The sequence below is a fragment of the Phocoena sinus genome, chromosome 1, assembly GCF_008692025.1.
Source record: "Phocoena sinus isolate mPhoSin1 chromosome 1, mPhoSin1.pri, whole genome shotgun sequence".
In the NCBI taxonomy this organism is placed as follows: domain Eukaryota; kingdom Metazoa; phylum Chordata; class Mammalia; order Artiodactyla; family Phocoenidae; genus Phocoena; species Phocoena sinus.
Genome location: NC_045763.1, coordinates 19,389,256 through 19,533,434, shown reverse-complemented (window position 1 = coordinate 19,533,434; position 144,179 = coordinate 19,389,256). Strand labels below are relative to the sequence as shown.

Here is a 144,179-nt window from a genome sequence, read left to right as displayed (position 1 = left end):
AAAATGGAGCTGGAGGAATCAGACTCCCTGACTTCAGACTATACTACAAAGCTACAGTAATCAAGACAGTATGGTACTGGCACAAAAACAGAAATATAGATCAATGGAACAGGATAGAAAGCCCAGAGATAAACCCACGCACATATGGTCACCTTATCTTTGGTAAAGGAGGCAGGAATGTACAGTGGAGAAAGGACAGCCTCTTCAATAAGTGGTGCTGGGAAAACTGGACAGGTGCATGTAAAAGTATGAGATTAGATCACTCCCTAACACCATACACAAAAATAAGCTCAAAATGGATTAAAGACCTAAATGTAAGGCCAGAAACTATCAAACTCTTAGAGGAAAACATAGGCAGAACACTCTATGACATAAATCACAGCAAGATCCTTTTTGACCCACCTCCTAGAGAAATGGAAATTAAAACAAAAATAAACAAATGGGACCTAATGAAACTTCAAAGCTTTTGCACAGCAAAGGAAACCATAAACAAAACGAGAAGACAACCCTCAGAATGGGAGAAAATATTTGCAAATGAAGCAACTGACAAAGGATTAATCTCCTAAATTTATAAGCAGCTCATGCAGCTCAATAACAAAACAACAAAAAACCCAATCCAAAAATGGGCAGAAGACCTAAATAGACATTTCTCCAAAGAAGATATACAGACTGCCAACAAACACATGAAAGAATGCTCAACATCACTAATCATTAGAGAAATGGAAATCAAAACTACAATGAGATATCATCTCACACCAGTCAGAATGGCCATCATCAAAAAATCTAGAAACAATAAATGCTGGAGAGGGTGTGGAGAAAGGGAACACTCTTGCACTGCTGGTGGGAATGTGAATTGGTACCGCCACTATGGAGAACAGTATGGAGGCTCCTTAAAAAACTACAAATAGAACTACCATATGACCCAGCAATCCCACTACTGGGCATATACCCTGAGAAAACCATAATTCAAAAAGAGTCATGTACCAAAATGTTCATTGCAGCTCTATTTACAATAGCCCAGAGATGGAAACAACCTAAATGTCCATCATCAGATGAATGGATTAAGAAGATGTGGTACATATATACAATGGAATATTACTCAGCCATAAAAAGAAACGAAATTGAGCTATTTGTAATGAGGTGGATAGACCTAGAGTCTGTCATACAAAGTGAAGTAAGTCAGAAAGAGAAAGACAAATACCATATGCTAACACATATATATGCAATTTAAGGGAAAAAAATGTCATGAAGAACCTAGGGGTGGGACGGGAATAAAGGCACAGACCTACTAGAGAATGGACTTGAGGATATGGGGAGGGGGAAGGGTAAGCTGTGACCAAAGCGAGAGAGAGGCATGGACATATATACACTACCAAACGTAAAACAGATAGCTAGTGGGAAGGAGCCGCATAGCACAGGGAGATCAGCTCGGTGCTTTGCGACCACCTACAGGGGTGGGATAGAAAGGGAGGGAGGGAGGGAAGGAGACGCAAGAGGGAAGAGATATGGGAACATATGTATATGTATAACTGATTCACTTTGTTATAAAGTAGAAACTAACACACCATTGTAAAGCAATTATACTCCAATAAAGATGTAAAAAAAAAACTCATCAGATATACTTCTGATTTGTGCATGTTATTATATGGAAGCTTTAGTGCAGTAAAATCTTTTTAAAAATAGAAAGAGAGAGTGAGGTCTGCGTCACCAGCCCTGGCCGACCCAGAGGACGATGTCGTGTGAAAAAGCACCAGCCTTGGCCACTCTGAGTCAGAGTCAGATTTTGAATGTGAAGAAGTTTATTTTCACATAAATTTAGTTTCATATAAATTTCCTTTTATTATGCACAAGAGTGATATGTATATATATACATATATATGATATGCATCTAAGTCTAAAAGAGCTCTTTTACTAAGTAGGAAACAAAAAAATCCTAAGTGATAACGTATTGTGTCTTGGTTTAACTGACAGCATTTTTATTTCCTGGGGTGTATAAAATACTGGTGTATCTATGTTCAGTGATGTTGTGGATTTACTGAAATATAGTAATGTATTTTTTTCAGTTTTACAGCTGTTCTCAAGAACTGTTTAGAGCACTGGGCCAGGAATCAAGAGATGAGTTCTAAGTCTGGATTTGCTGCTCTGTGACCTTGGGCAAGTCAGTTATCCTCTCCAAGCTTCAGTTTCCATACTTCTAAAATAGGGATGATAATATTGTCTACCTCTTACAGCTGCTGGGAAGATTAAAGGAGATGTTGTGTGCAGCATGGTTGAGCATCATGCTTTTAGTGAGGCATAAAAGAGCTCAATAAAGGGCAGCAGATTGATGTCATTGTCATTTCTTAGCTTCTCTGAGCCTCCATCTATCAAATGAGCCCAAGTCCCAGGTTTGCTGGGAAGATCCACTGAGCTGTTGCATATATAAGTGCTATGCAAACTAGAAAGTGCTCTGCTAATGAGAAAGATTGTTGAGAACAGTCTAAGGAGTGTATGCAATAGACATGAAACACATCAGAGCATCAAGACCACCACTGGAACACATCACCCAAGGAGAGAGTGAAAAGGGAACCGTGAAAACACACGTCAAGGCTCAAACTCACTTCCACATGTGGAAACATCTGTCAATCTGTGGTTAGACCTCCCGTCCCAGCCTGGTCTCTTGGTCATATCAGAATGGAGAAGTGGCCATGGGAACGGCCTCCTCGTCTGTAAGGGACTGACGTAGGGCCTTGGACAGAGGGCGGGGAATGAGGCACCAGAGACGAACTGAAAACGTTCCCAGGGAGGCATCCCATGCATTTCCGCCCCACTGCCCAGCTGTACTGTGCCAAGACCATGTGGGCTGGCCCCAGGCCTTCACAGCCAGGGAAAAGGGTTCAAATCCCTGTGTGCCCCCCAGAGCCGAGTGGACTTGGACCCTCTCCTCTCTGAACCTCAGATTCTCCAGCTGAGACACGGGGATAATAGTGCCTAAGTTCAGGTTATTGGGAGAATTAAACAATGCATGCAAAGCATTTAGTGGGTTAGCACTGGGGAGGCAAAGTCGTGTCCATCAAGCTCTGTGCTCCGCTGAATCAGGTGGACAAACGTGGAGATTCATGTGTGATGTCATGCAGTTAGTGCTACGCAGAGAAGCAGGCACGAGGCGCTTTGAACGGGCACAAGGGTAGCGTCACCCAAGATGGGTGTGCTGGGAGGTTTCCTGGAAGAGCTGAATCTCATCAGGGGGGCGAACGTCAGCTGAGCAGCGGAGGGTGGGAAGGGCATTCCTGGCAGCTACGACAGCATGAGCGACGCCGGGAGGCATGAGGCGACTGTCTTACACAAAAGGCTCCCGCTCCAAAGACAAACCCTCATCTTCAGGGTGGGAGTCGCAAACGTCTTTTCCTTATCCTGAGCCAAGGTTCATACCCAGCAGGCAATGAAATGAGCTGTTGCTGCTCCCTCTAGGATTAGAGAGTGAGCTCCCCAGCACCTGAAGCATTCAAGCACAGATAGTCACAGGCCAGTCCTGGGCTTCCATTCTCAAATACCTCCCTGTCTGTGTTGCATGGGGCTGATGCCTGCGGGCTGCATTGCCCAGGCTCTCCTGCCAGCCGGCTTCCAGTTGGGTGCTGCCCTGTCAAGGCACTGGGGGACCTGGAGGAGGGGGGCGTGAAGAGAGAAGCTGGACTATTCCTCCCCCGTTCAAGTCTGCCCCAGGTGGGGTCACTGGCAGCAGCTGCTTTTCTTCTGTGCTCCACCCAGCAAGGTTCCAGCTGGCACCAGGTAGCCCAGGATCCTGGGTTCTGCCCACCCCACCGCCTCCCCTGGTCCCTCCACCCCTGGGTGGTGGCAGTTTCCCACGGTGGATGATCTCTGGTTTGACTCATCTCCTGTCTGGCCTCTCGGCTCTCCTATACACCTGGGTGGCCAACTCCCTGTTTTAAGTCCCTCTGTCTGAAATACCTAGAGCGTGTCTGTTACTCGATTGGGTCTGAAAGGACACAAGTCCTTCCTGAAGCCACATGAAGAGCCTTGTCCTGACAAGTCATGGATAGAGGCTGATCCGGGAGGTCCTTTGTGAGCCTGCGACTCTCACCCAGGAGTCCACAGCCCCCTGCCCATCCCAGTGCCCACTTCCCTCTGATGGGGCATTGGACAGGCTGGCTCCACCCAGACAGGTCCTAGAGCAGAAACTGAACCACCCCCAAGCCATCAGAAAAGTCCAGTAGCCTTTCATTGTCACCAGAGCAGAGAGAGTCCTTTCGGACAGCAGGGAAGAATTGCAGGGCGCTGGAGAAGAGTCCTTGCCACGTTTTCTGGACTGGCATCCGATGCAAGCCAAGAAAGGCTGCCCGTGCCCTCTGGCCAGCATCCTCTTTTGAGCTAGAGGAAACAGGCTCAGAGAGGGGAAGTGACTCTCTAAGAGGCCAGGCCTCCTGACTCCTGGCCCAGGACTCTTTCCCCTCCTGCGTCATCCTGTTCCCAGCCACCTCCCAGGAATCAGGGTCTCAGGTCTGCTGGCACCCTGATTGTGACCGGGGATGCTGTGGTCCGGCCAGTCCACCCTTGGGAAGGTTTCCTACGCCAGCCTAAGCGTATCAGTGCAGTGGGGTCACTGAAGCCTTGTTTAAAAGTGAAAAGCTGAAGAGAAGCTAAGTGACATCCGCAGGAGATCAGTCACAGAGCATGGCACGCCCACACTTAGCCCCCCGGGGTAGCCGTTAGACCAAACGCAGTATGACCTGCCCTCCCCTGGGTGTTTGGGGGTTCAGAGAACGCATAGCAGGGGTCAGTGTGGGGGTGGGACTGAAGATAACTCGTTTTTCACAGTAAACCTTTTACGCTGTTTACGTGGCTGCCTCAGGCACAGCATTGCTCTAAGAAGAGTTAATAAAGTTGTTTTTCATATTTCGTTTAAAAAATAAAAAAGAATGAGGTTGTGCTCTGTGTGCCGACATGGAAACCTGTCCCTGATCAATGAACGATCACTATGTGTAGTGCTACCTTTGGGAGGAAAAAAGGTTCTCCGTGTGGAAAGAAAAATGCCTTGAAGGAGACTCACCAATCTGTCGACAGAGGTTAAGGTTTGGGGAGAGAGAGAGCAATGAAAAAGGGCTTTGCTTTTTACTCTATACGCTTTGGAATTGCTTCACATTTTTACAGTGAGCTTGTTTCATTTTTGTCATTTAAAGATGAGAGGAAGGACTTCCCTGGTGGCGCAGGGGTTAAGAATCCACCTGCCAATGCAGGGGACACGGGTTCGAGCCCCGGCTGGGAAGATCCCACATGCCACGGAGCAACTAAGCCTGTGCACCACAACCACTAAGCCTGCACTCTAGAGCCCGCGAGCCACAACTACTGAGCCCACGTGCCACAATTACTGAAGCCCGTGCGCCTAGAGCCCGTGGTCCGCAACAAGAGAAGCCACTGCAATGAGAAGCCCGCGCACCACAACGAAGAGTAGCCCCCGCTCGCCGCAACTAGAGAAAGCTCGCGCGCAGAAACGAAGACCCAATGCAGCCAAAAATAAATTAATTAATAAAAAATAAAGATGAGAGGAAGAAAACATGTTTTCAGTTAAAAATGACGGTGGTTTGCCAGGGTCTCCTCTGGTCTCTGGGCACGAGGCTGACTCAGCCTGACCCTCCTCTGGCTAAGACCTCCATGCCTCAGACAGCTGTGCCTGTGCTTTTAGAACATGAGAAAGAAAAGGATGAGAGCAAGAGAGAGCTGGCAAAGGTCATGATGTCAGGTAAGCCCACCCTATATGAGGAGGATGCCGGAGGCCCCTGTATCTTCTCTGCATTCTGCAGCCAGAGTCTTGTGCTCAGCCCTGCATGGAAGAAGGATCTGGACAAATGAGAAGGGTGGGAGGTGGGAGATAAGAAGAGCGGGGGCCTGGAGCATGCTGATGGAGAATGGCTGGGGGGACCAGAGAGCAGACCCAGATAACTGTAACTCGTACGTGGATTAGACGTGCGATGTGCTCCACGTGGTCCCAAGAGAAAGGACTGGACCCCATGGGACGAGACCCCCCAGGATATAGAGCTGGGCTCCACATCAGGAAGAACTTCCAACAGACCTAAGATGGAACACACTGCTTTAAGGGGGGGAGTGAGCACCCTGTCATCAGAGGAGACCAAGCTGAGGCTGGCACTGCCCAGCAGGACACCACAGAAGTGATCAGTTACAGGATGGAGGGGTGGATTCTTCGACCTTCCTTCCACCCTGAGAGTCCGTGATGCTGTGACTGGAGGACCCAGGGCCGGGACAGCCCCCTTTGCTGCTCCCTCACTTTGGCCCATGTGCTGAGCAGCGGGCTGTGCAAACACTAGCGCCTCAAGCCTCACAGCAAAGCTGCGGGTGGCATGCTACTGCTTTCCTGTCTTCCAGACGAGGAAACGACTCAGGGAGCCAGAGAGACAGTCAGACTCCACCCCCGCAGGGCAGTGGACGGCACTAACCACCTTCCTGAGACGTCCCACGGGCACCCCTAACCAAACCAATTGCCCTGGGGAGAAGATGACATTTCTGGAAAGATCCATCTTGCTAAAGATCATGATCAGTGGCTGGGCATTAGACGTCTGGGATTTTTAGAGGATGTGGGACTCCTGTGACCAGTCCAAACCCCTGCCTCTGCCTAGGGCACCTGGAAACCTGCCTTGGAGATGTGTTCCAGAGCCTCTCTGGGCACCTCCCGGACGCCCCTCTGGACAGCCTTGGGCTCCGCTCTCTGGGCTCCCCTCTGGGCATGTGCACGTCTCCCCGCATCTGGGGACATCAGGCTCCTCTTGCACCTCGATCCCCCCTGCTTTGCTCCCAGGCCCCATTTCTGACATTTAAGCCTGCCTGGCCTCTCATCTTCCCACTGGAGCCGCTCCAGGGGACCAGGGGCTCTGGGCAGGGGCCTCCTCCTCCCACCTCCCCAGTGGCCCTGCCCAGGGCTCCTGCTTTCTCCCCTGTCTGAGTGGGAGCCTCTCTCGGCTTCAAGGAAAGGACACATGTCCTCAGACACGTGCCCGCCTCCTGAGACGTGTACACAGATCCCACCCGATGGGCCCCCAGCTGGGCAGCGTGAGAAGTCACGTGCGCAGCCCTGGGAAAGCCACCTACTGTCTTGAGGAGTCCTTCCGACTCCTTCCCTGCTCTCGCCGCCCTGGCCTTCCTCACCCCTCAGCCACGCCAGCTCTTCCCTTCCTTGGGGCTGTCCCTCTGCCCTGGGCACTTCCCCTAAAGAGCGTAACACACGGACCTCCCACGTCTTGGCCGCTGTCAGATGTCAGCTCCCCAGAGAGGCCTCCACCAGCCACCCGCGCAGGGCCCAGCCTCTGAGGCTGCTCCATCCCACCAGCACCAGCCCTCCGCCCCGCTCTGCGTCACCACCCATGAATCCTCTCACTGGTTTCCCTGTTGATTGTATGGTTCCAGCCCTGTAGGCCACCTTGGGGGACCAGGACCTCGTCTGTCATGAGAAGGGCCTGCCTGGCATGAAAGCAGGTGCGTTATAAATGTTCTTTTCGGGAATGAATAAGCAGCACTTTACAGTTTACACGGTGTTGTCATGTCCACAATACGCTCAATCCACAAGAGCCTGGCAGGTAGGTGGTTTCTCATCCCCTTTCGAAGATGAGCAAACTGAGGCCCAAAGAGGTAAAGGGACTTGCCTGATGTCACAAAGCCAGGAAGTGGCAGAGCTTGGACACAAGCATGTCTTTCTGATGCCAAAACCCTTGCTCTTCAACACGATGTCATAAATTCTTTCCCCGGTAGCATGTTCTTTGGGCTGTTTCTCCCCTTGTGTGAGGAGGCCGCTCTGAATCCTGTCCTACCGAGCCAGTTGCCCAGTGGCTGTTGTGATCAATACATACTAAGGGACTAGTAATCTCCCACAGGGGCCAGCTGTGCTTGGGGTTAGAATCGGCCTCAGCCTTTCCTGGCTGTGTGAGCCTGGGCCAGTCACCCACTCCTCTGGGCTTCAGTTTCTTCATCTGTAAAATGGGCATCTTAATGATCCTCACAGCCTGCTACAGAGCCAGAGTTCAATAAATGGAGACTATTATTGTTATTTATTCATATACAAATATATTAAAATATTTTCAATACAAAAGTAGAACCTCAGTACATTTCTGTTACAAAAATATTAAAACATTGCAAATAAAGCTAAAGAGCTCCTAGCAACCGCTGTTCGTTTGGTGAGAAATTTCCAGACACTTTTCTCCTCAACTGGAGAGATGGGACGGGGGTGGGGGGGGTGGGGGGTGTTGGGGGGCGGCAGTTGAAATAATGAACATCACCATCCTGTGTGGCTCAGCCTGAACTTGATTTTCCCATCAGCACTTCGTCTCAGAGATGTCCTCATGCTTCATCTTTCATGGAGTGTTTCCCTCCCGTCTTCTACCTTGAACTTCACAGGCCTGTGATGGGAGCTGGGCAGGCAATATCCCCATTTTGCAGATGAAAAAACTGAAGTTCCAAAAAGTAAATGACAATTGCCCCAGGTCACACAGGAGGAAGGAGTGGGGCCACATCCCAAAGCAGGAAGGCTGAACAGGTGCCTCCTGAGATGAACCACCCAGGCGGGGACAGACTGCTCATCTTCATTCACTCATTCATTCACTCATTCATTCATTCAGCCTTTACCAAGGGCCTGTCACAAGCCAGGCCTCCCGCTGGGGTAGGGATTCCAAAAGGGGCCTCGAGCAATTTCCACTCCAAATGAGGGATGAGAAGTCTGTAGCGGCTCCAGAGACAGTGCAGGCGATTCAGACAAGAAGAGGCGAGGACCTTCATGTCTGTGCCGTTTACAGTCTTAAAGACAAACACACATTTCTTTCGTTACTTAAAAAGAAAAAAAAAAAAAGCAAGCACAAAGAAGAAGTCATGACAGAGGTTCAGCAGGTAAAGCCAGGTGAGAAATGGGTGACTGGAGGACTCCGCGAGGCGCCCCAAAGCTCCGGGCTCCCAGCAAAGCCTTAGGTGCTGAGCAGGTAAAGCCAGGAAGCGTGGAGCTGTCAGCGGGAGCTCAGGCCCCATTAAAAAGGCCCCCAGACCCGAAGGTCATTTCCTCCTGTGCAGTAGATGTATTTCTTTTATGGATCTGGCCAAACGCAGGGGAGAAACCGGGCTGCCGAGCGGAGGGGCTGAGAGAGAGTCAGTGGGGGAAAGAAAACATCACGTTTTACAAGCGGCATTAAATCCCCTCACACGATGAAGCACGCAGCCGCTAAGAAGACGACTCCGGAAAGTCTAGGGGACGGAGTCGGGGGAGATGCAGGGAGTCGGATCACGGTGAATACAAACGCACATGTGCCACACACACACACACACACACGTATCTGCTCCGAGAAAAAAGGGGTTGGGGAGAAAACACACCTGCAAGGTTAGAACTCTGGAACCATCCCAGCAGAGTCCCTTTGTTAGAACCCTCCAGGGTCATGGTCACCTGCGTGGAGCGCCGGTCTCACTTTAACGTCCTCCTGCCCCTCCCATAGGGTGTAGGTGTTGGGCCTGGCTGAAGGCACATCTCTCCTTCACACTCGCACACTCATTTACACACACACACCACTTTCATTTCTTTTCCTCTTGGGGGAAACATCTTGACCAACCATCAAAACCATCAAAAGGTCCTCCATGGGGGTGGGAGTGGGGCAAAATCGCCAGCGCGCCCCTCCCACCCCATCCCCCCTCCCCCATCCCCCCTCCGCCCCTCCCCCCCCACTGCAGGAAGAGACAGTTTTTCCCCACGTGGGGTTGGATGAGGGCCCGATGAGGCTTGGAAGAGCTTAGCACAGGGCTACGTACAGTCTTGGTAAATGGGAGGTATTATTTTTCATGTCATGTTATTATCATTAGCAGGGACCTTGGGAGAGCCTGTGTCGGGGGTCGGGAGTAAGGGGGAGAGAAGCAGAGGACCAAGGAAGCTGGAGCAGGCGTGGTCGGGGAGGGACTGCCGAGCAGTGTCCCACCAGAGAACAGGCCTGTCCCGAGGGCCCGAGCTAGGGTCTGCAGTAGGGTTAGGGAGCTGGTGTGAGGCCAGAGTCACCGAAGGTCACCCAGACTGGCAGTCAGAAAGGAAAACTGGATGTGAATGAGAGCAGGGACAAACCGGGTCCCCCGAGGATGGGGTCTGAGCATCTACCACTGAGTGTGGGGGGAAGGAGGGGGGAATATGGGCTCTGTCACCAGGAGGAGGGACAGGGGGTGGCCTGGAAAGATGCTTTGTGTCCACTCAGTTGTACGTAGAAGCTTTGCCTCAAACTGTGTGACCCTGGGCTCACCCCTGACCATTCCGAGCCTCAGTGTCCTCTCTGGGAATCTCAGGATCCCGCCTCCCCACAGATTTATGGCTCAGTCTGACGCTGCCCACTGGCCCCACCAAGAGTGTTCCCTGCACCCCCCTCCTCGCCCTAAGCCTCCATAGCTCAGGCAGCAGCCAGGAAGTTCTACTAACTTGTCTCTCCCTCCAAAACAAACCGGAAGGAGTCACGATCCAAGCGCACTTTGGGTCTGCTGCTGGTCTTCCTGAAGCCCTGCCTGATTTCCTTGAGGCCCAGTTATACAAAATGCTACTTTATCTGACAATTGAGAAAGAGAACTGGGTTCTGATGTTTGTTCCGGACAGCAGGTAATCTGGCAAGTCGTAGACTGGTGAGTGCAGAATTGAAATTATTCAAGGCCGCACCCCAGCCCTAAGCACATACCCAAACTGTGGAGGGCCCGTAGTGAATTCGTCAAAGTTAACAACGGGTTCTGCCAGGAGGGAGTGCCGGTCAGAACCCGAAACCCCGGGAGCCAGCTTCTGGGCAGGTGGGCGGTAAATTGTCCATTGTCTGAAGGACGGCTTGGGGGTGGCACCAGGGCCGGAGATCTCAGCACCAGCCCCGCCTCCATGCTCTCCTGCTCCTTTAAGAGTTGTGAGCTGGAGGCTTCAGGAAGCCCTCCCATTGGCCCCTACAGCTCCACCAGGGCTCCCCAGACCCCAGCTGTGGTCATGGCCAGGGTTAGGGAAGCCAGCAACATCACCCTGTTTCTGGGGGAGCCCAGGGCCAGTCACGTTCCCCAGTCCATTGTTATCGACCAAGGTTCTTGGCCTCCTTAATCAATAGAAATTGATCAGAAGCCAGACAAGAAATTCCTGCAAGGCTTTACTGGGGCCTCTGCAGCAGCAGCGGGGAGAGAGAACAAACAACAGTTTCCCTTGGTTGCTGGCTCCCCGATGGGGGCGGGGCAAGCTTGTTCCTTATATGGGGTGAGGGTAGGGGTGTGTCCAGGGGTCTGGCCGCAGGGGTGGCTTAGGGGATTTGCCCACCCGTTTAGTGGTGGTGTGTGCAGGGGGAATGAGTAGTGACCCCCTGCTTTTGCTCCAGGCTCTTCAAAAGTTGCAGCTGGGTTTTTTGGTCTCTTTGTATGTTTCGTCCAGAATTTGCCCCAACTGGGCATGCACACAGTTATTTTTAGTCCCACGCAGTTTCTTTGTATTTTGTTGCTGGAGGAGAGGCGCGGTCAGGTGCAAGCACTGAAGCAAAGGGTTCCAGGTTCCAGCTTGTCTCACCATCAGGGGCTGCTCAGCTGGCAGGGTCGCCAGGACAGCTGGGTGCCTTTGTGGGTCACACCCAACCTTGCCCCCTTCCTGCCAATCCTGCCCCATGTCTGATGCCCCAGGGAGGGGGAGTGACAAGACTGGGGCCCTTGGTGGCTGCAGTCACAGAATTCCCAATGCCACCTGATGCTCTTTGCACCTCCAGGTGACGGGACTTCTGCCTTGGGGACCTACAGGTCAGCAAGCAGCCATCAACAGTGGCCAAGAGAGGGCTGGGGCCCTGGATTTCCGGATGCTCTTGCCACCCAGTGGTTACTAACGGGTGTGCGGTGAGTGACACATCAGGAACCAGGATCCCCCAGGGTGGCTGGGGGGACTCATTTGAAATTTGACTGCTCAGACCCCACTGCAGATCTGCTAAACGAAACCCCTGATGCCCTGGCCCTGAATGGGGCTCCTGGGCCCCCTGACAATGCCATGTGGGGCACAGTTCTTAAGGTACAGTCCCAAGAACCAACAGACTCAGGGCAGAGCCCTGATTCAGCCCCTTATGAGCAGTGCAGCCTTGAGCAAATAACTGAACCTCTCTGAGCCTGTGTTCTCATCCCTAAAGTGAGGATGCTACTGGCACCAATCTCACCTGGTCGTGAATAAAACACAAGAGGATTCAAGACAGCACTCAGCGCAGGACTCAGCACGGAGTGATGCTCACTAAACGCCACTGTTGTCATTGCTGTTGCTGGGTGACAGGGAGCCCACTGTGAACCACTACCTTGCTCGCTTTCAGGCTGGAATCTCTCTCTGCCCTGCCTTGCTGACCAAACTGCCCCTCCCAGTCAGGGCTGCCACATGTGGTTGCCTAGTCTGTGCACTGCACAAAGTGCTGTCATTGGCATTGGGGCTGAAATCCAACCTGACTCCACTAAGCCAGGTGCACTGGCATGTGAACTGTGCCCACAAGGGGCACGTTTTCTAATCTGTCCAGAAGTACCACACAGGCAGTGAGGAGTTTTACAGAGCCCTGGCCACTTCCCGTCAACGGACCAGGATCAACGTTTGTCAAGGACTGTCATCCAGCCCCAGCTCACTGGAGCCTGGTTTGTAAAAACTATATATATGGAGGACAACTTGGGAAATTTGAAAATCCATTTATTATCAGATGATATTAGGAAATGTGTGTTAATTTTCTTAGGTGTTGGGCCTAAGAAATTATTGAATTATTTATGAGGGATATGTCATGAAGTTTACAACTTACTTTGAAATGTTCTAGCCAAAACATAGGGCTAGAGATAGAGATAGAGATATCATATAAATGGGTAAAACACATGTGGCCAAGTGTCAACAGCCATTACATCTAATGGTAGGTATATACCTATACGTTGGACTAGTCTTGCATCTTTTCATTGAAATTCTTTATAATAAAAATATTTAATAACAATATTTTTAAAAAGGCAATGGTGTGAAAGGGGCTTCAGGGTCATCTGAGACCCCATTGTCCTGTCTCCAAGGTGCACTGCTATCTTCACCTCCAGGAGGGAACCTGCTGGGCAGACCCCTGCCTCCTTCGGGGCTATCTAGGGGGTCCTCCTAGGGTGACACGGTAGAGCCACTCAGAACCCTCACCATCTCTGACTCGACCCTCCCAGGGTAGCGACAATACTCCTTGTTGTATTTGCATAATCAAAAAAATGGAAATAGCCTAACTGTCCCTCACGGGGAGTTGGAGGTATACATTTAACAGTCATATATCTGCACCTTGTGACATGAAAGTATGTCCATGATATTCTGAGTGAAAAGGCAAGTTGCAGAGCAATATGCGAGGTATCATGCTTTTAAGAGAAAACACTCCCTATATATGCTCATCATGTATTTCTAGAGAAAGATCTGGAAGGTGGCCCACTGAACTATTCTCAGTGGTTACTTCTGGAGTGTGAGAATAGGTGACAGAGGAGAAACTCACTTTTCATGTCAATCACATTTGCATTTTTGGAAACTGCTTACAATTCTACATAGCACACATCTCAGAGCACTTACTACCTTCTGGACAGTGTAATAATACCACTACCCACATAGCACTTACCACGTGCCAAGGACATCATGCAGCTTAACTCAGTTAATCCACATACAATTTAATCCACACATTATCATCTTCATCTTTCCCAGTTTAGAGATGAGTGAGGCACAGAGCTTTAAGGAAGTCGCCCAAGGTCACACAGCCAGTTAGTGGCAGAGCTGGGATTTGAACCCGTGCAGTCCCTTTTCACCGGTGGTGCCGTAACAACTCTATTATATCCGCACAGAGGCCTGTACATGTGTTGTTTCATTTCCTCCTCATGAAGCTCTCAGAGGGGCTCCTTGCCCGACTCGAGACTCCCAAAGAGCATGATCCGAGATGGCCCAGGTACTACCACGATCTGAAGCTGTGGGAGGTTCATCCCCTCCTAAGAAGGAGAAGATGAGGGCACCTGAGAAATAAAGAAGACGTGGGTGTATACAGGCTACACAGACATCTCTGGGGCCACACAGTGTTAATCCTGCAAATCGAAGCCCAGATGCTCATTTGACAGATGAGGAAACTGAGGTCCAGAGACAGGAAGTGCCCAAGCCTGGATGAGTTTGGTCAGGGCCTTGCAAGGGAAAGGGAAGAATGAAGACAGTCCTTCCCGCTGCAGGGTTCCTGGTCTTGCTCTCCATAGTCAGCGAGGACAAGTCTTGAAATTCTATCTGCTTCCCACGTGCAGCAAAAGGTGCGGCCGCCTGGGGACCCCATCACAGCTGGGACCCGATGGCTCCAGCACGCACCCCACCCAAGACATCACTGGGGCCTGGACAGAGGTGTCCACTGGCCTGGAACCACACCTTAGAATTCTGAAAATAAAAAGTGGCCCAGATATAGCCTCATCCACCAGAGGGCAGACAGCAGAAGCAAGAATAACTACAATCCTGCAGTCTGTGGAACAAAAACCACATTCACAGAAAGATAGACAACATGAAAAGGCAGAGTGCTATGTACCAGATGAAGGAACAAGATAAAACCCCAGAAAAACAGCTAAATGAAGTGCAGATAGGCAACCTTCCAGAAAAAGAATTCAGAATAATGATAGTGAAGATGATCCAGGACCTCAGAAAAAGAATGGAGGCAAAGATCAAGAAGATGCAAGAAATGTTTAACAAAGACCTAAAAGAATTAAAGAACAAACAAACAGAGATGAACAATACAATAACTGCAATGAAAAGTACACTAGAAGGAATCAATAGCAGTAGAACAGATAAGTGACCTGGAAGACAGAATGGTGGAATTCACTGCTATGGAACAGAATAAAGAAAACAGAATGAAGACAGCCTAAGAGACCTCTGGGACAACATTAAATGCAACAACATTTGCATTATAGGGGTCCCAGAAGGAGAAGAAAAAGAGAAAGGACCTGAGAAAATGTTTGAAGAGATTATAGTCAAAAACTTCCCTAACATGGGAAAGGAAATAGCCACCCAAGTCCAGGAAGTGCAAGGAGTCCCATACAGGATAAACCCAAGGAGAAACACACAGAGACACATAGTAATCAAGCTGGCAAAAATTAAAGACAAAGAGAAATTATTGAAAGCAGCAATAGAAAAATGACAAGTAACATACAAAGGAACTCCCATAAGGTTAACAGCTGCTTTCTCAGCAGAAACTCTACAAGCCAGAAGGGAGTGACGTGACATATTTAAAGTGATGAAAGGGAAGAACCTACAACTGAGATTACTCTACCTGGCAAGGATCTCATTCAGATTCGATGGAGAAATCAAAAGCTTTACAGACAAGCAAAAGCTAAGAGAATTCAGCACCACCAAACCAGCTCTACAACAAATGCTAAAGGAACTTCTCTAAGTGGGAAACACAAGAGAAAAGAAGATCTACAAAAACAGACCCATAACAATTAAGAAAATGGTAATAGGAGCATACATATCAATAGTTACCTTAAACGTGAATGGATTAAATGCTCCAACCAAAAGACACAGGCTTGCTGAATGGATACAAAAGTAAGACCCATATATATGCTGTCTACCAGAGACCCATTTCAGACCTAGGGACACATACAGACTGAAAGTGAGGGGGTGGAAAAAGATATTCCATGCAAATGGAAATCAAAAAAAAGCTGGAGTAGCAATACTCATATCAGATAAAATAGACTTTAAAATAAAGAATGTTACAAGAGACAAGGAAGGACACTACATAATGATTAAAGGATCAATCCAAGAAGAAGATATAACAATTATAAATATATATGCACCCAACATAGGAGCACCTCAATACATAAAGCAACTGCTAACAGCTATAAAAGAGGAAATTGACAGTAACACAATAATAGTGGGGGACTTTAACACCTCACTTACACCAATGGACAGATCATCCAAACAGAAAATTAATAAGGAAACACAAGCTTTAAATGACACAATAGACTAGATAGATTTAATTGATATTTATAGAACATTCCATCCAAAAACAGCAGATTACAATTTCTTCTCAAGTGCTCATGGAACATTCTCCAGGATAGATCACATCTTGGGTCACAATTCAAGCCTCAGTAAATTTAAGAAAACTGAAATCATATCAAGCACCCTTTCTGACCACAACGGTATGAGATTAGAAATCAATTACAGGGAAAAAACCGTAAAAAACACAAACACATGGAGGATAAACAATACGTTACTAAATAACCAAGAGATCACTGAAGAAATCAAAGAGGAAATCAAAAAATATCTAGAGACAAATGACAGTGAAACCACGACGATCCAAAACCTATGGAATGCAGCAAAAGCAGTTCTAAGAGGGAAGTTTATAGCAATACAATCCTACCTCAAGAAACAAGGAAAATCTCGAATAAACAATCTAACCTTACACCTAAAGGAAGTAGAGAAAGAAGAACAAACAAAACCCAAAGTTAGTAGAAGGAAAGAAATCATAAAGATCAGAGCAGAAATAAATGAAATAGAAACAAAGAAAACAATAGCAAAGATCAATAAAACTAAAAGCTGGTTCTTTGAGAAGATAAACAAAAATGATAAACCATTAGCCAGACTCATCAAGAAAAAGAGGGAGAGGACTCAAATGAATAAAATTAGAAATGAAAAAGGAGAATTTACAACAGACACCGCAGAAATACAAAGCATCCTAAGAGACTACTACAAGCAACTCTACACCAATAAAATGGACAAGCTGGAAAAAATGGACAAATTCTTAGAAAGATATAACCTTCCAAGACTGAACCAGGAAGAAATAGAAAATATGAACAGACCAATCACAAGTAATGATATCGAAACTGTGATTTAAAATCTTCCAACAAACAAAATCCCAGAACAGATGGCTCCACAGGTGAATTCTATCAAACATTTAGAGAAGAGCTAACACCCATCCTTCCCAAACTCTTCAAAAAATTGCAGAGGAAGGAGCACTCCCAAACTCATTCTATGAGGCTACCATCACCCTGATACCAAAACCAGACAAAGATACTACAAAAAAAGAAAATTACAGACCAATATCACTGATGAACATAGGTGCAAAAATCCTCAACAAAATACTAGCAAACAGAATCCAACAACACATTAAAATAATCATACACCATGATCAAGTGAGATTTATCCCAGGGACGCAAGGATTCTTCGTTATACACAAATCAATCAATGTGATACACCATATTAACAAGCTGAAGAATAAAAACCATATGATCATCTCAATAGATGCAGAAAAAGCTTTTGACAAAATTCAACACCCATTTATGATAAAAACTCTCTAGAAAGTGGGCATAGAGGGAACCTAACTCAATATAATAAAGGTCATATATGACCAACCCACAGCAAACATCATTCTCAATGGTGAAAAACTGAAAGCATTTCCTCTAAGATCAGGAACAAGAAAAGGATGTCCACTCTCACCACTATTATTCAACATAGTTTTGGAAGTCCTAGCCACAGCAATCAGAGAAGAAAAAGAAATAAAAGGAATACAAAATTAGAAAAGAAGAAGTAAAAGTGTCACTGTTTGCAGATGACATGATACTATACATAGAGAATCCTAAAGATGCCACCAGAAAACTACTAGAGCTAATCAGTTAATTTGGTAAAGTTGCAGGATGCAAAATTAATGCACAGAAATCTCTGGCATTCCTATACACTAATGATGAAAAATCTGAAAGAAAAGTTAAGGGAACACTCCCATTTACCATTGCAACAAAAAGAATAAAATACCTAGGAATAAATCTACCTAGGGAGACAAAAGACCTTTTTGCAGAAAACTATAAGACACTGATGAAAGAAATTAAAGATGACACAAACAGATGGAGAGATAGACCATGTTCTTGGATTGGAAGAATGAACATTGTGAAAATAACTCTACTACCCAAAGCAATCTACATAGTCAATGCAATCCCTATCAAATTACCAATGGCATTTTTTACAGAACAAGAACAAAAAATCTTAAAATTTGTATGGAGACACAAAAGACCCCGAATAGCCAAAGCAGTCTTGAGGGAAAAAAAACAGAGCTGGAGGAATCAGACTCCCTGACTTCAGACTATAATACAAAACTACAGTAATCAAGACAATATGGTACTGGCACAAAAACAGAAGTATAGATCAGTGGAACAGGATAGAAAGCCCAGAGATAAACCCACGCACCTATGGTCAACTAATCTATGACAAAGGAGGCAAGGATATACAATGGAGAAAAGACAGTCTCTTCAATAAGTGGCGCTGGGACAACTGGACAGCTACATGTAAAAGAATGAAATTAGAACACTCCCTAACACCATACACAAAAATAAACTCAAAATGGATTAGAGACCTAAATGTAAAACTGGACACCATAAAACTCTTAGAGGAAAACATAGGAAGAACACTCCTTGACATAAATCACAGCAAGATCTTTTTTGATCCACCTCCTAGAGTAATGGAAATAAAACCAAAAATAAACAAATGGGACCTAATGAAACTTAAAAGCTTTTGCAAAGCAAAGGAAACTACAAACAAGACGAAAAGACAACCCTCAGAATGGGAGAAAATATTTGCAAACAAATTAACGGACAAAGGATTAATCTCCAAAATATATAAACAGCTCATGCAACTCAATATTAAAGAAACAAGCAACCCAATCAAAAAGTGGGCAGAAGACCTAAAGAGACATTTCTCCAAAGAAGACATACAGATGGCCAAGAAGCACATGAAAACCTGCTAAACATCACTAATTATTAGAGAAATGCAAATCAAAACTACAATGAGGTATCACCTCACACCAGTTAGAATGGGCATTATCAGAAAATCTACAAACAACAAATGCTGGAGACGGTGTGGAGAAAAGGGAACCCTCTTGCACTGTTGGTGGGAATGTAAATTGATACAGCCACTATGGAGAACAGATGGTGGTTCCTTAAAAAACTAAAAATAGGATTACCATATGACCCAGCAATCCCACTACTGGGCATATACCCTGAGAAAACCATAATTCAAAAAGACACATGCACCCCAATGTTCATTGCAGCACTATCTACAATAGCCAGGTCATGGAAGCAACCTAAATGCCCATCAACAGACGAATGGATTCAGAAGATGTGGTACATATATACAGTGTAATATTACTCAGCCATAAAAAGGAACGAAATTGGCTCATTTGTAGAGACGTGGATGAATCTAGAGACTGTCATACAGAGTGAAATAAGTCAGAAAGAGAAAAACAAATATCGTATATTAACACATATATGTGGAACCTATAAAAATGGTACAGATGAACTGGTTTGCAGGGCAGAAATTGAGACACAGATGTAGAGAATGAACTTATGGACACCAAGGGGGGAAAGCGGTGGGGTGGTGGTGGTGGTGGTGTGATGAATTGGGAGATTGGGATTGACATATATACACGAATATGTATAAAATGGACAACTAATAAGAACCTGCTGTATAAAAAAAATAAAATAATTGGCATTGGAAAAAAATGTTGTAATAAAAATGCATAATAAATTAATGTCAAAATTAATTTACTCCACCTGTAATACAGGCTAATTTACTATGTATTTCCATGTTGGCACTTTTATCCTTATATATTAATTTCAAAAAGTGGCTTTATATACTTAAAATAGTCACTTTCTAGTATTATTACTATTATTTAGACAAGAATGAAGATTCTTGCCTTCCTAAAATAAGGCTGGTAGAAAAGATTTTGTGAAAATAAATAAATAAAATTAAATTAAAAAAAAAAAAAGTGGCCCAACACCCCTGAGGACACACCCAGATGTTAGCAGTGGCAGATCTGGGGCGTGAAATTGCAGGTAATTTTTATTTCCTTCTTTGTACTTTCCCACAGTTCCCAAATTTTTATTCGATGAGCACACATCACTGTTATAATTAGAAAAGAATTACCATGTTTCTTTTTTTTCCCCTCCAGGAGAAACCAAGGACATATCACACGAAGTATTTCAGCCAGTGAGGGTGAAACATCCTTGTTAAACCAAGAAGAGGAAATAGGAGCAGGAGAGAGGGGGCGACCAATATCTGTTGGGTGCCTAGCATGTTGCAAGCATGGTGCTAGGAACATCTCCTCCATTATCTCTTCAGTCGTCACACCGACCCTGGGAGTTTGGTGCCATGATCCCCATTTTACAGATGGCGACGCTGAGAGTGAAAGCAGCTGCTCTTTCCACTCACCATGCTGCCTCTCCACGAGGTGGCAGAAAATGCAATTTCAAAACCAGTTTGATTTACAGACATTCAGAGTACCTATTACCTGGGGCTTCTTAGAAAAGAGTCACCAGTTCTTCACGATACAGCTGCCCCTCCAGGTATCACAGTATTGTATCCCAGAACAGTGACTGGTGTCTATTGTTTGCCATTTTCTTGATGACAGAGTGTCTTTTTATGTTCCATGTACAATGTTTTGTCTGGTGGTTAATGCCTAATGTACATAAGCTGCGGTGGACTCCGTCTACCATTTGGTTGCCGGTAGCACTGAAAATCGGAACAATCCTTTTGGAAGCTATTAAGTGACAGTAGAGCAAGAGTCATAAACAGGTTGAGATCTTTTGACTCAGGAACTCCATTCCCAGGGATAAATTTCTAAGAACTACTTCAGCAGAAAAAACAGAAAGCGAGTGACATGCATAAATATGTTCGTGTCGATATTAACTAAACAGCAAATAACTTATAACACGACAATGTGATGGGAGATGCTATAAAAAGTGACCTTTTACAGTGGATAGTTTATCCGTGTGTAGTAGCCAGCTTCCAAGGATCCCTTCATGATCCTCACTTCCTGGTAATCATGCCTTGGTGAAATTTCCCTCTCAATGCTAAACAGAGCTGACTTGGTAACCTGTAGGGTCGGGTGGAAGTGACCATGTATGACTTCCAAGGAGACGTCCTAGAAGATGTTGCAGCTTCTGCCTTGGTCTCTCGATCATTCACTCTGGGGGAAGGCAGCCACCACGTCATAAAGAAGCCCAAGCCCCAGAGAGGCACTGAGGCCTCTGGCTAACAGCCATGCAAGTGCACCATCTTGGGGACGGATGTCCAGCCCTGGTCAAGGGTTCAGGTGACTGCAGCCCTACCCAATGTCTCAAGGGCAACCTCATGACAGATCCTGAGCCTGTACTGCCAGCTAAGCTGCCCCTGATATTCTTAACCCATAGAAACTATGAGAGATAATAAATGTCATTGTTTTAAGTCACTAGGTTTTGGAGTAGTTTGTTCCAAAGCAATAGACAACCAACGCCGCCCACGATGGAATACCATGCAGCAGTGGAAGTGAAAAGTGAATGAACTACTGCTACACACACAGTATGGGTGAATTTCACAAACGTGATGATAAGCAAAAGAAGCCAGATACCACAGAGGATATGCTCTGTGATTTTATTGGCACAGAGATCCAAAACACTCAAGGTTAATCTGTGCTATCAGAATAGAGTTCTCTTTGGGAGGCGGTTGGCGATGGTGACCAGTCAGGAGGGGGCCTCCAGGTGCTGGTAATGTTCTACTTCTCGATCTGGGAGCTGTAGAGTTTAGATCATGGGTGTGTTTTGTTTGCAAAACTTCATCAAGCTGTACATTTATGATTTGTGCTCTAGTCTGTATGCACGCTATATTTCAATACGAAATGTCTTAAATGATCATTTTATGGGCACTCTTTGAAATCTAGACACCTATGATCAGGCTCTGGTCCACAAAAAGGGCAGAACCTCAGGAGAGCCTGTACAATGATTTGCAGCCCTGTAAAATGCACGCACGCGGAAGACAGGATGGAGAAAAACCGAAATGTTTGTGTTGGGAGGCAGGGATTCTGGGTAACTTAAACATCTTCTAAATATTTCCTTTAGGAATGGGTTATACTGTCTTGTTGAAGAGAATGAATAAAAGGCCGAGAGGTATAATACCTTTTCACAGGGTGTCTAACCAGAAACTAAAACGTGGTCTTCTAAGGAGTAAGCTTTTTATTCACCAAAAATTTGGCCACCCAGAATAACTCCTTCCCAGAAATTTTACAAATTGGTCAAGTGCGGTTTCTCTAGCAGAATCGGATTATTGAAACTGCCGTTTTCATTAAGCAGAAGAGTGGAGGCCTGCTCTCAAGGTTCGTGGTCCAGCCGGGCTGGGAGGGAAGCCACGCCAAGCAGAGAGGGCATGTCAGCGACGTGCAAACAGAGCGGTAAGTATTAACTTGCTGGGAAGTAAGGAAATGTGCGGGCCTGGAGGAGCCCTCTCAATGCTGATAGTAACAGTATCAGAGCAGAAACATCACCCTCAAATCCCCAAACAGCTGCAGATTCAGAAGACAGCGGAGAAAATTCTCAAGTTTCACTGAGCTATAAACTTTGGATTTCCCATAACAGCTTTCCAGAATAGGTTCCACATTGTTCTCGGTAGAAATCACACATTCCAATATTCAGGTAGCATCTTGAAGACACACTCTGTTGGCAGACTACTCCCATATGCCATCTCCCAGCTCAAAAACCATCAGTGGATTCCCCACCTGTAACCACAAGCCCCAACCTTAAAAGGTGTCCCTGATCTGGCCTCAAGTGACAAAGACAACCCATGCACCCCAGACTGTGTCACCTCTTGCCACCTGGCCAAGGGCCCACTGTATCCATCACCTGGGAACTCCCTTCACCAACTGATCTTTACATGGGGAAGGGCTTTTCTAAGCTTCAAAGCTGTGGAAGAAACCACAAAGGAAATGCTTGACAGTCCCGCACTACATTAAAACAAAACATTCTGGTGTGATTAAAAATTCAAGCAAAATTAAAAGACAAACAACTGGGGGAAAATGTTTGCAGCAAATACCACAGATAGATGGTTAGAACCCTTACTTTATAAAGAACCAACATAAATCAATATTTAAAAGAAAAGATGCTCACAGATAAAAGGGCAAAGGACGTAATAAAAAGCAAATATAAGTGGCCAATAAACATTTGGGGGGAAAAAAGAACGCTCAATCTCTCTAAAGGTCAAAGAAATGAAAATAGAAATAAGATAGATTAAGTTATCAAATACACTGCTCCCTGCTAGCTGAAGCACAGAGGGATGGCATTCGTGCACAGGTGCTGGCGGCGTGTAAATTCATGAGATATTTCTGGCAAGCCACTTGGTGATTATCAAAAGCCTGGAAAATGTTCCTACTTTTGGTTCACATTTTTTTTTTACCATTTCTTTAGAAACTTCTCAGCAAATAATTTGGTGATATTTATCAATCTTCTTAAGATGTTTGTACTTTTGACTCACATTTCTGATTATTTTCTCCAAAACCTAAAAGTTGAAATTCAGCCGAAGATGTATGTGCGTAAAGAGATGTTTTCTGCAATGCAAACGTGTAATAATGAAAAGCTGGAAAGACCCTAAATGCCCTACAGTCCAGGAGCTGTTGAGTCAATTACTGTGTGTCCATATGACTGAAAGCATTGGGTAAAGAGCCGTGTAATAGTCAAGGGTTCCAGATGACATGGGGAAATGCTTATGATGTAATCGGTTTGCAATGGGAAGCAAGCTCTAAACTTCCTAAAGAAACAAATTTTAGCCAATAGACTGGAAAACACGCCACCTCTGGGTGGTGAATTTGGGGGAAATTTGTGTACGTGCTTCTTTACCCTTTTCTGTACTTTCCAAAATTTCTACAATGTGCAGAATTACTTTGATAATCACTTAAGCAGTTAAAAACCTGTAAAAAAATTATTCTTGATACACTCTCGATTTTCCTAGTGAAAAGCAATTGTTCCCTTTATGAATCGGCATGAGGTAGGCTCAATAAAGTGAATGAATGAATAGTGCTTTGAAGTCTCTTGTGAATTGTTTCTCACCTTCTGCTTTTATTGCCTGGTTATTTGTGTTTATGTCTTTCTCCCTTGTGATCCTGGAAGTTCCCGGAAGGTAGAAATCACGTGTCTCCATTCAGTCACATCCAGCCAGTGCCTTGCATCCAGGAGGAACTCAGTGTTATTTTTTAATGAATGGAGCATCTCATAAGTTAAGTGTGTTTTAACATGAGATAAAGATTCTGGATGCCAAGGACTATGTTAAACCCATGTCTCATGAAGTAAGGGGACTCCCTGAAAGCCATGGACAGGGGGATCAAGAAGGGGGTTCTAGTGGCAACTCTGCCCCTACCTGGTAGCCATCATGTGTTTGCCAAATCTGCTGTCTAGTCCTGAGAGCACTGTCCTAGGAGTCTCCATGCCGCAATTAACTACCTATGGGGTCTTGGGCAAGTCACTCATCCTTAGTTCATTCAGTGATGAACCAAAGGTGCTGGAGTATTTCTAGCACTGCTGTCACTATGATTTCTAAAATGCATCTGATAATGAAAGTTGGTTTGGAATAGCAAGGTGAAAGGTATCTTTAGAACATGGCAGAATTCTTCTTAAAAAGAAAACAATAACCCTCTATTGATAATCAAGTCAATAATGTGCATCCATGAGCTGGGCTCCACTTCATTTACATTTTGTCTTTATCTTCAATTTTTAAAATAATTAAATTAGGCAACCTTAAGGTTCTGGTAAGGTCCATGGGATTCCTGGAGCATCTGTAGAGATGAGGAACAATTCCTCTACAGTAAACGATTTCAGAGAATAAGATCACATCACTGAAGTGCCAGTGAAGGCAGGGAATGGAGAGGGCCCTAGGCTTTTCTTCTCCAGCCCCTTCCTTGGTGGGGAAACCTGTTCATCCACAGCAGGGTGACCTCTGTAAGGGTGACCTTACAGTGACCTCTGCAGACAGCAGGGAGTTGCTGCACATCTGTCTCTGAGCCAAGGAGGTGGAGAGCCCCTTCTGCTCTCCCTGGCTTCCCAGAGTGCCCCTCTCACCAAGCAGGACCCTCCTTATTACACAGAAATGGAGCGCCGGTCCCTGCACTTGGTACGTGGTATTAGAGCCCTTAGCTCTGCTTGCCTCGTCCCAACTTCCCTGTGCGCTTGGGAGGCTGGAGTGGGCATGGTGCAGCCTTCCTACTGGAAAAGTCTGCTTGGGGAGCTCCGGGCTGCTTCCACCGCTGGACCAAGAAACCAGCCTTCCTGAGTCCCCAACTTGAGCCCCTCCCAGCACAGGAGAGGTGACAGCACGGAATCCAGCGCCCTGATGGTTAAGCTCTGGAGCCAGACGGCCTCCATGCATTCCTGGCTGCGTGAGCTTGAGCAAATTACTGAACCTCTGGACGCTTAAAGTTCCTTATTTTTAAATGGGGGTAATAATCATCCCTACCCCAAGATACTATTGACAAGATTAAAAGGCTTGAAACAGTTATATATTTTTTAAACATATTTATACCTATATGTATATAAACTCAGTACGATAACTGGCGCATAGTGTTTAAGGGAAATCATTTATTTTTACTTGATTGAGGAAATCAGAGAACGAGGGGAAAACGGAAGCATATTCATTTCTTATAAGAAATGGGATCAGAAACGAGTCACTGGCTTTCCCTTTTTTGTCCCCCAACGACAGCTCGCCTCCCGTGAGGCCACTCCTCCCGCCAGGGCCGTCTGCAGAAGGGAACCCCCTCCTAGCTGTCACGTTCAGCTCACTGCGCAGGGCCCCTCTCGGGGAGGCGTGCGGGCGGTTCTCTTCCACGCCGGTGGCGGTCAGCTGGGCGCCGCACGGGGCGCCTTCGGGAGCTCGGCCCCGCGGCCCCGCACCTGGCGCGGTGGCTGCACGCGGCCGGCTGTGGCGCGGGCGAGGCGGGGAGGAGACCCGGGACTAACCGCGGCAGCACCCTCTTCCCCCCTGGTGCCAACTGCCACCAGACCTGTTAGTTTTGCTTCGGAGGCGCTTTCTCCAGCCGCCTCGCGGGCCAGCGAGAGCCGAGCGCGTGCACAAGTGCGAAAGGGCTGCGAAAAACGGGCGCGCGCGGCCCTGGCCAGTTGCGGGGGAAGCCGGAGCCCCCGGCGATCTGACCTCAAAGAAGGGTCCCGCCCCCGAAAAAGGTGCGAGGGGGGCCGGCCCGGCCTCCGGCGGGCTGCAGACGCCGGGGTGTAGATTAGCGCCTTCGTGGGGAGCGTCCGTTCGCCACAGGAAGGAGGGAAGAGGCCGGAGGTGCCTTCACAGCGCAGCAGCCCTGACAGATCTGATAAAGAGGAAGGAAGCCCTCGAAGTGGCTGAACCGAGCTGCCGGCTCCCCAAACGGACGAGGTCCTGCAGCTGTCACAGCCCTGCTTGCAGCCGCGGGGCAGAAAGGAGGAGAGCCTGCGCCCCCTGCCGGTCGTTTTAGAACGACCATCTCGGGCAAGGAAAGCCGGCAGGGCTTGGGGACGCGGCGCGGCCACTGCCTCCTGGGCAGGAGGTGGTAACGCCCTTGGGATGGTAAGTCCCCAGGGGAAGGAGGGGCTTGTCTGGGCCTGGATCCTCTACTTCGCAAGAAACCTGCCCCACAGAAGAAACACAAGAATAGGTTTGCTCCAGATGGGCTCCGCTTACCTGGCAACCCAAGTCCACCCTAACGAGAAAAGTATCAATAAAAGCACGTCTCAAGATTGCAGAGCACGATCTGCACAGTGCTACATTTCTTGGCCTCTAATTTTGCTGTCACTCACTAGCTGTGTGACCTTGAGCAAGTTTCTTAACCTCCCTATGCCTCAGTTTCCTCCTTCATAAAGTGGGAATCATAGTCTAGATCTCACAGGATTGTTAGGAAGACTTGAGTTAATATATGTAAAGTGCTTAGAATCGTTCCTGGCTTACCGAACATATGTCTGTTAAATTAAAATGTTTAAATTTCACTGTAGGGTGTAGGCTTGTTGCACATGCTGTAACTGATTCCTTATTCTGGGGATTTTCTTGCTGTCTTTCAATTATACTGATTTCTAGTTCAATTCCACTGCAGTCAGAGAACATACTTTGTATGAAGTCACTCCTTTTGAAATTTGTCAAGGCTTGCTTTATGGGCCAGCGAATGGACTACTTTGCTAAAAGCTCCATGTGCACTTGAAAAGAATGTGCATTCTACAGTTATTGGATGTAGTGTTGCAATGTCAATTAAGTCAAATTACTTAATTGAGTTATTCCTTACTGAGTGTGGGGGTGGGGGGGGTGGGTCTGGTTTATTTCCTGCTCATTCTGTCAGTAAGAGAGCTATGTTAAAAATCTCCAGTTATGGGCTTCTCTGGTGGTGCAGTGGTTGAGAGTCCGCCTGCCGATGCAGGGGACACGGGTTCGTGCCCCAGTCTGGGAGGATTCCACGTGCCGCAGAGCGGCTGGGCCCGTGAGCCATGGCCGCTGAGCCTGCGCCTCCGGAGCCTGTGTTCCGCAACTGGAGAGGCCACAACAGTGAGAGGCCCGCCGTACAGCAGAAAAAGAAAAAGAAAAAAAAAAAACTCCAGTTATGATGGTGTATTTGTCTATTCCTCCTTTCAGCGTCATTAACTTTTGCTGTATGTATCCAAGGCTGTGTTATCAGATGCATATAAATTTAGGACTGCTATATCTTCCTAATGAATAAAACTTTCATCATTATAAAAGTACATTATACATGGCTGTATTATAAAATGCCCTTTGTCTCTAGTAATACTTCTTGCCTCAAAGCCTGCATTTTATGATAAATAGTTACATCTGCTCTCTTGTGTTTGCTGTGTCAATGAATTAAATCCTTTAATTTCAACCTTTCTATGTCCTTATAAAGTTTGTTTCTTGTGAATGTCATATATTAGGCTTTGATTATTTTAAATAGTTTCATACTCCCTTTTAACTGGATTGGTTAGCACACTTATATTGAATATAATTAATGGTGTAGGGTTTATAGCTAAACTTTTGCTGTTTTTCCAAGTTGTCTTGTCCTTTGTTCCTTTAGTCCTTTTGTCCTTTCTTTCGTGTTTTTAAATTTATTTATTTATTTTTGGCTGCATTGGGTCTTCGTTGCTGCGTGTGGGCTTTAGTTGCAGCAAGCGGGGGCTACTCTTCGTTTCTGTGCGCGGGCTTCTCATTGCGGTGGCTTCTCTTGTTGCGGAGCGTGGGTTCTAGGCACGTGGGCTTCAGTAGTTGTGGCTCGCAGGCTCTAGAGCGCAGGCTCAGCAGTTGTGGCGCACGGGCTTAGTTGCTCCACAGCATGTGGGATCTTCCCAGACCAGGGCTCGAAACCATACCCCCTGTACTGGCAGGTGGATTCTTAACCACTGCGCCAGTAGGGAAGTCCCTGTCCTTTCTTCTGGATTCATTGTTGGTTTTGTTTTAATTCCATTTTCCCCTTGAATCTTAGATTTTTAAGTATTCTCATAATTATCTTAATATTACCTGTTTCCCTAGAGATACAGTATTTATCTACAATTTATTCGTTTTCTTGAATTAGTACTTTTACTGCTTGCCAAATAATGAAAGGATCATACAAGTACATAACACTTAACCTTTCTTCCACCCTTCCATGGTGTTATATATGTATAATATATAGCCACAGTTATGTATTCCACATTATATATTTTTAACAGTATATATCTTCAAGACATTACTGCTGCTTAAGTAGTCAATACTCTTTCATATTTGCCATATATTTACCTTTCCATTGCTCTTCATTCTTCCTTCTGGTTCTATACTACCATCTGGGGTCATTTTCCTTTGGCTGAAGTACTTCCTTAAGTATTTTTGTAGCACAGGTCTCTGGGTGCTTAATTCTTTCAGCTTTTGTCCGTCTGAAAATGCCTTTATTTTGCCTTCCCTTTTGAGAATATTTTCACTAAGTTGACAGATCTTTTTCAGTGCTTTAAAGATTCTGGCTTCCAAAGTTTCTGCTGAAAAGTCAGCCATCGCTCCTTCAAAGGTTACATGGTATTTCCCTCTGGCCGTCTTTAGAATTTTCTGTCTTTGGTTTCCAGCCGTTTGACTATGATATTCTTAGGTGTGTTCTGTTTTGTTTTGTTATTCCATAATGAGTTTGCTGAGTTTTATGAATCTGTGGGTTGATGTTTGTCAACGGTTTTGGAAAATTCTCAGCCATTATTTCATCAAATATTGCTTCTGCCCCATTCCCTTTTATGTCTGGGACCTCAATTACATGTTTCTTATGCTCTTTTGTTTGTTTTGTTTGTGCATTCTTTTTACTCTCTGCTTGGATTTTTTCTATTGGCCTATCTTCAAGCACTAATCCTGTCTTCTGCTGTGTGCACTCTGCTGTTAGACCCACATGATGAATTCTTAATTTCAGATTTGAGCTTTTATTTCTTTTTTTTTCCAAAGAGCTTTACTGAGGTATAATTTACAAACTGTAGAATTCACCCATTTTAGATGAACAAAATAAATGATTTTTAGTAAATTTATAAAGTTGAGCAGCCATTAGCACAATTTTTTTTCCTCTTTCCTCTTTAAGAATATATTTTTGGATAACATTTTAAATTGAACTTTAATTCAAATACAAGGAAATCGACATCACTAACTTTGCTAATCAACCTGTGTATACACTGATTATCCAAAAGTTTTAAGCAGGCAGAATTGCCCCCGTTGTAATTTTTTTTTAATTGAGATATAATTTATATATCATAAAGTTTGCCCTTTTAAAGTATACAATTCAGTGGGTTTAGTATATTCACAAAGTTGTGCAATCATCACTATTGGCTAATTCCAGAACATTTTCATCACTCCAAAAAGAAACCTGTACTCACTAGTCACTCCCCATTCTCTCCTCCTCCAGCTCTTGGCAACCACTAATCTACTGTCTGTCGCTATAGATTTGTCTATGCTGGGCATTTCATATAAGTGGAACCATAAAATATGTAGCCTTTTGTGTCTGGCTTCACTAAGCATAACGTTTTCAAGGTTCATGTTGTAGCTTGTATCAGTACTTTTTTAATGGCCATGGTATAGGTATGTTTATCCAGTCACTGGTTGATGGACATCTAGGTTGTTTCCATTTTGGGCTACTATGAAGAATGATGCCATGAACATCTATGTACAATGATGTAGTTTTCAACTCTCCTGGCTATAAACCTAGGAGTGGAATTGCTGGATCATAGGGTAGCTCTATGCTTAACTTTTTGAGGAACTGCCACACTGCTTTCCAAAGTGGCTGCACAATTTTACATTCCCGCTAGCAATGTATGAGAGTTCTAATTTCGCCACATCACTGCACTTAAAATTATCTGTCTTCTTAATTATAGCCATCCTAGAGGGTGTTTTTTGTGGTTTTTGATTTACACTTCCCCAATGACTAATAATGTTAAGCTTCTATGTATTTATTGGTCATCTGTATATCTTATTTGGAGACATGTATATTTAAATCCTTCCTCATTTTTTAATTGGGTTGTCTTTCTATTATTGAGTTGTAAGAATTCTTTATGTGTTCTGGATACTAGACCCTTATCTACAACCATGTTTAAAACAGACTACTCACGTCCATTTGTGGTCAGTTCCCTCTCCCACCCCTAGTGACTGGCAACCACTAAGCTGCAGCTGCTTTCTGTGTGTTTCAGGTAAGCCCTCCCTCTGATGAAATTCTGCCTCCTAAGTATTGTGTCATCGTGGGAGATTTCACTCTGCCTCTTGGAGGCCCTGGGCTTAGCTTCTAGCATGGCATGTAGAGCTCTGGAATTCAGCAAATGTCCTGTGAGAACACCAGTTCACATATTAAGATGTCTCCGGTTTCCAGTATGCCCTATCACCAAGAGCCTTATGATTTTCTTTCACCCAGTAAAGCCCTCTCCATGGGCCAAACCCAATCCTCACTTCCAGGCCCAGAATCAGGAAATGCCCCCAAAGGAAAAATGGCCAGACCATCAGTTCAACCTCAGAAAGGCTTTCTCCTCTGAAATCCAATTCATTTAGTCCTTATTGCTTCCAGTTTTCTGATGTTTTAAGAATAGTATTTTAGTGTTTTAACCCAGTTTTTCTGGTAGTTGCAGCAGGAGTGCTGTGTTTGTGTGACTTACTATATCCTACCCAGCAATTACTATAAGCTTTTAAGACTTTATATCTTGTCAAGCAAGTTTCCTTTCTTTCCCTCCCCCCTCCAGATATATGTTGGCTATTTGGGGGCCACACTTCTTCCATATGAATGTTTTAAATCCATTTATCTGTGTTCCCAAAAAGTCCTCTTGGATTTTGTTGCATTTATAAATTATTTAAGACAGAATGGAAATTCTTATACTTTTACATTCTCCATCCATGAACATGGTACACTTGTCCACTGAGCAGGTTTCTATTAGGTCCTTTGATAATATTTTGTACTTTTCTCCATAAAGGAATTGCACATTCTTTATTAGACTTGATCCTAAATACCTTAGAGATTATCTTTTAAAACACTTCTAATTTTTTAGAATAGGTAATATATTTATGGTACAAATTTCCAAAAGCTCAAAAAAGTATACACTGACAATTTCCCACCCATTTTTCTCAGTCACCCAGTTTTTCTTCCAGAAGAAACGACTAGTTTATTTATTTTTTAAATAAATTTATTTATTTATTGGCTGTGTTTGGTCTTCCTTGCTGCGCGCGGGCTTTCTCTAGTTGCAGCCAGCAGGGGCTACTCTTCATTGTGGTGCGTGGCCTTCTCATTGCGGTGGCTTCTCTTGTTGCAGAGCACGGGGTCTAGCCATGCAGGCTTCAGTAGTTGTGGCTCACGGGCTCCAGAGCACAGGCTCAGTAGCCGTGGCGCACGGGCCCAGTTGCTCCGCACATGTGGGATCTCCCCGGACCAGGGCTTGAACCTGTGTCCCCTGCATTGGCAGGCAGGTTCCTAACTACTGTGCCACAAGGGAAGCCCTAGTTTATTTTTAATGTAGTTAATATTAGTATATAGAAATTACATTGATTTTTGTCCCTAAATCTTTTATCTAGTAAGCATCTGAATTTTATTATTATTATTATTATTTTGGCTGCACTGGGTCTTCGTTGCTGCGTGCGGGCTTTCTCTAGCTGCGGCAAGCAAGGGCTACTCTTCGTTGCGGTGCGCGGGCTTCTCATTGCAGTGGCTTCTCTTGTTGCAGAGCATGGGCTCTAGGCACACGGGCCTCAGCAGTTGCAGCACACAGGCCCTAGAGCGCACGGGCTTCAGTAGTTGTGGCACGCGGGCTCAGTAGTTGTGGCTTGTGGGCTCTAGAGCACAGGCTCAGTAGTCGTGGCGCACGGGCTTAGCTGCTCTGCGGCATGTGGGATCTTCCCGGATCAGGGATCGAACCCATGTCCCCTGCATTGGCAGGTGGATTCTTAACCACTGTGCCACTAGGGAAGCCCCTGAATTTTATTATTTCTAATAGTAGGTTATTTTGAATTTTTTATATATGCATCATCTGCAAAGAAGTCATTTGGTCTATTCTTTTCCATTCCTTATTCTTTTTTACTGATTTTACTGCATTGGTGTAGGATGCCTCTAATAAAGCAGCTATGGAAAATAGCTGAATAATAGCTGTGACAGAAGGCAATCCTGTTTTATTTCTGACTTTAATGAGAGGGCTTCTGTTTCATATTTATGTATGAAATTTGCTGTAGGTTCTTGGCAGATGTCTTTATTGGGTTAAAAAAAGTTAATCTCTGGTCCTATTTCACTAAGAATGGGTAGCATGAAAGTTTTTATAAATTATTTTATGCACCTATTGAGATGAACATATGGTTTTCCTCCTTTAATCTACTAAATGTGCTGAATCGCCACTCATGAAAAAAAGTAGTCTCAAATAAAACACTTTTTACCCCAAATTGTTATTTATTTTCATGAGGGAGTAAAAAAGAACCTTTTATGATAGTGAAAATATACTTTATTTTTTAATACAATAGCTGCCAGCAATATACTGGTTCCAGAGACAGAAAGAAAATACAAGCATTCTATAAGCTTTCATTTTCCTTTTCAACTAATTTAAAGAAAATACTCCAATTCTGTTCAACATTATGATTTGGGGGATTTGAAATTTTTTTCCATGATAAAATATAATTTTGACAGCCCAGCCTTAGTAATTTGTAAAGGATGAATAAAAAAGACCATATATTATAACAATAATGAATGCTTCCCTCTCTTTGAATCAAATACTGATTATAACCAGTGTAAGAAATTGGTTAATCAATAAACTTGATGAAATGTGTATCAAAATGTTCATGAAAAATACATTCTATTTCTTTCATTTTTACCATGTAGATATTTTCTAAATGGATATTTTAAATGCACAGAAACAAAGCTATCTACATGCAACTCTGGAGAGATTCAAACAACAGAAGTAAATATGCCTAAATTCTAAGTCAATCAACTGAGTGTAAGAATAAATGTCAGAAACCTCTTCATTGTATACAGATTGCTCAAGGGTTTAAAGATAGTTGTATTAAAAAATAATAATAATAAAGGTAGTTGTATAAACCAAAGTTACCAAGAAATAAAATCTTACATGAATTTTATCACTAAAGTCAACAATCCTAGTAAAAGAAAATAACAGAACTGTATAGAAAATCTGCATCTACATTTTTAAAAAAGGAAGTTACATCAACTGAAACAGTAGACAGCTTTCCAAATGTTGAACACAAAAATTTCTCAGAATCCCTTGGAAATTAGTAAGATCTTCCATTCAGAGTCTAATCTCCTTGTTTAAATGGAACAAAAGGGGTTTAAATGAAGGGGAAAATGATTCAGTAGTTGTAGAAATAATAACAGATGATTTCTACTGTGTCAACCCATATACTACATGAACTGCCATGAAAACTTTCATGTCCCAAATCTCCCAAGACATGAAGCTACGATCTTTCCACAAATGTAAGATGGGGTAAAAAGCATATTCGAGGATGATCTTTCTTAGTAGCTTTTGTTCATTTGCCAATCTCAACCTCATCTAATTTCCCTGATAAAGTAATAAGATTTGTCTTTCAACAGAAAAATAATTCTGCCTTCATCAAAATTATAACAGATAGACCTTGCCTTCCTTGGACATCCAGAGAGACAGCCAAGTACAATCAGCGGATAAATTTTTTAAAAGGAGAAGAAGAAGAGAATAAATATCCAAAGTGGAAAACACTTCACAACTGAGTTTCAGAATGTGTTTTTTCATCCGTTTTGAGGACTGTAGCTCTATCCTCATTAGCCTTCTACTCTGTATCACTTAATCCACTGTTCACTTGAAATAGACACCCCCACTTCTCTTGAATCTTTTCCATGCTTTAAGCTATGAGGCAAGATTCAATATCACCTGATGCCAAGTTACCACTATCGTAAAAGTAAGTGAAAGTGAAGATGGCTGTCTGTGTATTGGTGCAGAGGTGACATATTCACCCACGGAAGCTACTGCTATAGAATTTCTCAATATATAACCTGATAATGCTTCTTCCTGGAACAAGATAAATCATCATCCAACATTTTATTACAAAAAGGTGGGTACCCAAACTTTTGATCAGCAATAAGGAGTTCTAAGAAAGGTAAAGCAAAGAAATCTCCCTGAGCCAAATGGACACAATATGGAGTTTTTCTTATCTTTCTATACCAAGCTAGTCACTGATAGGTTTAAACAATGCAGAATGCTTATTAAAAAATCAAGCTGCTTCCATAAAGCCAGTGCTTACTAAATGTTAGCACATCACAGGGAAGAAAACACTGCCATTTTAAAGCAATATACTTAAAATTTCCAAAAGCAGCCTATGAGAAATAGCATTTCTTAAACAGGTTAGGTATAAAAATTACCAAAACATTATTATAGTCACAATCACAGTCTTTGGAGTAGTACATAGAAAGTCTTTTTTTTTTTTTAATGAATAAATACATAGCAAACTTTTGTTTTATTTTCACCAAGTTCATCCTCCCTTGTTACAACACAATTCCTGGTTTAGGACTTCAATTTAAGAAACAAACATGAAGACTGCTATTCCTCAATGTGGCTGTAGGAAAATTTAATTGAAGGAAGTGCAATGATCGAGATTAGGCAAAACTGCAGTCAATATGTAGTCACCATCACAACTATAATTTAGTCCAAAAGAAGTGAACCATCCTCTACCCAAAGTCTAACAGTAATGGGGGTGGAGTGGTAATCTATGTGTTTTATCTTGTTTTTAATATAGGATGGATAATGCATTCTTTAGATTATCCACATTAAATGTGCTTTAAAAACAAAATTCTACTTGATATTTTGACAAACCCACACTACATTCCTTAGGTTAGTTTTTACATTACTAACCATTGTACTGCTACAGCTAAATCAACTAAATATCAGTGTACGTAGTGTTGCTCAAACGACCTACAAACAGCAAGGCCGATGCCTACCTAAAAAAAGGAGCATTTTTAAAATAAAGGAAGAAAGTAATAATGTTCCAAATGAATGGCACTGGGCAAAATACATATAACCAGTAACATATTTAGACAGAGAGTATCACGTGCCCATTGGTTTCTCTTATATGCATAAAAGGCTTGAAGAAGATCTTGCAAATATTGTTCCTCCCTCTAGACCTTTAGCCTCTACGTAGTGTCAGATATTATAATTGATATGAAGGATAAATGCGTTTAGGCAAAAGTAAAAATCCACATACAAAGTAACATAGCAATATCTGTAGTGACTTTCTGGAGAAGGCTCTCTTCTCTGGTGGTAACATCCTTTAGTACATAACCAGGATAGACTAAATTGAAACAGAATATTTTGATACAGTAGCAATCCTTTCATATACTCTTACTAAATATTATAAAATTCCAAAAATACATAAATATTCCTTGTACCGTGCATTATGCACCAGTTTGGGCCTGATGAGGTTGTGATTACTATTTTAACAGTTAAACAGTGCACCTCAAAAGTTCTGCCATCTATACACAGTGAATGGAGACAGTGGTGAGGGCTCTAGAGAGATGGCAAACTGCCTTTAAAGTGAAAAGTTTTTATGGAGTGTCTCCAAATTAGGAGGATACGGGGTAGGGGAGGTAGGCAGGGTAAAAGAATTTTAAAATAATACTGCTTAGGAGTATATATTTAAAGATAGCTACTATACCTTGTCTATCCTTCATCCTAATCTGGAATAACTGCATGTTTGTGCAAAATAAAGTTTCTATCTTATAGGAAGAGGAGCAGTCTGTTAGGAAAAGCATGTTCTTAGGGGAAGATGTGAAGACATCTCTCTCGTAAGTGTTATTTTACTTGGTAAGTCTTTTGGCTACATCACTATATGCTATTTCAACCTCCTTATCACTGGGGCAGGTATTGGTGAACTCATCCCTACTATACGCGTTAGTTAAGTATCTCCAGATGCCGGTCATTCCTTTTGGAATATCAAAGTTGCGATATTTTTTGGCCACCACCTGAAATACAAAGAGATCAAAAATTAACATTTATATGCCATGTCTTATAAACCAGACATATATCTGATTTCAGGGCAAATTAATTCTGTGAATCTCTGAAAACTGCTCCTACCTGAAGTCTGTCACCTTCGTTCTAACTAGACTTTTAAATAAGGACTGCACGCTACACCAGAGATTCAGAAGTGTGATGGTCATTGCAAATGCCTACCTTGGCCATCCAGAGAAACAGCCAAGTATAATCACTGGATAAATACTTTAAACACACACACACTAGATCTCTGTTTTTCTTGATCTTGATCTTTACTGCACAACCATCCTATACAGCATAGTGTTTCACACAATAAATGCTCAATAAATATTTTCTGCCTTGAAAAGAAAAAGCCAGGCGATCAGAGAACAAAGTTTGATGCTATAAGTCAGTGTAGCCACCACTTCAAAGTTACCTGTTACATCTTTGAATTTTTATGCAATCACAGAAAAAAAAAATCCTATTTGTCATATGCCTTGATTTTAACACACAATTTTCCACTTAATCAACCCTAGGGTGTTTCAACTATTGCCTGAACAACATTAGGTTACACTATTTGGGGGTGCTAAATAGTGCGTGTCAGAAGATCAGCCAAGTTTTACACAGAGGAAGTGCTGCCTTAGTAAACAGATACTAGGTGTAATAGTGCCCCACATCCTGCAGGCCTACCTTGACAATGTGCAGTTTGGGCAGAAGGTTGCAATCAGCTAGCGTCATTTCATTGCCATCCAGAAATTTACGTGTGGAAAACTTAATGTCCTCCATACTATTCTCATCAATTTCATCGGGGAGGGGAGAATTCAGATATTCATCCAGCTTCTGCAGTGTTTTCAAGAGACCCCTCTCCAATGCTGAAAGAAAAATGGAAATACTCTAAGAAGAAAAACCACCCAAGCCCCAAGTAGAAGCGTTGCTCCTTCAGTCAATAACTATTTGTCAAATGTTTCTCTGACACAGGAGAACAAAACAGACAATCTCATGGAGCTTATTTACTTGGGGGGAGAGAGATAAGACAAACAAATTTATAGATAAAATTATAGATAAATATTTTTAAAAAGCATGATAATTTCAGATAGTGGTATCTATAAAAATTTGTTAATAACTAAATGCCCCATATACAAACACATCATGGCCCAATACAGTTGATATTTAAACTGGGGGAAAAAATGGGTGAGAAAAGGTAAACCTGTTATTTCAAATCTAGTAAAGAAAATCTTGCCAAGACAGATTCTTGCCCTCAATTTTAAGTCCTGCTCCCGTAAAAATATTTGGATTTATATCCATGAACTGTGTTAAGAAACTCCGATCCAAGCACTCTAAGCAGAGAAGCCTGAAGTTTCTGCACTGCCTTAATATTATAAGAAGCCAAAAATAGCACTATCTTAAATAACATGAAAAATAGAGGTCAGATTAGAAAGTTCAATTTACAATCCGAATTGGAGGCCTCACTAGCAAAATAGATCAAGATACTATATGTTATAATTCAGAGAGAAGCAGGATGCAGCCACCCTGTATATCTAGAAAGTCAAGGTTAGTGACCCTTAGCAAAGAGGGGATGGGAACATCATTAGAAAGGAATATGAAACTAACAAAAGACAGATCCTCCCTTATCCCTTTTTGGTCTTTTATCCTCTCAACCCACCTTCACCTCCCACCCCCAGAACAGATGAGTTCACACTGATGAGCACAGTACTTGGCCATAAAAGAAAGTTAAAATCATGAGGTGGCACTCCATATTAGTTATAACTTTGAATAAAGTTGGATCCATCACAGAAAAAGGCAAAGTTTTACATGCTGTATATTAGATATTTCACCAGCAACATAAATGTCCTAACCTTATACCTCTTCTTCCAAACTGCTCCCACTGACTCATCCCTTGATCCCTTCAAAGTAGTCCAGACAACAGATGGTAGTCTTAGCTAGGTAGGGGCTGTAGGCATTACAAGGATTTTATAAGTACTTAGGAGATAAAAACCTACCGAGCTTGGAAACCAAACTGAATATGGAAAAAGGAGGATAGAAGTATTCAACAAAATACAAATGGAGGCCCTACTACATGCCAAGTTTTGTACCAAGCATCGTTAAATTCACTACTGAATAAAACATAAAAGGTTCCTACTCTCAGTTTATATTTTGGGGCTCATCAACAAAAGATTCCCGGGGTGAATGCTGGTACCATTGCTGAGACATGTACCTTCCTAGAGGAGAAGCAGATTCAGGAAATGTGGAGATGAGTTCAGTATATGCTGACTTTGAGATGTCTGTAAGACATCTGAGCAGCGATGTCCACAGACAGTTGAGTTTCTAGTCTGGAACAGACTAGGCTGGGGCAATATATTTGTAAGTCCTGAAAGCACAAATGAACGCTGAAGTCATGGAAATGAAGGAGAAGCAGAGGGCCTAGGACAGAACCCTAAGGAACATCACTGATGGTGTTGTGTGAGGCAGATAATACATTTTTGTCATTATTTGGCATTTCATTATATGATTATAGAATAAATACGTATCCATTCTACTGTTAATGACATTTGTGTTGTTTACAGTTGGGGCTTCTTATGCAAATTTCTTGGTGTGCATCTATTCATATTCCTATCAAAAATGGAATTGTGGATGAGATATCTCATACCTGTTAGAATGGTCATAATCAAAAAGACAAGAAATAACAAGTGTTGGTGAGGATGTGGAGAAAAGGGAACCCTTAGGCACCCTTGATGGGAGTGTAAATTGGTGCAGCCACTGTGGAGAACAGTATGGAGGTTCCTCAAAAAATTAAAAACAGAACTACCATGTAATCCAGCAATATCAATTCTGGATATTTATCCAATATGGAAACAACCTAAGTGCCCACTGACAAATGAATGGATAAAGAAAATGTGGTGTATACACACACACACACACACACACACACACACATCACATGCATATGATGGAATATTATTAAGCTACAAAAAAGAATGAAATCTTACCATTTGCAACAACACAGATGAAACTTGAGGGCATTATGCTAAGTCAGTCAAACAGAGAAAGACAAATACCATATGATCTCACTTATATGTAGACTCGTAAAAGACAGACAAACAAACAAGCTCAAAGATATAGAGAACAGATTTGTGGTTGCCACAGGCAGGGGGTGGGCAAAATGGATGGAGTGACAATGATGTAATGTATAGCATGGCGACTACAGTTGATAATACTGTACTGCATATTTGAAATTTGCTAAGAGTTGTAAATCTTAAAAGTTCTCATCACAAGAAAAAAAATTTCTATCTACATGTGGTGATTGATGTTAACTAGATTTATTGTGGTCATCATTTCACATAGTATACAAATATCAAACCATGTAATACATCTGAAACTAATAAATGTCAATGATACCGCAATAAAATTTTTTTTCAATTTTTTTAAATGGAGATGTAGGTTATAGGGTATGTGTGTGTTCAGGTTTAGTAGAAACTGTGATCAGTTTTCCAAGTTCAGCACAGCAAGCAGCAGTGTATGGATGTTCCAGTTACTTCACATCTTTAACAACATTTGGTATTGTTGGTCTCTTTAATTTTAACCATTCTTGGGTATGACAAATTCGGTTTAACATATTTTCATATTTATTGACTCTTTGGATATCCTCTTTTTGTAAAGTGCTGTTTGCTCATTTTTCCTTTGGACTGTCTGTTGTACTGACTTGCAGTCTTTTTATATATGCAGATGCAAATCCTTTGTGGTTATATGTATTATGCATACCTTCCCCCTTTTCACTTGCTTAATGGTGACTTTTGATGAACGTAAGTTACTAAACCTAATGTAGTCCAATTTATTTTTTTTCTTTTATGATCCGTACTTTGTGTTCAGCTTAAGAAACCTTACCTACTCCCAAATTATGAAGCTATTCTCCATTATCTTCTAGGAGATATATTATTTACCATTCGTATTTATATCTACAATCCACTAAGAACTGATTGTGTATGGTGTGAGATAGGGATATTTTCTTGACTCTATATTCTGTTCCACTGTTCTATTTGCCTACCCTTCTGTTAATACCACACTGTTTTAACTATTGTACCTTTATAACAAGTCTTGATATCAGGTAGTGGAAGTTTTCAAACACATCTTTCTTCGAGATCATCTTGGCTATTCTTGGCTCCTTACATTTCCCTAATAAACTGTACAATTAGCATGTTAATTTACACACACACACGCACATGCTGTTGGACTTTTGAATAATCTATAGATTCAACACAACCCCAACTTGCAAACTGGCATCTTTATAATTTTGAGTCTCCCAATCTATGAATATCATTTATTTCTTTTAAAATTTTCTTTTTATTTTATGAAATTGAAAGAAATTTCAATTTCTTTTGTTTTCTATGTAGAGGCCTTGCCCATTTTTGTTAAATTTATTCCTAAATATTTGACATTTTTTATTGTATATTTTTATCACATTTTCTATTGTTTCTTGCTAACATGCACAAATACAATTGATTTTTATAATAGCCTCATATGCAATCACCCTGCTAATTCACTTTTTTTATTCTTATGGTTCATCAGATTATTTTAGATTTTCTACATGTACAATTATATTAAGAATAATGACAAATTTATCCCTTCTTTTATAAGTCTCATACCTTTCATTACTTTTTCTTGTCTATTATACTGGCCAAGACCTCCAGTACAATGCTAAATAGAAGTGCCGACAGTAAGCATCCTTCTTCAGTTCTCAATTTCAAGAGGAAATCTTTCACTACTCCCCTATTATGATGCTTGCTATAACTTTTCTGTAGATTCTCTGTCAGATTAAGGAAATTTCTTGCTGTATCTTTTTCGCAAATTTTTAAAAAATAAACATCTTAATCATAAGCATTAAATTTTATCAAGCACTTTTTCTGCATCAATTGAAATGACCACATAATTTTTCTTTTATTCTATTATTGTGATAATTCGAATAGATTTTTGAATGTCCAAACAATCTTCCATTCTTGAATTAAACTCAACTTGGTTATGTGCATTACCTTTTCTCATATTGCTGGATTTGGCATATTTTGTTTTAGACTTTTACATCTATGTTTCAGAGAGACTGGCCTGAAAGTTACTTTCTTTTGATGTTTTTGTGTGGTTTGACCTCAAAAAGCAAGTTGGAAAGTATTTCCTCTTTTCTGTTTCCTGGAAGAGTATATGCAAGACTGATGTTACATCTTTCCCAAATGCTTAGAAGAGTGAAGCCATCTTTGTGAAATGGTTTTTAATTACAGATATAAGATGATTCACATCTTGAATCCGTTCTTGCAACAATTTTCTTACACTGTACTTTCTGTAAATATATGCAATAGTGTTTTCAAATTTATAAGCATAGGGCTTCCCTGGTGGCACAGTGGTTAAGAATCCGCCTGCCAATGCAGGGGACATGGGTTCGATCCCTGGTCCGGGAAGATCCCACATGCCGCGGAGCAACTAAGTCTGTGCGCCACAACTACTGAGCCTGAGCTCTAGAGCCCGCAAGCCACAGCTACTGTGCCCACGTGCCTAAAGCCCGTGCTCTGCAACAAGAGAAGCCACCTCAATGAGAAGTCCACACACTGCAATGAAGAGTGACCCCCGCTCACCACAACTAAAGAAAGCCCAGGCGCAGCAACAAAGACCCAACGCAGCCAAATATAAAAATACATTAATTTTTTAAAAAATTTATAAACATTGTCATAATATCCTCCAAAAGTCATTTAAATGCAAGATCTGTAGTAATCCCCTTTTATTCCTAATATTGGTTATTGCTGCCTTCTCTCACTTTTCTTAATTTTTCTTGTCAAGGATTTATCAATTTCCTTATTAGACTTTTCAAAGAACTAACTTTTAGCTTTCCAAATCCTGTCACATTTGTTTTCTATTTCATAAAATTCTACTTTTAGTATCTCATTCCTTCTACCTTCTTGATTTGCTGATCTAACTAAACCCCTGAGGTGGATACTTTAAGGTTACCAATTTTTAGCTCTTCTTTTTGCCATTCATTCATTCATTCATTTGGCTGCACCAGGTCTTTGTTGCAGCAGGCAGGATCTTTAGTTGCAGCACACGGAATCTTTTAGCTGCGGCATGCAGGATCTAGTTCCCTGACCAGGAGTCGAACCCAGGCCCCCTGCATTGGGAGCACGGAGTCTTAACCACTGGACCACCAGGGAAGTCCCTTCTTTTTTCTAATATATGCATTTAGAGCTATAAGTTTTCCTCTAAACACAGCTTTTAGTGGTAGCATATAAATTTAGACATGCTATATTTTCATCATGTTATTCTTCAACCTATGGGTTATTGAGAATGCACTGCTTAATTTTCAAACATGTAGAAATTTTCCATCTGTACTTTTGTTACTGATATCTAGCTTTTCTTTGTGGTCAGGGAAAATATTCTATACGATTTCAATTTCCATTTTTTGGAAAAATTTTTCAGATTTGCTTTATGGCTCAGCTTTACAGTCAATTTTGTGTTCCATGTGCATTTGAAAAACAAGGTATATTCTGCAGTTGTGGGGCACAGTGAGATTAAATTTATATATCAATGAGATTAAATTTTTTCACTGTATTATTCAATCTTCTGTATTCTCACTGAATTTTTCTTTTGGCAGATTCTAAGTTACTAAGGGAGTAAGTTAAAATCTCCCACCGAGATTGTGGATTAGTTTATTTCTCTTTTAGCTCTGTCAATCTGGTTTATATATTTTGAGGGTAGTTATTTGGTTACACAAATTTAGAATTATTTTATTTTCCTGGTAGGTTAATCTTTTTAAATCAGTCTGAAACATGTTTCATTATCTCTTGCAATGATGCTTTCCTCAAAGTCTACTTTGTGCAATGTCAGCATAGTTTTGCCAACTTTCTTTTGGTTAGTATTTACACCATTTTACATTCAACTTTCCTGGGTCGGTCAGCCTATCTTATCTGTCTGTCTATTTATTGGTGTGTATTTCAAATGTAGGAGGGAGGGAGGGAGGAGGGAGAAAGAATTCCTTCTTGTACATAAGCAACACATTTTAAATGCAGTTAGGAAACTCTGTTTTCTACTTGGAGTATTTGAATCATTTACATTTAACATAATGACTACAAACTTTGGCTTAGAACTGCCACCAAACGTTTGTTTTCTATTTGCCCTCCTGTTCTGTGTTCTCTTCTTCTTTCTTGCCTTCTTTTGGATTAAGGTTTTTTTTAAATTATTATTCATTTCCCCCTCTACTTGTGTATCATACATTTTTTCATATAATTTTTGAATTTTATTTTTTTATACAGCAAGTTCTTATTAGTCATCATTTTATACACATCAGTGTATACATGTCAATTCCAATCGCCCAGCTCATCACACCACCATCCCCACGCCCCCGCAGCTTTCACCCCTTGGTGTCCATACATTTGTTCTCTACATCTGTGTCTCAATTTCTGCTCTGCAAACCGGTTCAATCTGTACCATTTTTTCTAGGTTCCACATATATGCATTAATATATGTTATTTTGTTTTTCTCTTTCTGACTTATTCACTGTATGACAGTCTCTAGATCCAACCACATCTCAACAAATGACCCAATTTCGTTCCTTTTTATGGCTAAGTAATATTCCATTTTATATATGTACATATTCTTTATCCATTCATCTGTCGATGGGCATTTAGGTTGCTTCCATGACCTGGCTATTGTAAATAGTGCTGCAATGAACATTGGGGTGCATGTGTCTTTTTGAATTATGGTTTTCTCTGGGTATATGCCCAGTAGTGGGATTGCTGGATCATAGTATCACACATTCTTTTGCTAGACTTTGTTTCCTTGACTTACTAAAGCTTAATTATAACTTTTACACTTCAGGATAATGCAAGGACCTTAGAACACTCTAACTGTATTTAATTTCCCTCCTGTCTCATACGCTACTATTGTTTTGTGTATTAATTTGACTTTTTTTTTTTGGACTGCGTTGGGTCTTCATTGCTGTGCACAGACTTTCTCTAGTTGCGGTGAGCGGGGGCTACTCTTCGTTGCGGTGCACAGGCTTCTCATTGTGGTGGTTTCTCTTGTTGCGGAGCACGGGATCTAGGCACGTGGGCTTCAGCAGTTGCAGCACACGGGCCCTACACGGGCTCAGTACTTGCGGCTTGCGGGCTCTAGAGTGCAGGCTCAGTAGTTGTGGCGCATGGGCTTAGTTGCTCTGCGGCATGTGATATCTTCCCAGACCAGGGATTGAACCCATGTCCCCTGCACTGGCAGGTAGATTCTTAACCACTGTGCCACCAGGGAAGTCCCTGGACATATATTTTAAATCCCAGAAGACACTACTGTTCTATAAGACAGCATTCATTTCTATTTTATATTTATACTACTCTTTGCTTTCCCTTCCTTCCTGCATCTCTGGGTGTTCATCTGAAATCATTTTCCTTCTGCCTGAAAAACTACTTTTAGTATTTTGTTTAGTGTGAGTCTGCTGAGATGAATGTTCAGTTTTTGTTTATTTGAAAATGTCTATTTTGCTTTTACCATTTAAAATTCATAAATAAAAAACTAATATATTAATCATTACATTCTTATAGTAATTTTCAGTTGAAAAAACTTGGTGAACATATGTTAAGAGAACTGATTCTCAGAGCAGCCATGGGACATAGGATGGGTAGATATTATCCTATCTTATAGATACTGAAATAAAGAAGAGACTTTGCCTTTTCTCAAAATCAAAGAAAGGAGATCTGACATCTTGGAACTTGACTTGTTACGACTACCTGAAATTATAAATTGAACTGTGAATTTTAGAGGCTCACAGAAGAGGCAGTAAGAGAAAGCTGACTGGTCAGCAAGTATATGGATCCAGGGCTATAAACATAAATGTCACATCTTGAGGCAAGAATAAAATATTTGGATGTGTTTGCTTTCACTTTGGGAGGGTATTTCACGGCTTACAGAATGCTAATTCGTTTTCTTTTAACTCTTTGAAGATCTCATAACACTGTCTTCTGGATTCACTGTTTCTGTTAAGAATCAGTGCTCAGTCTTATTGCTTTTACCTTGAAGAGCTTTCTTTCTCTCTGCCACTTTTAAGATTTTATCTCTGGTATTCAGCAATCTGACTATGATGTATACAGGTATCGTTTTATTTGTCCTGCTTGGGTTTTGTAAGGCTCGACTCCATGGCTTGTTATCTCTCATCAGTTTGGAAAATTCTTGGCAATTATCTAGCTATAGCTTCAATTCCATTTTCTCCTCTTATTCTGGGATTCCAGTTATACACATGTCAAACTTTTTTTATTGTGCCCCATATGTCTTACACTCTTTTATGTGGTTTGTTTTTTTTTGTTGGATTTGTCTTTTTATCTCTCTATGCTTCCATTAGCTATTTCCTTCTGACCTATCTTCACGTTCACTAATACATTCTCATCGTCTACTCTGTTAAATTCATCTATTGAGTTCATAATTTCAGATACTGTATTTTTAAATTCTAGAACTTCCATTTGATTCTTTTTTATAATGTCCAGTCCTTTGCTGTAATTTTCACCTTGTTCTTTTACTTTTGAATATATATAAGTTATTTTAAAGTATCTGATAACTGAATACCTTGTAGTTTTTTAAATGGTTTCATAAAATGTATTAGCTGTATTCAGTCCTTGATATGGGTACTTTCTATTACTATTAGATTTTTAAAGCTGGTAAATTTTTAAACTCAGGGCTGGTTTATATTAAAATAATAGTCTACTAAGTCAGGAACTTCTTTCTTCATATTCTTGTTAAAATTAATGCATTGTTCTTGCTCCCCAACCGTACTATATGTTCTTTGAAGGTAAAGTCTGTGTCTTGTGCTTCTTCTTCTGCATATCCCCTTAAATTCATGGCACTTTACCTCAGCATATGGTGGACACTTGGTCAATGTCTGGACCAGACTGAGAAAGGCCAATAGTTAAGTATAAGAGTTTTGAGTTTCATAAATGTATGAAGTTCAAAAGGCAATTAGGTGAAAATGTAGAATAGACACTTTTCAAGTCAGATGATTGAAGATATTTATACCTGACTTTTATATCTTCGTGGGAAGCTGAGAATAAGGTAGGTACTACATATTGCTATAGAGCACGTAGCCATTTAAAAAATGTAAAAAAGAACTGGTAATATTTTTAACCTAGGTAAATATCAAACAAATTGGAATGTGTTATGTCAAGTGATAGACAACAAGATTAAGATCAAAGAACTACCTGTTTTATTAACAGAAAGTCGCTCTAGCCATAGCCAGGATCAAGCTAGTTTATTTCTTAGAGAAAATAGTTAAGAAACAGGCCAACAGAACCCAGTAAAATAAAGTTGACGAGTTAGGGGAGCTTAACTGCAACTGGGGAAGTGACAGGGAATCAAGCCATTTAAAGATAAAAGATCAAAAATATAAAGGCAATAAATATAACCTTTTATTAATTACATACAAGCTGTTAATAATGCATGCAGTCAGCTGAAATGTAAAGTTTATAAATTAACAAGAAAATGCAATGTGAGAAACAGCTACGTTAGTAAGGAGTCCAGGGCATGATGGAAAATTTTCACGGTTGCACTTAAAAAGAAAAAAAGGAGACAGCAGAATCTCAGGACTGTAAAAGAACAAACTTTTAAAGATTCAATATGCTTCCTGTCAAAAGCAGTGAATACAAAATAAACACATATTAGATATAAGGACTTGTTCTTTGATCAGATTACAATGAACAGGATCATGACCTATAAGGAATACTGAATTCAAACACTGAAATAATGTCTCAAACGGCACTTGAGTGGTATAACAAGTGCAAGCAAGTTTATGATCTCTGATCTACTGTAAATTAATCCTTTTCCTGAATTAACTCTCAAAAGTATCCAATAGAGAAATAGAATATCCTATATTTCCAAGGTTTACAACATACAATGCTTATGATCCTAGCTGTAAGGCATGGACTAAAATTCAGAAGCTAGCAGAACATTACAATTACTGCTCTATAACTTTGGACGTAGCAAAGTACCTGCAATGAAGTTGAACTGCTGTACTCGACCAGAGTGTTAGTGATTTTTCATAGTTAAGAACATCAGGAAAAAAAAAAAAAAGAATGTCAGAGTAAAGGGCATATTAATGAAAACAAAGAATGCTGAATTAGTTTGATACAATTTTTATGTATCAAACTAAGGAATGGACAATAAAACAAAGAAAAATGAGGTAACAAAGTTTTAAAGACAAACCATCACAAAGGAACGTGAAATTGGTTAAAATAAAGAAAATGTCAAGATTAACCACTAGAAGGCAGTAGCAGTCCATCAAAAAGTAGCTCTTTTTTTTTACATCTTTATTGGAGTATAATTGCTTTACAATGGTGTGTTGGTTTCTGCTTTATAACAAAGTGAATCAGTTATACATATACATATGTTCCCATATCTCTTCCCTCTTGCTAGCTCCTTGTCTTTTGTAATTAAAAAGTAGCACTATTATTCTCTAATACCCCTACTGTAGTAATGCCGTATCTCTAAGGAGGTATTTCAAAAGTTCTCAAAAAAATTACTAAGTACCCCAGAGGCCATACGATCAGTTTTTAAATTAATTGTGAAAATCAAAATATTAACACATACTCTCTCTCATACACAGACACACACAAACACACCAGGGAGAAGCATGGAGAAATGAATACTTTCACATTAGTGGGAATAGAAACTATTATAGTCTTTGGAGAACAAAACCTTTTGACCTATTTGAAATCTAGCACAAGGACACTGGCAGCACAGTGTGTCATAATAAAAAACGAGGCAATCTAAATGTCTATCAGTAAGGAAATAGTTAACTAAAAATCCATATTATGGAATATTAAGCAGCATTTCTAAAAAATGAGATAGATCTACATTTTGATATTAAAGTATTTCTACCATATAGTACATGATAAAGATAACTGAAGAATGTGTATATATATATATATATATATATATATATATATATATAAATAAATACACATTTAAGTACAACGTGTGCATAGAAAAAAAGAAGGATACATACTAACTGCTGGGGAAGAGTTTATATGATATGACTAAGAAGGGGCACTGAAATTTTATTAATTTCTGTACTATTTTAACTTCTTCAAAAAGCATGCATTATTCTACTACTTGTATAATTTGAATGAGTAAAAGCGCAAGGCAAAAAGCATTAAATGTAACAAGACAGTTACTGTTGTAGAAAAATATAATTTACAGTGAAGAAAAAAATTATGAGCACTTACATGGACAAAACTATATATATTTTTTTTTTTTTGACAAAACTATATTTTAAAGCTACTGCTAGTTTTAATAAAAGGGTAATCTTACACAAGCAATTTTTAAATGCCAGGTAACACATCAGTGGAAAACAGGGAGAGGTAATAAGTATTGAAACATGATTAAATACCCAACGCAGTTTCATTGCTACAATGATGAACAACCATCCTCTGACTCCACACACTTTTCCGGAGAGAGACGGAAAGAGAGAGATGGATGGAGAGAGGGAGGCAACTAGGGAGGGAGAATAAATCTTGAATACAAAGCAACTGATCAGAATCTAAAGATTCCTTGCCTCCATTTAAAAGTGGGAATTGGGACATTATGAAATATGCCTCGGAGGCTATAATGGCAGATTTCATCACTGCTAAATTCACTGATCTCTTAAGAATGTTATAAACATCAACAGACTAATAAATTATCTATTAGTTACATTTGGGAGCTTAATAAGTTATATAAATGAATGAAATCACAGAACTGAAAAAAACTTAGGAGATCTGGGACAGGTCATAATGAACCCATCCCATAAAAGGAATTACCCATTAATTTCTCTTTTAATGCTTCAAAAAAAACAAGCTGTTACTCCCAATCACCTCAGACATGTTACTGAAAGAATTACATGTTTTATCTATCTATCTGTCTATGTTTCCTTTCATTTATTTTATTCTTTAAATCATATTTGCTTACTCTGTACCCCAATATAAGCATTGGCCCTTCTCTTTCACTTTCACTAGCCAATTGCTATAGCATCTAGGCATCTAATCCCTTACTTAAATAGAATTAGCTCTTAAAAGGTCTTAAAATTGTCCAAACACATCGGATTTTATAAAACATTTAATAGGTTTTTAAAACTAATCAAAGGCTTGCCTACTCTGATTTACCATGTAAAATGACAAATCCATCTTCATGTAAGTTGTTTATTGTTTGGGGGAATTAGGAGGTGGATGACTAAGGCTTATTTAAGGCATTTAATTGCACTGAACAGACAGATAAGAGACCTGCAACAAATATACATAAGGGAGACCTGTTAAGCTCCAAAGTGATTTGGAATACTGTTTTCTAAAGTCCCAAGGCAGTGACAGGCCACTGTGGGGGGAAGTTGCTTGGTAACTGGAATTCTTATTTACCAATAGGTAATTTAATGTAAAAAGCCTTCTAAATTCTGCACTGTGTAATCCATTATGTTGTTTGTTCTTATTGGTTACAGCATTCTAAGGACAGTTAGTGTAGGTGGCTACTTAAGACAGTAACAAATTGATAGGAACAAACAGAATACAAAGTTATACTTAAATGAGTCACTCTCTCCCCTATTCTCTACCCCCATCCCATCCCTCAAAGCAATTGGTTTTGTTGGGTTTTTTTAAGCAAACACATTTTATTTCCCTCTCCTCCCCACCAAGTGTCAAAATAAATTCAACCACCCTCTAGTTTCCAAAAGCCACACAGAGAAATAAAAACATTATGACTTTAACTAAGAGAGTTCAAAGAACTATGCAGCAAGAGCATCTGGGTGTAAAAAGAACAGTCACCTGCAGGAAGGAGGGTAGAACAGAAAAGATACTGTCTGTGGATAGGAGGGGCTCCAGTATAACTGTTTACCTAGTATATAAAATTCTCAGACAGAAACAGTAGTCAGAAAGAAAAGCCAATTACTAAGGAAAATTGCTCCCAAACTAAGGCAGCTACTGAAACACATTTAATAAGCCAGGCCTGAGCACTAAGGTTTTCCCTTCGCTATAGAAAAAAATAAAAGCCTGAATAGCTTGGAAATCTACCCACTGAAATAACATAAGGAAATCAGCAAATGTTTCAATTTTTTAAAATGTTTATTCTTGCTTAACCAGCACTGATATTTTTTCCCCTTTGGTATTCTTGCTCATTTGCTGCCATAAACTCTACCCAAAGAAACCCACCCAAGCTACCAAAGAGTCTAAAATTATGATGGATTATAGTGTCTTCAGGAGTTGGCTCTTTGGTTATTATTGTTACTTTTAATTAAACACTAATGCTCTCTCTATATAGTTTTCCTCAGGAAGAACAATGCTTAACACCCTAAAGAGAAGAAAAGGGGAAATGACTGAATGGTGACATTAAGACAAGGTTCATTAAATGGGACCTCTTTCTAAGAGGCTTCCCTTTACTATATGTAAGTTTGGTAAATGAAATAATAAGATAGTGTCTTTTAATAAATAAAAGAAGGAAGTTGCATCTGTACTACCTAAACAATTCTCACCATGAAAATATGACTTGAAACTAAAATTTTAATTTTAGGATATGGAGAAATTTGGAAGGCTGGTGAGTCCAAATCTCTCTTAGAGCAACTCCAAAAACTGTTCTTAAGGGTAATTAGCACAAAAATCCACCCAGGCTGACTTCAGGTTGCTGGCACGGATAATAAACAAAGATTTGGAAACACTTTAAATTGCACTGTATCCACCTATTCCAACCTCCTCAACCACCCAGGCCACTGTTCGTGAGGCCATAGTTTTCTGTATAGCTCCCTTAGTGGTAACTTCTCAGAAGAATATGAGAACAAATTTATTCAATAAACATTTTATCACACATCTGCTTTATGCTAGGCACAGTCCCACTAGCAAGAAACACAGAAAAAAGCAATTTAAGGACTTACCCTGGTTTATCCTCAAATCTCTGATCAACTGTGAAAGCCAGTTTTTGATACTTACGGGAATGTCTGGCCTCCAAAGTAATCATTTATAATCACTGTCATAATAGGGATTTTTGGTCTTTGTTCCTGTTTTTGTTTTGTTTTGGGGTATTTTTGCGGGGAGGGGGAATGGTTCTACAGTGCTAATTCAATCATTTGGTTTTTTTTACCTTCATTAGCCTCTGGCCTTGAATTCTTGATATATGCAGAGAATTTGGCAAAGATGTCCATTCCAGCGGTATTTGATTCTGGGTGTTTTGGTGAAAGCTTTAAGTACCTAAATGAAAAATGTAATAACAGATTATAGATCCTCCAAAGATACATTAGCATAAATTCTCTCAATCAAACCATTGTGCTAGCAGTTACTAGACATCTTTTAACAGTTATTACTCTAAGAAATGCCATGATCTGTTTCCCATGATATTTTTAAGATGTGTTTTTTCCTTAGGAAACAAAGTTCTACACAGTGTTTTTGTTCACATATTAATATTCTTGGCAACCAAAGCTCATCCACACTCCACCTCCATTTTATAAATTAGAATGCTGGGGAAACAGTCTACTTGTTCAGAGACTTGTGCCAAGCCCATGGGCGTCTTGGAAAGAGAACTCTAGAGCAGAGCTATCCAAGAGAACGTTCTGTGATGATGGAAATGTTATATATTTGAATTGTCCAAGATGGTAGCCATTAGTGACTTGTGGTTATCTGAATACGAATTTAAATTAATCATAATAAAGTTAAAATTCATTTCCTCAGTTACACTAGCCACATTTCAACTGTAGAGCCTTCTCAAATAGGAATGCCAAACAGACAGATCTTGGGTATGCCACACACTGAGCCAGCCATGTAAAGCAGTACCACAGAACCCTGACAGGAGGAAGAGTCTAAGCTGCCCAAGCGTAGATTAAGGACAAAAACAGCAGGAGGCTGATCATTCACTTTCCTACACTCAGGATTTTCCAAAACCTCCCATATATTAAATATTCTAAGGGTGACAATGAGCAACAGAAAAATAAGACATCAGGAATTTTGCTAACAAGTGCTCTGTTGTGTTGTTACAAAGTCTTTCTACTTTGAGAAAAGACATTCATGACACAACAGCTTTTTTAAAAAAACACACACAAATGTGTATGTCATATACTTAAATTTTCAAACACACATACCCAATGTTTATTTCTTCCTCAAATTGGAAAATACATGTGAAAAAGCCCAATTCTTTACTTCTCCCTTCAGCAGAGCTTGTATCAGCTCCAGAGAGTCAGGACTAGAGAAGTCTAGACTCTTGAGCACCACTTTAGGGAAGACCGATCAGCTTAAAAGCCCTGCAAAACGGGCTGGGGGCCGGTAAGACTACGGAAAAAATCTTACATTGAACTAGTTTAGATTTATTCATATATTTTAAGATGCTGTCTTACTACTTTTCTTTAAATTAAAAATGAAAGTGAGGAATTTTTAGAAAAAAATTTGTTCGGTTGCAAGCTGTAGTTTCAGGTTAGTTTTTATATTCGTATCTTTTACGTTTGCCATTTTAAATTCAAGAAAAGATACATCTTCTAAATTAGACATAGTACTATATTGGTAAGGAGAATATAAAATATCTATTGAATACCAACATGCTCAAGTTATTTTCCTGTTTAATATCTATTTTTAAGCTTAAAGAGTTCTTCATAATTAGAAATGAAATTAATTACATAACAAGCTTTTCAGTGAATGATTATAGTAAATTTCACCTGTGTGTGTATGTATGTGTATATTATATATATGTGTATGTGTGTATATATATGTATTTTTTTTCCTGCTAACTATAGAAAACTTTACCTTCTCTCTCTTTTTATTTTCCCTGCCTGAGCTGAAAGAGTTAATTCCAGCTTCAACATTCCTGAATTTCCCTTGACTATGAAAACAACCAGCCTCTAATTTAAATGTTTCCACCGCTTATAATACAGTACCTTCACTGACTCATTCCAAACAAAAAATAGTACAAGGAACAAAATATACTGAAGTGCCTCTTCAATATATCTATGACTTCCTCTAGCCAAGTTTCCAGATTCACTTCTTTTCCCCAACCAATATTTAGCAGTACCAACTTTTTCTAATGAAGTTAACTTCATAATTCTCATAATAACTTATAGAAAGGTAGGCCTGAACTACAGATTATTTATATATTCATTATTCATGCATATATTCATTTATTCTAAATATTAAGTATCTACCATGTGTCAGGAATTGTACTAAGTACTGGGGTTGTAATGATCAGCACATAGAAGCATGCTTACTAGAGATCTATTTTAATGAACAGGTAAAAATTAAAGACTTGCAATCAGCATATCCTTTATTCATATGGAAATAGATGCTGTTACAATTCTTAAGAAAAACAGTGTTCTCTAAAGCAGGTTAAACATGCCCTATTCTCCTCCTCCAAGACAATTAAATTTGTACTATTAATTTAGTGCATACAATACTATAGTTACAAGAGACCACTCACCTCAATCTCTCATTTTGCCTAAAAGGAAATTATATTCCAGAAAGCTTACATAGTTGGCCCCCAAATCACTGGACTAGTTAAAAGTATTGTCAAACTGAAACTCACATCTCCTGTCCCCAGGTCCAGTGTTGTTTTGTTTTTGTTTTATTAAAGATCACGTTCTAAAAGATAAGTCAAATGCTAAACTGGTAGGTCCAAAATCAGCTGTCAACTTTTTTTTGCATTCCCCCCAAACACTGGATTTTAATAATTCATTATTAGTAGTTTTAGCAAACTGCTTGATAAAGCAATACTTTTCAATTATTATGAGCATTCATTTAAACATTTAACAAAAGGAAGGCAAAAAATTAATAAAAGGCTATGTGTCAACAACAGAATAGACATGTGCATCCAGGGTAGACTTTCAGATCAGTCCTTTATCACATCCTGTATTACATCACGGACTATTATTAATGGTAGACTAGCTAAGAATACTTCCATCCTTTAAGAAAGATCTCAAACATTTTCTCCTTCCTTGTGTTAATGTAAGAATAAAGTGTGGTTATACAGTCTATTAAATTATCCCTGTAAACTCAAGTTTCATTATATTTCTCTTTAAAAAAAAAAAAAAGGCGGGCTTCCCTGGTGGTGCAGTAGTTGAGAGTCTGCCTGCCAATGCAGGGGACACGGGTTCGTGCCCCGGTCCGGGAAGATCCCTCATGCCACGGAGCGGCTGGGCCCGTGAGCCATGGCCGCTGAGCCTGTGCGTCCGGAGCCTGTGCTCCGCAACGGGAGAGGCCACAACAGTGAGAGGCCCGCGTACCACAAAAAAAAAGGCTTAACAACAGTTTATAGAACTCTTCTCCAAAATTATCTAGCTTCCTCTATCCTTTTATCAGTAAGTTAGCCAAGTATACAAGCCTGCTTCAGTTAAAAACCCAAATTTCCAAGTTGTTTTGAAAGCTTTTTTTGGGCAAAGTAGTTCCTTCTTTCAAGCAAGGGGAACTGAAAAAAATATCCCCAGAAGAGAAGAAAGACAGTTTCTTCTTTAAAACCTATAGTTACCTAGACCAGCAAAAGTTCCTTGATTTTATCTTTTCATTAGTCTCTAAATTCTAAACAACTCTAGAATAGACAGTTGCCTGTATTTGTACTTGTCATGATTAAATCAGAAATGCTCACATAAAAACCCCTCTGTTCTCAGTATCATCAAATGCCAAAAACATGTTATTAGAAATGCTAGATTCTAGTCCACCAGCTTGTACAACTCTTCTGCCTTTTGTCCTCAACCTATCTGGAAACAAGAAGGCTTACAATCAGTGTGAGTAGGGTCAGCTAAGGACCTGAAGACCTCCTTATCTTACAGAGAAAAGGCAGACAGCCCCTGGCTGCCCTAGAACAGAAGAAAGGAAGAAGAATGTATGTGGTGGTCCCAGAAACACTTCCTCCTCTCATCCTCTAGAAGCAATTCTGCATGACAGAGAATATGCTGTTTGATCCGCATTTCACATTATGTGTTACAGAGCCCACTAAGGGCAAGGTACTCCCAATCCAAACATGCTGTTCCAATGCATATAAATAAAAACTCAACAGAAGTTAAACCTCACCTACTTTTAAAAAAGGATTCATTAAATTAAGTTTGAAAACCACTTTCAGTCCCACTTGGTCATCACAGTAAAACAAACTACCTTTGCTTTTTATATTACCTACCCTTCCTCTAAACTTGAGCTAGCCTTCAATTTTGTACTCACTAAAGCACAATTACAATTAAAGACTCACATTTTACCTTTTACAAAAGTCAAACATAGGTTTTTGTTTTTACTTGGCTTTGAAAGTAAGTATGCCAGCTCTGCCACCATGAACTGTGAAATCTTGGACAAATTATTTGGATTACTCATCTTCAGTTTTTTCATAGTCTTTGCGAGAACTGAGATAATCCACAAAATAATGCACAGCGCATGGCACATAATTAGCACTTGAACGTTAGTTCATAATAGCAGAGGCATTAGTAACATCAAAAATACTCCCTTCTATATAAAGTAAAATTTTAAACTTTATTTAGAAACTCTTCAGAATATAAACTTCAACATAAAAACAAGGAAAATTAACCACAGAGAGAATTTAGTGGATTATGAACCCTTTATAACAGAAAGATCTCCAAGTTTTAAATTAAATTATTTAAACCAAAAGAAAAGATCATTCCTGGTTAGAGTTTCTCTATGAATATGCCCAAATGAAATGAAGCTGAATTTTCTCTATATGAAAAGCAAAATGAGGGAATTCCCTGGCAGTCCAGTGGTTAGGACTCCGTGCTCTCAATGCCAAGGGCCCAGGTTCAGTCCCTGGCTGGGAAACTAAGATCCCACAAGCCACATGGCACAGCCAAAAAAAAAAAACAAAGAAAAGCAATGTGAAAATGTTTATTTTCAAGGTCCAATTCAAAAAGCTATGGTGTCTTACAGAGTACTGGATGCCAAAAAAATTGAATATTTTGATATTAGTTCTACTACTTCTGTTAATATTTATTCCCTCTGAGAAAAATAAGAAAGAATAATGAAAATTATTTTTGTTGCTGTTATTGCTGCTATTGTTGAAGAAGAAGGCTAGAAGAGAATATGAGAAAATGCCCATTTTACTGAAATGGTATATAATGTTATCAGCATACTGATTTCAAAAACGTAAATATCCTTGGAAGGATTTACACAACAAACATTTTAGACAATGCTTTAAAACAACATACAACTTCCTTCACAGAGAATGAATGTCATTCAAACTGTTTCTCTATTTTTTTTTTTTTTTTTTGCGGTACGCGGGCCTCTCAATGTTGTGGCCTCTCCCGTTGCGGAGCACAGGCTCCAGACGCGCAGGCTCAGCGGCCATGGCTCACGGGCCCAGCCGCTCCACGGCATGTGGGATCTTCCCGGACCAGGGCACGAAGCCGTGTCCCCTGCATCGGCAGGCAAACTCAACCACTGCGCCACCAGGGAAGCCCTGTTTCTCTATTTATAATTTAATGTTGATACAATGATCATCAGTTATGAGAGGACGATCACTTCCATTAGTGTCTGAGGATAAGATGGCAAATATGGAGCTTTCCTTAGAGCTGACAGACTTTAAGAATAAAAAGGGTAAAATATACATACATACATAAAAAGAGTAAAAGAGATCCAGTAGGTTCTATGATGCAAAACAATATCTGAAAAGTTATTTCTACTAAGCTGAATGCATGTTCATAATAGTTCCTTACTTATGTGTATACAGCTTCAATTTATATTTTTACAAGGATCCCAGTTTCAATTTATCAGTATTCTAACTATATACATGGCCTGGAGGAAAAGACAAATATGGTTTTAATTAATGTTGGTCTAGAGAAACTTTACTAGGGATGGAAGGAAGGTTAGGACTCCTGGACAGTAGAGATAAAAAAGTGCTGAGGCTTACATATGGCTGAGTCACTTCACTGCACAGCAGAAACTAGCACAACACTGTGAAGCAGCTACACCCAAAAAAATAAAAATTAAAAAAAAAAAAGAAGTTTGAGGGTCTTAGAAAGACAGGAAGGAAGGCAGAGAATAAGCTTTAGAATACACGATTAAGAAAATGAATTTTGGGGCTTCCCTGGTGGTGCAGTGGTTGAGAATCTGCCTGCTAATGCAGGGGGCACGGGTTCGAGCCCTGGTCTGGGAAGATGCCACATGCCACGGAGCAACTAGGCCACATGCCACGGAGCAACTAGGCTCGTGAGCCACAACTACTGAGCCTGCGCATCTGGAGCCCGTGCTCCGCAACAAAAGAGGCCGCGATAGTGAGAGGCCCGCGCACCGCAATGAAGAGTAGCCCCTGCTTGCCACAACTAGAGGAAGCCCTCGCACAGACACGAAGACCCAACACAGCAAAAATAAATAAATTAATTAAAAACAAAAGTACCAATGCCACCGTGGATGTGAGGATTAAATTAGTCAATGCTTTAAAAAAATAAAAGAAAATGAATTTTAAGCTTAGTATAAGATTGCTAAACAGAGGGCAATTCTGTTCACAATTGAAGATGGGCTAGTTGCAGACAGAGGTGTCATTCATATGTCTCCTGGCAGCCTTCCTGCCTACCATCCCCAACCTTGCATGCTACGCTCCAGCCACAGCTTTAGGTCCCCCAAAGAAACACTATTTATTCAAAATTATTTTTCTGCATGGAACATCTATCATCCCTTCATTCACCTGCTAAAGGCCACATTTTTTTTTTTTTCAGTTAAAGCTCAGTTCAAGTGTTATCTCTTTCTATAAAGCCTTTTCTGATTCTACTCACTCTCCCATGGCACCACTATCTCTTCATACGTATTTGACTGCACTTCCTGAGAGCAGGAACTATCTTATTAACTATTACATCCATAGGGCTTTGTTGCCCAGTAACCGTTTGCAGGATAAACTAATGAATGAAGGAATGAATACTGATTAACTATTATTTTAGAACTCTCACCCATTAATCCCAATTCAGGGAAATTTATCTGTATATATGGAGGGTGAAAAACAACTAACATGAAAAGGTTTGGGCCAGAAGAAACATTCCAGTTTTCAGGATAATGAAACTGGAAAAGCCTAAAAGAAACTAATGATGCTTTGAACCTATGCCAAGATTACATTATGATGAATAGTTGCAATTTAGGTAACTGTCATTACAGTACATCTATTCCTCAACTACACCTCACAATATAGTAAATAGTTGAGTATTTTAAAATCATTAACCATGTGGGCTAATATGCAAGACTGGGGGATCCAGAATACCTCAAAGAAATACATAAATAAAAATGGAATCCCAGGGACACAATCTAAAAAGTTAATTCCCTTGGGTGGTAGCTTCAGAAAGTTACCTTTAAAATGGCCTGATAGGAAATCTCCCAGCAACCTGTACCACACTCCTGCTTAGATATTCTGGCTGGGTTCAGTTCAGTCTTTCCCCATCTTTTCTTCTCCCTAAACTTCTCTCTCATTTTGGGACCTCAAATAACCAGTCTTTCCTGACCTATCTCATGTGTCTCAAACCTACTTTCACAAGGTATTCTATAGCTTAATCAGATTCCTACCTTTCTTGGTGTGGCTTACTGGCCTACCTGGCAGCCAATTCTGTCATTTGTGTAGCATTATAATGTATGAAGAGAAGTGCTAGTCATTCCAATTTAATGCTGTGACAATTTAACTCAAGTACAATCAGGAGAAATGTCTCTAACGGCCAGATAAGACAAACTTTAAAGAGATGACAATATTTCCATGCATATTTTCTTCAGTACTCACTTGGGGGGGCATAAGACTTCTTCAAGAAATTCTTCAATCTTATTTACATCCGTTTTGACCTCATTGTTGAAAGTTATAAATGGTGGGTGGGTCCCCGGAGCCAAGTTCTGCAGGTCTGCAGGCTTCCTGTTAGACAAAATAGTGGTCAAAATCAGGTCATTTTTTACTCTAACTGAGAAGCAACAATACTTTACATTCTCAGAGTGATTCTAAATTTTAAAATATATAAAAATGAATAAGAAATAGTATTTTTTCCACTAAGTATAACAGCCACAATAGTACTCTAGTAAGAAGCAAACATCCACAAAGCACATAATTTCGGAGAAAAAAATTAAAAGTCTTTGATTTTAACCAAAGACAAAGTTCTTCATTCTCATTCCAAATGTAACTGAGGTACTTATTAGAAATGGAGGTGGAATGAGGGGAAGAAGACTTGGGAAGGTCAGTCTCTAGTCTCAACTCTGGCACCAACTCACTGTGTAAAGACGGGCAAACTATAGCTTCTCTACTTCTCTAGGCCTTCCTTTTCTTTTCTTTTTTTTAATAAGAAAGAAGAGCAGCTGATTCCTACAGTCCTTTTCCATAAGATTTCAAATTCAAATGCTACTTCTCCATTTTCCTATAAGTCCAGACTTAACAATGAAAAAGATTATGAGATTTGACTATCTAATATCAAAATTACTTCAATATATAAAAAAATAGCATAAACAAAGGTAAAAAGCAACATAGAATGGAAAAAAATAGTATAGTAAATAAGAAGGATTTTGTCCAAATTCATCAAAAATTCAAGTAGGTATGGGTGAAAATAAATTGATAAGCAATAGGTAAGTGAATGCATGGAAAAGTGTCCGAGAACCCAATCATCAAAGAAATTCAAAATTAAGTAATGAAGAAATTTTCCTCCTATGAATTAGGAGAAACTGAAAATACACAGAACACTGATAAAAATGGTGAAACTGTATGCTACCCTATTAAAAAGCAAAATGGCTTACCTAAGCCTACCAATGAATCCTAGAGTCAATAACATGACAGATATGGTGTGCATCCTAATGATAAAATATGAGGCATACATCACCACCTATGAAATATTCTTACCAAATAAGTCAAACCTGACTCTAAAATTAAGTCTCCTTGGGCAGCTGTCTCTAAAATTGTGATCTAGGGGACCCTTTCATCAGATGGTCCATGAGGTCAAAACCATTCGCATAATACTGACATCATTTACCTTTTCCACTCTCATTCTCTCATGCCTGTACAGTGGAGTTTCCCATAGGCTACTTGGTGTGTGTCATCACAAAGTAATATATACAGAAGCGGATATGAGAATCTGTCTTCTGTCAAGCAGACATTAGATAGGTACAAAAATATAAAACAATGCCACTCTTCTCACTAATTTTGTTTTGGAAAATACAGATATTTTTAATTCTTAAAAAATTTTGTGATAACAATGAGTTCATGATTGTTTTACTTAAATGAATTAGTAAATATTTTAAACTTCTCAGTTTTAATTTCTAATATACTAAAATCAATAATAACTGAAAGCTCTTTGAGGTCCTCAATAATTTAAGTGTATAAACGGGTCCTGGGACCAAAAAGTTCATTTACAGGAAACACAAGGAGTTACAGAACAAAGTTAAATGATACCACAAGGAAGCAATCAGCCAACTCCAGAATTTGGGGCAGTCTACAGTTCAACTAATTAGATTTCTACCAGTCAATGGCATGGGGACAAAAAGCCACAAATGGGAGTTTGAACGGATTGTTGTGGATTAAGAAAAATTTAAGAGACATAACAACCAAATATGAATAGAATTCGTTTGAATCCTAATTTGAACAAACCAGCCAAAGATAAGATGTTTTGGAGACAACTGGGGAAACTGGATTGTATACTGGGAACTAGATGTTATAATGGCATTGTGGATAGTTAAGGACCTGTCATTATTATTTGGAGATGTACACTGAAATGAGTAGAGGTGAAATGACAGGATTCCTGGGATGTGCTTTAAAATATTTCAGGGAAAAAAAGAAAAGAAAAGAAAGAACAAGAAGCAAAAAGGGGACAAAGCAACTGGGAGCAAAATCTTAACAGAACTGAAGTTATGGGGAAGTTTATTCTTTCTGTGTATATGTTTGAATACTTTCATAATTAAAAAGATGAACTTAAAAAATTTAAACTTAAAAAAATATTAATATAATATATTGCTTCAAAGAACTTTTCCCCCTACTATAGACCTTCCTTCCTTCCATCCTTACCACAAATGCATGGAATTTGAATAAATAAAGGATACCTTTAAGTGTATCATGAAGGTGAAATACTTTGTCATTAAAAAGAATTTTTGGGCTTCCCTGGTGGCGCAGAGGTTTGGAGTCCGCCTGCCAATGCAGGGGTCACGGGTTCGTGCCCCGGTCCGGGAGGGTCCCACGTGCCGCGGAGCGGCTGGGCCCGTGAGCCATGGCCGCTGAGCCTGCATGTCCGGAGCCTGTGCTCTGCAGCGGGAGAGGCCACAACAGCGAGAGGCCCGCATACCGCAAAAAAAAAAAAAAAAAAAAAAAAGAATTTTTAAAATAGAGTGTACCCTAAAATCTATACTCAGCCCAGATTTTCAATTATGGTCTTATTCATATCAATTCTCTCTCTTTCTCCCTTTCTTTCCCTCCCATTGCCCTGCACACACCCCCTTGTCCCTCTCTCAATTTAGGTTTGGAAAGTGCCTCATCTATTACTACATTCCAATCAAATATATAGACTTATTAATTATCCAATTAGTCCAAATGTTCTAACTCAGAGCCTCCCTCTACTCAAGTTCTAGAGCCTATCTCCTTCCCAAGCCAAAGAAAAATAAGACTATCTATCAACTGCTACAAAAACCTAAGCTCCCAAAGAGAACTTTTTAAAGTCAAAATCTGATTTGATTTTCAACTCTTGATTCTTTTACTGAGCATTCCTTCATTGGACAAGGTAAAGTTGAGCACGAAATGATTGGAATACATGAAACTTGAGTAAGTCTTCCAGATGCCCATTTATTTAAATAGTGAGGTATGCCTATAAGGTTTCAGTAACTTTTATAAGTATTCAGCTCCAAGTCAGAACTAATCCTGTTCTGTTTTTCATTTCACTGTTTTTCTCTCCCCCCTCTGGCCATACCATGTGGCTTGCAGGATCTTAGTTCCCTGACCAGGGACTGAACCTGGGCCCTCAGCAAGGAAAGTGCGCAGTTCTAACCACTGGACTGCCAGGAAATTCCATATTTCATTGGTTTCTTTTTGTTATTCCTTCTTACTCATCATCTTAACCACCTGTTCTTTGATCACTAAAGGGTCCAGCATGCCCAAGACCACAGTCATCTCTAATCTTCAAGTCACCCACTCATGTTCTCACTCAGACTCACATTTGTTCCCACTTATAATTTACTTCCTACTCAACTCAGGAAGACCTTGTACATAATCAAGAGTCTAGAAGTCCTAACAGTTTAGGGTTTACATATTTATTTTCTAATCCTAACACTTTAAAGTTTAAAAAGGTAGCACAAAGGTAAGCAAGAACAACAGTATCTCACCACAGCAAGTAGGGCTAATAAAACTCTATAAAGTACACAAGAGAAAGAGAATACACACATTTCCCATCAACGCCGGTGATGAATAAGAATGTTCTTTAATCTCATCATACACAAACTGTGATCACCTGGAAGGCACTTTTCTCATTCCAAAGTTATAAAATATATCCACCAACATTTTTATGACTAACAAACAGTCCATTAATGCCTAAATATAAGGTAATAATTTTTTCATGAACAGGGTGGATTTAGGTAAGGGAGAAGAAAGAAACCAATGCTTTAAAATAACCCATAAGGGAGGGCAGCAAAATAAATAGCAGCTATTACTTCTATAATAAATTATGACAGCTTTCAAGATCTCAAAACAAAAGTATTTATTAGAGGAGGGATAAAGTTAGCATGGTAGAGAAGAAAGAACCAAAGACCGAATAAAAAAGGACCTGGTTCAAGTCCCTAATTGAACAGTTCTGCCATTCACCAGCTATGTGACTACGTAAATCACAACCCCTTTGGGTCTAGATTTCCTCATTTGTACTATGGATATAAGACTGGCTCTGCCTGTAAAGATCAAATCAAATAATGGGTGTGACAGTGAACTAAACTTTATGCAAGTGATGAAATTGCAGTTTTAAACTCTATTTGAGTCTGATGGTTCAAAACTGGTTATCTAGCATTAACTGGTAATAAGAAATCTGATTAATATAGAGGTATGTAAGTAAAGCGAAACCAGGCATATGCTTACCAATTCTCCTTAATATTAATGACTAGCGAATAGTCTTTCTTGTTTCTGCTAAAAGGCTATAAAGATTTTTTTTTAATAGATGATAAAACTATTTTCAGGATTAACTGCTGAGATAAAGCACAATCATGTTAGGTCCTTACTCCAAGTGAAAGTAAATTTGAGAAGAAACTTTAATGCCCCTAACAGATCAGTAGACGTCAAATAAATGGACAAGTTGTACGCACTGAAGTGACTCACTTAGAAGTTGTTATCAAGTCAGCAACCAGATAGAATCTAAGATTCTTCAACTTCAAGTCCTCACTGGCACTCTAAGGTCTCAGGTGTTTCATCTGACCCACAAAGGCTCATTTTTACAGATGCTTCGCAGAAACTTAACATTTCAAGAACTGCAGTGTGAGAAAAATGAAACTGAATAAGCAATGGCTAAAATTTTCAGGGCATCTTTGGTTTTTTTCATAAAAGGTCTTCAATAAATATTCAAGAATTCATTCAAATTCATTCAAATGTTTCCCTTAAGTGATATCTAGGAAAAACAAAATGCATAGAATTCATGCCTTGAGATGAGAGCATGAATATTCTCCAATATTTTGGGGGCTTTTTATTTTCATCACTACTTACCAGAGTAAGTTTGTTTCAAGATGAAGAAAAGGAAATATATAAAGAGAAAAAACTAGGGGGGACCTTCAAGATGGCAGAGGAGTGAGACATGGAGATCACCTTCCTCCCCACAAACACATCAAAAATACTTCTACAAGTGGAACAACTCCTAAAGAACACCTACTGAACGCTAGCAGAAGACCTCAGACTTCCCAAAAGGCAAGAAAATACCCACGTACCTGCGTAGGGCAAAAAAAAAGAAAAAACAGAGACAAAAGACTAGGGATGGGACCTGCAACTCTGGGACGGAGCTGTGAAGGAGGAAAACTCTCCACACCCTAGGAAGCCCCTTCACTGGTGGAAACAAGGGGTAGGCGGGGGGGAAGCTTTGAAGCCACGGAGGAGAGCACAGCAACAGGGGTGCAGAGGGCAAAGCAGAGAGATTCCCGCACAGAGGATCGGTACCAACCGGCTCTCACCAGCCTGAGAGGCTTGTCTGCTCACCCACCGGGGCGGGTTGGGGCTGGGAGCTGAGGCTTGGGCTTCGGAGGTCGGATCCCAGCCAACCAAGGGGTTGGCTGCGTGAACACAGCCTGAAGGGGGCTAGTGTGCCACAGCTAGCCGGGAGGGAGTCCGGGAAAAAGTCTGGACCTGCCGAAGAGGCAAGAGACCATTGTTTCGGGGTACGGAAGGAGAAGGGATTCCTTTCCCGTGTGCCCATAGTAGGCAGAGCACCACCTAAGTGAGCTCCAGAGACAGGCGCGAGCCATGGCTATCAGCTCGGACCCCTGAGACGGGCATGAAACACTAAGGCTGCTGCCACTGCCACCAAGAATCCTGTGTGCAAGCACAGGTCACTATCCATACCACAGCCCCCGGAGCCTGTGCAGCACGCCACTGCCAGGGTCCCGTGATCCAGGCACAACTTCCCTGAGAGAACACATGGTGCCTCAGGCTGTTACAACATTAGGGCGGCCTCTGCCGCCACAGGCTCGCCCTGCATTCCAATTATGACTACCGTACCCCTCCCTCCCCCTGGCACGGGTGAGCCAGAGCCCCCTAATAAGCCGCTGCTTTAACCCTCTCCTGTCTGGGCAGGGAACAGATGCCTGAGGGCAACCTACATGCAGAGGCGGGGCCAAAACCAAAGCTGAACCCCAGGAGCTGGGCAAACAAAGAGGAGAAAGGGAAATTTCTCCGTGCAGCCTCAGGAGCCGCGGATTAAATCCCCACAGTCAACCTGAGGTACCCTGCATCTGTGGAATACCTGAATGGACAACACATCGTCCCAAAATTGAGGCGGTGGACTTTAGGAGCAACTGTAGACTTGGGGTTTGCTGTCTGTGACTGATTTGTTTCTGATATTTATGTTTATCTTAGTTTAGTTTTTAGCACTTGTTATCATTGGTGTATTTGTTTACTGGTTTGGTCGCTCTCTTTTTTTTTTTTAATTTTTTTTTTATGTTAATAATTTACTTTTCTTTCTTTTTTTCTCCCTTTTCTTCTGAGCTGTGTGGCTGACAGGGTCTTGGTGCTCCAGCCTGGTATCAGGCCTGAGCCTCTGAGGTGTGAGAGCCGACTTCAGGAAACTGGACCGACAGAAACCTCCTGGCCCCACATAATATCAATCTGCAAGAGCTCTCCCAGAGATCTCCATCACAATGCTAAGACCCAGCTCCACCCAACGGCCAGCAAGCTCCAGTGCTGGATGCCCCATGCCAAACAACTAGTAAGACAGTAACGCAACCCCACCCATTAGCAGAGAGGCTGCCTAAAATCATACTAAGTTAACAGACACCTCAACACCAGACGCAGCCCTGCCCACCAGAGAGACAAGATCTAGCCCCACCCACCAGAACACAGGCACCAGTCCCCTCCACCAGGAAGCCTACACAAGCCACTGAAACAACCTCACCCACTGGGGGCAGACACCAAAAACAACGGGAACTATGAACCTGCAGCCTGCGAAAAGCAGACCCCAAACAGAGTAAGTTAAACAAAATGAGAAGACAGAGAAATATGCAGCAGATAAAGGAGCAAGGTAAACACCCACCAGACCAAACAAATGAAGAGGAAATAGGCAGTCTACCTGAAAAAGAATTCAGAGTAATGATAGTAAAGATGAGGCAAAATCTTGGAAATAGAATCGAGAAAATACAAGAAACGTTTAACAAGGACCTAGAAGAACTAAAGAGCAAACAAACGATGAACAACATAATAAATGAAATTAAAATATCTCTAGAAAGAATCAATAGCAGAATAACTGAGGCAAAAGAACAATAAGTGACGTGGAAGATAAAACGTGGAAATAACTACCACAGAGCAGAATAAAGAAAAAAAAATGAAAAGAATTGAGGACAGTCTCAGAGACCTCTGGGATAACATTAAAACGCAACAACATTTGAATTATAGGGGTCCCAGGAGAAGAAGAGAAAAAGAAAGGAACTGAGAATATATGTGAAGAGATTATAGCTGAAAACTTCCCTAATATGGGAAAATAAATAGTCAATCAAGTCCAGGAAGCACAGAGAGTCCCATACAGGATAAATCCAAGGAGAAACATGCGAAGACACATATTAATCAAACTATCAAAAATTAAATACAAAGAAAAAATATTGGGCTTCCCTGGTGGCGCAGTGGTTGAGAGTCTGCCTGTTGATGCAGGGGACACGGGTTCGAGTCCTGGTCTGGGAGGATCCCACATGCCACGGAGCAACTGGGCCTGTGAGCCACAACTACTGAGTCTGCGCATCTGGAGACTGTGCTCCGCAACGAGAGGCCACAATAGTGAGAGGCCCGCGCACCGCGATGAAGAGTGGCCCCTGCTCGCCGCAACTGGAGAAAGCCCTCGCACAGAAACGAAGACCCAACACAGCCAAAAATAAATAAATAAATTTTAAAAAAGAAAAAAATATTAAAAGCAGCAAGGGAAAAGCAACAAATAACATACAAGGGAATCCCCATAAGGTTAACACATGATCTTTCAGCAGAAACTCTATAAGCCAGAAGGGAGTGGCAGGACATATTTAAAGTGATGAAAGGGAAAAACCTACAACCAAGATTACTCTACCCAGCAAGGATCTCATTCAGATTTGACAGAGAAATTAAAACCTTTACAGACAAGCAAAACTTAAGAGAATTCAACATCACCAAACTAGCTTTACAACAAATGCTGAAGGAACTTCTCTAGGCAGGAAACACAAGAGGAGAAAAAGACCTCCAAAAACAAACCCAAAACAATTAAGAAAATGGTAATAGGAACATACATATCGATAATTACCTTAAATGTAAATGGATTAAATGCTCCAACCAAAAGACATAGACTGGCTGAATGGATACAAAAACAAGACCTGTATATATGCTGTCTACAAGAGACCCACTTCAGACCTAGGGACACATACAGACTGAAAGTGAGGGGATGGAAAAAGATATTCCATGCAAATGGAAATCAAAAGAAAGCTGGAGTAGCAATTCTCGTATCAGACAAAATAGACTTTAAAATAAATACTACTATAAGGGATCCATCCAAGAAGAAGATTGCAAATATTTATGCACCCAACATATAAGAGCACCTCAATACATAAGGCAAATGCTAACAGCCATAAAAGGGGAAATCAACAGCAACACAATAATAGTAGGGGACTTTAACACCCCACTTTCACCAATGGACAGATCATCCAAAATGAAAATAAGGAAACACAAGCTTTAAATGACACATTAGACAAGATGGACTTAACTGATATTTATAGGATACTCCAACCAAAAACAATAGAATATACTTTCTTCTCAAGTGCTCATGGAACATTCTCCAGAATAGATCATATCTTGGGTCACAAATCAAGCGTTGGTAAATTTAACAAAATAGAAATCGTATCAAGTATCTTTTCCGACCACAACGCTATGAGACTAGATATCAGTTACAGGAAAAAAACTGTAAAAAATTCAAACACATGGAGGCTAAACAATACACTAGTAAATAACCAGGAGATCACTGAAGAGATCAAAGAGGAAATCAAAAAATACCTAGAAACAAATGACAATGAAAACATGATGACCCAAAACCTATGGGATGCAGCAAAAGCAGTTCTAAGAGGGACGTTTATAGCAATACAATCATACCTCAAAAAACAAGAAACATCTCAAATAAACAACCTAACCTTATACCGAAAGCAATTAGAGAAAGAAGGACCAAAAAACCCCAAAGTTAGCAGAAGGAAAGAAATCATAAAGATCAAATCAGAAATAAATGAAAAAGAAATGAAGGAAACAACATCAAAGATCAATAAAACTAAAAGCTGATTCTTTGAGAAGATAAACAAAATTGATAAACCATTAGCCAGACTCATCCAGAAAAAAAGGGAGAAGACTCAAATGAACAGAATTAGAAATGAAAAAGAAGTAACAGCTGACACTGCAGAAATACAAAGGATCATGAGAGATTACTACAAGCAGCTATATGCCAATAAAATGGACAACCTGGAAGAAATGGACAAATTCTTAGAAGAGCACAAGCTTCTGAGACTGAACCAGGAAGAAACAGAATATATAAACAGACCAATCACAAGCAGTGAAATTGAAACTGTGATTAAAAATCTTCCAACAAACAAAAGCCCAGGACCAGATGGCTTCACAGGCGAATTCTATCAAACATTTAGAGAAGAGCTAACACCTATCCTTCTCAAACTCTTCCAAAATAGGTAGCAGAGGGAGGAACACTCCCAAACTCATTCTACGAGGCCACCATCACCCTGATACCAAAACCAGACAAAGAGGTCACAAAAAAAGAAAACTAGAGGCCAATACCGCTGATGAACATAGATGCAAAAATCCTCAACAAAATACTAGCAAACAGAATCCAACAGCACATTAAAAGGCTCATACACCACGATCAAGTGGGGTTTATCCTAGGAATGCAAGGATGCTTCAATATACACAAATCAATCAATGTAATACACCATATTAACAAATTGAAGGATAAAAACCATATGATAATCTCAATAGATGCAGAAAAAGCTTTCAGCAAAATTCAACACCCATTTATGATAAAAACTCTCCAGAAAGTAGGCATAGAGGGAAGCTACCTCAACATAATATAGGCCATATATGACAAACCCACAGCCAACATCATTCTCAATGGTGAAAAACTGAAAGCATTTCCTCTAAGATTAGGAACAAGACAAGATTGCCTACTCTCACCACTATTATTCAACATAGTTTTGGAAGTTTTAGCCACAGCAGTCAGAGAAGAAAAAGAAATAAAAGGAAACCAAATCAGAAAAGAAGAATTAAAACTGTCACTGTTTGCTGATGACATGATACTATACACGAAGAATCCTAAAGATGCTACCAGAAAACTACTAGAGCTAATCAATGAATCTGGTAAAGTAGCAAGATACAAAATTAATGCACAGAAATCTCTGGCATTCCTATACATTAACGACAAAAAATCTGAAAGAGAAATTAAGGAAACACTCCCATTTACCATTGCAACAAAAAGAATAAAATACCTAGGGATAAACCTACCTAAGGAGACAAAAGACCTGTGTGCAGAAAACTATAAGACAATGATGAAAGAAATTAAACATGATACAAACAGATGGAGAGATATACCATGTTCTTGGATGGGAAGAATCAACATTGTGAAAATGACTCTACTACGAAAAGCAATCTACAGATTCAATGCAATCCCTATCAAACTAGCAATGGCATTTTTCATAGAACTAGAACAAAAAATTCCACAATTTGTATGGAAACACAAAAGACCCCGAATAGTCAAAGCAATCTTGAGAAAGAAAAACGGAGCTGGAGGCATCAGGCTCCCTGACTTCAGACTATACTACAAAGCTACAGTAATCAAGACAATATGGTGCTGACGCAAAAACAGAAATACAGATCAATGGAATGGGATAGAAAGCCCAGACATAAACCCACACACATATGGTCACCTTACTTTTAATAAAGCAGGCAAGACTATACAATGGAGAAAAGACAGCCTCTTCAATTAAGTGGTGTTGAGAAAACTGGACAGCTACATGTGAAAGAATGAAATCAGAACACTCCCTAACACCATACACAAAAATAAACTCAAAATGGATTAAAGACCTAAATGTAAAGCCAGACACTATCAAACACTTAGAGGAAAACATAGGCAGAACACTCGATGACATAAATCACAGCAAAATCCTTTTTGACCCCCCTCCTAGAGAAATGGAAATAAAAACAAAAATAAACAAATGGGACCTAATGAAACTTAAAAGCTTTTGCACAGCAAAGGAAACCAGAAACAAGACGAAAATAGGAGAAAATATTTGCAAACAAAGCAACTGACAAAGGATTAATCTCCAAAATACATAAGCAGCTCATGCAGTACAATTTCAAAAAAACAAACAACCCAATCCAAAAATGGGCAGAAGACCTAAACAAACATTTCTCTGTCGAAGATATACAGACTGCTAACAAACACATGAAAGGATGTTCAACATCACTAATCATTAGAAAAATGCAAATCAAAACTACAATGAGGTATCACCTCACACTGGTCAGAATGGCCATCTTCAAAAAATCTACAAACAATAAATGCTGGAGAGGGTGTGGAGGAAAGAGAACCCTCTTGCACTGTTGGTGGGAATGTAAATTGACACAGCCCCTATGAAGAACAGTATGGAGGTTCCTTAAAAAACTAAAAATAGAGCTACCATATGACCCAGCAATCCCACTACTGGGCATATACCCTGAGAAAACCATAATTCAAAAAGAGTCATGTACCACAATGTTCATTGCAGCACTATTTACAATAGCCAAGACATGGAAGCAACCTAAATGTCTATCAAGAGATGAATGGATAAAAAAGATGTGGCACGTATATACAATGGAATATTACTCAGCCATAAAAAGAAACAAAATTGAGTTATTTGTAGTGAGGTGGATGGACCTAGAGTCTGTCATACAGAGTGAAGTAAGTCAGAAAGAAAAAGACAAATACCGTATGCTAACACATATATAGGGAATCTAAAAAAAAAAAAAAAAAGGTTCTCATGAACCTAGGGGCAGGGCAGGACAGGAATAAAGACACAGATGTAGAGAATGGACTTGAGGACATGGGAAGGGGCAAGGTAAGCTGGGATGAAGTGAGAATAGCACTGACATATATACACTACCAAATGTAAAACAGATAGCTAGTGGGAAGCAGCTGCATAGTACAGGGAGATCAGCTCAGTGCTTTGTGACCACCTAGAGGGGTGGGATAGGGAGAGTGGGAGGGAGACGCAAGAGGGAGGGGATATGGGGATATATGTATACATATAGCTGATTCACTTTGTTATACAGCAGAAACTAACACAACATTGTAAAGCAACTATACTCCAATGAAGATGTTTAAAATTTTTTTTTAATTTTAAAAAAATTTAAAAACTGGATGGTGAATACTCATTAAAAAAAAAAGAAAAAACTAAAATAAGATACAGAAAGAAAGGGAAAGACAGGAATGAAAAGGAGACATCTTATAGGAGCTAATACTTTAAGCAACTTAAGTGGCTTAATTGCAATTAAAATTTAATTCAGCACAAACAATTGGAGGCCCTCGGGCTGGTGGCTCGGTTCCAGCTGCTTGGTATAAAATGAGTACAGCACAGCCACAGGACACTGGAGCTGGTCCTTAAAAATGACCTACTGTAACTAGTTGACTCACTAAATGGAGAGAAAAAAATACGAAGTATGTAGACTCACACGTTAATTGAGTTCCCTTTTAAAACTTTAAAGGTGTTGATTTTCAAGGCATAGAATTATTTCATACAAATCAAGAGAATGCTGGACACCAGATGGCGAATAAGCAAAAAAAGATAACACAAATCTTTGGTTTCAGATCACTTTACTCCTATTAATTATCCTTCACTAGATTTGCTATATTCTGACTAATACTAAAGTCACTAACTGAATGACTGAATTGTGAACATCAAACCACACACACCAAGATCCCAGTTACTAAGTATTTTGTCTGTGTGTCCCGTTCAACCAGTTAAAGGATTTTATTTATTGTGATTAAATGTGGTATACTGCTGATCTCTGTCTACTTTAATGTCAACTTGTGGAGCAATCATTTTAGAACAAAATAGCACCCATGAAAAGGTATCAAAAATTCAGCTTTTATGATGCTCAACAGATTTTATTTATAGTTTATAAGCAGAGTTTATACTGACAACAGGTTTAGAAAACCTTTCACTAACAATCCATTTTTCTATTTCAGCTCTTAGTGGCCTCAACAGGATTTTTCATCTTTGAAATTATCTTGAAAAAGAACATAAAGACATGTGGCAGTGGCAGTGAAATTATGTCTGTCTCTGTCTCTATCTCTCTCTGTCTCACACACACACACACACACACACACACACACACACACACACACACACACAGGGTATGTATACATGTGATTCAAAATGCATTCATGAGACCCATATCTTGAATTGTAGGACCATTCTAACAAGGTCTTCACGTAGCCCAAGTCAACTTTACAAAGGGGAAGAACAGAGTCTGTACTTCCCTGACTGACCAGCAGCAGGAAATGATTTCTCTAAAAGGCTGGCCTGTTCCACTCCACTTAGTCTCTCTGTATGTGTTATTCATGCTGCTGTGTACTGAAGATGTACCTGGAACTCAAACTGATCTCTCAACTTGCTGAAGACTATTTTCAGAAGGGTAGAACCACAGAGACATGATAATGAAAGCAAATTACCTGAAGAATCTATTTGGAAATCAGATTTTGTTCTGAGTTTATAACTCCTTTTAAGATATACAGAACTATCAGTTTTATAGTTCTGCTGTAACATTTTAAACTATAACAAAATTGTTAAAGTTTAAACTATTATAATAATAATGCAAAACCTTATGCCATGATCATGGCAATTTACTTGTGGGTCTGACTCATACAATGTTACAAATGGTATGCTGACTTCTGAAGCAGAAGGAACTGGTAATACCACAAAGGATGAGACAGTTTCAATGTTTAAGGTGGGAATGGGAAAAATGAAAACAAATATTTCCCAGACTTTTAAAGTGGTCTTCTCCAATTTATCTATTTTCTCAGAGAATATCATGGAGGAGGAATTTTATTCACTGGTAACATAGCAGATATCACTGCTTTTACAATAAAAAGCTTATTTCTTAAAGTTATCATTTCCACTCTTATTTCCCAAAACCAGAAGAGTTTACCGTAACAACTATATGGCCACACTCAGCTATATCCAAGTCAATGTCTCAGTGTGTATATGTATGTGTGTCTGTCTCTCTCTCTTATTACTGTTCTCACGCTTCCTTCTTTCTCTTCCCCCAGCCTACCTCTCAGGCTTATCTGTGCTCTAATGATGCTGATCTCTGATTTAAGAACTTCTGAGCATAATGAAGATAATGGAAGTCTTCAAATAAAGATCTTGATCACTGCCATGAACCTGTCAGCCACAAAGGCCCTGTAACACCAGTGTGATAAAAATAATAAATTCTATTCAATAATAGGTCTGAAAATGGTCTGATAACAGTAGTAAAAAGTACCCTGAACAGTGTTTAGCACGTAATAGACAATGAAGAAATGTTAGTTTATTTTTCCCTTCTTTCTTACTGAGATTAAAAATGAGGTAACTGACCTCCAAGAAGATGAGACAGCTTGCCCAGCGAAATCAGAGACAGGGCTCTCTCCACACAGAACCAGGTCTCTACCCCTAACACTTTCTGCTGTGCCATGGTTGCTCCCCTTTTGATGACACATGATAACATCCTGAAATGTGTCCCATATTTTAATATTTTCACTTATATTTACCTGAAGCTTTTGTTCAAATGGCAGTTGATATAAACCTGAATTCCTAAAGCTTGGGAACTATTTTTTTTTTAATCTGAAAGTTCTGTAATACGACTGCAGCATAAACAAAAATTAGGTTTAGAAATTACTCCCACAAAAGTATGAAGGCAGCACTCGCAGGAAGCAATGGAAGGTTGTTCCAAGCCTCACAGGGGCATATGAATACCACCAGCATAGTCACTAACACCGACTGAGCTTCAAAGAGAACATGTTACACAGTGCCAGAACTAGAAACTGGCTTGTTCTTATGGATGAAATGTCATTTAACAATAATTTTTTCAGAGCAGAGAGTGGGCTTCTAAAAAGCTCTCAGTAGAGTTCTATTGCTCTCCGCCAGTTTGTTCTGGGATCAGTACATTTCATCAAGAAATTAGGCAATTATCAGGAAAAGCAGGAAAATAAGCACTATAGGCACCAAATCTTTCTCCCCTACAGCTTTCTAAAAACAATCATATTTAAAGTTTTAAAGTTAAGAATATATTATGAAAGGTACTTTTTACTACAGCATGTTTTAGTCCTCTGTGACAACTTTATTTTATTTATACTGGTTTTTTTTTGAGCCAACGTTCACTCTCTTGGGGTACCTTCTCTTTGAAATCTTACTTAAGACTATATATATAAGCATGTAAACTCATAGAAAAGGTCTGGAAGGATGGTAAAGAGCAAACCTAAATGCAATTATCTCTGTGAAGGGGAACCTGATGACCAAGGTTAGGGATGAAGGGGACTCATTATCATGTACTACTTGTACACTTTTAACTGACCTTAAGAAGGATTTTTTTATATGTACTGTAGACCTAAGACTTTCAAAGAAAGCTAAAGAATATAGGCTCCAGTATTAAGTGTTCTCTGTAGATTTTACACAAAGCTCTAGGAAATAAACACACATCTTCTTTGAGTAGCAAATTTTCTAATTAGGAGGCCCTGAATCTTTCATCCTACTTCCCATGTGTCACTTTTTACATGTAGGGCACATTACTCCTAAACATATACAAATCCCCAAATATCAATCAACTTCCAAGAATAATGCCATCAACACTTGGTAAACGAAAAGTGAAACAGATGACTTAGAAACAGCCGTTATGAGTTCACTTCCTTTTCTGAACCAGATTCCCATTGTTTATGGTTCTATTACTGGTGTGCACCACAACCAAGCACTGTATTGAGCTGTTCAAAGAAGGCTTTTTCAAAGCATGTTAGTCAACTCACTTGCTCCAAGCCAAAAATGGAATAGGAGAAATCCATGTATTTTAAGACACACTAAGGGTGTGTTCTTGGCGGCACGGTCTATTTTTAGGAGTTATATTGGGAAACTCCCTTTGTGAATGCATGTAGGAAAAAAACAGTAATAGAAGGGTAACTATATAAATTATTTCATTCTTACAATATCTCTGTCCAATATGAGCTAGGTATGTCTTCAAATGAGCCTGTAGTTCTTACAATTCCCAAAGGCTTATTTCTACATTCATATATATAACCAAAGGGGTTCCTGGAAGACTTTATGGCTTATTTTCAATAAATAGATTTTAAGTCTGCAAAATCTCAATTAAGTGAAGTAAAAAATAAATTTTAAGGAACTGACAGGGGTCCCAGAGAATGCTAACCTAGAGCAGGGAATGGGATTACAGCTGTCAGGTAATTCTCACATTGTGATGCCCAGAAGGAGAATGTTCATGAATTCTGCTCCTCATCCAGTGATAGCCTGTCATTATTTTTTCTTGGACACTGCACATGTCTAATAAGCTTAAAAAATAAGTAGCAAAGCATTTTTTGCTTTGTGGCATTTGTGTCAAGAGGAATACATTTCCACTGCCAAATCCCAGATTTTCTATTGGTAAAAATGTTCTCAACCCTTGGTTTAAATCTTTTTTTTTTTTTTTAAGTATGAATGTTCTTCGCCTCAGACCTGTCTGCTAAGGGAGAATAGAAGTTACTGAGTAAAAAAAGCTTACTGCTCTCAGGGCTCTTCTCTGCCCTCTCCACTTTGGTCTGTAGAGAGAAAGTCAGAAACAACCCTTCACCTAGCAAGAACAATCACAGGGCCATAGATAACTGCTCTTATTCTTAATTGTATTTAACCAAATATGGTTAAAATCATATTATAGAAAACTCCTATTATGCTTTGAAAAGTAGATGAAATGAAAAAGACCACAGCAGTAATCAGCCTCCAAAAATCCCACTCTTGGTTTTAAAGATCCAGATTGTATAGGCCACGTGTCTACGAGCACATTTGAGAAGTCGTCTGCTTAGAAAGTTCTGCATAGTTACATGTTTATGTGTAAAGTCAAAGATTTCACTGCTTCTACCCTAAAACAGCTCCTGGTGCTGCTCTTGATGTTATAAGGTAAACATACAATAAGCTCCTAAAAAGACTGAGAGGCCACAAGCAATATACTTACATTGTGAATTATCCATAATACTTATACAAGTTAAATGTGCCCATGAATCAGCTGAACTTTAATACATTTCTTTATAGAACATATGCAAGCAAAGTGAGGGATGAGGAGAGGATCAAACTGAGAACATCAAGTTGATCCCCAACTACAACCAAATCTTACCTTTTCAGGTCAACAGTTGTGACACTAAACACAACTCCTTTGAGCCAAAGAATCATGAAGAGCCTCTGGGAAAAGGGGCAGTTTCCTATGCTTTCACCATCACTGCCAGCCTGGAAACAGAAATAAACATTAAAAAACAAGGCCAAAGTGATGATACACAAAACAATAGACCTTTTCCTGAATTTTAGTCAAGGGTACTAGGAGACAGGAAAAGTTGCATTGTGGAAGGAAGAAATTCAGGTCTTTCATTTGCCTCTTCCTCTTTTTTTTGTTTTGGCCACACTGCACAGCTTGCAGGATCTTAATTCCCTGACCAGGGATTGAACCCAGGCCCTCGGAAGTGAAAGCACAGAGTCCTAACCACTGGACCACCAGGGAATTCCCGCCTCTTTTTCTTAAAAATGGCCAGTCTAATATAGCGCTGTCCAAGAGCGCTATCTGCAATGATAGAAAGTACCTGAATTATCACTGTCCAATACAGTAGTCATTTGTGACATACGGCTAATGAGTACTTAAAATGTGGCTAGTTCAAATGAACTGAATTTTATTTACTTTTAATTAATTTATATTTAAACAGCCACACATGGCTAATGGCAACCTATTGGACAGCACAGGTCCAATCAATCCCTAGGGGGTACATATATCCTTGCGTCAGGGCAAAGACTATCATAGGTTTTATGAAACGTAAGTCATTTCTTGTTCTATGAAACAGTATTCTTTAGAGGGCAACATAAAAAGGGAAACGTGTGCCTCTCTCCAAAGGGTAAAATAACTGCCAATCTCCCCCACATTAAGCAAAATTATTCATGGGACTTCCCTGGTGGTCCAGTGGTTAAGACTCCACACTCCCAAGGCAGAGGGCCTGGCTTCTATCCCTGGTCAGGGAACTAGATCCCGTACGCTGCACTAAGAGCCCACATGCCGCAACTAAAATATCCCATATGTCACAACTAAGACACAGTGCAGCCAAACAAATAAATAAATATTTTTTTAAAAAGTATTCATTGGGCTTCCCTGGTGGCGCAGTGGTTGAGAGTCCGCCTGCCGATGCAGGGGACACGGGTTCGTGCCCCGTTCCGGGAAGATCCCACATGCCGCGGAGCGGCTGCGCCCGTGCGCCATGGCCGCTGAGCCTGCGCGTCCGGAGCCTGTGCTCCGCAACGGGAGAGGCCACGGCAGTGAGAGGCCCGCGTACGCAAAAAAAAAAAAAAAAAGTATTCATTATAAAAATCCCATACCCTGTTTACACATTCCCTCAGGGAACAAGAAAATAACAAAAGATATCTTTATAATAATTTATTTGTAATCCTACTTAATAAATGAAGCAGCTGACTTCCCTGAGCTCTACGATAACACAATTTTCCTAAAAATTAGAGTGGGACAAATCTTGAATTCCATCAAGTATGCCCCCCAAGTTTAAAAAGGAGGGAAGGGGGAGGAGGAAATGAAAGAGCGAGCAAGCAGGCTGGAAGAGAACATTCTGACACTCACTAGCAGCCAACACAGCCCTCTTCACCATAAAGTCTATGCATAGAGCCAGAAACTAACTTTCAACAAGTCACTCAAAGATGCTGGGTAGAAGTACTGTTTATTATCCTGAAGTAACTCTCAAAAACTTCAGAAGGCATTTCAGTAAAATGCTACATTAGTAAAGTCATTAATTCCTAAACTAGTGGGGAAATGGAGGGGAGTTAAAAAAAATAAAAGCAGTTACCTGATTAAATATAATACAGGGGACTCCCCTGGTGGCGCAGAGGTTGGGAATCCGCCTGCCAGTGCAGGGGACACAGGTTCGAGCCCTGGTCCAGGAAGATCCCATATGCCGCGGAGCAACTAAGCCCATGCACCACAACTACTGAGCCCACGTGCCACAACTACTGAAGCCCACGTGCCCTAGAGCCCCTGCTCCACAACAAGAGAAGCCACCAAAATGAGAAGGCTGCACACTGCACCGAAGAGTAACCCCTGCTCGCCACAACTAGAGAAAGCCCATGTGCAGCAACAAAGACCCAACGCAGCCAAAAATAAATAAATAAATAAATAACTTAGCATGTGCACTCTTCAGGATAAATCTGGAAAACGCCTTTGTATTAACTGCTCTCCTAAAACTCATGACAATTCAAATAAGAAGTACTGCCATGATTAAGTTTTTCCAAAGTCATAACAGCACTAGAAAATTGGCAGCTACTAGCCAGATGATGTTTTCATAAAGTAGAGTGAAACTGTGGAAAAACTCGGATGTCCAGTAGTCATAAATCAAAAACTCCCTCCTTTAATCCAAGTTGTACTAATAAAATTCCATTTCAACAAAGTTAAAGAATCAAAATTACTCTCTTCAGTATGAATTACAATAAATACAACCTATTGGTTCAACTGACTGAGGAGGTGAGGAGGATATTATGGTATAATGGAAAGCATACTACACTGGGAATCAGGGTATCTTATTCTGCATCCAGTTTTTATTAATGTTAAAAATGAACACATAGCATCTAAAAAAAGTATGCTTTTTTTTTACTGCTTCTAACGGTAACATATACACTCATCTTAAATTTTTTTATTAAATGAAATTCTTTAAATTCTATACTGCTTTAAAATTTTCAAAAATTTCACACACATGATTTCATATAATCCCAAAATAACTCTTTTTTACTCCTACCACTCTATTGCCCCTTCCCCCCCACCACTAGTAACCACTAGTTCGTGCTCTATATCTATGAGTCTGCTTCTTCTGGTTTATTCACTAGTTTGTTGCATTTTTTAGATTCCACATATAAGTGATATCATACAGTATTTGTCTTTCTCTGTCTGACTTATTTCACTTAGCATAACGCCCTCCAAGTCTATCCATGTTGCTGCAAATGGCAAAATTTCATTCTTTTTTATGGCTCAGTAGTATTCCATTGTATACATACATCACATCTTCTTTATCCATTCATCTGTTGATGGGCACTTAGGTTATTTCCATACCATCACTATTGTAAATAATGCTGCTATGAACATTAAGGTGCATGTATCTTTTTGAATTAGTGTTTTTGTGCTTTTTCAGATATACATCCAGGAATGGGACTCCTGGGTCATATAGCAGTCCAATTTTTAGTTTTTGGGGAAACTTCCATACTGCTTTCCACAGTGACTGCACCAATTTACATTCCCACCAATAGTGTCCAAGGGTTCCCTTTTCTCCACATCCTTGCCAACATCTGCAATTTGCATTCTTTTTGATGATCGCCATTCTGACCGGTGTAAGGTGATATCTCATTGTGGTTTTCATTTGCATTTCCCTGATTATTAGTGATGTTAAGCATCTTTTCATGTGCCTGTTGGCCATCTGCATTTCCTCTTTGGAAAAATGTCTATTCAGTTCTTCAGCCCATTTTTTAATCTGGTTGTTTTTTAATGTTGAGTTGTATGAGCTGGTTATATATTTTGTATATTAATGGATATTAACCCCTTATCTGTCATATCATTTGCAAATGTCTTCTTCCATTCAATAGGTTGTGCTTTCATTTTGTCATTGGTTTCCTTCACTGTGCAAAAGTTTTTAAGTTTCATTAGGTCCCGTTTGTTTATTTTGCTTTTGTTTCCTTTGCTTTAGTAGACGGATCCAAACAAATATTGCTGCAATTTATGTCAAATAGTTTCATGTGACTTTTAAGTTAATCTATATCAAAGGAAGCCACTTTATAAATTTAGACAGCTAATTTAGATAGAATCCATGCTAAAGGTAAAACTTTAAAACCTCACTTATCTATGTTTTCCTCTAGGAGTTTTATAGTATCTGGTCTTACATTTAGGTTTTTAATCAATTTGAGTTTATTTTTGTATATGGTATTAGAGAATATTCTAATTTCATTCTTTTACATGTGGCTCCAGTTTTCCCAACACTATTTATTGAAGAGACTGTCTTTTCTCCATCGTATATTCTTGTCTCTTTTGTCGTAGATTAATTGACCATAGGTGCATGGGTTTATTTCTGGGATTTCTATCCTGTTCCATTGAACTATAAGTTTGTCTTTGTGCCAATACCATACGGTTTTGATTATTATAGCTTTGTAGTATAGTCTGAGGTCAGGGAGCATGATTTCTCCCCCTCTGTTCTTCTCTCCAAGATTGTTTTGGCTACTTGGGGTCTTTTGTGTTTTCATACAATTTTTTAAATTATTTGTTCTAGTTCTGTGGAAAATGCCATTGGTATTTGGATAGGGATTGCACTGATCTGTAGATTGCCTTGGATGTTATGGTCATTTTAACAATATTAATTCTTCCAGTCCAAGAACATGGTATATCTTTCCATCTGTTTCTGTTGTCTTCAATGTCTTTCATAAGTGTTTTATAGTTTTCTGAGTATAGGTCTTTTACCTCTATTCTTTTTAAAATAAAAACCGAAACACTACAGAATGTCAGAGTTCCCCTACCCTTGAACCATTCACTAGTTATTCTTCTAGATTTTTATTTTCTATGTACACACTACTTTTTTCTTTTAAACGTGTGATCACACTATACAGCTTTTTAAAATATTTTATTCCCAAACTAATATAATCAACCCTCTGGAGGCTGTAATGCCCCCACCAGGATGGTATCAGAGAAGGCCAAAGAGGGAGCCAGGCTTTAAACCCTGCCAGCCAGTAATGAGAAACCCCCCTTTTTCTTAGTTGGAAGAGAGGGAAGCAGAGGGGTGTCAGAGGAGGAGGCCTAGTAGAGTAGTCAGGACTTTCAACATCAACCAGCTGTAATGAGGCCACCTCGACTGGGGTCTCAGTGGAGACCACATGGGGAGCTGGAACCCTCACCCCTGACCAACAATAATGAGGAGCCTTCCTACCTTGGGTATCAATGGAGGCCAAGTGGGGCACCTGGACTTCTATCTCCACTTGGATGTCTATGTCCATCTGGCTTCTCCTTCCCACTGCCGTTCTTCTCTCCCACCCCCCTCCAGAGCAATGTCAGAGAAGTCTTATTTGAGTGTCAGAGAAGTTTAAACAGAAAGTTTAAACAAGATCCAGAGTTTCACAACATAATAAGAAAATGTTAGGTTTCAACTGAAAATCCTTTGTCATACCAAGAACCATATCAAACTGAATGAAAAAATGCAATCAAAAGATGTCAACATCAAGATGACATAAATGTTAGAATTAGCTGACAAAGATTTTAAAGCAGCCATGATAAAAATGCTTCAATGAGCAATTATGAACAGCTTAAAATAAACATAAAAATAGCCTCAGCAAGGAAATTCAAGATGCAAAGAACCAGAAATTTAAGAACTGAAAAATACAATAACTGAAATAAAAAGCTCAGAGGGTGGGCTCAACAGCCAATGGAGAGGACAGAGAAAAGAATTGGTGAACTGAAAAACAGAATAATAAAAATTACCCAATCTGAACAACAGAAAGAAGATAGAAAATTTAATACTTCTTATATATTTCCATATTTTAATGTCATCTAATGGTCATTTTTGAAGGCTTCACTGTATGCTATTGACCCAACAATTTCATGTCTAGAAATTTATTCTATAGAAACACTTATACAGATGTCCAAGGATACAAGAGGAAGGAAAAATAAAGTGTTGTTTATAATAGCAAAACACTGGGGATCTCCCAATGCCCATCAGTAAAGGATTTGTTAAATGACATCACACCACCAGAGGGTGGAGTCAGGGCTAACCCATTCGGCCTTCGCTGGCATGGGTGGAAAACAGGACCATAGATTTTTCCTGTGGTGTTTGGAATAGAGCAGCTATTGTCTGAAAGTTTTCTGTCCTGCTTAGGCTGCCCCTTTTCCTGGTTTTCTGGCTAGAGAGAGCAGCCTTTTGTCAAAGTTTTTGTTATTGTTTTTTCTGTCTACAATTGTTGGGAGTTTCTGGGTTGCTGGGTTCTATAGTGCCAAGTCTGGGATGTATGAAGCAAAAACCCAGGAAACTCGCCACCACCAACTAATCCATCTTCCCAGAAGTGGAGGTTTCTCAGATATATTAAATTTGAAAAGCAGAATTAATACAACGGATTATTACTAAACCATATAATGCCATTTCCAGCAACATGGATAGACCTAGAGATTATCATGATAAGAAAAATAAGTCAGAAAGAGAAAGACAAATACCATATGATATCGCTTATATGTAAAACCTGAAACACAACACAAATGAACATATCTATGAAACAGAAACAGGCTCACACAGAGAACAGACTTCTGGTTGCCAAGGCGGGGTGGGGGGGAGGGAAGGAGTGGGAGTTTGGAATTAGCAGATGCAAACTGTTATATATAGGATGGATAAACAACAAGGTCCTACTATACAGCACAGGGAACTATATTCAATATTCTGTGATAAACCATAATGGAAAAGAACATGAAAAAGAATATATACATGTATAACAATAATTTTGCTGTACAGCAGAAATTAACATAACATTGCAAATCAACTATATTTCTATAAAATTTACAAAAATTAAAAAACAAAATTAAAAATATATGAAAGGTGATATATATACATAAAGTAGAATATTATTTGATAATAAAAAGCAATACATTACTGATACATGTTATAACTTGTATGAACTTTGAAAAATTATGCTAAATAAAAGGAACCAGTCACAAAAGGCCACATATTATATGATTCCATTTATATGAAATGTCCAAAATAGGCAAATCTACAGAGACATAAAGTTGATTAGCAGTGGCCTAGGGCTGGTAGAGGGGAGGAAAGAAAGGGGAGTTGGGAATGATTGCTAATGGGTAAAAGGTTTCTTTTTGGAGTGATAAAAATGTTCTAAAATTAGACTGTGGTGACGGTTGCATAACTTTGTGAATATACCAAAAAAACACTGAATTGTACACTTTAAATGGCTGAACTGAATAATATCTGAATTATATCTCAGTAAAGCTGTTTTTAAAATACATAGACTCAGGACTTCCCTGGTGGCACAGAATCTGCCCACCAACGCAGGGGACACGGGTTCAAGCCCTGGTCCGGAAAGATCCCACATGCCGCGCAGCAACTAAGCCCGTGCGCCGCGACTACTGAGCCTGTGCTCTAGAGACCATGAGCCACAACTACTGAGTCCGCGTGCCAAAACTACTGAGACCGCGTGCCACAACTACTGAAGTCTGTGCATCAGCCTGTGCTCCGCAACAAGAGAAGCCACCGCAACGAGAAGGCCGCGCACTGCAATAAAGAGTAGCCCCCGCTCGCTGCAACTAGAGAAAGCCCGCGCAGCAAAGAAGACCCAACTCAGCCAAAAATAAATAAATATATATATATAAATTTTTTTTAATCTTATAAAAAAATAAATAAAATACATAGACACAGATTACAAGTATAAATATCACATACTGGACAAAATTTTAATTTGCAATACATAGTTTTTAAACTATAACTTCATATTACAGAAAACATACGTGTCTATATTTCTTAAAAATTAGAAAATCCAAATAATCAAAGCAAAAACATGAACAATACCACTGACAGAAATAACCACCAATTCCAGACAAATAATGAATCTTAGCATTCATTTAGGTTTTGTTCTTACAAAAGGGGTAGTTTTGTTTAATTTGCTATCTAGGGTTCTTCTCATACACTCACTGTTCCGCACCCTTCCCCTGCCCCACCTCTGTTGTAATTCTTGAATTGCCTAATACCAGTATTTATTCAGAAACTACTTGATTAACTCCTACATTGCAGAACAGGGGTCAGTGGTAGGTGCCATAAATATTTTAATGTTTTACTAATTCAAGGTTAAGGAACTGCTCACTTAGAAAACCCAGTTTAATCAGTTTTCAGAATAGTCAGATTTTAAAACACCCTAGAGGGGCTTTCCTGGTGGCACAGTGGTTAAGAATCCGCCTGCCAATGCAGGGAACATGGGTTCGAGCCCTGGTCCCAGAAGACCCGACATGCCATGGAGCAACTAAGCCTGTGCACCATAACTACTGAGCCTGCGCTCTAGGGACCACGAGCCACAACTACTGAGCCCACGCACCTAGAGCCTGTGCTCCGCAACAAGAGAAGCCACTGCAATGAGAAGCCCATGCACCGCAACCAGAGAAGGCCCAAGTGCAGCAACAAAGACCCAACGCAGCCAAAAATAAATAACTAAATTAAAAAAAAAAAAAAAAAAAAAAAAAAACACCCTAGAAAGAGAGCGTTAACTTGGTCCTCTTTATTTCTTTGTGTTTAAGGGACTGGGGGTGAGGGATGACTATGACTAGAAGAGAAAGAGAAGCTGGGACCTGAAGGTAAGAATGGGCTTCTGACCATTAACTTATCAATATTTTCCTTGACATATTTTCAAGGGAATGTATGAGAACAGTGTGTAGCTGAAAGAATGAACTTTAAAACTTTAAGAGCTCACTTACCTTTAACGTTGTTTCTATCTAAATTAGCTGTCTAAATTCACAAAATGGCTTCCTTCGATTTAGATTAACTTAAAAGTCACAAAACAACACAATAAATGGGGTGAAGTCACCTGGCTTCTATTATCTATTTCTTCAGAGTTTTTGCTAAACATGCTGGAACCAAGGTTTAGAGTCTACACGTTTAATAAGCTGTTATCCTTCTACAGGGTCTGCAGAGTATGGAGGAAATAACAATGTTTAGATTAAGACATCTGGATTTGAATCCTGACTTCACTAAGTATTAGCTGTGTGACCTTTGGTAAAATACTTAACATTGTGAAACTTACGTGATATTATGAGGATCAAATCAGTTAAGGTACACACAGTTCCTGGCACATGGTAAGAGTTCAGTAAATGTTACCTGACGTTAAAGATACTTCATGCACAGAACTCAAGGCCTAACAACAGGTTCTTCAGTTCTAGCACTGTCATTAGAATCCCTAGGTTACATCATTTAGAAAATAAGAGAGGGGAATGAATCTAAGTATTTTCTACGTTAAGTTCTTCCAAATGACATATATTATGCCCTAATGCTTTAAGAAATATGGTCTATATAAAGTTTAAATAGTCCACTAAATGGAGTGAAGCAAAGATATCCTCTATTTGAGGTGTCAAAAATCTCTGGCCATGTAAAGAATGTATCACTGTTTCCTGGCCATAACCATATCATAGAAATAATTCTATAAATAAAGCAAAGGATATGTAATGGAAGAATTACCGTATCCCAAGCTCTGCCTGGGATGTATTTTATGTAAATAAAAGACAGACAGGCAATGACAGGACCCTGAAAAGACCTCAGTTGCTACCATTTTCTTGTTCAGTATCACCAATTCATGAAGTCTACTCTCCAGAAGAGAGCCTGTGCAATTAAGAGAACTGATTAGTTCGAAATTACATAAGGATTAGATACCAGGCTTAGATGAAACTCCAGGGTAGGCTGTTAGAGTTCATTTGAAACATTTACCATGTTGAAGATGAACTCTATACTCTCCCAAAACAAGCTCTTCACATGTGTTAATCTAGTTAATCCTTATATCCTCTCACTCAGCAGAGGATGATGGTTAAGAGTTAAGAGCCAGACTCCCAGACAATTCCAGCATTTCCTAGCTGTGTGACTTTGAAAAAGTGATTTAACCTCTCTGGGCCTGTTTTTGTCTTCTATAAAATGGGAACAGTAACATGACCTACCTCACTGGATTGTTTGGAAGAACTGAATGAATTACTATATTAAAGGGCTTAGAACAGCACAATGCTCTAAAACAGGGGAACAGGGAGGGAATTGTGCATTGTATACACTTTCATACTTTTTGATATTTGTACCATGCACGTGAATCTTTCATTTAACAACAAAAAAGCAAGCAATCAAAAACCTTCCCACCCTAAACATATGAAAATTAAGTAAAACACAAGTTATAGAATGAATGTGGAAAAGCCCTGAAAACGAAAGACACCTACATAGGAGCAGGATTCTAGAACTCTTAGGATACATAAAAATCCATAAGGAAATGGGTTTAAAACACAGATTACCAGGTCTCACCTCCAGACACTGATTCAGTATGTCTGTGGTAGGGTTCAGGAATCTGCAATTTTTAACAAGCACTCCAAACAATTCTAATTCTGATGCATTTGATAGGCAGACCATATTTTGGTAAACACTGACATGGAGGAAAAACAGGCCAAAAAAAAAAGACTGGAAAGATGTTTACTCCATGGTTAAACTCTGAATTCCTCATGATGCCTTCTGGACTCTGCTCTTTGTAAGCCAGCAACCTAGTCACCATTTGTTGGGGTCACATTTGATAAATAACAGCCTCCTCTCATACTCTTAAGTAATGCCACACTATGCTACCTTGCCTCACACTTGGCAAAAGCCAAGTTACTTAAACCAAACTAGCCTAGAGCCCCTTAAAACCTAGACACTCAAATTCAAGAACACTCTCATTCCACAAAAACTAGGAAGCAGAGGCAAGTACCTTTTAGTGCAAAACAATATAACATTAATGTTTCTTTATTTTTTATTTATTTATTTTTTGCGGTACGCGGGCCTCTCACTGTTGTGGCCTCTCCCGTTGCGGAGCACAGGCTCCGGACGCGCAGGCTCAGCGGCCATGGCTCACGGGCCCAACCGCTCTGCGGCATGTGGGATCTTCCCAGACCGGGGCACGAACCCGTGTCCCCTGCATCGGCAGGCGGACTCTCAACCACTGCGCCACCAGGGAAGCCCCAGCTTATCTTAAGACCAAATACAATGTCAAGGACAATTATGATGACCCAGAGTCCTTTATAGATCAAGTCCTTTATGCTTGCTGCAGGATGGTTATATCTGGTTTTAGAAGAACAATTATAAATTTTAATTAGTATATTATACTGTTAAGTGATTTGACTTGTCAAGAGAAAAAAAGAAAAGATACTGCTGTGATTTAGGGATGAGAACCAATACTTGACTTGCAAAATAGGCTGCATTTTTCACTGAGAAACTATATAACCATGGGTAAATCACTTAATCTCTTTGGGTCTTAGTTTCCTATTCTGGAAAGGGGAGGTTGAGGGGTATGATGGAGACTGATTTACAGAGTTAATAACTGTTATGCTGTAATACAAGATATATCCCTACTCTTAGGGAATGCACACTGAAGTATTTAGGGGTAAAGGGCTACAATGTACACAACTTACAAGAGAAAGAGTAAATAACAAAGCAAATGGGGTAAAATGTTAACAATAGGTAAACCTGGGTAAAAGGTGTCTTTGTACTGTTCCTATTCTTACAACTTGTCTGTAAGTTTGAAATTATTTCCAAATAAAGTTTTTTTCAATTATTAATCTAGTTTCCATTCTAAATAGTTTCTAACTATATTAAAACCCACTTTTTTAATGTCATTTATGTATTATCTCCAAGGGCAGATAAGTCTTTTTTAATTAAAATTTTTATTTTTTAATCATTCATCAACCAAGTGAGGACCTACACTAAACAATGAAAATCCAGTGATAAACAAGAAAAGACATGGTTCCTGCCTTTGTATTACCTGTGGTCTACAAAGTTTAATCTGAATAATTAAAAAATTTGAGAATACACAAAGTAAAAATGTCACTATAGGATACAGTGAAACTCAAAATATACCCCCCAACTTTACCACAACTGTAATAATACTTGTTTAGCATTTTCTCATAAACATCCCCCAATAAATCATGATTTTGTGAGTTTCAGTCTTAAGGGCTTGCCATGTCTCCTCCTCTGAGTTGGTGATTCAACTTATAACAGGAGACTTGATGTTCTCTTGCTTTAGTCTAAATCACTGTGAATTGAGAAATCATTTAAAACTATACAAATATGTCTCTTCACTTTATTCTTAAATTTTAAACAAGGAGGGAACAATTAAAGCACAGCCAAAATTTATCATGCTTACCTATCTGAAATAACCCACTAAAATCTATAGTTATTACTAAAGTCATCAAGATGCAAAGTTATTTGAATGCTGTTAGAAGAAATAGCTAAGATACACAATTTAGCCAATTGTTTTAGCTAAATGTCAAGGTTTAGTGAAAAAGCTCTCCCACGACTATCCACAGTTAAACCTGTCAAATGGGAGTGACAATTCAATTCCAGTAGTTTCAAACGTTGCTTGTTTCTGTTTCCTTCAGTAAGTGATCAAATTATGATTCAACTAAATAGCTAATAATTTAATTTTTTTTAACTTGTAAACATGTACAATAGCCTTTAAAAATGAGGTCTTGAAAAAGGTCTCTCTCCTCCTTTCCTATTGCCTTCCCCACCAATATCCTTGAGTGTCCATACTACTATTCCATTATCCCCTCCCATTCATCCTGTACAATAGTCAACATAAATCTGGACACTTTTGTGACTAAAATCACATTATCCTCCATCTGAAATGCCCCTGCTGCACCTGCCCTTCTGGTCAAGCTCAAGCCTCTCCCCCAAGAGAACTTTCTAAATCACTCTAGCCCAAACCAATTACCTGTCCAATTACCCGCCCAGCTTTGCAAACCCTGATGTCAACATAAATCAGCAGAGGATCTCGTTAAAATGCAGATTCTTATTCAGCAGATCCAGGGTGAGGCCCAAGATTCTACATCTCTTAACAAACGCCCAGGGAACAGCAACTCTATGTTATTTTTTAAAAATTAATCATGGGGGCTTCCCTGGTGGCGCAGTGGTTGAGAGTCTGCCTGCCAATGCAGGGGACACGGGTTCGTGCCCCGGTCCGGGAAGGCTGGGCCCGTGAGCCTTGGCCGCTGAGTCTGCGCGTCCGGAGCCCGTGCTCTGCAACAGGAGAGGCTGCAACGGTGAGAGGCCCGCGTACCGCAAAAAAAAATAATAAAAATAATAAAAAAATTAAAAAAATAAAAATCATGACTTGGCTTGTGATCTCTTAAATCACTACTGTGAATTATTACTTTAATATTCATATCTCTGCACTGTATCTCCTGAACTAGACTACAAACTTATCGACACCCCATACTTTTTTTTTTCTTTCTATAGGACTTCATCTACTGCAGATGCCTTACTATTTATTAGCTTTCTGTCGATTACTAACAGTGAAAGCCTTTGAATTACAAAAAAAGGTTATCAGTATAGAAAAAACTTATTAAGTTAAATCTTTCTGATTTAATAAGTTTTCTCAAAAAATTTAATTAGGTCTCCAAATCACCTTGGGATAGAGCTAACAAACCACAGAAGCCACACAGCAAAATCTGATAGTTGCCTGCCCAAGATCCAGTCTCCCCTTTCTTTTGCTGATAGAACTTGCAACTTTTTTTTATCAGGAATCCATTCCTCCCTCCCCCAAGTGATACAGGAGATGATAACCCAATCCCCAATTCTAGGGGTAAATCCTGACTGATTCTAAGCCAGTCATGATAGTTCCAGTCCTCTTGCCAGTGACAGACCTACTGTAATCATGTGACTCAGTTCTAATCGACAAAACAGTCCCCTGAGAAAAGTTTCTCACTCTTAAGATAAAGACAGCAGAAGAAGAAACCCTTCGATGAGAAAACTGTGGCTGATGTGGCCAACTTGATACTGCCTGAGGCTGCAACCAATACCAAAAGAGGACAGACCCAAAAGAATCACAAGGGAGCCAGTCTTCCTATTAGACTTCTTTCTTAGATATGCTGCCTTAGTGGTTCAAGACAATTTGGGGCAAAGTTTTCTGTTACTTACAATCATAAGTATCCAAACCAATATCTCTATTTGTCTCCAATTAAGACTAGCAGGAAGAATGAAAATATGTAAGTGTGGTAAGGAATGAAAAAAGAAAACTCTCAATATAAGTGAAAGGAGATATAATAACCAGGGCTCTGGTTTGTTTACAATTAATTCTATTTTCATAGGCTGCCATTTAGACTTCACTCTAGGATTTCAGTAGTCTGTGTAGTACTTGCCACTGAAGTTCAAGCTATGGGCTGTATTTCCTCATTCATAGAACACCTTTTATATACCTCCTTGCCTAGGACCCAGATATATTTATTCAACATTCAATACATATTTACTGAGGACCTCCTGTCCTCCCAAGCACTGGGAGCTGGCATTGGAGAAACAGCTGTGAATGAGACAGATAAGACCTGACTTCATGAAACCTTCATTTTTATGGAAGAAACAGATAATAAATATATCAAGTTAAAAACTTTAAACTGCAATAAGTGCCTAAAGGGAAACAAAGTACTAAGAGAGATGACAAGGAGCACCTACTTTAGATAAGATGGTCATAAAAGATCTCTTAGACCTAAAGAATGAGAAGAAGCCAGCCCCGCAAAGAGCCAGTATGACTAGATTGCTGTAAGTACTAGAGAAAGTGGTATTGGGAGGGGCCAGATCATGAAAGACTTTCTAGACCAAATTAAGGAGTTCAAACTTACATTCACAGAGGGAATAATTTTTCATTCGTTTAACAAATGTTTACCAAGTACCTACTACGTAGAAAGAAATCATTCAACACAATGGTTAACAGCAAGGATTCTGAAGGCTGAGAGCCTGGGCTGATATATGGGTTCATCTTAACCACCTGTATGATATTGGGCACTTAACCTCTCTGGAACTCAGTTTCCTCATATGTAATATGGGAATAATACCTACTTCACAGAATTATTATGAGATTAAATGTTAATATATCAAAATCTCTTATAATATTGCTCAGCATGTGGTAAGTGCTTGGTAACAAAGTATGTGCCAAGTAGAGAATATATTCCTTACTTCACGGAGCACGCACATGCTTGCATGCGTGTGCGTGTGTGTGTGTGTGTGTGTGTGTGTGTGTGCGTGCTGGGAGGGGAGAATATGCCACAGAATGGGATAATAGGATACCCCTGAAGGGTTTTGGTGGGTGGAGGTATATGAAGGTAAAATCGGATTTCAATTCTAAGACAATAAATAACACTTGCTACCATATGGAAAACAGGTTGGGGGCATGGAGCTGATGAATAATGGAAGCTGGGATGCCTACTGTAATAGTCCCAGTGGAATGTGGCTTGGATTAGGTAGAGGCAATGAAGATGGAAAGAAATGCATAGATTAAATTGAACTGGGAAGGGTATAATCCTAAAGAGTTGTGGATGGTTTGGATGTGGTAACTGAGGGAAAGAAAGAAATCAAGTACCTCCTAGATTTCTGGTTTGAGCAACTAGGTAGAGAAAAGCCTCAAGATGGAGGTGAGGGTTTGTCTGCCTATATTTTGCTGAAGGAGAGAAAGAGAAATCCCTTTAAGAGATAACTACAGAGCTATAATCTTGGCTTGAAAATATTTCTCAGGTGTGGGAGGTTACAAACCAAAATTAACATTGCTTATATCTCAGGACAGACTTGGGGAAAGGTAGAAACAGGGGTATTAACTTTATAGACCTCTGTACTGTTTTGTTTTTTTTTAGATTTAAGAAAGTTTTTAAAGAAAATGTTTATACATGATAATCTTATTCCTGCCCCAATCACTGTCAAAATATTAAGCTGTTTAAATACGACAGCATTTTTTTCAAGCACTATGAAGAATTCAAAAGAAATTCTGAATACAAAGCTGTTACTGAAAAACTACTACTGGAAATAACATAGGGAATTAATGACAGTTGAAAAAGATTCTACTAAGTACTACTTTTGTTCTCTGTTACATATTTGAACTGTATGCTGAAAATGAAAACAAAGGCTCTAATCCATACTAAAATCAAATCTGAAATGTCTCAGCCAGAATCGTTTGTTAAAACTAAGTGCCAGATACACAACGACCGGACTTTCCATCTAAGCACAACAGAACCATAATGGAAAAAATAAGCTCTGCTGGAATGTTTACATTCACTCATCAAAAGCCTAAAATAGGAGGAACAAAGTCTATTATCTCTTCAGAACAAATTATAACCCATATAACTAAAAATACTGCACGATAAGAAAGGAAAAAAAGATAGCCAAAGGTATAACCCTTTTTATTGTCTGGATCGACCTTGAATCTACTCCCTATAAGAATCAACTACAATAAATGAAAATGCTGCCAAAATTGCCTGTAAACAAGTTAACAGCCAGTGTTTAATTTAGCAGCTGATTTCTCACTCAACATGCACTATTTGAAAGTGCTTTATACAGATATATTAATCCTCACAATACCCATATGAAGTTAGGTATTGTTTTCCTCATATTTCAAACAAGGAAACTGAGATTTAGAGAAACTGAGTAACCTGCCATAGGTCACACAACTGAGGAGTGGTGAAACTGAAGTCTGAACTCTAAGTCCATGCTATTAACCACTTTTACAGTTTCTAACACCAAGATAAGAAGGAAATGCTGGAACTGTACCTGTTAGTCTCATGATTTGTGTGGTACAACCACCAACTCACACAGATGGACATGACTATTATCAAGTAAGATAAGTTACCTGAACCACAACCATTACAATGTGATCCAGAATTGTTATTTAAATTTTCTAGCAGCCATATTTAAAAAAAAAAAAAAAGTGAAATTAATTTAAATATTTTATTCAATATATCTAAAATATTATCATTTGAACATATAATCAACATAAAGTTATTACATTCTTTTCTTTGTACTAAATCTTTGAAATCTGGTATATGTTTTATACTTAGAGTACATCTCAATTCAAACAAGCACTTAATAGCCACATATGGCTAGCCACATATCATACTAGACAGCACATAGCTAGAGAAAAAGCCTCTGAAAAACAAAAACTAACGTATGTCACCAAGACCATGTACTAAAGGTCACGTACCTGACTCATCAACTCAACATTCAAACTCTCAGAAATTATTTACTCTTATTTCAAACAAACTTTAACAAGTTTGTTTATCTGGCTTACCCAAACCACAAAAGATTACAATAGAAAATTAAAGGAAATGGGCTGCATCAATAGAGAACAGTTGACAAAGGAAGATAGAAAACACACAGAAACATACATGCACCCATGTATGCATACACACAGGAGATTCAAAAAGCACAACAGCTGAGGCCATTTAGCAGAAAGGCAAAAATAGTCTTACATACCTCAATAGTTCCTTAGGCCATCACTGCATTACTGAATTTGTATTCAGAATGCTGACAATGACAGTTAAATTCAGCATTTTAATAAGTCAAGGAAATATTAGTATACTTTAGAAATATTTTCATTTAAAATCAATTTGAGAACTCTATACTATTTTTGCAAATATTCTATAAATCTAAAACTATTCCAAAATTATAAAGCTAATTTTAAAAATCAATTTGAAGCTTTTAGTATGGCCAAGTAGTTCCCATAAGATCAACCCTTTGCCCCCATAAAAATGATAACATCTAGACAAAAAAAAAACCACTTGGGGTGAACTACACTGGAGAATGAACAAAAGCAAGCAGATGTTGGATGGAGTTGATACCTGCAAGGGAAATACACTGGACAAGTTTCCCCAATTTTTATCTTTTAACCTTGTGCCTTGCAGGGCAGCTAAAATTCCAATGAACGATTCACAGTCCTGCTGGCTTGAAGAACCAAAGGACAGAGTTTAGAGAAACCATCACCACCAGAAAATAATGTCGAACACCACAAAAAAGAGAACCAGAGAGGGGGAGCCCTAAAATCTGCACAAAACTCTCTCCAGATATCTGGCTGATCCCTGGCGTACATATGCACAGGGCAGATTCCAAGTAGGCCAACTAAAAGAACTGAACTGAAATTTGAGCTGCCACCCACCAGAGGAGAGAGAGTTTTTCAGTTTGAGTTCAGGAGAGGGAGAGGGAGAGGGAGAGAGAGAGAGAGAGAGAGAAAGAGAGAAAGGAAGGAAGGAAGGAAGGAAGGGGAAGAAAGAAAGAAAGGAAGGAAGAACGAAAGAAAGGGAAAGAGAAGGAAGGAAGGAAGGGAGGGAGGGAAGAAAAAGAAAAGGGAGAGAGAAAGAGAAAGAAAGATAGATCAATACTCTTCAGAAGAACATAACAAAATCCAAAGTTTCCACTGATACAACTTATTATCATTCACAATATCAGAATACAATCCAAATGATTCCCCATAAAAACAGGAAAACATGACCCATTCTCAAGAGAAAAAATAGTCAAGGAGATACATGCTAAACAGACCTAGATGCTGCATTTTGCAGACAAGGATTTTTAAAACAGTTATTATAACTATGTTCAAGGACACAAAGGAAAATAAGCTCATGACAAAGAAAGATAGGAAATCTCAGTAGAGAGAGACCACAAAAAAAAAAAAAAAATGTAAAATTCTAGAATTAAAAAATGCAATATCTGAAAAGTTTTAAAAACCACAAGATGAGCTTAACAGTAGAATAGAGTCTATGAATGTGAAGACAGATGCAAGAAACTACTCAATCTGAAGAAGAGAAAAAAACAAACAAGTGAAAAAAATCAACAGAGCCTCAAACACCTATGAAAAGATCAAAAGGTCTATATATATATATATATATATATATATATATTTTTTTTTTTTTTTTTTTTTTTGGCGGTAGGCGGGCCTCTCACTGTTGTGGCCTCTCCCATTGCGGAGCACAGGCTCTGGACGCGCAGGCTCAGCGGCCATGGCTCACGAGCCTAGCCGCTCCGTGGCATGTGGGATCTTCCTGGACCGCGGCACGAACCCGTGTCCCCTGCATCGGCAGGCGGACTCTCAACCACTGCGCCACCAGGGAAGCCCTCAAAAGGTCTATATATTTAAATAGAGTCTCAGAAGGAGAGGAGAGAATGAGGCAAAAAAATTTCAAGAAATAACAGTTGAACTTTTCCCAAATTAAGACAAATTTACAGATTCAAGAAGCTTCATTAACATCAAGTAGGAATAATATAAAGTAAGTCACACCTAGGTATATCATAATTAAAATGCTTAAAAAGCAAAAAGAGACAATCCTAAATGTAACTAGAAAAAACAACTACACTGCATACAAAGGAATAATGATTCAAATGACAGCTGAATTCTCATCAGAAATAATGGAGGCCAGAAAACATGGAACTACATTTTTAAAATACTGAAATAAAAACAACAACAAAAATCACCCCAAAATCTTACATCCCACAAAAATGTCTTTAAAGAATGGAAGTGAAATCAAGACATTTTCAGATAAAACTATGTAGAATTTGAATGTGTGACATTTAAATGAGTTAACTTCAGGAACACAGAAAACTAATTAATGTTTATTATATTAAGGCATGATTGTATTATTTAAAAAAAGAAAACAGGTGCCCTTTACAATTACATATTCTCACTTTGGTCACATAGAAAAAAATGTATCTCAAACTTTTTCAATGGCTAAGCCTCATTCTTTTAACATCTTCTAACCAAAGATAAACTCACTAACTGCCGGTGTTCCCTTGCTTATCAGCTGAAGACAAATATGTTAGAGCAGGTCGGTGAGCGAAATTCTTGTGCAAGGCAAAATCCAGCAGCCCACCTCCCCTAAGGGCAAGTTAAAAATATACATGCTGTAGTATAAACTAAATTCAGAAAGAGTCCTAGGAGAGAAAGAAAACAATTAAGTGTTCAAAAAATACTCCTCCTCCCCAATCTGTGCTTACAGCAACTACCTAACTTTAGCGTAAGAGCTATTGCTCTTTATCAACAAGTTCCCAGACCAAGCAATTTTAACTAGAAATTCCATCAAGAGGTCAGCAGTAGAGTCAAAAATTTCTCCCTCTGTAAAGAATCTAAATTCTCCAGAAAGTTTTTAAAGAGATTACACTTTAGGTAAATAAAAGGAAAATGAAGAATTCAGAGGATAAATGAGATTTGTGAGGGACTTTAAAAACAATTACATGGGGACTTCTCTGGTGGTCCAGTGGTGGAGTCTGTCTTCCAATTCAGGGAACGTGGGTTCGATCCCTGGTCGGGGAACTAAGATCCCACATGCCACAGGGCAAGTAAGCAAGCGTGTCTCAACTAGAGAGCCCGCATGCTGCAAACTACAGAGCCCACGCACCCTAGAGCCCGCGCACCACAACGAGAGAGAAAACCCGCACGCCACAACTAGAGAGAAGCCTGCACACCACAATTAAAGATCCCGCATGCCTCAACAAAGCTCCTGCGTGCCTCAACAAAGATCCCGCATGCCTCAACAAACACCTGATGCAGCCAAAAAAAGACAATGGTTATGCACAGAAAAATGGCTATAAAGATACACATTACAGCACTGGTGGTTTTTTTCTTAAGCTATTTATTTTTGCAGTTTTTTTTTTTGTAACAGCTAATTTACAATATTGTGTTAGTTTCAGGTGTTCAGCAAAGTGATTCATATATATATATATATATATATATATCAATATATCAGATTATTTTCCATTATAGAATATTACAAGATATTGAATATAGTTCCCTATGCTATACAGTAAATCCTTGTTGCTTATATATTTTATATATAGTAGTGTACATATGTTAATCCCATACTCCACCCCTCCCTTTCCCCTTTGGTAACTATAGATTTGTTTTCTATGTCTATGAGTCTGTTTGTTTTGTAATATATAGATTCATTTGTACTATTTTTTAGATTTCACATAAAGTGATAGCATATAATATTTGTCTTTCTCTGTCTGACTTACTTCACTTAGTATGATAATCTCTAGGTCCATCCATGTTGCTGCAAATGGCAGTATTTCATTCTTTTTTATGGCTGAGTAATATTCCACTGTGTGTGTGTGTGTGTGTGTGTGTGTGTGTGTGTGTGTGTGTGTGTGTGTGTATACCGCATCTTTGTAAACCAATCATCTGTTGATGGGCACTTGGGTTGTTTCCATGTCTTGGCTGCTGTAAATAGTGCTGCTATGAACACTGGGGTGCACATATCTTTCCAAATTAGAGTTTTCACCTTTTTCAGTTATACGCCCAAGAGTGGGATTGCTGGATCATATGGTAGCTCTATTCTTAGTTTTTAAAGGAACCTCATACTGTTTTCCATAGTGGCTGCACCAATTTACATTCCCACCAACAGTGTGGGAGGGTTCCCTTTTCTCCACACTCTCTCCAGCATTTATTATTTGTAGACTTTTTGATGATAGTCATTCTTACTGGTTTGAGGTGATACCTCATTGTAGTTTTGACTTGCATTTCTCTAATAATTAGCAATGTTGAGCATCTTTCCATGTGCTCATTACACTACAGTATTGTGTTTTTTAATTTAATTTTTATTTTATATTGGAGTATAGTTGATTTACAGTGTTGTGTTAGTTTCAGAGGTAAGCAAAGTGATTCTTACACATATACATATATCCATTCTTTTTCAGATTCTTTTCTCATATAGATTATTACAGAATATTGAATAGAGTTCCCTGCGCTAAACAGTAGGTCCTTATTGATTATTTTATATATAGTAGTGTGCATCTGTTAATCCCAAACTCCTAATTTATCCCTCCCCACTACCTTTCCCTTTTGGTAATCATAAGTTTGTTTTCAAAGCCGGTGAGTCTGTTTCTGTTTGTAAATAAGTTCATTTGTATCATCTTTTTAGATTCCACATATAAGTGATGTCATATGATATTTGTCTTTCTCTGACTTACTTCATTTAGTATGATAATCTCTAGGCCCATCCATCCATAATGCAAAGGACATTATTTCATTCCTTTATATGGCTAATATTCCATTGTATATATGTACCACATCTTCTTTATCCATTCCTCTGTTGATGGACATTTAGTTTGCTTCCATGTCTTGGCTATTGCAAATAGTGCTGAAATGAACATTGAGGTGCATGTGTCTTCTCGAATGATGGTTTTCTCCAGATATATGCCCAGGAGTGGGATCGCTGGATCATATGGTAACTCTATTTTTAGTTTTTTAAGGAACCTTCATACTGTTCTCCACAGTGATTGTACCAATTTACATTCCTACCCTATAGTGTAGGAGGGTTCCCTTTTCCCCACACCCTCTCCAGCATTTATTATTTGTAGACTTCTTTTTTTTTTTTTTTTTTTTTGGCCACACCGCGCGGCATTCAGGATCTTAGTTCCCCGACCAGAGGTTGAACACATGCCCCCTGCAGTGGAAGCGCGGAGTTTTAACCACTGGACTCTGCCAGGAAAGTCCCTATTTGTAGACTTTTTTTTTTTTTTTTTTTTGCGGTACGCGGGCCTCTCGCTGTTGTGGCCTCTCCCATTGCGGGGCACAGGCTCCGGACGCGCAGGCTTAGCGGCCATGGCTCACGGGCCCAGCCGCTCCGCGGCATGTGGGATCTTCCCGGACCGGGGCACGAACCCGTGTCCCCTGCATCGGCAGGCGGACTCTCAACCACTGCGCCACCAGGGAAGCCCCACTGATAAATTTTATTGGCTCCATTTATATTTGTTTTCTAATAAACTGCTTCCAATTATGAAAATTTAATTATCTGGACCTGATTTTGAAATCTCAAGTCTCAACTTTCTGTGTGGGTCTAAACACCCAAGACTCAGGCTACTTTGGGTACATAAAATAAATCCAGACTAGAATGTTCATCACTTCTAAGAAACACACCCACTTTACAGATGAGAACAACAACTTAAACCTGATCTTTCAGTTATATAATTTGAAGATTCTTGACCTCTAAACCAATCTGTTATTAAGTTTAGATCAATGGCTATCTATCTAGTGAGCAGCTTAGTCATAAAACCTAAATTACAAGTCTCAACTTCAATAACTGAACACTATTTTTATTTCTGGTATTTTACTATGAGTTAATATGGAACACAGTACCAGAAACAGACTTAATACTCTCTTACTTGCTTCTATTCGCAGACTACAGATACCAATTTGTCCCAAAACGTTAATAGATACTTACTGAATTGATGAGTTATCTCCTATATGACAAGATTTGTGTTAGGTGAGAAATAAAAGATGAAGAAAATAATCCCTGACCCCTCATCTCCTGGAATTCACATTCTAACTGGAACAATGATATGAAGGAAAATGATTCAGATGAGTGACAGAACATGCAACTGCACAGTGCTCCAGACAGATGGTAGGAAGGGTCAGCTCTGCTGAGGAAGCACAAAGATCAGAGAAGGATTCAAAAGATACCTGAACTAAACCTTGGAGAGCATTTGGTTTCATGAACTAAAACCCTTGAAATATGTTAAGATAAACTTTTTACAGAGTTAGTTGTATTTTAAAATATTTCTAATAAAGATATGCTATAAAGGTAGATCATTCTTCTCTTCAGCAGCATAGTACATTGCTAAGTGCCTGAATGTTTTGGCATGCTTACAAAGGGCTCTGTGGAGGAGCACAAGAGCTGAAAACATTTATTGTGGGTAAGAATGCTTTGGGGGGACTTTTAAAAGTCCTTATTGAGGGGTTTCCCTGGTGGCCCAGTGGTTGAGAGTCTGCCTGCCGATGCAGGGGACACGGGTTCGCGCCCCAGTCCGGGAAGATCCCACATGCCGCGGAGCGGCTGGGCCCGTGTGCCATGGCCACTGAGCCTGCGCGTCCGGAGCCTGTGCTCTGCAGCGGGAGAGGCCACAACAGTGAGAGGCCCGAGTACCGCAAAAAAAAAAACAAAAAAAGTCCTTATTGAGAACGACCTGTGCTTTTGGCCAGAAATGGGAGATTCTTTCATTCTGTTCTACTACAATACCTGTACTAACCAACCAATCAGAAGAATCCTAATTACTACTTGGCCACACTGAGATCTGACTTAATGGTTAAACACCAAATAAACCAAGAAGATACTAAGTAAAACAGATGACAACAAGACAATAAGAGTCTAGCCTCACAGTAAAAATACGTGTGAAAAAGACTTAAAACTAACTAAACAAACAAACAAAAAATAGAGATAGGAAAATAACAAGAGGGTCAAGAAACTAAAATATTTATTACACTCCCTCAAAAAGAGGCTTAAGCGCGAGTTCCCTGGTGGCCTAGTGGTTAGGATTCCAGGCTTTCACTACCATGGCCGGGATTCAATCCCTGGTCAAGGAACAGAGATCCGCAAGACCCGCAGCGCAGCCTAAAAAAAAAAAGAGGCATAAGTAACTATTCCTTATACACAAATCAGAATAGTTTAAAGTTATGTTTGCTTAAAGGAAGATTCCTTATTAAAAAAATTCTTAAGGGACATGGAAGGCTGACCATAGGACTAATCAGTTTGGTAAGCTTTTAGTGAGCCAAAAATTAAAGAAAAAATCCCAGATCCAAAAGCACTGGCTGATCTCATTAGCTCTGCTTAAGAAACTTTATAGATGTGACTTCACTCCTGGAATACACATCTATATTTAGTTTATACCTAATATGGATAAAGTCCTGAACTAACAGCCATTTCCTCTCTCCACAAAAACAAACTTCCTTGCTTTTTTTCTGTCAACAATGCAAAGATTAGTGTAGGCTCCTCTGAAGGGAGAGGTTAAGAAAAAAAAAAAAAAACAGGAAAACTAAAACTAACAATTTAATACATGATTTTTGTTAAACTTGGAACCGTTTGACACTTCTAAATTGGAAAAAACAATCCTAAAATCAAATATGTGATATTCAAGTCAAGTCCCTCGACAAGTTTATAAATAAACCCTTAAAGTACTTTTAAAAATACTAATTAACCAGGCCCCCAAAATGCAAAGAGATGAGGTAATGGAAAGTTTACAGTTTCCTTTCAAATTTAACCAAGAGAACTGGAAGCACCAAACTCATTTAACAACTATCTAGGCTCACTGGTTGTTAGTGTTTTCGAAATATTCTTAAACATTCTCTGAATTCTTTCTTTTTTATTTTTCAGGGTGACTGAAAACAGCAAATAGTGAAAACAAAACTCTGTTAGGTAAAAATTCAAGTTTCAAACAGAGAAAAAGAATATAAACAAATAAAAAAGCTCTTAGCGGTTAAGAGTCAGTCTCTCTGAATCACAAAGACCTTGGTACAAATCCCAGTACTGCTACTTACCAGCCCTGTGAGCACATACAAGAAATGACCTAAACCTCATGTGTAAAACAGTACTGATAGTTCCTATTTCTGAGTTTATGTGAGGATTAAATTACCTAACATATGTAAAGGATTAAATTACCTAACATATGTAAAGGGCTTGGCACACTGTGCCTGAACCACAGTAAGCACTCAATGCTACCTATTATCTTACGACTATTACTCTGACTTTAATAGGAAAACAAAAACCTACTGCTCATTTTTATACACCAGTGTACTCTATCTTATATAGGAATAAATTAAGTAGTTTCAAAACGCTTATAACATTATAAAATGAAGGATTTTTAAGTCACTTTATGATCCTTACATCATCTATCAATTACAGCCATGCCAAAGTTTACCAAAAAAATCAAGGAACAGTGAAATGTAGTAGCACAGGGAGCTAAGTGAAACCTATATATATGCCAAGATCCATAAGTCAAAAGTACTTCTGCAGAACCACTAGATCCTATATGTTTTAGATTATCCCTCTTTATTTCTTTTATGCTCTCACAGAAAAGAATAAGAAGAAAAAAAGAAAAAGAAGACAAAACAAAGAAATAAAAAACAAGAAAAACACTCCTGATAATAATGGACTCTCAGCTTTAGCTACAAGTCCAGAAAGAGCTGCTGAGGCAGATGTTCTAAGACGGCAGAGTCCAATCTGACTGTCCTTTAGTTACCTAACAAGTGTTAACAGGATCATGGTTCACTGAAGTTAATTCAGGAATAAGTTCAGGTCTAATCTTGGACTTTTTTTTGTACTAAACCTGCTCTTCTGATAAACAATGGAAAGTTCCCCACCTATTTGTAATGGCAGACTGGCAGATGCTTCTCACAGTAACATCCTGGAGGTTGAAAGCATATATGTTAAACATACAAACTATCCATGGGCAGTCTTAACTCAGCATTCCCAAAGGTCCATGGGATGACAAGCAAACAATGCTTACTGTGTCAGACACTAAGTGCTTTTCTTATATTAACTCTTTTAATTTTCACAAAAACCCAAGAAGTAAATACTATTACCCCAGAGGAGACACTAAGGCACAAAGGGAGAACTAGGGTTGAAACAGTCTACATTGCTCCAGAACCTATGCTCTTAACAACAACCCTACAACAACAATGTAACACAAAGATCCAGTCTTCCAAATGACACCTCAATTGCCTACTTGAAGTATTAATTCTAATTATCTTCAATTCTGAAATAGACTATTTCAGTGCCTACATAGGGAATACAAATGATACTTCAAGTCCACAATCATCCCCTGGGTCTGACTTTGGGATCTCGAATCTCAAATATTACACAGGACAGAAAGAACCTTTACAAACAACACTGAGGCAACACCATAATCTAGCACATGGGTCCCTGCTGAGTCATCAGGAGAATGATAGCAACTCTTGGGGCTTGTGGGCTGTCAAACCACAAACTTAGGGTCAGAACACAGCTGTGGACTCTCCCTTCGATCTTTTTTATTTTGCAAGGAAAAAAGGTAACTGTTCATTTCAATCTAAAGTAACAATGATTTTGAGGCTCTAAATCAAAACTGCAAATATGAACTGAGCCCAGTGATTTGCATTCTACTCCCAGCTTATTTCTCTGGCTTCTCTATATGAAGATTTCTGTGAATTTAATAGGCATCTGCTTTTCCCCAATAATGTGATCTTTTATTTCTTCTTTTCCCCCCAGTCTCCTCTGGAATCAACTCTGTTCATGGGAAGAGGGAAAAAAAAAAAGCTTCTGTATATTCCTTCAGCAAATACTTTCTTGAAGAACAATCAAATGAGTTAATACATGCAATGCAGTAAACAGTGCCTGGCACATAGAAAGCACCTCGTAAATATTTATAATAGTTCAAGTAAGTATGAAATACCCTTCTATATTTCTATCTCATGCATTTGGAAAATACAACAGAAAAAGTCAGTGAGATTAAGCATCTATTCTAAATATACACAAACCAGATCTTCCTTGCAGTAAGAAGTTCTCCCAGTCAGTGAATTATGATGATTCTCATAGGAAATATTTTCCCCTTTAAGATGATGGTGTAAGTGTTCCTTCCTACATTATAGCTCTTACAGCTGATACTTTTTTTTTCTTAAAAGCCTTCCCTTGACATGTATCCCCTTCTACCTACCAACCTGTCTCTTCTACACAGCCAAGTTTCTTGTTAGAATTTGGCTTTACTCATTGACCCCACTCTCTTACTTCCTCTTCACTCTTCCACCCACTCTATCATGGCTTCCCCACCACCACTCCACCAAAGCTGTTACTACTAAGGTTACCGATGACTTCCAGGCTGATAAAGCAAATACACACTCATCTGACTTGACCCAACTGGTCGCTTCCTCCTTACAAACTTCTCCTAGTTTCCTTGGTGCCCGGCTCTCATAGTTTTCCTCTTCCCACTACCGCTTGATGGCAAGTCCTCCTAGTTCTCCTTTTCCAGATTCTCGATTCTACAACCCCTTAGTGTTGTGAGTTCCTCAGAACTTGGTCCTGGGCATTCTCCCTATTCTTCACTCCTCCACAGAATGATCTCACACACTTTAAATACCACATAAACAAACAAACAACTAAAGTATGTGTACACACACACACACACTCAAGTCCCAAATCTCCCTACTCTGCCTGGACTTCTTTCTGAGCATCAGGTCTGTACATCCAACTTTCTACTAGACATCTCGGTCATCTCAAACTCATTAAGTCAAAAACTGAACACTGTCTGCTCCTCCTCCATCTCAATAAAAGGTACCTCCATCAACCAGTGATTCTACTAAAATACCCAAGTCATTTTTCACACTTCTCTCTTTCTCAGAACTCCTTTTTCAGTATCTTCCTATGTACTCTACTTTCAAAATTTATCTCAAATCCATTTTCTTCTCTCCATCACCATCCTAATCCAAACCACCACCATCATCTTTCTCCATCACAACAGCCTGCAAGTAGTGTTGCTTGTTTCCACTCTTGCCTCTCTCTTCATTTTCCACAGAACGGCTGGACTACTCATCCTAAAATGCAAATCAAATCATGACACTCCGTTTGAGAACTTCCTTTTTACTAAGGATAAAACTCACATGACGGGACTTCTCTGGTGACGCAGTGGTTAAGAATCCACCCGCCAATGCAAGGCACATGGGTTCAATCCCTGGTCCAGGAATATCCCACATGCCGCACAGCAACTAAGCCCGTGTGCCACAACTACTGAGCCTGTGCTCTAGAGCCTGCGAGCCACAACTACTGAGCCCATGCACCACAACTACTGAAGCCCGCGTGCCTAGAGCCTGTGCTCTGCAACAAGAGAAGCCACTGCAATGAGAAGCCCGCATACTGCAACGTAGAGTAGCCTCCACTCGCTGCAACTAGAGAAAGCCCGTGCGCAGCAATGAAGACCCAACGCAGCCAAAAATAAATAAATAAAATAAATTTATATTAAACTCACATGACACACAAGAACCTCCATGATGTAGCCTGTCTACCTCACTCTACACCTCAGTCTTGTCCTCTCTATTCCAGCCACACTCTCAATTTGTTGAATACTTCCAGCCTTTACATATGCCAATTCCTCCAGCCTGGAATGCTCTTCCTCTCATTCTTCCCCTAATTACTATGCATCCTACAAGTCATTTTCTCAAAGAAGTCCTCATTAAGCTTCCATCTAAATTGGATTTCCTGTCATTCTTTCTCAAGACACCCTGTTCTTGTCCTTAATGTAATTATATACTATATTTGTGTATTTTTTAACATATTCCTCTCTCACTAGACAACAGGTTCCATGAGGTCTTAAAATATTCAAATTTAACACATCACAAACTAAACTCCTGATCTCTCCACCAGAACTAGCCCTTCCCAAAGGCTTCCCCATCTCAGTTAATGGCAACTCCATCATTCTAGTTGTTCAGAACAAAAATCTCAGAATCATCTTTGACTTCTCCTTCTTTCACGTCCCACATCCAATCCATCAGGAAATCCTGTGATCTCCATCTTAGAAATATATCCAGAATTAGACTACTTCTCACCTCAGTCCAAGCCACCATCATTTCTTACCTGAATTACTAAACAGCCTCCTATTGAGTCTCCCTGATTCTGCCCACGCCTCCCTATGCTACTTCCTGCAAGGCTACATACTCAACAGAATGTTCTGTTAAATCGAAAAGAGCACACACCCCCCTATCATTCTCTATACTCCTTACCCTATTTCATTTTTCTTCATAGCACTTTTCACTAGTAGACATACATTTATTTTTTGCCTCCCCCAACTGAATATGAATGCCATAATGTTCTTTAATGTATCCAAGTCCCTAGAACAGTGCTTCAATATTTGTTAAACGATTGAATGAAAAAAGAACAAATACTATTCTGGCAGGCAGAAATTGAAGGTAGGGGGAGAGGCTAGCAAAGCCGAAGATATTTCAAACAAAAGAAACAAGAGCAAAAATCTTCCATGAAGGCAGAGTAGTACAGGGCATGTTGAGGACCAATCTGCCTAGAACATGAGGTATATTTGCAGCTGCAGTGGGGGAAAAGACTGAAAACACAAGTCAGGATCATGATCTGAAAGACTATGAATGCTAGATCATGGAGTTTGTATCTAATCCAATAGACAACTAGAGAAAGTAGGATCCATTTAAGATTTATGGCAAGAAGTATCACAGTTTTATTTTAGACAAAATTACAGAATATAACACAACTAATTATTGAGGGAAAGGATAAAAAAGGATAAAAGTTTCTCCAAACTGATAATATACAGTACTTGGTAGATTCAGTAATACTAACTACCCTTCATGTTAGAATATAACATAAACATTTCATTCATCTCTAAGTCAATTATGTCATGTAGGTTGCCACATAAATCATTTCTAAAGGTCTTAATTTAACTGGACTTTAAAAAGCATATGAGACAAAAAGTCACTGTATTACATGGGAAAAAGCCATCATCAACCATGGCTCATTTACTCATCCTCTGTCCATTAAGCTGTTCTGTAAGCTCCTTGAAGACAAGGGAACCTGTTCTTATTTCTTTCCCTCTCCAGCACTTAGTGCATGGAAAGTATTCAATATTTGCTTCTATAATGATCCCTATACTGTACTCGACTGTTCCTAGACAAAGATTGCATCTCATATCCTCCAACTATAAAATGGGCATACCTCACCTACTAGACAGTTATTGAAGGGGAAAATTAATACTAAAACATAATTTGACTTTTCAAAACAGATTTCTCCTAAAGAGCACAAAGGAGGGCCTACCTTCAAACCATTTAATCAATTTCTATACTATGAGCAATTCTAGGTGTTGGCAGATTTCACAACATAAAAGCTTCCCTTCTTCAAGCAAAGATCAAACAGGGTAAATGTTCTTTTAGTGCCGTTAGGAAGGTAAATCCAATCTGAGTTTCTCCGATAAAACCTAAATAAAGTAAATTTTCTTTAAACCAACTCACTTAATACATGTTACATATTAGATTGGGCTTCACTGTGCATTCTTCCAAGAATTCTGCTGTCATGAAGAACATTAAAACATTATACATAAAATGTCATCAATAATTCACGCAAGTTTATGAATAAGATTAGGACACATAACAAAATAGCAATAGCAGTCATTTCAAGAAAAAGGGGATATAAATAATTTTTATTTTATGGTGCTTTTCTGTGTTCTAAGTTGTCTACAGTAAACAAGAGTTGCTTTTATTAACTGGAAAAAAAAACATTTTTTTAAAGCACAATACATACAAATGAATATCCTAGGAAGCAGAAGGAAAATGACATTACTTTTCAAATTTAGGGCCAATATTTAAACTAAAACAGACTAAGGTTAGATACTATTTATTCTGAGTCACTTTTTTTAGGTACATTTGCAATCAAGGGTCCTGCTGACAATTACAAAATGTAAATCAAGTCTATGTTATTGATGGCTAGCAACAGTTTTTACTTGATATAATGAAGAATCAAAAAGCCCTCAACACTTTTAAATCAAAAATGTAGATTCCTGAGTTAACTAAAATATTCTGTAACTTAGAAGAACAAATAATACAAAACTTCATACTCTTCATAAGTTTATGTCTCTGCAAATGTTTCAGTTAAGTCTTGTGCATATGTATATTCAAAGCCAAAATTTCATTTAAGTCTAACCATCTTCTTTTTCTCTTGATTAGTCTATGTAGTCTGGTCTCACCACTCTTCCATTTCCCTACATAGCACAACGGCCTGATTCGGTTGTCTTTAGCTTTTAATGAACTTTCACTCTAGCCATCTACCACCTGGTGTCCACCTCCATAATAAAGCAACTGGTTGTTAGCTGAGGAAAACATGCATAGAACTCACATATTATTAAAAAAGTTCTTAATTACTTCAGCTTTCATCTAACTGTTTGTTTTTGTATTCTCCAATGTTTGTTCAGATTCTCCTTTTCCCTTCTCTCACACATACAAATAAATACCTATGCTGCATGATGGTAAAATTCAATACTTAAATTATTACAGACGATTGACATTTTTACTATTCTAATGAAAACTTAATCTTTTTCACAAAAATGAATTATTTCACCTGTAAAGTTGGAAGTAATAATTTTATTACCAAAAAAGTGTAAAAAACCTGTTACACCTCTTGCTTAGAGTTACACTGTATTTCAGCTCTAAGCAAAGCAAAAAAAAATCTACAGAACAAAATCTATGCTCTGAGGGTCAATACATGGCCCTGGTTCTAATATTGTTACTTCTTCAAAATAGATTTTTTTTAATTTATTTATTTATTTTTGGCTGCATTGGATCTTCGTTGCGGTACACAGGCTTCTCATTGCAGTGGCTTCTCTTGTTGCAGAGCACAGGCTGTAGGCGCACGGGCTTCAGTAGTTGTGGCTCGTGGGCTCTAGAGCATAGGCTCAGTAGTTGTGGCGCACGGGCTTAGTTGCTCCGCGGCATGTGGGATCTTCCCGGACCAGGGCTCGAACCCGTGTCCCCTGCATTAGCAGGCGGATTCTTAACCACTGCGCCACCAGGGAAGCCCTCTTCAAAATATTGATATTAAAATATAAAAGACTCGTAGGCCATCTTTGGCACAACTTTCAAATATAGTCTCATTTATCTACATAAGTTATTTTCATATATTTAGACTAGTACAGTCTCCTGGTTTTATATTTTAAATAAAGGAAAATAACAGACACCAAACAAGGCTAACTGATACTCCTTATACCATTTCTTGGTACTGAGCACTGATGGATAAAAGTCAGGTCTCCAAAAAGACAAAAGGATTAAAACTTCCAAGAGAATTCGCAAACTGATGCCCTGAATTAAGTTTAGATTTCTGTTAAATCATACTTGGACAGTTTGTAATCACGACCTCCATGTTATTTTCCTTCAGAAACTCCCTTTCCATTTTCTACAGGAACCTATACAATGGGCAAACCTACCCTAACTTACTCCACTACTTGATCAAAATCTTAATTCATGCCTTAATCACACTTCCCATCCTGACTAACAAATTTCCCTTTTATAGACTCACTAATTCCCTATTCAGGAGACATTAGAACACTGAGGCTCCATAGTGCCAATGAAACAGGAAGTGGGAAAGTCTTGCTCACCATCCTTTTACCAGCTTCCAGGCATCTCTGTAAGCATCCTTCCAAACCAACTCAGATTTTTAGTGACAGCCAGGTCCTCCGCATTGCCTCTTTCCTATTATTATTCATACCATTAGGCTTTTTTTTAAATTGACGTATAGTTGATTTACAATGCCGTTTTAGTTTCAGGTGTACAGCACAGTAATTCAGTTTTATACACACACACACACATTCTTTTTCAGATTCTCTTCCTTTATAGGTTATTACGAAATACTGAGTATAGTGCCCTGTGCTACACAGCAGGTCCTTGTTGGTTATCTCCTTTATATATAGTTGTGTGTACATGTTAATCCCAACCTCCTAATTTATCCCTCCCACCCACCTACCCCTTACCGTTAGACTTTTCATGTGTTCAGTCACCTTGTCTCAGAATCCTCCCATCTCTTACCCATTTTGGGCCCCTTTCTCTCAGAATTTTACATTCAACCAAAATTATCACCTTGGTCTTTGCTCAGAGAGGCACTGTTAGGTCTTCAAGAACAGCTCAGACAAAACATAATAAGAATAGAGTTCCCATTAACTTCACATTTTTACATTCATTTCTATCTCCTGAATTTTCCCCTATGGAAACCTCAAATGAATGTCAAACCAATTCATCCAATGTAACACTGTCTTGATGTTGAGTTAGTTTTTGTTCAATTATTAAAACAAAGTTCTCAGCATCACTGCCTTTAGAAAATTTATTTCATCTGTCTGTGTTTTAAAAAAAAAGCCTGCGCTCAAAACAAAATATAAAGAACTCCCGGGCTTCCCTGGTGGTGCAGTGGCTAAGAATCCGCCTGCAAGTGCAGGGCACACGGGTTCGAGCCCTGGTCCGGGAAGATCCCACATGCCATGGAGCAACTATGCCCGTGCACCACAGCTACCGAGCCTTCGCTCTAGAGCCCGCAAGCCACAACTACTGAGCCCATGCACCACAACTACTGAAGTCCACGCCCCTAAAGCCTGTGCTCCGCAACAAGAGATGCCACCGCAATGAGAAGCCCACGCACCTCAACAAAGAGTAGCCCCTGCTCGCCACAACTAGAGAAAGCCCGTGTGCAGCAATGAAGACCCAACGCAGTCAAAAATAAATAAATAAATAAAATTAATTTTTAAAAAAAGAACTCCCATTTTATACTGTAAAAAGACAGCTGAGAGTTGTCCATCTGTACAATCTATTTGCACCTTCCCAAATGCTGCTGGGAAGTTGTTGAATAGACAGCAATCCAAAAAGTAGGGAAGTGTTGGGAGGACAAACAAGACTAAAAGTTAGGTTTTAAAAGTCTCATTCTCAACTTTTAAATAACTTCTCTCCCTGGCACTATGGGTTTGAATCATTGCTGGGTCCTTCTTCTTCGAAAGTACCATCTGTCTACTGTTTCCTGCATAACGAGTTTACGAATGACGTCAAAACTAATATTCCCGTTCTTGGCTATTCCCAATTCACTTATTCCAGCCACTTTTTCAAGGTCAAGTTAAAGCTTACTTTCACCTTTCCCCATATGTCCTGGCCCAACTTAATGTGAACCACACATGGCTCGTTAAGTATGTACCATCCTGTATTGTTTTCTTTCCAATAAAATTTATAAACCTAAAGGTAGAAAATGTTTAATAATTTCTTATATCTCCCATAGTGCCTAACTCAGTATTAGGCACTTCCTTCATGACAACAAATGCTTTAAATCACAGATAATAAAATGGAAGTGACTTTAACAATCATGTAGCCCAAACCTTTCTTCTATACCTTGCCTGTATGAATTATGTTCGACACTCAGAATGCCACCATTTAGAACAATGGTTCCTAATCCCCCCCAAAAATAATGGTTCCTAATCCCCCCAAAAAAAGACTAATATAGAATTTTAAATGTAATTTCAAGGATTTACAGAATCCCCTGAATTCTATTAATGAAGTCCACATTTAAGAATAATATACTATTGGAGGGGGCTTCCCTGGTGGCGCAGTGGTTGAGAGTCCTCCTGCCGATACAGGGGACACGGGTTCGTGCCCTGGTCTGGGAAGATCCCACATGCCGCGGAGCGGCCGGGCCCGTGAGCCATGGCCGCTGAGCCCGCGCATCCGGAGCCTGTGCTCCGCAACGGGAGAGGCCACAACAGTGAGAGGCCCGCGTACCGCAAAAAAAAAAAAAAAAAAAAAAAAAGAATAATATACTTTTGGGAGTTCCCTGGAAGCCCAGTTAGGACTCTGCATTTTCACTGCCAAGGGCCTGGGTTCAATCCCTGGTCGGAGAACTAAGATCCTGCAAAGCCACACTGTATGGCCAAAAAAAAAGCAAAAGAAAAAAAAGAATATACTATCTATCATCAAAAACAGGTGTCTACTGTGTGCCAAGCACTATTCCTAATACTTTACATAGCGTGATACATGGTTAGATCATATTTCCCAGCACTCCTTGCAGTTAGACGAAACCATGTGATTAAAGTTCTCCCCATTGGAGTATGAAAGGAAGTGACAGGTAGAAGTTCTGGTCTGCGGGTCTTGAGATGAGCCTCCTCCATACTCTTCACCTCCCACTGCTGCAACCAGGACTTCTCAGCAACCAGCTGTCAACTGTGAGGACGACAATGCTATGGGGGTTGGTGGAAGAAGAAGTTGGAAAGACTTTGGTCCCTAAATGACTCTAAGGAGAAAAGCCACTAACATCTAGAACATCCTCCCTGGGCTGCTAAGTGAGGAAGGAAATAGGCTTCCATTTTGTCTGAACCACTGTTTGAGGCAGATTACAGTATTTCTTACAGAAGCTTAGACTACCCTAATTAATAGACATAGATCACCAGTTAATCCCCTCGGCAACCCTATAAAATTGTGTTATTATTATCCTGATATTAGAGGTCGAGGTACTGAGAACTGAAGAAACTTCCCTGACACACTACTAGAAGCCAGATTCAAGCCAAGCAGTCTGGCTCCAGGGTCCACACACATTAAAAATCCTGCCAAATATCTGAAAAGAAGCATTCTTATGTGTTAAGCCACTCTGCACCAGATTAACTTTTTACACCACCCCATTTCTAACAGTTTAGGGATGACTGCCAACAGTGAGTGTCCCAATGCAAAATGGCATGCCAACAACTTTAAATTCCAACCAATAAAACTAAACTCTGCAAAGGGACTCCTCCTAAACCAAAATCAGAAATACCATCACATCATACCAAAGATACTAGTGGGGGCTGGGCGGAAGGCAGCAGCGTCAGTAGGAGTTAGGCATATACAAGGAAAGGAAAAATCCAAAAATTCAGTCTCTTCTCAACTTCTCTCATTTTGTTGTTCAACACAATATTTACTTTTACCCAATACAGAAATCTTGGCTTCCGAATTCTGAACGTAACCAAGAAGAAATATTGGTGGAAAATATATGGCAGATACATGAAAAGCTCAGAAGTACCAAAAAAATGGAGGGGAAAAAAGATAGATAAAACCACACAGAGTTTTAGAGACTGGAGGCTAGGCAAAGTTAAACAAATGAAGGACCAAGGTTTGAGAGTCAGATTACCAGGTTCTAATAAGTAAGTAGCTCTCAATTCTGAAGCATGCCAGATGCATATATTGACACCAAAATGCTCAGAAAGAAGGAAACAATCTCATTTCAACTATTTGGTACCCTCTTTGGTACTGACTCAGAACAATATACAGACCTTACCCTCAAGGAACTTACTGCCTATCTAGCAGGGGAGATGAGCATACAAATAAGTATATACAAAATGACACACAACTAGCATTTATTTACTTACTGTATACTAGACACTATTCTAAGCTTATTATCACCACATATATTAACTAATTTAATCCCATAAGGTTGGTCTATTAATATCCCACCTATGCAGATGAGGCAGAGAGGTTTATGTGTCCTGGGACACACAATTAGTAAGTGGACAAATTGGATTAGAAACCTGGCAGCAGATAAGAGACCTTATGACCTTGCTAAAGGGTTTGAACTTCACCCTATTAATCAGTGGTCCCCAAGTGGGACTGGTGTATCAAAATATATACATCTACTAGGCCCCGCAGGGTAGGGAAAGAGGGCATTCTAACTCTTGAGGATGACTGCCTTTGTAAGCCTCTTTTACTATTGGGAGGGTACCCTATCCTATAGGTGTTGCGGTAAACGAACAAAAATGGAGCACTGCTGTTATACAAGTGATGAGGATTCACTGGGCTCATGGACAGACATCTCCAAAGACAATACTCACAAGGAAAGAAATGTAGCTGTGAGTCCAGTCACACTAGTTGGGAAGGTCCTAGCCTATTTCTGTTCAATTTAATGCTACCTAAACAGGTGGCACTTCTAAACTCATTTCTTTTAAGTGTAGATAATAGTTTTCTGTTACAAACTCAGATATCTCTTGGCAGAATAATTAACACTGCTTAACACACCACACTGGACAACCACAGCCTCTGCCCTTTCACTGCTTTCAAAATAATTGTATTTACAAGGGGATTTTCCCCCACTTGCATTTCCCACACATAGATTTTAGAAACTATAAGAACAGTCTTTACTACAATTTACCTGGCCCCTTTTTCCCCTTGGAAACAGCTATCCTGATTAACATCAGTATAAAGTTTTACCTATGCCAAACCACAGGACAGCAGAAAACATTTCATCTCTTACTCCACGAAGGAGGAAAACAAGTCTCAGAGAGGGAAAACAACTTGCCCAGGTTAAACCAGCCAGTGAGTGCAAAACTGTGACTTGAACCTGGTTCTCTGCCAACAAGCCCAGTGACAAAGGCTTACAACTAGTGATAAGCAGGATGCTTTCAGGGGCTCACAAACACTTTTTCTTTTAATAGTTATGCACACACACACAAATAATAGTTAGGTACATAAGAAATATAGTCACCACACCGAATCCACATTTTCACAGGTATTGCTTAGGGCAATGTGTTTATGTTTTTAAAAAAATGGGCTGAATTTAGTAAATAATAATACCAATTCAACACATATATGGAAAACTAAGAAGGGGTATGCAAGTGACTAAAGTTTGGGAAACACCTCTCTCCTTCTAACAAAAGTTAAATTAATAGTAAGGAGGGCATTAAGCATTGATCTCCTCGTCACTAATTCATATACTTTATTTCTTTTTCTTGTCTTATTGTATTGGCTAGACCTCCAGTACAATGCTGAAAAGAAGCCATTACTGATAGTACCCTTATCTGACACTAAATGATACTTCTAAAGTAACATGTTTAAGTAACATGTTTTTTAGGTGTTTAGTAGATACACTGTTTTTGAATTTATGGAAATTCATTCCTATTCCTGGCTCAGTTATATTTTTTAAACATTTATCTCTGACCCACTCTTCTCCCTTCACCATGCTGTCTCCCACTCCTCTTCCTTTTTCTTATTTCAGGTTTCTTCCTACATTCCCTGCATCTCAAAGTACTATATCTGCCATTCGAAGCAACTGAGACTCTTTGAAGATATTCTGGGGGTTCTATACCTGTCTGTTGTTTCAGTTCCCTGAATCAAAATGTTTCTAAAACTGATAACTGAAAGAAAATCCTAAAACAAACAGTTTCCATCACTTGCAGATCATTTCTTCTTTCCATGTCTTAAACACACCCTTCAGTGTCTCCCGTTCTTTAAAATAAAAACTCAGGAAAAAAAGAATAAAATTGTTTTGGATTTCTGTTAAACTCTCCAATTCAGAGCCTGGTTCTGAAAGAGCCTGCTTAAGTAAGTGACTAAGAAAGAAAATCTCGAGGATTTTAAAGAAGTTTTCTGAGGGAGGCAGTTGAATCCAGATGTTCATAACTTCTTTCATCTTTGCTAAAACGAAAAATATTAAAGAAAAAAGGAAAGGGCTAGAGGTAGTACTTGTCTACAAATATGGTACTTTCAGGATATATAAACTGAAAAGACCAGAAGGGAAAAATCAACCCTTTAAAGCCCAAGCAAGTGAGGAGTTCTTTCCCTCATCAGTTTTTCTTTCAAAACAAAAGGGCACACACAATCTTTCCCGAGGCAGCAACACCGAGGGGAGCAGCCAAAATGTTGCATCATACAAAACACTCGCGCTTGAGAAACAAGAAAATCAGATGGTGGTAAAATAACTAAGACAGAAAAACCCAAGTTGGGAATCTCGGCCTTTTCCTGAGGTCCAGGAATGTCTGCTCTTTTTAAAAAATTGTTTCAGATGGAATCGAAAATTAAAGTTACAGTTTCCTACCAGCCGGGAGCGAAACGCTCAGAAAGCGTTCAAAGAAGTTCAGCTCATCAGCTCACGACGGGCTCGAGGCTTCGCCTCCCGGGCTGGGGGTGAACTTGGGAGAGCCGAGGGCTGGGGTGGGGTGAGGTGAGGTCGGGCGTCCGGGCGGTGGCAGGGGAGAGGGGGTGACAGGACACACCCGTGCACGGGTCCCAGGGGCTGGCGGCTTCCGGGGCACCCGGCAGGAGGGGGGCAGCTCGTCCCACCCGGACGCGGGACGACGGTGCGGCGTCCGCCGAGGCCAGCGCGGCGGGAGGCGGTGCCCCTCCCCAGTCCAGCAGTGCTGTCTTTCTGGGGTCCCGGTCCCAACCCGGCTCCCTCGACGGGCCTCGGCGGCGGGAAGGCGCGGGCGGCCGAAGACAATGGCCCGGGGGCGCGGGAGCAGCGCTCCCCCTCGGCCCGGGCGCGGGGCGCCGCGCGGGGGCGCTGCGGCTAAGGAGCGCCCAGGGACGCCGCCCCCCGCGGCCGGGCGAGCGCCGGGGGCTCGGAGGGGTGGGACGGCGGCGAGCGCTCACCTTGACGAAGAGCTCGATGATGGGTTCTTTGTCCTCCTCCTTCAACCCGTTCAGCGGCATCGACAACGCCATGGCCGGTTCGGCAGGACTCCGCGGTCGGCGGCGGCTGCTTCTGCTCCGGGGCTGGTCTAGCTACGGACTCCTGTCGCGCCGCGCCTCCCTGGGCAGTCCCGGCGTCTAACTCGCCTCAGCCTCGGCGCCTCAGGTTCAGCTCCTCAGCACCGCCCCACGCCCAGCGCGCGACTCTTGAGTGAGCCACAGCCCCAGCCTTTTCAAGTCGCTGGGCGGAGTAGCGGGGGCGGGGCCCCGTTGGGGGCGGGGCCAAAGCTCGGCGTCTCGGGACTCCGTGAGGAAAGAGGACAGCCCGGGCTTGGGGGCGTGGCCTCGGGTGAGGGAGGTGGACGGACCGCTCTGGCTCCTCGAGGCAGCTAAAGCGGCTTGACCTAGGCTCGGGGGAGTGGCCTTGGTGAGGACCGAACGAAGCCAAGGCTTGGGCGGGCGGTGGGCGGGACTCTGAGCCTCGCCTCCAGAGGAGACGGAAGGGAAAGTACCCCCGGGACCAGCGCCTGACACCGCCTCCCGCCGAAGCGCGGGCGCGTCCTCGCAGCTGCTGCTGGCGCTGTGCCAGGTGACCTCAGCTTTCCGTCGCTTGGAGAGGCAAGAAGGCGTCTCCCGTCCTCTCCCCCGCTGCAGCCCCCAGGACTCATCGCCCTTTCCCGCACTAGTCGCCTCCCCAACGCCCTGTGTTAGGCGGAGCTCCCTTTTCCCTTTTGGGAAAGTTTTCATCCCCTTAGAAACACCGTTTTTTCCCTCCTCTGACTTCTTCATTTTCCCGTTTGACTCTCCCGTCACTTCTGCCTTGGGAGCCAGCGTATTCACAAATATTTATGAGGCCCTACAGTGTTCCAAGCCCCCGGTGATAAACAGCACGGACGCGATCCCTCTCCTCTGAGAGCCTACAGTCTTGAACGGCAACCCCAGTGCCTGAAGGCTACAACGAACTCCCAAACCGTTGTCGATACGGTTCCCCTTTCCTGGCGTGATTTCTTTCCCCATTCACCTGGCAAACCTGAGTGTGGTTTGCCAGACCTGCTTCACCCAATTCTCTGATTCTCCTCCGGTGGGGAAAGAAGAAATTCACATTTTAACAAGCACCTGGACTTTTTTTTTTTTTTTCACTGTTACTTGGTACTGTTGCTCTAAATCTACCTACACTTTCAATCTTAGTCAATGAATACATTTGGCTGATTAACAACAGAGTCTACTGTTTGCTAAAGATAGCACCGGGACGTTTTTGATGTAGGTGGTCCTCAAACTGGAAAAACTGTACTGGGGTTTGAAGCCGCTGAGGACAGGGGCTGTGATACTTTGAGCCAGGAACCGGGTCTGGGTTTGCTACTGTTGAATGCCTGGGGCAAATGTCACCCCCTCTGGAAACAGTTACTTGTCCCCTCTTCTGACTTTCGGTAATACATGACTCAGCTTCTCCTCACCTTCCAGTTCAAGTTGAAGGCTGAGTCCTGAGAGGGCCAGCCCTAGGTTTGTCTTTCCACATCCTCAGTGCATAGCACATGTCAGAATGTTTGAACAAACTGAAGGTATGCGTGAAAATACAGTGAAACCTGCAGTTTCTCCCTCTCCCAGTCTGTAGCAAGTTGCTCAAATATTCTTGCAGGGACTCTGTTAAAGAAGCATCCTACCCCAGAGCACATGATCTGGAGTCAGACTAAGTCCTGAAACTGCAAGATCCTGAAATCCCTAAGCCTCAGTTTCATTCTCTAGATGGGGGGTGGGACTGTTACTGGTCCATGCCTTACCACACGTCCTGCTCAGTCAGTGATAGCTGTTATCACTGCACTGGGCCTTGTACTGTCCCTGTCCACCCCTGTAGGCTAGGATGACATCATATTCAAGTGCCTCCAAGACCAGCTTGTTTGTTGGAAAGAAGTAAATGCCAGGAGGCTGTCAGGGAAGCCCTAAAGTGAATATCTTAATAAAGCAAGTCACACAGATTTTTTGGTTTCCCTGTGCATATAAAAGTTATGTTTGCTCTATACTGTAGTGTATTAAGTATGCAATAGCATAATGCCTGAAAAAATAATGTACATACCTTAATTTAAAAAGAATGCTTTTGGGGCTTCCCTGGTGGCACAGTGTTTAAGAATCTGCCTGCCAATGCAAGGGACACAGGGACACAGGTTCGATCCCTTGGCTGGGAAGATCCCACATGCCACAGAGCAACTGAGTCCGTGCGCCACAACTACTGAGCCTGTGCTCTAGAGCCCGCGAGTCACAACTACTGAGCCCACGTGCCACAACTACTGAAGCCCGCACGCCTAGAGCCCGTGCTCTGCAACAAGAAAAGCCACCGCAATGATAAGCCCATGCACCGCAACAAAGAATAGCCCCCACTCGCCTCAACTAGAGAAAGCCCGCACGCAGCAATGAAGACCCAACGCAACATAAAATAAATTTATGTTTTAAAAAAGCTCTTTAAATAAATAAATAATGCTGTTAAGGAATTCCCAGCGGTCCAGTGGTTAGGACTCTGTGCTTTCACTGCCGAGGGTGCAGATTTGATCCTTGGTTGGGGAACTAAGATCCTGCAAGCCGCGCGGCACAGCCAAAAAAATGTTAAAATATTTGCAAATGACACAACGAACAAGGGATTAGTCTCCAAAATCTACAAACAGTTCATGAGACTTAATATCATCAAAACAAACAACCCAATCAAAAAATGGGCAGAAGGGGCTTCCCTGGTGGCGCAGTGGTTGAGAGTCCGCCTGCCGGTGCAGGGGACACGGGTTCGTGCCCCAGTCCGGGAAGATCCCACATGCCGCGGAGCGGCTGGGCCCGTGAGCCATGGCCACTGAGCCTGCGCTTCCAGAGCCTGTGCTCCGCAACGGGAGAGGCCACAACAGCGAGAGGCCCGCGTACCGCAAAAAAAAAAAAAAAAAAAAAAAAAATGGGCAGAAGACCTAAATAGACATTTCTCCAAAGAAGACATACAGATGGCCAAGAGGCACATGAAAAGGTGTCCAACATCACTAATTATTAGAGAAATGCAAATCAAAACTACAATGAGATATCATCTCACACCAGTCAAAATGGCTATCATCGAAAAATCCACAAACAATAAATGCAGGAGAGGGTGTGGAGAGAAGGAAACCCTCCTACACTGTTGGTGGGAATGTAAATTGGTGCAGCCACTATGGAGAACAGTATGAGTTCCTCAAAAAACTAAAAATAGAGCTGCCATATGACCCTGCAATCCCACTCCTGGGCATATATCCAGAGAAAAGCATGGTCCAAAAGGATACATGCACCCCAGTGTTCAATGCAGCACTGTTTACAATAGCCAAGACATGAAAGCAACCTAAATGTCCATCAACAGAGAAGTGGATAAAGAAGATGTGGTACATATATACAACGGAACATTACTCAGTCATTAAAAAGAATGAAATAATGCCATTTGCAGCAACATGGATGGACCTAGAGATTGTCATACTGAGTGAAGTAAGTCAGACAGAGAAAGAGAAATATTGTATGACACCCCTTATATGTGGAATCTAAAAGGAAATGATACAAATGAACTTATTTACAAAACAGAAACAGGGTCACAGACTTAGAGGACAAACTTATAGTTATGGTTATGGTTATGGGGGTGGGGGGGAAGAGTGGGGGAAAGGGATAGGGAGTTTGGGATGTACACACTGCTATATTTAAAATGGATAACCAACAAGGACCTACTGGTTCCCTACAGGGAACTCTGCTCAATATTATCTGGCAGCCGGGGTGGGAGGGGAGTTTGGGGGAGAATGGATACATGTATATGTATGGCTGAGTCACCTTGCTGTGCACCTGAAACTATCACAACATTGTTAATCGCCTATACTCCAATATAAAATAAAAAGTTAAAACAAATTTTTAATTAAAAATTAAATTTTTTAATTTTTAAAATAAATTAAAAATTAATTACTTAAAAATAAAAATAATGCTGTTGGTACACTAGACCTGGGTCTCAAATACTTTTTCTTTGCTAGCTAAGTGACAATGGGAAAAATAGCAAATTAGTCTCTAAGCCTCAGTTTCTTTATTTATGAGATAGGGATGATAATAATACTAATTTCACAGGGTAATTGTAAGGATTAAGTGAGATAATACATGTAAAGGATCTAGCAGAGTACTTGGCACATTATAGGTGTGAGATACATTTTAAAAATACATAAATTAAATAAATTAAAATAATGGTGTTGGGAAATGGTGCCAATAGACTTGCTCTATGCAGGGTTGCCAAAACCCTTCAGTTTGTAACAAATGCAATATCTGCAAAGCACAATAAAGTATGATAAGATCATGTACGCCTATAGTCATTATTTATGCTCTCCTATGCCTAACTCAGTGCCTGGGGCATAATAAAATAATAATAATCTGGATAAGATTGAGTGAAAGAATAAACAAAATTTAAATATTGCCTTTTAACTTCCCATGTCCTAAGTTTCACATCATTGTTTCTCTCACTGTACCTATAATAGGTGCTTAATTAATCTCTAGTGATGTCAGTCAACCCAGCTATGGAAAATTCCAATGCAGCTTTGAACTTCAAATGTGTCCCAATGATATGAATTAGGTCCTATAAAATCCTGCTAATTGTGACTTAGCCATCATTTTGGCTAAAGTTTAACCTGAATGCTGTGTCCACAGAAGCACCAACTTTCCAGCCTCCCTGTAGATATGGACTCCCCTGGAGGAAGCAAAGTCACTCAACAAACATAGGAGCTGGAGACACATTTCAGTTCAGCTTTTCTAGGTTCTAGAAATGGAGTTCCAGTGTGTGGGTCCAAGGACTGAGGTGTTCTTCCCGGCCACAGGCTCTACTACACAGACCTTTATTGAAAGGAGGACCATTCAGGTACCATTTGTAACAAGGATACAGCAGAGAGGCTGAGGCTCAGAGACTCAAGCAGTGTGCCTAGGGTCACACAGCTGGAAAAGCAGCAGAGCCAATAATCAAACCCAGATCTCTTTGTCCTTGTGTCCAGGTCCTGCCCAGCCATCTGCTCATAATACCGGCCTCCAAGAGTTCTTAGGAGCATTCAGAAAGATGGTACGTAAAGTTTTTGGCACAGGGTAGGCATTCAAAATATGTCACCTTCTGCTGCTTCTGCACAAACCCCTCTCTAACCCCTTCTCTCTTTTGTTTCGCCATCCTAAGATCGAAAATTTTACATAACAGGCCTCAGTTCAAATTCCAACCCTGCCACTCACCAGCTAAGGCAAATCATTTCACCTTGCCAAACCTCAGTTTCTTCTGTCAAGTGTGGGAATAATGTCTATAACAGAGGCTTATGTTGAGTCAGGGAGAGAAGGGAAAGTTTACACGAATGTGAGAGGTCACCATTCATATCAAAAAGAGTTTATTAACAAAGCATCCATGGGTGCAGGATCTACTGGGCTGACTGTCTTCAACGTCAGTTCCAAAGAAAAACAACTGGAAATCTATTACCAGCAATAAACAACCTCATGAATGTGATAAGGTATCAAGTTAATATTTTTTTAGAAAGCAGTGCCTTCCTATATTCAAAGCCCCACTAGTTAGAAATTTGGAAGAAAATGTCCCAATTATTAAAGCAACCAAAAACATAAAACTATCTGGGAAATAGGAAATCATCTCAATAATATGTGAAGTTCTATTCGAAAAAATGTTAATGCTTTTGAGAAACATATATATGTGAGACGATATATATATTCACCAAAAAAACCTTGAAAATGCTTGGATAAATGGAGAAGCATAATCTATTCTTGGATAGGAAGACTCAAAATCATTGTGACAGTAGGTCTTTCTATCGATATATTAGTCAAAAATTTAATGTGATACTCATATACCATCTTTGCATGCCTGTATATCACATTCTCATACCATACTCATCTTTTCATAACTATATATCACATGTGCGTTTCTCTCTGGAAGGATACGCAAGGAATTGGGCACAAGTGTTTATCCCCAGAAAGGAAAACTAGGTCACTGAGGACAGAGGTGTAGGTTTGTTTAGTATATACTGTTTTTTACATAAATTTAAAATTTTGTCGTTTGGGTATGTATTACCTCTCCCAAAAATTAGCTTAAAAAAGGAAAAAAAGGGCTTCCCTGGTGGCGCAGTGGTTGCGAGTCCGCCTGCCGATGCAGGGGACACAGGTTCGTGCCCCGGTCCGGGAGATCCCACATACCGCAGAGCAGCTGGGCCCGTGAGCCATGGCCACTGAGCCTGCGCGTCTGGAGCCTGTGCTCTGCAACGGGAGAGGCCACAACAGTGAGAGGCCCGCATACCACAAAAAAAAAAAAAAAAAGGAAAAAAAACAACAGTTGAAAGACCATTCTGAGTGAGTGCAAATAAGCCTAAGTTTGTGGACAGTCACCATTCCAGCTCTGCAGTAGGGAGGTATGTGACTCGGGGCAGGGCTCACCCTCCGTACCTTCTTGGTTTCCTGCCCTGTCACACAGCTGGGTGGGAGCAGAACTGAGAACCCACGTCCCCTTTCTTTGCATCTGATGCCTTTCCACTGCATCCAGCTGTTTTTCTGTGAGCACTGGTTTTGAGGATGGTGACAAGCTTTTGTGCCTGGCACACACACATACAATATTAGAACCATGTGGGTGCAATGCAGAGCTATTCCCCTGGGAGCAGAAACCCTACCCTGAGCCCCTTTCTGCCCTGCTCGCCTGGAGACTGTCTTGTCTTGGGAAAGTTACAGGTTTCATTTTGTCACTTGGAAGCTGCTGCAGCCAGGAAGGGAACCCGAGTTGACTTGGAGCCAGGGCCTTAATTGGATTGGATCCCCATGAAGGCCATTAGCCTCTCACTCCAGCTTGGCAGGGAGGAAATACTGCCTCCCCAACCCCAGTCCCCACTCACATACACACCAGCCAAGATCTTCAGTGGCCTACCACCCAAATAAGGTACTGTATTAAGTTTCCAATTATTTTTATTCTCCCTTCCATTTGAACAGCTCTTTACTGTTTCCAGACACGAGCATATACTGTAAGTATTGTAGTAGTCACATTTGATCTCTTTATTTACTCATGGCACAAATTTTTATTGAGGGCCTCCTATATGCCAGGCATTGTTCCAGGCCCAGGACAGACAACATCTTGGCTTTCACAAACATTACATTCTATTTAGGAAGACAGATAACAAACCAATACCCAGGCCGATATGCTTCTGTCAGGAGGTAATAAGAGTTGTGAAGAATAAATCAGAGGAAGAGGATGGAGAGAGGTGCTGTGCATCAGGGGTAGGAACAGCTTCTCTGATAAGATGACATTTAAGTAAATAGCTGAAGGAAGGGAAGGCAATATCTAGGCAAACAGCGCTTTAGGCAGAGAGAACAGCAAGTGCAAAGGCACTGAGGCAAGAACTTCCTTGGTGTGTTGGAGGAACACTAAATAGGCAGATGAGAAATAAAAGGTCTGACTTGTTTGCTGAGACCTCCTACCAATTCAGTGGCTCTTGTCCATTTCTTTGTCTAGTGAACACTGAAGAGTAACAGAGGGTTTAGAAAAACTTCTTTAGGGAATTCCCTGGCAGTCCAGTGGTTAGGACTCTGTGCTTTCACTGCCGGGGCCTGGGTTCAATCCCTGGTCGGGGAACTAAGATCTCATAAGCCACAGGGCGCAGCCAAAAAAAAGAAAAACTTCTTTAGCTGGATAAAAAAATTATTCCATGATGATAAATAACCCATCCCCAAAAGAAAAAGTTGATATTTTTGGAGGCTATCCATGGCTATATCACCCATAAGGGCAAAAAAAATTTATATATTAATAATTATGTTTCTATTGTTATATATATAACATAGATATGTATATATATTATATATAGATATGTATATAATATAGATGTTATATACATACATATATAGATATACATATATAAATATATGTATGTGTATCTATATCTATATATATATAAAACCACTAATTATTAAAAGAGAGAACTAATGTTTGTAGGTGGAACACTGTGCTTATAACACTCTACACTGAGCCTCCATATAGGAGGAAGCTATGGCTCAGGGAATACACGAGACTTGTTTAAGATCACACAGCCAGGGTTTAAATTCAGGTGCACTTGTATGCTTGTCACCCCCTCTAGACCCTAAGCTTGTGAGGACAGATCCATATCTATCTGCTTTACCCTTGTATGACCAGCACATACACAGGGCCTGGCCCAAAGCTGATGCTCAAAAAATGTTGACTAAACAGTTGAAAATCTCTATCTTCAAAGCCTGTTCAGATTCTAATACACCACTTTGCTTCCCTGTCAAAATACGATCCAACAAATCATTGGAATATTCAGCAACTGTTAAAAATTACTAAAAAAAAAAACTATAGGGCTTCCCTGGTGGCGCAGTGGTTGAGAGTTCACCTGTCGATGCAGGGGACACGGGTTCGTGCCCCGCTCTGGGAGGATCTCACATGCCGCGGAGCGGCTGGGCCAGTGAGCCATGGCCGCTGAGTCTGCGCGTCCGGAGCCTGTGCTCTGCAACGGGAGAGGCCACAACAGTGAGAGGTCCCCGTACCGCAAAAACAAAAACAAAAACAAAACAAAAAAAACTATAGTTCACCTATATAATGGAATAATACACAGTCACTTAAAATGATGTTTAAGGTTGCTGAGAATGGAGCTGCTGGTGGTGGTAGGAACTAGTGGAGCTGGCCACCAGGATGATGGCATTCTGTGCCTGGTGGCCTCAGTTCAGTGCCACTCACTGCTCCCTCAGCCCACATCCCCACTCCTACCTCCACCCCAGCTCCAACCTCCTAGCCAAGCCTAACATAGCCTGGAGGCTCAGAAATAATAATAATGACCACCATCATCATCACTATTATTATTATTAGAGTTTACACTGTTATTAGAGATGCACTGAGCACTTAATATGTGCCTGCATATACAATCTCATTTAATACCTACAACCCAAGTCCAGTATTATTATTGAACCCCATTTTCCAGGGGAGGAAACTGAGGCTTAGAGAAATTCAATCACTCGCCCAAGTCAAATAGCTGGTAAGTAAGAGGCAGAGCTGGGATTTGAATCCAAGTCTATTCTGCCTCCAGACAGTGCACTTTATTACACTGCCGCCTCCCATCGCCCACAGACACCCTGTGGGCAGTGCCCTGCGTTCAGCAGTCTTCCCCCAGGTGCCTGCTCTGCCCTTTGCCCCTTGACCTAAGACCACGGACACGACCTTCAACATAGAGAAATAGCTCTCACCGCTAGATATGGTGGCCTTGACTCAGATGAGGTGCCCATTTCCTACTGCCTAAAGGTGCAGGGACAGCCAGCTGTCGCCCCAGGAGAATGTCAGGGGTGGGTCTCCACCACCCAGCTGCTTCCCTGCAACATCAGACCAAAAATTAACAATCCTTTCCAGCCATAAAATTTGATTTGAATAAGGACATTTCTTCTCCATCCTTGGGTAGCCACAGCTCATTTATTAGGGTGGTACTTTGAAGCCTGAACAGTCAGTTCTTTAGATCACAGTTAGGTAGCAGAGGGGGCCGTTAAACTATTTGAAATTCAAGCAGGCAAGTGTATTTTTTCAAAGCTGAGAAGTGTCCTTCACGCTTCAAAAGAATAAACACATCCCCAGCTCTGGAGCTGTGCTGAATCTCCAGCAGCCAGAGGAGACCCGCAAGCAGGGGAACAGGAAATGCAGCGGGTCTGTGTTTTCCCAGCTGCATCCCATGCCCCGTGGTGCAGTTCCCTCACTTGTTGGTGATCCTTGGAGGTGCAGGCTTGGTTGGTTGATTTGTTTGTTTCCCATATAAAACAGCTGCTAATCTCTTCAAATAGTGCTGCGCTTCCTATCGCAGTGTCCGTATTTGGACCAGGACCACCAGTGTTTGTGTACACACAGGGGACAGTCCCTAACAGAAGGACAACAGCCTCTCCTGAGTGATCATAGACATGGCCAGGGTCCTGAAGGTTGAGCCCAACACTTACTTCCTTTCCCATCAGGTTCGCCTCTTCGTTTTCAAGTGAGGCTCTAAAGGGAGTCCTTTCTTCCCCGGAACATGCCCGTACCCTTCAGCTGCGGGATCTACCCTGTCAAGGCAGAGACCAGAGTCCCTGGATTCAACCAACAGGGCTCCCAAGTGGGGTAAACATGTCCAAGCCCCACATAATACTGATATAGTATGCTAGGAGAGGCCACATCCCAGTTCCACAGTGAGGAAGATGACTGGGACAAGAAGGTGAAAGGCGACTAGGCACCTCTTCCTGCTGAGCAGAAATAAACACTACAAGAAACAGCAGGAACAGGATATTTACATGACCTTAAAGTATCCCCTTGCTTTTTCCTGGCAAGGGGGGAAATTGTAAATTATAAGGTGGAGAAACCAGACCACCTCTTAATGGGGTGATCAAAATGAGTACCTTCTCCAGGCAGACAGATATTGGGGGCTTTGGGAAGTGATATCCTGACAAACACACAGTATCACTTTGGTAATATACCAGCTGAGAATGCATAACCCGAATCTAATCGTGAGTAGACATCAGATACACCCAAATCGAGCAACAGTCTGTAAAATAACTGCTCTGTATTCTTCAAGATTTCAATGTCACGAAGGCAAAGAAAGGCAGGGTGCTGTTCCAGATTAGAGGAGAGTAAAAAGATGTGACAGCCAAATGCAGCACACAACTTGGCCTGGAGCTCGTACTAGAGTGAAAAGAATACCATAAAGAGCATTACTGTGTCAATTGACAGGATTGCAACATGGATAGTGATTAAAGTATCATATCAATGTTAAATTTCCTGAATTTCATTGTCGTACTGTGGCTATGTCAGAGAATATCCTTGTTTTTTGGAAATACGTACTGAAGTGTTAATGGGTACAGGGATGTGATGTCTGCAATCTACTCTCAAATGGTTCAGAAACCAGAGTATGTATCCTAGAATTATATGTGTCTATCTATCTATCTATCTACCTACCTACCTATATCTAATATCTATCATCTATCTATCTCTACCTATCTATGTATATAGAGAAAAAATAAACATGGCAAAAAATTTATGATTCCAGGTGAAAGATATTTAGTAACTTTTGTATTATTCTTGCAACTTTTCTGTTAGTTTGAAATTATTTTAAATTAAAATAAACCTCATAGTAGTCCAGAGGGAGGAAAAGCTGGAGGAAAAGCTGGACCCAGGGAATTTTTTCCCCTCATCTTGGAGTGACTGAACTGGCAGAACTCATTCTATGACTTCTCTCTTCCGAAAGACTTTTTTGTGGCTTGGTTGGTTTCCCTTTTGTTAATAGCCAGGAAGACACTCCAGCCTCTTAGATCATCACCACTGGGGCCACCCCGACTCTGGCTGTAGGGGCTGGGCGGTCGGCTCACCCACTGGCCTTTCCAGGAATTTGGAGCCTCTGGGACCCAAGCTGTAGAGTGAGGGGGAAGAAGCACTGTTATGCCCTTTCCAAAAAGCCCCTCATGACTCCTCTCTCCGCAGAGACTGGTCCAGCACCCCACCCCCTATTGTCTTGAGTGGGCCAGAAATCAGCAGAACCGGAACTGGGAACCACCTTTTTGTTTCCTGCTAGTCAGACATTCAAAAGACATTTGTCAAGTGCTCCCCACTCAGTTTGTGGCATAAATGACTGTTGTCTTTTCTGAAGAGGCAATGTGCGTAGTGGTTAAGCATCCCAGTGCTAAATTCGGAGTGCCTGAGCCAGGCACTGCTAGCATGAGACTCACTAAGTCACTTCACCTGCAGTAAGTCTCTTCACCTCTGGGAGCCTCAGTTTTCCTCCTCTGTAAAATGAGGACAACGTGCTACCTCATAGGCTCCTTGAAACTACTGAATGGGATAGATACCTCATGGAAAGAGCTGGCCCATGCTAAATACTCAACAAATGTTCGTTGTTATTGTTATTATTAACCACAGGTCCTGCCCTCCCAGAGTCTGCAGCTGGCCAAGAAAACCGCAAATTTAAGAAGAAATATCAGTAAAGCCTGATAACTGCTGGGTTAGGGGAAGGACACATAATTTCCAGGTGCTATGAAAGCACAGATGGGGGCATCTATCTTAGTCTGGGGTGGAGGACAGTCAAGAAAGCTTTTTCAAGAGGGAATAGTGTTTAACACAGACATAAACTGAGCATCTGCTCTGCGCCAGACACTGCTAGGGCCCTGTGAACACCGCAAAATAGAACACAAAATAGAGTCTCTGATCTCACAGAACTGTCATTCTAGGGGGAAGGCAGGCTCCTCACAAACAGATGAATAAACACGTAATATGTCAGGAGGTGATGTGCTATGATAAAAAAAATGAAACAGGTTAAGGGGACAGAATGTTTACCCATCTATGAAATGGGAATACTACAAGTACCTAACTTAAACCCCTGTGACAATGATCAAATGAAATATTGCATAGAAGGTACTTAGTAGCCCAGTGTCTGATAAGGAGTATTAGGTACTGTACATGATTTACAAGTGCTCAAGAAATGTTTATTAATCTGAATGGATTATTTCATTTATTTAACAAGAATTTTTCAAGAATGTTTTAATATGTACCAGACCCTGAGTGAACATTAGGACATGACCCAGCCACAGTTGTGAAGCTCATAATAGCCTGGTGGGGGTGACAGATAAACAAGCCATTCCAAATATCGTGTGATAAGAACTAAGAGTTATTCAGAGTTTACTATGTACCAGGCACTATTTTGAACATTTTATCTGTATTAAGCCATATAATCTTTACAACAACTCTGAGCTAAATGCTATTTTACAAATGAGGAAACTGAGGCCCAGAGAGGTTAGATCATTAGCCCTGAGTTACACAGTCAGTGTAAAAGTGGTACAGCTAGAATTCTGCACTAGGGAATCCCAGTGTGGAAGAGGGCCCGCCCCTGACAGGATGGATCAAGGAGGGCTTCCTGGAGGAGGTCCCATCTAAGATGAGGTTTGCAAGATCGGTAGCTATTAGCTGTGCAGATGGGGGAGGACTGTTCAGGTGGAGGGAACAGCCTGTGCATGGGTCTGAAGTGAGAGAAGGTGCCTTTTTGGCACCAGCCATCAGTCTGAGATCAGGGAGTGGAGAGGATGAAGCTGGACGGAGGGTAGGGTCATTCAGGGAGGGCCTTGTACTGCCCTAAGAAATGTGCCCTTTCTCCATGGTGTGGCGGTTTCAGTGAGGAGCTCCAGGTTTGAGAGGGGGAAGAAACCTCATGAATCCAAACACTTTGAGGGGGAAGGAGTGCAAAGTGGGGCAGGCAGGGGGGTGGGGCATCTTTGCAGTTCTGCTCCCCGAGCTGTCTGGCACCCACTTCAGAGGAATCAGCCACTTGGCTGGGAGACAAGGCAAGTCAGCCTTCCAGTCTGACCCAGGGTCTCTCCCAAAGGGATGTCTCTTAAAGAACCAGAACAGAGAAGTGGAGGGGGGAGCCCAGAGATGGATCCCAAATATGGCAACCATGGGACCCAGTGGGAGTTTGGGGCTTGGGTCTGGTTATTCTTCTTGACTGAAAAAAAAAAAAAATCACAAAACTTTTTTGAGAGGTTATGCAAGCATATGGTAACATAAATAAATAATAATTCAAGTAGCCCAGGGAGCCTACAGCCCAAGGGCAGCCCCTCCCCCAGTCTCTCATTTCCCCTTCCTCAGGCTGCACACAATCATTTTCCTGGGTTTCCTTCCAAAGATATTCTATGCACATGTGCATAGGTTTATGTAGATACAGCCAATAGAGGAATTTTAAAAATGAATTTTAATGTTCTTCTTTGTTGGGGGAGAATCCATTAAAATGTAAAATATAGTCATTGTAGAGAAGGTTGGAAAAAAACAAAACTAAACTAAAAGAAAAGAAAAGCAGAACAAAGAGCTAAGCTGCAAAGGCAATCATTGCTAAAATTGCCAACCCAGGATCGCTGCTTTAATAAGAAAAACTAACCTTTGAATGGCATGGTAAAAAGCAGCTTTGTATTCTTTTTTTTTTTTTTTTTTTTTTGCGGTATACGGGCCTCTTACTGTTGTGGCCTCTCCCGTTGTGGAGCACAGGCTCCAGATGCGCAGGCTCAGCGGCCATGGCTGGCTCACCCGCCCAGCCACTCCACGGCATGTGGGATCTTCCCGGACCGGGGCACGAACCCGTGTCCCCTGCATCAGCAGGCGGACTCTCAACCACTGCGCCACCAGGGAAGCTCAAACTTTGTATTCTTTACCAAGTTCCACCTGCCTCCTCCTAATGGCATGATATTTGAAATAATGAGAATTATTATTATTTCAAAAGAGAGAACGGAGACCTGGAGAACTCAAGTCCTAGGAAAGAAGGTCTCCTGGCTCTAGAGCCTCTTTGACATCAGTTCCCCCACCGTCTCCCTGTCTCCCAGGCCTCAGGAGGTGGGCCAGCTCCCTGCCCACTGGAGACAAAACCTTCTTGAACCTTTGTCTGCCAGATGCAGGTCCCCCTGCTGTAGCCACCACCAGCTGCAGTGACTCACAGAATGACGCATTGGCCTGTTGGAACTTCTCTCTCTCCACTGCTGCTCTCCTCCTGCTGGGATGGTGACCAGCGAGGAAGGTACAGGGCATGTGAAAGCACAGAGTTTGGGGTCAGACTGCTTGGATTTGAAGCCCAGGTCTGCCGTGGCCAGCTGTGTGATCTTAGGCAAATTACTTATCTCTCTGTGTCTTATTTTCCCCATCTGTAAAATGGGATAGTAATAGTACTTCCTCCCAGAGCTGTCATGAGGATTAAATGCCCAGAAAGAACGCACACACAGCAAGTGCTCAGTAATGTTAGCGGTTATTCTGGTCCTCTCAGCCTATAGGTGAGGTGGGGAAGAGTGAGTTCTGTGCCCTGAGGGCCCTGTCTCACATTCCACCTCCCTGCCCCAGGCTACTCTGCCTACAAGCCCCAGCTTCCCCTCTGACCCTCTGACCCTCTTCCCAGGCTTTCCAGGCTGAGGAAATCTTTCTCACATTTCAGGATTCAGAGGCGAAGCCTCCAGGGATCCTCCCAGAAACACACCTCTACCCTCAGTCCAAATAAACCTCTTCCTCCTCTGGATCCAGCACCACCGGACACTGGATGGGCACACTGTATTGAAATTATTTGTGTAACCCAGGGGTCCCCCAGGTCCTCAGCTAACTAGGGTCACTAGTTATTTAAAGTTGCATCCACATCCCCCTTATACCTTCCCAACAGAGTCCTCTTCCTCTCAGCCCCCCTATTCTGGGAAATCTTGCCCCAATTTCAGCTCCATGGGTGGAGCCAGAGGCGGCTAATCCAATCAGCTCCTGGCATTGTCCTGGTGCTGTTATTGGACCAGGGATGACCACATGACACAGCTTGCCCAATCAGACTGAAGGGAAGGCCTTTACTGTCTGGTTTAGGGACACAGCCTCTTTCTCTTGCTCAGGAAGAGTGAGGATGCAGGATGCTCCAGGTGCTGCTGGCAGCCACCTTGCCACCAAGAGGGTAGCTACCCTTGGATTGAAGCCAATGTGCAGAGCAGGAGGCAGAAAGCTTCTAGGTCCTTATGCCATCATTGAACCACTGAGGTTCAACTCCTGAGGCCAGGAATGCCCAGGGACTTCCTGTTGGTGAAATAACAAATTCCCTTAATGTTTACGCCAACTGAGTCAGGTGTTCACATCTTCACTGATCCCAGCACAAGAGCTCACATCTAATTTATTGAGCACTTACTATGTGCCAGGCACTGTTCCGAGAGATTTACATGCATAAATCCATTAAACACAGCTACCTTAATAGGTAGATGTGATCTGTGTCATAGGTAATAGTACATTTTCTGGAGTGAGACCTCCTGGGTTTTCACATCTCTGCTACTTATTATATAAACTTAACCTTACTATGCCTCACTTTCCTCATCCGAAAATAGAACCTATTTCATAGGGTTGCAGTAAGAATTAAAATAGGGTAATCCACATAAGGTATACTAATATCAGTGCCTAGCACATAGTAGGTGCTGAAAAATGTTAGTCTTTGTGTCATTATTCCCATTTTACAGATGAAATCAAGGCTCAGGGAGTGTATGACAGGACCTAAGTTTACACATGTAGTAAGTGTATCAAACCTGCATAACTTAGCTTTAAAGTTTGCAGTCTTAACCACATGGCTCAAACCCCCAGAGCCTGCCTGGTAAGAGGCCCAGGAGATGTGCAGGTTATAGGCAGCCTGTCTCACCAGCCTCCCAGGGCTGCATTTACTGAGTTCTCAGTCTCCAGATGACTCTAGTGTCCCGTGTGTGCTGTACACACCCCCAGTCCCACTCCTGGAACACGGCTCCATCCTTCCCACCCTCACAATTTACCCCATGAGGCTGGGGTATGGCAGATGGTCTGGAATGTTGGTGGTGACCATGGGGAGAGCCACCAGTAAAAGGTAAAATTTGAATATTAAATATCCTTCTTCTTAAAAGTCCAGCAAACATTTCCATTCTAGGAACTTTCAGCCTCTAGACAGGTTGCTTCTTCCTTCCAGCTGCATTTCTCTGCTCTCATCCCCTCCTCCTGCTTTCAGGCCTCAAGTCTCCCCTTACTTTCTTGCCCAAGGCCTCCCTCCACCCTCCAGGCCTCCAGGCTGTGGTCAGCGAGAGGGCAGTGCCCAAGGTGGCCATTATTGTATTTGGCCTTGCAGAGACCCTCATCTTCCTGGAGGGGTGCCATGTCCAGGTTTTAATCGAACACGTTTCCTCCCCCTGTGGTCTGGGAGCATCTTGCAGCTCTGGGTTGGGGGGATTCGGGCCTCTGGCTCCAGGGCACAGCCTTATTCCAGTGAGTGTCCAAGAAAGGAAGGATGAATTTAATGCACTCCTCGCCCTTTCCTACTGGCTGCTTGCCGCACCTCCTGGTGAGTCAGCACCGAAGCCAGACCTCTCAGCCTTTCCTGTTCTCTCCTTGGGCTCCGGAAGAACAGCAGGATATGAGCTACTCCCAGGCTGCTTTTTGACTTGACAGAGTGGCAGGTGTTGGCAGGCTGTCGCCCAGAGCCTGGACCCATTGCTCAGTTCTCCACATCTCACGGCCAATCCCCGCCTCTCACCCCAAGGATGGGAGAATCTGTGCACTTCAGCTCCTGAACAGAGGGGACAGGATCAGAGAAGGTCGGAAACTGAATCTGGAGCCAGAGGGTGTGAATCCCAAGTACACTAACTCCCTGCATCAGTTGCCTCATTTGTGAAAAAATGGGATAATAAGAGTCCTTCCCTCCAAGATTGCAAAGAGTGAATGCATTTATATCTGTAAAGACCTCAGAAGAGTGCCTGGAACATAAAAAGCACTAAGTCAGTGTTTGTTTCATAGAAAAACATAAATTCAGTAAACATTTAGTGAGGGTCCACCATGTGCCAGGTCCAGGCCAGGCTCTGGGGACACAGTGGTGAGCAAAGCAAGAACAAGAAGGACACATCAGCTCCCTTGAAGAAAGGAAATCTGGCCTCTCCCAGAGTGAGTGATTCAGTAGGGTAGGCTGGAACCCGTAATCTCTTAGGAAATGGCCCTGATAGCCAAGTGTAAGCCTTGGGGAGGGACAGGTTTTTGCCCAAAGTCTTATAGCTGGAGAATGATAAAAACAAGCGCATCCTTAATGTGCCAGACGTATAGTTGTTTTATTATTGTCTTGTCATTGCCCCTGATTCACAAGAGAGGAACTGAGCACAGAGAGGTTGAGTCACTTGCTCAAGGTCACACTGCTAGGAAATGGTAGAGGCAGGACTGAGCCCCAGACAGCCTGGCTGAGCAAACAGCAAAATGAGACTAATAATCAACTGTCTTTCACTGAGTACCCACAACACATACTGCAAAACACATCATCTTCTTTTACCCTCACACCACCAGATCAAGTAGGTACCATTACTGTCCCCATTTCACAGATGAAGAAACTGAGGCCCAAGGTTATTATGTGGTCAAGTTCTCACATCCAGGCAGTGGCAGAGCTGGGGTTTCTAGAAACTAGACCATCTGGCCACCCCAGAACTATTAATTCCCAGCAGCTTTTCCTAGCCTGGCTGGAGCCCGTGTTGTCCCCCTCCATCCTTTCTGGGCCCAAGGGAGCGCGTGCAGAGAATACAGAAGCCGTTGAACCACAATCTGGACAAATAAGCATTATGAGTGGAGCCCTTCTGCCAAGCACAGAAAGCCCTAAAATGTAGCCAGAGCCAAGTGGACGATGTCCTGGACCAGCCACAGCCCCACTCCCTCCAGCCTGACCCTGAGGTCCAGGGTTCTCTGCGAAGACTGGACTCTATCAGGCTCAGAACACACTAGTGGGAACAGCAGTGCTCAGCTCTGCTGGATCCTCCACACACATTATATGAAGGTTGAACTTCACAACCTTATGAAGAAGGTTCTAGTTTTGTCCCCATTTTGCAAGGGGCAGGACTGTTCTGGAGACAGGCTGTGAGAATTCCAAATTCCGTCTCCTAGTCACGGCCTCAAGCAACACTTAACCTCTCTGGGCCTCAGTTGCCTCATCTATTATGAGGATAATATTAGTGGGCTTCCCTGGTGGCTCAGTGGTTAAGAATCCGCCTGCCAGTACAGGGGACACGGGTTCGAGCCCTGGTCCGGGAAGATCCCACATGCCGTGGAGCAACTAAGCCCGCGTGCCACAACTACTGAGCCCGCGTGCCACAACTACTGAGCTTGCGTGCCACAACTACTGAAGCTCGTGTGCCTAGAGCCCGTGCTCTGCAACAAGAGAAGCCACCGCAATGAGAAGCCCACACACCACAACAAAGAGTAGCCCCCGCTCACCTCAACTAGAGAAAGACCTGCACACAGCAATGGAAACCCAACGCAGCTAAAAATAAATTAAAAAAAAAATACTAGTGCCTACACTCAGAGGGTGGACAGAAAATTAAAGGTGCCAGGACGTGTGAAGCACTTAGAACAATGCCCAGCACGTAATAAGCACTATGCATTTGCCATTTTAAGGAAACTGAGGCTCAAAGAAGTTCTATGACTTGCCCCATATTACACGAGTGCCACATGGAAGAGCCAGGACTTGGACTCAAGTCTGTTCAATTTCAAAGCAGCCCTCACATCACACATTAAGGGCATCGAGCTCCTTGATGGGTGAGCAGGATTCTAGATTGAAGGGAGACACACATTTTAAGTTGAGGAAAGAGCGCTCGCACAGAGGTGGGAACGGGCCATAGAGCTGCCTAGTAGTGGTGCCAGAGTCAGGGTCCCATCCCCACCGTACCAACACCCAGCCGGGGCCTGCCCAGTCGGGTGGCAATTCAGATCATTTCACACGTATTTCCTGAGCCCCTGCTATGTGCCAGGCCGGGGCAGAAGGCACGGAGACCAGGGGGAGATGCAAAAGATGCCTGGCTGGGATGCCCCAGCTGTTACTGGAAGGGCTGTTTCAGGGACCAAGACCACGTCACCCTTTTGCTATGGGCCTGCAGATGCCAGCGAGAGTGTGGGCTGAGGGCCCAGCCTCCCTTCCCCCCCCAGAACCCCATGACTAACTCTTTCCCTCCATCTGCTCCCACACTTACTCGTCCCCCCACCCCCAGGCCCCAGGGAATCCGATCTCTGTGGGCCTGGTTATGGGGCGGTCACCTTAGCATCAGGCGGTAGTGGTGGCAGGGGCTAAGCACCTTCCCTTCTCCCGCCTTAGCCACCCCTTCCTGAGTTTCTGACCTCCTCCTCCATGCCCCTGGGGCCTGGGACATCACCCCTTGGGCTCCAGAGGGGCCACCTCCTCCCCCTGGTGAAAGGAGCCATTGTGAGATCAGCCTGGGAGCTGGCAGGCACTGGGCTGGCACACGTGGCTCTCCCAGAGGCCCTGGGTCCAGCCGTTCCTGCCTCTGGCTGCTTGGGCCTGCCCGGACGGGAGGGAGGAGGCGTGAGGAGGCTTGGGCTGCTGTAGGGGCTACTGGGCCTCCTGCAGGGGGGGCCCCGAAGATATGCTGCGTTCTGATTTAAACCTGCCTCAGGGCTGAAGGAGGAGGCTGGAGGGCAGAGCACTCTGCTGGTACCTTTAGAACCTTGGAGCAGGAAGCACTTGTCATCTGGTCCTGGCATAGTTGGGGCCTTCACCAAACTGAAAGCCATGGTGTGCTAGACAAGGCCAGAACCTTGTTCCCCAGCAAGCCCAGCCAAGCCTGCAGAGCTCTGGAGGGAGAGGCAGGGCACCAAGGCCATCTAGGAAAGGTTATGAGGTTTGGGGGTGGACGGTGGAGAAGGGAGGAACCTAGGACTTGCAGTTTCACCACTGACTGCCAGAGACCTTCCAGACAGAGCCTGTGATGATGATGTCATAATATTTAGCTACTATTTATTGAGCACTTACTAAGTGTTGGGCACAGTGCTGAAGACTTGATCTCATTTAGTCCTTAGAACAACCATATAAGGCGGGCGTTATCTATCTGTAGGGCTGTTGTGTACCGTAGTGCAGGTTGTTCACTGAACAAGGGGACCCAGCCAAGGCAGGTGTGCGAAGACTCCAATCCACCCAGTGCTCTAATCACCAATGATATTCCCGGAGGTCTGTATCTTTAAAATGTTCTTTTCTCTTAACGTTACAGCTGAGGGAAGGTAGGGTCTGAGGAAATGAAATGACTTGTTCAAGGCTTCTTAACTAGTAAGTGACTGATCTGGTATTTAAACTCAGAACTGCCTGACTCTCGGGCCTTCCCTGGTGGTCTAGTGGGTAAGACTCTGCGTTCCCAATGCAGGCCGCCCAGGTTCTATCCCTGGTCAAGGAACTAGATCTCACATGCTGCAACTAAGACCCTTTACAGCCTAAATAAGTAAATAAAAAAATTTTAAAAAAAGAGCTATCTGACTCCCAAACCTCTCTAGTAACCACGGTGCTGGGTTCAGGCCTGTTCACTTGCACTCCTCTCTACCATCTTCTTTCCTCTGACCCCGGCTGCGCAGAGCCGCCATTGTGGTGGGGAGGAAAAGCCTGTGCAGGGCGGCAGGACAACTCACCTGGGTTGCAGTCCCCGCTCTACCGTTTATTATTCACGTTTCCTCTCCACACCTCATTCTTCTCATCTGTAATGTGGGTATGTCAGTTAGAGTTCTTGAGAAGCCAGCAACAGAAAGCAGCTTTGGCTTTTCCTGAAATGACAACAAACAAAAGGAATGCCTTGGAAGGATCTGGGGCTGCCCAGAGAATGGAAGGAGGAGCTGGACTAGGGCCACCAGCATCCAGCAGCAGGGACCAATGAACAGCACCTTTAGCCTAGTTCCCTAAATAATAAACCAGGTCCTGTTATCGGAAGAAGAGGGCGTGGTCACGGCAGCCCAGAGCAGCTCGTGTGCACATCTGGGAGGAGGATGGCCTGCTTGTAGGGATGGCCTGAATCAGGCGAGCTCTGGTGGGGAAGCTTTGCAGGCTGTAAACGAGCAGGAGACACACGGGCGCATCACGTGTCCGCCTCTGGGCCCCTGGCTTGGCCACTGACTGGTTATGTGCCCTTGGGCAGTTCACTTTTCCTTCTGGGCCAGAGTTTCTTCATCTGTAGGAGGAAGGTGATCATCTTCAAGGCCAGCTTTTAGCTCACTAAGGTGTTAGTAACCCATTCCAGAGGGATCTTGCTTATTACAAGATGTTCCTGGGAGCCATTGCTCAACTTGAAAGAATGAATCACGGATGGTAGAATTTCAGGCATCCATGAAGACGATATTGGGTGGGGTTTAGTGTGGTCCCACCCAGTGGAAAAACACCCAGTTTGCCTAAGAGACCAAGCAAGCAGAGGGGCAACGTGAGCACAGGGCCCTGACCTCATGCCTCCAGAACCTCTGCCTCAGGAGGGCTGCAGAGATCCCTGCTTGAGGGCAAGAGGTTAGACATGGTTGAGATTTCGTTTGCTGGAGGGCTTCTGGGCAGAGGAGGCAGAGCTAGCTGACAGGAGACAGGGGGCTGCTCAAGTCAGAGTGCCTTTGTTAAAAGGACACACCGATTTGTGCCAGCAGACTGAGGCGCCGTGCAAAGAGAACATCAGTGCTCCTCTCTGGGCCGCAGTTTCTACCTCTATCAGATGAGGAGAAGGTCACTGTCATGCCAACTTCAGGGGGCCTTTCTGAGGATCAAATGGTACAGTACACATGAAAGAAAGCCTGAGGAAGCATAGGGCCCAGGTGTTGGATAAGGACAAGAAGGTAAACCTCATGGGGCAGTGCCTGTTCACTGCTGGGGTCCAGCACAAAAATTACTTGGGGCTTCCCTGGTGGCTCAGTGGTTAAGAATCCGGCTGCCAGTGCAGGGGACATGGGTTCGAGCCCTGCTCTGGGAAGATCCCACATGCCGCAGAGCAACTAAGCCCGTGCGCCACAACTACTGAGTCCGAGTGCCACAACTACTGAAGCCCGCATGCCTAGAGCCCGTGCTCTGCAACAAGAGAAGCCACCCAATGAGGAGTCCACGCACCGCAACAAAGAGTAGCCCCCGCTCACTGCAACTACAGAAAAGCCCACGCGTGGCAACAAAAGACCTGACGCAGCTAAAAAAATAAAAATAAATAAAAAATTTTTAAATTACTTGTTGAATATTAATAGCTAACATGTAACATGTACTTATGTTCCAAGCACAGTTCTAAAGTTTTCCAAATATCTACTCTTTTAATCTTTATAATAATACAAGCACCGTTACTATCATTCCCATTTAGAGATAAGGAAGCTGAGGTACGGAGAGATTATGTCACCTGCCCAAGGCCATGCAGCTAGTAAGATGTAGAGCTGGGCTTTGAACCCAGGCAGTCTGGCTCTAGGGCCTGGGCTCTTAAGCATGCCTGTCTGACTGAGTTACTAAATGAGTGACTGAATTAGCATGGGCATTTATGAATGAGGTTTGGGGCTCAGGGTCCGCAAATCTTTGCTTTGGGAACATGAGCTGAAGCTTCCAGCAAGAATTCCTCTTTTTTCTCAGCCTATCAGCAAGTTCTGGTGTTTATAGAAGACACTTTGCAAATGCAAGATTGCGTTCAAAACAGGTCTCATCATCTTCCTCCAAGCCTGCTCGTCCTCTTCCTCTCCTCTCACCCGATCTCAGCTCCTGCTGCCACTGAGGACAGTTGCTCAAGATAGAAACTTCCAAGTCATTGTTGACACTTTTCTCTCCCTCACCTGGCGAGTCTCTGGCCAACTCCTCAAGGTCACAGCAGAAACTTTATCTCACAGCAATTTCCTCCAGATGTCACCCGTCTCATCCTCCAAGTATAACAGCTTGCTAGGAGTCCCCTGTGTTTTAGGATTTCATGAAAAATGGGCTTTCATATCTTATCTCACGGTGATAGGACTCATGGCTGGTCTCCTGTTCCAGTTAAACTATTGCTGGAAAATGAATTAACCAAAAAACTTAGTGGCTTAAAGCAATATCATTTTGTTACTATGTCTCGCGGATCTATGGGCTGACTGCACTCAGCTAGGCTGGGTTCTTTCTCAGGGTTCTTCGTGTGGCTGTGATCAGACGGCGGATGGAGTTGGAGTGATGTAGAGGCTTCCTCCGCTCACACATCTGGCAGTTCACCCTGGTTGTCAGCTGGGATGTCAACTGGGGCTGTTGGCCAGAACACTTACACGTGGCCTCTTAATGTGCCGGGGGCACAGCATGGCAGCTGGATTCCAAGAATAAGTGTTCCTAGAAATAGGAAGTAAACCTTCCAGTCTCTTAAGATTTGGGTCACTTCTCGTATTCTATTGGTCAAGCAGTCACAAAATCCATATTCAAGGGGAGGACATACACAACCCCACATTTTGATGGGAGGAGTATAAAGCATGTGGGGACCACGTTTTAGAACCACCACACCTCCTAATCTCTCTGAGGACTCTTAGGAAGGGGTCCATTTCTCTTAGTCAACCTCTTCACTTCCTCCTTCCATATAACCTGCTTCTGCTGAATTCTTTATCTCCTTTAGTTCTCAACTCCCTTGAAGGCTCTTTCCACACCACCGGCAGCCCAAAGGTTGAACATAGCCTTCCCTTTGTAAAAACTTTCCCCAAGTTCACGTGTCAAGATGTGGTAGACATTCACTGATTCACGGGTGGTGGGCGAGGGGAGTTGCCTGGCAACACAGCTGTGTACAGATTATTATTATTTCCCTGAACAATTAGGTTCTCTGCCCCCTCTCCTTCCCAGGGCATCCCAGCTGCATACAGGGGGTTCTCTTCCCACAATTACAATGTCTTTTTAGTCAAGAGAACTGCTGGAAACAGGCAGTTCCCTCCCCTAAGAGGAAATCAAGGGCCAGAACATTTCCCCTTCTCCACTCTCAGAGTTGGAGGGGCCCTGAGACATCCTCTAGCTCAACATCTTCCAGACCGTGTTCCTGGGAGCAGTTTTATTTCTTACACTGCTCATAGATGTTCTGTAGAGGTAGTGTGATCAAATGTGTGTGGGAGATGCTGGGTTCACGTGAAGCCGGCCTCCTCTGACTTCAGTACCATCCTGCTATCAAGGGAAGCCTCTGATCACGTCCGTGCAATACGGTGCCACTGGCCACATGTGTCTATTGAGCTCTGGAAATGTGGCTGGTGAGGAACTGAATTTTAAATTCTAGTTCATTTAGGGCCTCCCTGGTGGCTCAGTGGTTAAGAATCTGCCTGCCAATGCAGGTGACACGGATTCGAGCCCTGGTCCGGGAAGATCCCACGTGCCACGAAGCAACTAAGCCTGTGCGCCACAACTACTGAGCCTGCACTCTAGAGCCCGCGAGCCACAACTACTGAAGCCCGTGTGCCACAACTACTGAAGCCCACGTGCCCTAGAGCCTGTGCTCCGCAACAAGAGAAGCCACCGCAGTGAGAAGCCTGCGCACCGCAACAAAGAGTAGCTCCCACTTGCCGCAACCAGAGAAAAGCCCATGTGCAGCAATGAAGACCCAACGCAGCCAAAAAAAAATCTAGTTCACTTAATTTAATTTAATTTAAATAATCACATTTGGCTAGTGGGCACCATATTGGAGAACACAGCCCCAGAGCCTTTTATACTCTAATAGGTGTTAAACGGCTTTTCCCAACATGCTTGATCAAAGATTCAATCTCTTTCTCTTTTCGTGTATGGTGTGCTATTAACCCCTGTTTTGTAGTTTGGGAAATCATTCTCTGGTCCAATCCTCATTTAACAGATGGGAAAACTGATCCCAGAGAGGGGAAGGGACTTTCCCAAGGTCACACAGCAAGTTAGATGCCCAGCTGAGGCTTGAATGCAAACCTCTCTCCTGGTCCAGCTCTACCTCTCATGTTTTTTGACTGCTTTAACTAAGGGTTGACGCCAAAAGGAAGAACCGACACTGAGTTTGTTTAGGGTCCAGTTCTGTGGCAGGAGCTCGCCCATACATGGGCTCCTTTCATCCTCTCAATAACCCTGCGAGTTGGGAATTAGTAGCCCCAATATATACATAGGAAAACTGAGGCTCAAAGAGGGGAAGAGACTTGCCCAAAGCAATACATGTGGCCATTGCTTGAAATGATCAGAGCTGTGTCCAAAATGCGCAATCGGCAGGGAAAAGGTGGGGAAACACCAGGAAGGAGAAGAATAAGCCTCCGTAACCAATGAACAAAGAATTGGGGGTGGGGGTAGGAGCACAGGAAGCTGGCCCAGGCCCACAGGAAAATCAGGATAAGAGGAGAAAACACTTGAAAAAGACAAAGCTAAAAAATGACCCCAAACGTCAGTGTCCAGGGATGAGTGGGCCTCTGGTCCTTGGACAGCCATTCTATAGGTTGGATGGCAACCAATGGGGGAGTTGGTGTGAATGCTCTGGCCAACAGGGGAAGCCGTGACAAACTGGCAAGTGAGAGAACCAGTCAGATCCTGTCTTATATGAGGTTTGGCTCTAGAAGGTGTAAACATGGTTTATAACAGCCAAAGAAGCAGAATGAGGGAACAGGTGGTTGCCTTGACTTAAAATTGTGTAAATGGTGCAGCCACAGATGTGAGCAAATGAGCAATGGCTAGCTCAGAAGAAGGGATGACTTAAGAGCCCTCAACCAGTAATGAGTAATAAGGGACAATGGATGGCATTGTGCTGTATGGGTAGTTAGAGCACCATCACAGGAGATATTCAAGACTTCTTGTCTGCAGAATGGGGGCTGGGAAGGGATTAGATGCTGGGAAGGCATCACTTCCTCCACCCTCCACTTGTCTTTTAGAGAAAGCAACCATACCCCCATTCTCAGGGTCTGCTCCCACAACACTAGGTAATGGGCAGTGGCCCCTCAGCTGGCCAATCAGGTTCACTCTCCTAGAATTTGAAATTGAAACCTAAACACCGGCCTCTGTCGGGTGTTTGAACTGAGAGGACCAGCAGAGCTGGGGCTGAGGCAGCCAGGAGTCCTGAGAAAGCTAGTGATGGGAGAAGGTGAGAAAAAAGTAGGCGTGCAGCCCAGATGGGCAGCAGTGGTGGGGGGTGATGTCATTTTTTTTCTGGTTTTGTTTCTGGCTCCTTGGAGCTGGGGATGCTTTTCCAGCCCTTGCCCTTACACAAGGATCCTGCCAGTAACCCTCTCCACCTACCGCACCCCCATTTATGCTTAAGTAGGCTGAGGGGGTTCTGTCCTTGTAACTAAAGTGTGGCGTGTATGTGTGTGTCTGTGCGTGTGTGTGTGCGCATGTGTGTGTGTGTGTTTGTGTTTGGGTGTTGGGGGAAATGTATTCAATATTGTGTCTGAGAGCCTGTGTGCATTGTGAGGGTATATCCTTTTCTCTGACCTCAGGTGGTCTTCCCATGTGTGACGTCAGGGGTTGAAGAAGAGGCTCTGTTCTGACAGCCAGCTTTCTGTTGCAATCTAAATGCCTCGGAAAAACCACATTCATTCAAAAAGTCAATCATTCATTCTACAAATGTTTATTGAATGCCTACTATGTGCCAAGCACTGTTCTAGGCAAAAGGGATGAGGCAGTGAATAAAACAGATAAAAACAAACAAACTAAACTTTCATGCAAGAACGGCCTCAGTTTTTCCATCTGGAAAGTGGAGCAGGGGCCCCGGGCAAGAGACCTGGAACCCAAGAGGCAGGAGAGGTGGGTGGGTGGTGACGCCTCCTGGGCTCCTGTTGCAGGCTGGGCTGGGCTGGGCCTGCCAGCGGGCCTGGCCCCAGCCCCATTCCTGGCTATTGGGCTCCCCAAGCAGCTGGCCTTCACCTGTCACTGCTTAGCAATCCCTATTTGGCCTGGGGGCTGCCCCACCCGCCCTCTGACTCACCCCCTGGGCCTTCCCCAAGCCCCTCCTTTGACCTTTGTGTGCGGTGGGATCCTGGAATACCAGGCGGGGTTCAAATACCAGGGCCACCACTTTCTGTCTATGTGACCTCAGGCAAGCTTCTTATTCTCTGTGCCTCCGTGTCTCCCTCTGTAAAGTGGGTATAATAATAGCATCTTATGGGCTTCCCTGACACAGTGGTTGAGAGTCCACCTGCCGATGCAGGGGACGTGGGTTCGTGCCCCGGTCCGGGAGGATCCCACATGCCGCGGAGCAGCTGGGCCCGTGAGCCATGGCCGCTGAGCCTGCGCGTCTGGAGCCTGTGCTCCGCAACGGGAGAGGCCACAGCAGTGAGAGGCCCGCGTACCGCAAAAAACTCTGGCGGGGGTGTCAATTAAATGTATTTATGGTTTAAGCCACTTTCAGTTGGCTTTTCTGTTACTTGAAGCTGACAGAATCCTGACTGATAGGCTCTCCTGAGCCTCAGTTTTCACATCTGTAAGATGGGGATGATCATTCCGAGCTCACAGAACTGTGAACATTATAGGAGAGAACATGTGTGGGAAGTCCAGCGGCCTCTACAGAACAAGGGGCTCCCTCCTGTCTTCCTCTGCCTGGCCCAGGACCCGGTGCCCCTCAAAAACGCGGCTGCCTCACTTCCTGCCGCTGCGCTGGCCGCAGGTCCCCGACGTGCCTCCCAGGCTTGACGGGGTGTCCCCTGCGGGCCCAGCACAATGGGAACCAACGTCAACCCCAGTCCCGCGGTGAGTCAACGAAAGAGGGAACCAGGGCTGGTTCTCTTCCCAGGCGAGTGGCAGCTGGGAGAGGCAGCTAGACCTTGGGGCTGAGTCAGGCTCTGCCACAGCCTCAGTGTGTCGCCAGCCAGTCCGCCACAGCCATGCCTCTACGCCTCAGCTATTTCATCTGTAAACTGGGAATAACAATGGCACCTGCTTCCCAGACGTGCTCTGATTAATTGAGCAGGTGTGGTCAGGTGCTTGGCGGCCACAGGAGCTCGAAAGTGGCAGCTCCCTTAGTCTTTGACTCCCCATGACAGCTTTCTGGTCCTTAAAAGCCTGCGACTCTGGGGATCACGTTATCTAGCTTTTCTTTTCTTTTATTTATTTTTGGCTGCACTGGGTCTTCACTGCTGCTCGCGGGCTTCTCATTGCGGTGGCTTCTCTTGTTGTGGAGCACGGGCCAGCTGTTTTTAAATAGTGCGACTTCTTCTGATAAAATCTTGTGCAAGGAACAATCGTAGCAGGAACGTTCATTTGCGATAGCTAGAAACGACCCAAATGCCCGTGGACAGGTCCCTGGGTAAACAATTGTGGTGCATCCATGCATACAACAGAACACCAGGCAGCACTGGAAACGGATGGACTATTGATACATGTAGCAACATAGATGAATCTCAAAGTAATTATGCTGAGTGAAAGAAGCCAGACAACAAAGAGTACATACTGTATGAGTCCATTCACGTAAAAAAATCTAGAAAATGCCAAATGGCGTGTGGTGACAGAAAGCAGATCGGTGGCTCCTGGGTAACAGGGGAACCGAAAAGGGGCACGAGGAAACTTTTGAGGGTGGTGGATAAGTTCGCTCTCTTGATCGTAGATGGTTTCCCGAGTGTACGTATATGTGAAAACGTATCCAAGTGTACACTTTAAGTGCGCCAGTTTATCGTGCCTCAGCTCTGCCTCAGTAAAGCCTTAAAAACAAAACAGAAGTCTCAAGTGAAAGCCCAATGCATAAAAGTTGAAAGTGAAG

The 144,179-nt window shown here is 41.5% G+C and overlaps 1 protein-coding gene across 3 annotated transcripts; it reads right to left on the bottom strand.

Moving 5' to 3' along the window:
* Positions 1-32,631: 32,631 nt before the first annotated feature.
* On the bottom strand, positions 32,632-115,478 carry CLIC4 (chloride intracellular channel 4). 3 transcript variants are annotated; one of them, XM_032633273.1, is made up of 7 exons: positions 115,227-115,471; positions 99,896-99,954; positions 76,177-76,286; positions 58,882-59,007; positions 51,304-51,410; positions 36,895-37,076; positions 32,632-36,197 (listed from the first exon to the last, which is right to left on the bottom strand). In XM_032633273.1, the coding sequence occupies exons 2-7, from the start codon at positions 99,896-99,898 to the stop codon at positions 36,033-36,035; spliced, it is 693 nt and encodes a 230-aa protein (XP_032489164.1). In that variant the 5' UTR covers positions 99,899-99,954; positions 115,227-115,471; the 3' UTR covers positions 32,632-36,032. The 3 variants fall into 3 exon arrangements, with proteins under 3 accessions (XP_032489164.1, XP_032489158.1, XP_032489174.1); XM_032633267.1 differs by lacking the exon at positions 99,896-99,954 and having other exon boundaries at positions 115,227-115,478; XM_032633283.1 differs by lacking the exons at positions 99,896-99,954; positions 115,227-115,471 and adding an exon at positions 114,673-114,864.
* Between the last annotated feature and the right edge of the window lie 28,701 nt (positions 115,479-144,179).

Excerpts from the sequence above, each read along its gene's own strand:
- CLIC4 (XM_032633267.1), bottom strand. The coding sequence starts at position 115,298 with ATGGCGTTGTCGATGCCGCTGAACGGGTTGAAGGAGGAGGACAAAGAA. Across the intron at positions 76,287-115,226 it reads TCATCGAGCTCTTCGTCAAG|GCTGGCAGTGATGGTGAAAG; the intron begins GTGAGCGCTCGC and ends TTCTGTTTCCAG. Across the intron at positions 59,008-76,176 it reads ACAACTGTTGACCTGAAAAG|GAAGCCTGCAGACCTGCAGA; the intron begins GTAAGATTTGGT and ends TTTGTCTAACAG.